General features: G+C 41.5%; 1 protein-coding gene across 7 annotated transcripts; it reads left to right on the top strand.

The window, feature by feature from the left end:
- The first annotated feature begins 46,746 nt into the window (after positions 1–46,746).
- PJA2 (praja ring finger ubiquitin ligase 2) lies at positions 46,747–143,951 on the top strand. 7 transcript variants are annotated; one of them, XM_037901527.2, is made up of 9 exons: positions 46,747–46,800; positions 88,412–88,612; positions 92,567–93,635; positions 109,373–109,558; positions 118,632–118,817; positions 120,929–121,040; positions 141,970–142,084; positions 142,407–142,528; positions 143,275–143,951. In XM_037901527.2, exons 2-9 carry the CDS (start codon positions 88,414–88,416, stop codon positions 143,398–143,400), a joined length of 2,115 nt encoding a protein of 704 aa, XP_037757455.1. In that variant the 5' UTR covers positions 46,747–46,800; positions 88,412–88,413; the 3' UTR covers positions 143,401–143,951. The 7 variants fall into 7 exon arrangements, with proteins under 7 accessions (XP_037757455.1, XP_007055486.1, XP_027673628.1 ...); XM_007055424.4 differs by lacking the exon at positions 46,747–46,800 and adding an exon at positions 47,723–47,873; XM_027817827.3 differs by lacking the exon at positions 46,747–46,800 and adding an exon at positions 47,801–47,894.
- Positions 143,952–144,179: the final 228 nt, after the last annotated feature.

The following is a 144,179-nucleotide window of genomic DNA, read 5'->3' as shown; positions in this document are numbered from 1 at the left end:
TGCGGTGCTGAGGTGAGATCAGGTAGAGTAAAGAATCTAGCCACTAGCGTTCAGGAAGGTGAAAGGTATGTGTCCAAACACAACAGAACAAAATGTATTATTACATAGACATATGTCAATTTTTATTTAAGCTTTTAATTATTTTTACAAAAGAGAGTAATACAAATGTACAGGATTAATTTTCTTATACTTATCAGCATAAACTATTGGCAGTCTGCATTTTCTCCCTTATTTGACATTCATTTCTTGTTTAACAATCAAAAGCAATGTTGTGTGTGCAAATTACCACTTGGAAGACCTGGATTTGTATGCTTAATTGCTCATGTAAATCGTAGCTTTAGACAGAGTGCGCCAAATTCATCCCCAGTGTTACTCCATTGAAATCCCAGAGATGAATTCAGCCAACAAGTGTAGTCTTTAGAAAATGTTGACCAAAGCACAATTGTTTTATGTTGACTGTCATATTTAAGTCATTTAGCTATTGAGAAGTTCACAATTTCCTGACTCCAAGGTACAGTACAGCTATCATTTTAGACCTTTCATTGGACTATTCACATAAGAAAAGATTTGCAGGATCAGGTTCTAATATTTTTTAAATGTGTTTTTATCAAGTTAGTCAGGTGCTAAAAAGTGTTAGAGATTTTGTTTTGTTTGTTTTTGGTTGCTTGTGAAACTTGAAAATAAACTGCTTGATTTTCATTCAGCAAATATCTGAATTCAGGCTGACATCTTTTATGTCAAATTACTGCTTAATAAACTTTTGGCCCAAATTATGATAAATTATTTAAAACAGGGGTTTATGAACAGGCACAAACCAAGAGAATTAAAGGGCACCAGATATAAATATATAAAATTTGGGTGAGTATTTCATCTCCTTATTTAAGTGATGTGTGATCTGTTCCTAAAGCAATAGTAGCTCAACTTTCTGTCAGAGTTCCAGAAGCTGAGCAAGAATACTGAACATGGTGTTGCTTCTTCCTCCTTTTTTCCAAAGCTTCTAGGGGCATCTACTAACAATTACTGTAACTTCAGATGTCCTTGTTAGTCCTGTCTCCCTTCCTCCTCTCAAACTCAAGAATTGTTACTAGAAAGCATAATTATCTTTACAACTAAAAATTATTAATTTTCTTCTGGGAATTAGTTGTAGCAATTTAAAATACCATTGTGAATCTATAACATCCCTAACCATCACTGAGAGACTTGTGTTCTAAATGCTAGCAGGACTATTCAAAGAAGAGCATAAATTCATGAACTAATGACTAATACAGCATTGTCTGGCAGAGTGTAACCTTTACTGTTACTAGCATATTGTTTCTAATATCACAATCTAGAAATTTAACACCAAGTAAGGAGAATAATCAAGTGCAATATAGTTTTCCTTGACTATGCTTAAGAAAAGCATTTCTGTTACAACAGAAAACATCTATATCATTAAATAACCGATTCACAAAATAAGACATGGAAAAGCTCTTTGGTTGATTACAATCCGAAGTTCAAGCAGCCATGCATATTGCCCAGACTTTTTATGAGCTGTTAAGAAAAGAAAATGTATTTTATAGGATTTGAGCATATAGGAATATTTCAGTGACTGAAGTAATCCTGCCAAATCCCTCTACAACCTGATCTCCCCACACCACGACCCACCCTTCCTCCCTGTCTCTGCTCCCACTCACCCGCGCCCCTCCCCACACACACACAAAAGAAGGAACTCATATTCTGGGCATCATTTAACAAAGTAGCTTTGGGAACAGCATCATAAGATTGCCAGGAATGTGTCATGACTCATTATAGCAAGGTTCCCTCTGACTACCAGAGGGAAAATTAGTTGTCACAGGCTGGGGATATCACTTGCAGGGATTTAGCCTGGAGGTATTGTAAGATGTTAGAAATGTGTCATTCCTCATTATAGCAATGTTGTCAGTCTGCAGTATATAAAATACCATGTCACAGTTACTGTCTGAAATCTGTGCTGTTGATCACTTCTGTTCATATAGTCATTAGTTCACTATCCTGACAGATCATACTACTCTGAAATTTTGCACCTTAAAACATCATGCTTCAGAAACACCAGTGCTATTTAACACCAAGAGGATTTATACCAGTAGCTATAAAGCTAAATTCCACAGACCACATGGGGTCAGTCATTGGAGAGCTAGTTGGTCACATGATGTTGCTTCCTCCTCCTTGTTTCCAGAGCTTCTAGAGGCATCCACACACTCCAGTGCAAAGAAAGGCTTAGGCACCTGTAGAAGCAGCTAGAAAATGGGCAAGTCTGGCTGCCTCCACTAGGGACAGCTGAAGTGTGAAAGGAAATAAGACCAGCTCTCAGGAAGTAGAACTGTCAGTCACCCGTGTGAGCTGCTAAGAGGAGTAGAACCAAAAGCTTACAGTGTGGAAGGAATGTCCAGAGGAGAAGGGAACGTGAGTGTGGAGCAGTATGGCCAGGGGAGGAGTAGAGAGGAGCAAGTAGTTGGGCAGTATATCCAAGGGGAGAAGAAAGGCAGGCAGAAGGAAGCATACTGTATGCAGGACTAAATAGGAGAGTGTGATCTTGCAGCAGAGAAGCATGGGCAGCCGAAGCAGTGGAAGAGAAAGGGAACAGCATGTGGGAGAGGCAAAGGGGAGATGACATAAATAACATTTTTCTAAAAGGACAAAACACAGTTAAACATACATCTCCGTTTTCCTAATATTACTTTCCACACCAACTATTGCTGTTGTTGCCACAGGGATGTTCCACACTTAGGAATGTGGGATTGTGATTGGATGCTTTGGAGTGGGGATAGTCTGCAAGAAAAGGTGTCTGTTTAAAAACTGGTCCTCAAGCATTCAGAGTCTATCTTAGATTTTATTATAACTTTAAGAAGATATTCTGCCAATTTTTTCTTGTTTAAATTGACTTTTCACTTTCCTGCAAAAAATGGGTATTTGGGGGAATTTTCTAGTTATGTTCAGTGTATGAACATTTTTGAAGGGGGTTACAAACACAAAAATAAGTCCAGCTTTCCCAAAAGAACCAATTATGGATCCCTGTCTCTGAAGTTTTTGAATAAATGTCAAAAATTGTCTGTAGGTTACAGCTACCACTTTCATAGATCAAGATCTGGAAAAGTGAGTATAATAATTGGTGACCAAATTGTGTGTCCAAATTTGCATAGACAGTTACTGGATTTTACAATTTTACAGTTACTATTTAGCATATATTTTTGTTTGGAAGACTTAGGCATCCCATTTTCAAACTTCTCAAGTGTCCTGTAATTAAGTGTTATGATCAACATAGGAAGTTGTAAGAGCAGAAGTAGCTCTTAGTCCCAAAGAAGTAAAAGGCAAGTGGAAAAAGAAGTAGAAGGCAAGGCACAAGACCTAATAGAATCATGACAACAGCTAAAACCGCAGAAAATTAGAGTCACAGTCCTAAATGACTAATCATAGAATCATAGAATATCAGGGTTGGAAGGGACCTCAGGAGGTCATCTAGTCCAACCCCCTGCTCAAAGCAGGACCAATCCCCAACTAAATCATCCCAGCCAGGGCTTTGTCAAGCCTGACCTTAAAAACCTCTAAGGAAAGAGATTCTACCACCTCCCACCACTCTCTTTGAGTGTTCCAGTTTTCATTTAAATTAAGACTGAGTTACAAGGTGCATAAGGAGAACCATTAATGGCAGGTACATGGAATTCGATCTTACACAAAAAAAAGTGGAAAGTAAGAATTGTGAACCACGATCTTCTGCTGTATGTAATTGGTAAACTCCATGCGGCACTAAATTCTTCTTATAGTACGTACTGAGGCATACCCAGTTTGTTTTGACATTCAAAGCAAGAACTCGGCATGAGTGAATGCACCTACTGGACTATGGTATGATGACTTCTTTTTAATTTGATTATTGTGTTTTTAATTTATTAGTACAATTAATTTTTATCGATTAGCTCTTCTATATCATGATGTTTGTCGTTGAATATTTTAATGGAGAATACTTTTCACATCAGATGGATTTTTCAGAATCTCAGGTTTCATTTACAATAATTATGTTTCTAGCCCTTATTTTGTGAAGGAAACCTTAAAATTGTGAACTGAGTATAATCAATGCAGTATTGTCTGCTTGCGTCTGTCATTTCTTGTGTTTCATGGTACACATATCACTGAAGAATGATATACTAAGAAATTTTTGTTCGAAGTATTTTAGTTCTGACCTACATTGTCCAATAGATTTATTAATAATGTTCTCAGCCAATTTTTTAACGTTTCCAAATATGGTGAGTTGACAGAGTTGTGCTGCCCATGAGAATATTAATGTTTGGGCTCATTTAAGTCATTTCAAAAAGTTTCCTAATCTTTCTGCCAGTCCAGGTAATTTCTGCAATGTGATGGTTCTGTAAACAGAACAGTGAAAATGTCCATGTGTGTCCTAGACTTGCAGATCAACAAGTTTATTCTGGTTGGTTTTCAAGCCATCATGGGCTAGATTGATCCATTCGGGTCAGCCCAGATTGGGGCAACAGGTATCTGTACTATCCCAGGAGGGTAGAATTCCTGTCATGTTTCCTCCTTGGTTTAGGGCAGTGGCCCTCTAACTTTTCAGGGTCACACCCCCTGATTCATGTCTGCATTCCCTCCCCTTCCAAGTCGGGGCTGGGAGCAGGGGCCACATCTCCAGGAGGCGGGGGGGGACGCAGACTGGAGTATGGGGGCTGAGGCTGGGGGCAGATCTGGGGCCAGAAACAGAGCTGTGGCCGGAGGCTGGGGCTTGGACCGGGTGCAAAGCCACGGCCGGGCCGCACTCAGGGTCTGTGGCTGGGAGGTGGAAATGGAGCAGAGCTGAGAGCAGAGCAGGGCTGGTGGTGCTTCCTCCTTGCCCCCTGTGGGGGCTGTCCCAGGCCCTGCTGCACCCCGCCGAACATTCCTCCAAGTGCGCCCCACAGTTTGGGGACCTCTGGTTTAGGGGGTAATATATTACAATTAACTTCATATCAAGGTGTACATTACCCACCACGCTCACACTCAGCCAACTATTCTTGGTGGGGAATGGAGGAGTTGTGGGTGGGGAGGTCCAACGCTCTTCCCGCCTGCCATCTTTCTCTGCTCCATTAGCTCACAATGGGCAGTTTGGGGTGAGCAGCCCCTGTTCTTTCCCCTATGACCACATCCACAGTCTGAGCAGCCCTTAGTCAGCTTAGCATGAATCAAGAGGGTTGGGGGCTTTACTCCTCTTACTCCCCTCCTCAGCAAAGCAAGTACTAGGGACAGTCTAGCCCAATGTGGCTACCTGTGCTGTCCTTGATGATGACAGACACTGACAACCCATTACAACTGATGACCTAAAAAAAGATGATCATCATCAATGGTCAACATCATTGTGGGTCACCAACAGCTTTCACAAAATCAAAAGTGCACTATTTTTGAGGTAAATCTTTTTCATTTTTTATTGAAATTTGTAATTTTGTCCATGTCCTATCAATGTTTCAAATTTCAGTATTTTCTTAGCAGCTCTAGTTTTGTACAATGCAATGTTTAACTTGGGATTTCCTTGTTTGTACTGTTTGTGTTGCTTGTATGCTCACTTGCACAACCTTAACTCAATTTCAGTGAAATTTTTGCAGGAGGATAGAAGATATACTGGGTGTAACCCTGCATGGCCACCCCTCTTGGTCTATCTCTGAGGGAGGCCACGCCTCCTCACTGTTGTGCCTTTAGTACTGCAATCAGTTGGGGGGAATTAGCAGTCTTTAAAGCTGAGGCCGCTTGATCCGAGCTAAGCAATAGCGAGTCTGTGAAGCCCAGCCCTCAGGCAGAGCAGGGCCACAAACAGTTAGGGGCTCTGGCCTGCAGTCAGGGCAGAGCTAAACAAGGGTCTAGCATCTTATCTCAGGGGACAGTAGGCTAGCACAGGCCTATTGCCATACACTGGGGAGGCTGCCATCCCAGGGGTGGTGTGGCAGGGGGAGTTGGGCCAACCTGACTCCACCAGGTCCCAGCCCAGGGCCCTAACAGTGGCATTGTGTTCCGCCACTGGGTTCGGGGGGACTCCAGCGGCAACATGCTGATCTATCTGCAGGCAGCCACGCACCCAGACTACATTTGGCTGCCCCTGGGCTACTTCCTACATTCCCAGGGTTTAGTTCCGCCATGCTGTGGGAGTCCTCCATCTCTCAGGGGTTGGTTGTCAGTGGCAGCCCCAGCAGCTCATCAGTGTCTCAGTCGTCCAGCAACCCTGGAAGCCCTGGCCATTCCTCAGGGCAGTAGCGGTCCCCCTCTGCGTCCCATTCCAGCAGCAGGGGAAAAGCATCACTCAGCGGCTCCCACCCAACTGAGTTGCAGGGCCCGCCTTTTATACTTTTACTTCCTGTCCCACCCCTTAGCTTCCAGAGTGGTGGGCAGGACTTTCCTGGCTCTACAGCCCCAGAAGCAGATTGTGGTCCCTCCTAGTCTATCTCTGAGGGAGGCCATACTTCCTCGCTACACTGAGAAAATTAAAAATATGTGGAAGTATAAACAAGTCAGAACAAAATCCAAAGTATTCAAGCCCTGATCCTACAAAACCTTCCAATTCAGCAAAGCACTTGAGCACAAGCTTAAATTTAAGCACATATTTAAATTCCATTTACTTCAATGAGACTTAAGCATCTGCTCAAGTGCTGTGTTGGATTAGGGCCAGAGTGTTCTGCATCTTGCAGAATCATGCTCCAAAACAGAATGATTGAAAAAAAAAATTAAGAAACCAAAATATGGGATCCTGATAACAGTCAAGGTGCTTCATATATTCAAAAAAGAAATCATGAAATAAGATATTCTGTTGAAGATAAATGACGAGCTTGAATGGCCCCAAAGAAACTGTGAAAATTTCCTAACAGTTTATTGCATTACCACTATGAAATTCTACTGGTAGAAAAAAATAATTACTAGTCTTTTGAAGAGTACATCACCAGATGTCCTTTATCAGCTCTATCGTATCCACATGGCAGGATGCCTTCGGTGCAAATGTGTTTCTTCATGTATGAACAGCAAACACAATGGGTTTCATCGGCTGTTGCAACATGAAAGAAAAATAAATGCACTCTTTTAAATGTTTCCTTCTCTTTAAGTTTGGTGCCTCAAAATCAGCAAGGATACTTTCAAATATATACTCACAGGCTGCCTCTGCAAACTTTAATGATCAGTACTCTGGAATCATTGTTGTAAACAAAACCTAAAGGCCAGTATAACCTATTGAGTTGCAAAAGGGAATTTATGATGTAGTGTATGCCATATCTAAACAGGGGCTTATTCCCTGAGTAGCATAATATTGGAGAGTTTTCTGATGTCTTAGTTTCAGCTGGCTCTAGATTTGATCAAAAGTATATAACAAAATGGCTAAGTTACATTAAATATATGTATATAATCTATTGGGCATCCTAAACAGATGGAATATTTTGCCCTCAGCTAGGTATGACTGGGAATAACAAAGCCCAATGCAACTATTTATGTTAATACATTCATGAACATCAGAAACATGAGAGGATGCTATATTAATACTGAGTTACTGTGCAGGTACATATCTCACTGAGTATTTGACAGACAAGGTGGGTGAGGTAATATCTTTTATTGGACCAACTTCTGCTGGTGAAAGAGACACGCTTTCAAGCTACACAGAGCTACACAGAGCTCTTCTTCATGTCTTCTTCATGTCTGGGAATGGTACTCAAAGTGTCACAGCTAAATACAAGATGGAACAGATTGTTTAGCATTAGTTAACACATATTGTAAGAGACCATTCAAAGCGAAGTGGACTCTTAAATAAGAAATGCAAGTATTGTTGAACTTTTCTACACAAATAGGTGTCAATTTTATCTAAAACTCTTTTATGCATGTGACTTGGCCCAAGCTTTTGCCTAGTTGCGTGTAATGGTCCATATTCTGTCCATATTCAGATTCTTGTGTGCAACTCCCTTTTGAGTCATCTTGAATTGCGTGCATGAATATGAGAACAGAACTTGATCTACTGACTTTTAATAAACAGTGTGATGTTAGTTCAGAAAGGAACATAAAGCTAGTGATGTCATGGTGACATCTTTAAAATGCTGCGTGACTGTTTTGGTGACTTACAGAAAATTCTTTGCCCAGTTCATACAGCTAGTACAGTAATCACTCAGTATGTTTTAAAACTGTATTTTCATCATAAATCAACAAATAGCACAAGATGGAGCAAACAAAGCAGAATCCATGGGTGATTACACAGACCCAGCTCTCACACCCATGTAATATATCTGCTCTACACTGTATTGGTGCTGTAATGCTATTTAGGTAGAAAACACACATTTGGTAGCCATTATCCAGTAACTTAGAGACTGAAGGCACCCTGGACAGCACTGCACAAAAAGTTCAGCAAATGAGACAAGGACCAAGGGCCCACTTTGTCGAGGGTCCTAAAAACATTTTTTCTGCTATAATAATTCTCACAGATGTTTGGGAAACAAAGATATTCCAGATATTGTGAATGACAGCTGAGCCAGTGACTACTGGCTTGGATCAGACATTTGCAATGTGCAGCTTCACAGAGTATTAGCTAGATTTATTTGAAGTTCACCCATGCAGCACCAAAGCTTCTCTGGAAAATTAGTGTATATAACTCCAGATCATCTGTGACACTGCTGGTCAGTCTCCAAACACTCAATTTTGGGAGGAGCATTAACAACTGTCTATATAAAGACAACCCCAATCTCCAGTAACGTGTAATGGTGACTTTCACAGGAAAAGGGCTACACAGATATCCTGTGCTGAATGGGGCGGCAATGTCAATAGAACAGTAAAAACCAGTAAGGACAACAGCACAATTCACAAATGAATGTGATCCTCTGGTAGAACAGAGGATCTACAATAGAAATAAAATTGAAGTGAAAGTAGTATATGTCTAGAGTGACCAGAGGTCCTGTTTTTAAAGAGACAGACCCGTATTTAAGCCAGCCTGCAGGGGTCCTGACTTTTTCTTTAAAACGGACAAACTGTCCTGTATTTTCTGTCCCATGTCCATACCTCCCCCCCCCCCCCCCCGCCCATCTGTACTGGCGGGTCCTGCTGTTGGCTGGATCCCTGGTCACCACCCACCCTCCCACCAGTGGTGAGTGGGGGGGTCCAGTGGCTGACGATGGGGGTGGGTACAAGGCTAGTGGCAGGGCGAAGTTGCAGTGTGCGGGGCTGGCCACTCTCCCTGCCAGCCTGTCAGTGCAGTCCCCACTGCATGCTGGCTTTCGGCTAGCAGGGCCCCACCCCCTGCCCTGTTTCCGGCTGGCACTGGCTGCACGCTGTGGTGGCTGGTGAATGTGGGCAGGTGCCAAGCGGTGACTGGTTACGTGTTGCCTCTTCTGTGTTGCATCGGCCCTTTACATGCTCCCCTCTTGCTGTGCTTTCTCTGCTTTGCCCCTTCACTCCCCTGCCCTGCTGCTCCTCCGTACCTCTCCCCCCTCCGGGGTATGTCCCACTGTGAGCGGTGTGTGGAGAACCAGCCCCTGATCGAAGCACTCAGCTCACCAACAGCCTGACTGGCAGGCTCCTTCCTTCTCTCACTGCCTCTGGCTGGGCCGGTGCCCCAGGAAAGCCCCAAACCCTGTGGCCCGAGGTACGGGCCAGGAGGAACCACGCCCTGCATGTGCCAAAGACACACACAGCCCTGGCACAGGAAGCCTCTCCACCTCTCAGGTGGAGGGTGGTAAACGATTCCCAGCCTGTTCGTGCCCCAGCCCTGCAGGCTCCACATCAGCCCCCTGGGCAGGGGCTTAGCACCCTCTCCATCTGCCCCCTGACCCTGGGTCCTACCCCAAGGGAGCACGGGGCTGCTCCATCCCCTAGGCACCCTCCCCTGCTGAGCCACCTCTCTGGCCAGGTTTTCTGAAGTCCCTGCAGTCAGATTCCTTGGACCCTGGTGCACAATGCATCTTTAGGGCTTAACCCCTTCCTGCCCATGCTGTAGCCAGGGGACAGGAGGCGGCTGGGTTATGTTGGTGGCCAGCAGCAGCCTGGAGGTGTTAGCTGCCTACTGACACTGTGCGGGCAGGAAGGGACAAAGACACAGGCCAAGTCATCCCTTCCCCCCGCTCCCCTGTGGCTGGAAGCAACTCCCGTCCCTTCTCTCCCGCACAGTGCCAAAAGGCTGCTGCTGGCCACATTCTGGTGCGAACCCTGACAGAAATATGGGGGGTGGGGCATCTGACCCTGCATGCCCCCCGACATGTTGCCTGGGGAAGACATGGTGCCAGATACCAGGAAAGGCAGGTCCATCCTGGGGATCCAGCCAGGCATGGTGGCAGGCGGAGAGCACTGGACAGGGAGGGTTGAGTCAGTCACCCTCCCTGTGTGAGAGAGGTGTAGAGAGTATGTGTGTGTCTCTCACCTCTCCCTGTGTGAACCCTAAAGTTTTAAAGATAAGAAGATAACTAAAAATAATCCAACTACGCCGTATTTCTTTTAAATAAGGGCTCAGTCAGCTTGATGTTAATTTGAACGTTTGTACTGCATAGTTCTGATTGATTGCTTCAATACAAGTAATTTTACCAGGGATGTCCTATATTCAGTATAGGGAAATATGGTCACCCGATATATGTTAATATGGAAAGTGCTGTAATTATTGTGAACGGCAATTCATGTTTGGATGTTTCTAGGGTGTTTAACTGAATAATTGTTTAGTAATGATTATTGGAAACATAGTGTAGGTTTGTCATCAAATATTGTTGATGATAATATGCACTGGAGAGAGAGAGAGAGAAATCCAGAGAGGGCAAGCTAAAAAGATTCATTACAGTGTAGCAGTGTGCTGGTTAGAAATCGGACACCAGCGCACATTGACCTATACTCTGATTTTGCTATTATTTTAAAACTAATAATGATAGAAGAGCAAAACGAACATTTTGATAAGTGAACAGTTGTCTTTTTTTCAATCAGCATGCTTTTAGCATAATGACAAGCCACTCGGAATGGAAATTAGCCAATGGATTTCATCACAGTCTATACCCATAATAATATTTATGTTAAATTATTGTGTCTCAGCCTAGCAGATAAATGCACTTCGGAGGAGAAAAAAGATTTGAAATTTTGACTGTTCTCAGAATCTGTAGACAGGAAGGCAGGGCGAGGCATTGGCAACCAAGAATAAAGCATTGCTGTACATTGTAGTGCAGAAAACTACTTCATGAATAGAAACTTATCTAAAACCTGAGCTGTACATTTCAGCAAAACTGATGTATTTTTTTCAAATTAGATTACTTTTCAGACAACCAATGAAGTCATAAATAAAACTCTCTGTGTTATTCCTGCTGGCAGTAGATTCTGCAAGGGGAGGAAATGAAAATCACAGTAGAAGATAGTTACGTAAAATTATTTTAACTTATAGTTTAATTAAGACATTAAAAACTAATTTTTTAATAATTTATGTACAAAAAAATGCATTAGAATGCAGTATGAGAATAAGTAATGAAAAAGAAGATATTATAATGTCTAATAGATGTGCAGTGTTTGCACTGAGAAACTAATTTTCATAGATAGTAAGTAACAATTTAAAAATAATTGCACTGTAAATTATGGTACATAGTTCTGGGAAACTTTTCATTACAAAGATAAGCTTTTTTTTTTAGTTTGAATGTTGTCAATATAATCTCTAAAAAAAACCCCATCTGCTTACAGTCTAATGGAAACCAGGGACTTTTGATGTCATACCATCAAGATTCCTTGGAAAGAGTTTTTACTAGATGAACATTGGTGTCTGCAGGCTTGGGGTCAATATTGTACCTGTATATCACATGAGCAGTAGAACTGAAGAATGCCTGCTTTTGAGCTCACAAAAATTCTAATTTTGTGGAGTGAATTTTTTTCCTTCACCACCATTAAAGGATGATTGGGGGGTTGGGGGGAAATACATTTATTTGTCACACAATTTTTGCAAAGAGCAAATTGAATTGGTTGACTTTGATTGGTCACTAAGTCACATAAGTCACTAAGTATTTGGTTTTGGTGCTCTATCTGGGCTGGAAAGTTAGCAGAAGAAGCTATTCTGACTCATTTTCTAAGATGTATTTGCTCTTTGAGCCAGTCAGGATATAAACGGTTGGCATCAGAAATGTATAGGGAAAATGTTTCTTATCCTTGATTAATTATCACCCTCATCCCTAAAGGTCCGGTTAGGATTTACCAGCGGTAGTGCCTCCATCTGGCAAAGATACTAGGAAAAAAACAGTCTAGCCACCAACAGTGCAAGAGGGGTTGTAGAAGACCTCCAGTCTTCCTAGGAAAAGGAATATAGGGGGACTGTGTGAGGGAGGACTTAGAGCTGGTTGGAAAAATGAAAATATTTTCACAAAAGAACTGTAGATTGCTTTTTCCTGATTTGTCAAAATGTAACTGACAAAAAAATAGAACAGTTTCTGACTAACTCTGGTGAGCAGTGTGGCCGGGTGTAGTCCTCAGAGTTTCAGATAGGTTTCAAATAAACATCAAAAGTTTCAAAGTGTATTTATAGATTTCCCCATCTCTAGGATTATTTGGTTGGCACCCTTTAAACATTTACTTTTACATAAGGTATTCATGATACTAGCAGTATTCTCCATTCTAATTGCTCATACATAGAGCCCTGCAAATCCATGGGTATCTGCTTTGTATCCGTAGATGTCCGCATCTGCAGATGCGCGATGTCCGCAGACCATTTTTGCAGATCGCAGCATGGCTGTGGATACAAATTTTGTATCCGCACAGGGCTCCACAGTGCACACTCAAATGGAGTAGCTGTCACCTAGCCTGCAGGCTCCATCTCAGCTCTCTGACTGCAACAGTGTGCTGGGCATTCTGGGAATTGTAGTCCCCAGCTTGCTTTGAGGGAGGAGGTAAACTACAACCCCCAGAAGGGAGTGAGCCAAGCACCATTTTGAAGGTGGGGCTGTTCTTTAAATGAGCAGGTGGCAATGGCTGTGTGTGTGAGAACTGCTGCAATTGCATAGGGGTGCCTGAGCTCCCCAGGAGGAAGGCAGTACTGCATAGAAGGACCCAGAATTGTAGACTTCCTGCCCAGAGTGGGGAAGGAGGTACGGCAGAAGTGGAGCAGGCAGCAGGTCTCTGGGGAGAAGTGGGGCTGAGGGGGTGGTTGGGGGTTGCGCAGTGAGCTGTGGAGCTGTTTAGAGCCCTGCAAATTCATGGATGCAGATATCTGCAGATAATTTTTGCGGATCGCATGGCGATACACCTTTTTGTGTCTGTGAAGGGCTCCACTCATACCACTAATACTGTATTGAATAATACTACTGTATTGAATGGTAATAAAAAGTTTAAATGAATTTAAGGTGTTCAAACTACATAGTCTAACTATGTTAAGGCTGGTTTACTGTCAGCATTTCATTGGTTTTGGTTCTCTGATTGGCAAAACCTACTCTATATGGGCTGGAAAGTTAGCAGAAGCTTTTCTGACTCACTTTCTAAGAAGGATTTGCTCTTTGAACCAGTCAGGAAATAAATGATTGGCATTAGAGAGAAATGTGCAGGGAGAAGGGTTGCTTATCACAGTCTGGCTATGTCAAGTGTTAGGGTTTGAATGGTTATTTCATTCACCTTGTAGGCATCATGCACAAGTTATAGAAATCAGTAACTTTTTAGGTGCATTGTGTGATCCCTCTGAGAAAGAGGCTAGCACAGGTGTTGACAGACAGTAACGATTAATATACCTGCTGCCTCAGACTCACTTCCCTTGTTCCACGTGGCCAAAGTATGTATCCTTGTCCTCGGTCACCTCACGGGTCATCAGATGAACTGAAGGAAATGGAAGAGAAGCTTTCATTGGTAGGACAAGAAGAAGAGCCCACTACTGGTAAAGCTGTAACTGAGACACTTTCTGGGGGGTGGCCAGGACTGTGAGTCACCTTGTTACCCCCACCCCTGCCTCAGGAAGAGAGAGACTTGCTTATGCTTAATTGGATATCAGGCCCTGGACCCTCCAGCCAGTTAGCCACCCAAAAAATCTCTTCAGGCCTCTGCCTGCCTTTAAGGGGGCTTGGCTTTTCAAAGTAAAGAGTGTTCCTCATTCACTGTCCAGCCCTCAACCACTGGACACTCACAGAAATTACCAGATAAGCTGTCCCCAAATGACCAGTGCACACAGCAGCTTGCTTAGTTCAGCTGAGGATCAGCTCTACTACAACATCACAGCACTGAGATACATTTATATTGAAAAGAATCACAAGTTAAATATTAAACGATTTATGAGATAGTAAATAAGGATACTGGAAACAAATGGTTACATATAAAACAAAACATAAAATGCAAACCTGGGTCTACACATATCAATGGTTACCTTTGCTATTTAATAAAGTAGATTTCTCCCCGCTCTCCCCCAAGGATTAAAAACCACGATCCAAGCATTCATGATCATCCCTATTCTTGTCTATGTTAAAGGATAACAAAATGTCTTTTTGCTTCTCTTTATATTTCCCCAAACCAATTGTTTTTGTCCCCAGAGTCAGGATGACTCTCCATGGCTCCCTTCCTGGCTCCAAGTTGCTTTCACATCCTTGTGTTGACTCCATGTGCAAATTGGGGTTTCCATTGTGTTGGCTTATAATGCTTAATCTACATATGAACCAAGGCAGACAGGTGAATCTACATCCCCTTGTCTGGCAAAACCTGTTTGTCCACAGATTTTTAAAATCTTTTCAGTGCACAACTCTTTAAATATCATCTGTATATACATCTCACAACATTTATGAGAAACAGTATGACAAGCTTTTACAAGATCTCACTTCTCTCTCTTTGGAGAAATACTATGAAAGCAATATGTTATTGCTGACAAACTCACTATATCCATCAGGAGTTACTGTTATAGAACAATGAACCTTTTACCAGTTGGCATGGAGGAGTTCTTAGGGTCACCAGTATGTTTCCTTGTCCTCAGTCACTTCTGGGGTCATCACATGATCTGAAGGGAAGAGAAGCTTGTAGCAGCAGGACAAGAGGAAGAGCCCACTACTGGTAACACAGTAGGGTAAGTGCCTACATTGCCTGCCTCCAATTCCATAGCACCTTGGCCATCAGCCTCGTGTGGTTAGGTTCATCAGCTTTCTAACTGCAAAATGGTGGGATGGGTCTCTGATTCCTCTTGGGAAGCCAGGGGCTATTCATGGTCCTTTAGTATGGAAGCCCCCATGAAAAGCTGCTGCTTCACCTCTGAGCCCCATCACACAGAGTTTTGTTGGCCTGGAAGGCCTAGTCTACTTTCTCCCTGCTGGTGAGAATTTCACATTTGTTAGTGGCACAGAAGCCAAAGGCTGGGAGCTAGAAAAGCTAATGGTTCAGTTGGGAAAGCTTGAGGGGAAAAGAAAAGAAAATCACGTCTCTCCAGACTCAAACTAATATTAATTAGAGACAATATACAACTAAGGGCATGTCTTCACTAGCCATGTTAAAGCACTGCTGCGGCAGCACTTTAATGTGGCTGTGTAGTCATGGCGCCAGCGCTGGGAGAGCTCTCTCCCAGCGCTGTAAAAAACAAAACAAAACAAAAACCAAAAACCACACATCTCCACGAGGGGAGTGGCTCCCACCACTGGTGCACTGTCTACACTGCCACTTTACAGTGCTGAAATTTGCAGCGCTCAGGGGGGTGTCTTTTCACACCCCTGAGCGAGAAAGTTGCAGCGCTGTAAAGTGGCAGTGTAGGCAAGGCCTATGAAGAAAGATGGAGCATTTGCTGAAGTGCAGACATTAATAATTTACAGTTAATGAATTTCCCAAGAGTTTTAGGGAGTGACTCTACAGAGGCTTTCAAGCTGTTTACATACTATTAGATGTCTTTGAAATCTCTGAAAACAGCTGTTTGGAAACCTTCGTGATTTAATGTTTTTGATAAAGAAGGTGGGACAATTGCAAGTGATTTGTCTCCACCTAAAGTTACAAAAGATCAAGACCTACAGTAAATGTCAATTTGATAAAAGGCAAAAGGGAATTAAGGGCTGGATGTATCCTATTTGTGACATTTCTGTTTCAGACCCATTGGGACAAGATTAAGTGCCTTGCTAGTCATGGAAAAATTGTACTTTTTAACAGCTAGAAATTAATTTTTCCTTAACTTTACAGCAGCACCTTGTAAAAGAAAATTGAAAACTTATGTGAAGAAATAAGGCTAACCTGCAAAGTTTGGGGTTCAGCAACTATTAGTTCATGAAAAGCAGCACTGGCTAGTGTTGGTAAACCAGATTTTGAGGGATGTTACAATAAATCAGTGTCTAGGTAAGACACGAGACAGATGCTATGTTAATACACAGCCACTAAAGGCATAAAAAAATCCTTTCCCACTGTTTGCAATTTTGTGACATCATGCATATATATAAATAAAACAGTAAAGACAAACAATGTGCTTTTGGGACAGTCAGTTTGAGGATCTGCAGAAATATGGAGAAACAGATGAAGTCAACGTTTTCAGTAGATGTTCAGGTGCTTTTCTAAAATTAACTTTATATATAAACACAAATCAGTGTTTATCTGCCAGATGGTTAATGAGGGCCAGCCAGGCAACTTCTATAATTCACAATAATGAGTATGGTAATGAGCCTGCATTATACACTGAAGTGCCGAATGATACATAGTACCTACTTCAACCAACAAAGCCTTTGGAGTGTTTGATATTAAGAAGAGAAACATTGAATCTCCATAAAGAAATATTGGAAGTAAAATTGAAAGATTCAGTTAAACCCTAATTTGATTGAAAGAATGCTCAAAGTTTGTTATAAATGTTTTCAACGTTATATCTTTATAAATGTAGTCAACATAGTAAACCAGACTAGAATCAAACCAAAAGGTAAGGTATTTAAAGCACGAAACAAGTGCAGTTTATATGTCTCCAACAACGAATTTTTCTATACCAGTATCTTCTGTTACCCTTTGCTTACATAAAGGCAACATAACAGGCACATAAGAATGGTTATATTGGGTTAGACCAAAAATCCATCTAGGCAAGTATCTTGTCTTCTGACAGTGGCCAATGCCAGGTGCCCCAGAGGGAATGAACAGAACAGGTAATCATCATGTGATCCATCCCCTGACGCCCATTCCCAGCTTCTGGGAAACAGAGGCTAGGAACACCAGCCCTGACCTATCCTCTCTGAACTTATCCAGTTCTTTTCTGAACCCTGTTATAGTCTTGGCCTTCACAACATACTCTGGCAAAGAATTCCACAGGTGTACTGCGTTGTTTGAAGAAATACCTCCTTTTGTTTGTTTTAAACCTGCTGCCTATTAATTTCATTTGGTGATCCCTAATTCTTGTTTATGAGGAGTAAATAACACTTATTTACTTTCTTCACACTAGACTGCTGCTAATTACATTGATTTATTTTCATAAAATTAGATATGCAAATACCATAATTGGGCATCTAGTACTTCTGTGTGCTAATAACATGGGTCTAATAAGCCATTTGAGTGTGTGATTTTGGTACTGATACATGCAAAATAGGCATACCGTTTAAAAAAAAATCAATCCCAATGTGTCTCAGACAGTCGTGCATTCCAAAGAGAATAGAGAAAAATTCCTGTTCTCAGTAGCACTCGGGTCAGCTTGGCAAGCTCACGATGCCTCAGTGTGGTGAGGTGCAGAAGGGAAAGGAATGGGAAGAGACTACACTGAGGCACTATATACATAAATTAAGACAAACACATTTCCTGCATATTCATCTGATAGCTGGTGGCTCATAAGGGGGGTGGCCACAGTTCAAATCCATGAATGGGTTCAGGCATCATGGACTGCAAGCACCATACTCTCCCGCTGGGCATGAGAAAACCTGGGCAAAGGGTCCCATTTCTACCCACTGCCTGATCAGCTACCTTCACATTTCATAGAATCATAGAATATCAGGGTTGGAAGGGACCTCAGAAGGTCATCTAGTCCAACCCCCTTGTACTCTCATGAAGTGCCCTTCACTTTTCTTGATGTTCTCCAAGATGCCTCCTTTGGCCTCCCAAAGCATTCATGTTATCCAGCACATCTGTTCAATCTCTCCTTCAGAGTGACCTCCGTTGTTGGCATATTGTCTCCGAAAGAAGAAAATCTCAAATAGGACCTTCCTCTTCTTCTTAGTTTCTGACAGGCTGGCTAACTGAGATCCACCTGTAGGAGCAAGTGAAGTCACAATAGGAGCAGCTGACACCCCATCAGCTGACTGTCATCTAACAACTTTTACTTATTATTTATCCAAAGCTCATTACAATATGCTAATGACCCTGGATCCATACAGCTGTTCTGGACAGCTACGCACTCTGTCCCCATTACCCTGGATTGGATCTGTTTGGCTTATGTGCTGCCTTAAAGAAGCATGCAGTTTGAAAAAATCTCTCTGAAAATAAAACTACTCATTAGCTTTAATGCAAGACTGAGCCCTGTATGTGGGCCATGGAGTGGTATTGCTGCACAAAACTCCCACTGGTTTCAGCTTAGACTTTCCTTTATCTACATACACATTCCAGCACTGTTTGAAGTTCTTAATTTCCCTCCAAAAAATTCTTGGCCCTTCATCTTCTAGATCTCAGCCAAAGCTTTCTAAGCTAATCACTTTATCATTTTGATGCAACTGCTTTGTAAATTCTAAGGGCTTGATTGGTCACTACCATACACCTTGTGCAGTCACCTTAATCCTGGGCAACCTGCTGGTTTTCCTGTGGTCCTGGATGCTGGGAAATGTGCCAGCTTAACACTGACTGACTGGAGGAAAGTTCATTGTTTTGAAAATAAAATGCTAGCACTCTGCTCCCCACTGTAGGTGTTTCACTTTCCACCTTCTCTTCTCACTCTTTTACTATATCTCCTGATGCTCAAAAAATGTGCCAGTGTAAGTAAAACACATTACTAAGCCTCCACTATAAAGATGGAGGGATGCTATGTGGCCAGCAGAAAGCAGTTAAGAAGGTGCCTGCGTATTAATTCACACATGTGCAAAGTGGGTATATAATGCAACCAAATCAGAATGCGAGTGTTTGATGTTCCTTTTGTCCTCTCTTTGCAGAGCTGTAGATTATTATAGTCTCATAGACTCTTGGACTTTAAATTAGAAGGGATGATCTAGTCTGACTTCCTGCATATTGCAGGCCACAGAATCTCACCCATTCAATTCTGTAATCGACCCCCAACCTCTGGCTGAGTTACTCAAGTCCTCAAATCATGATTTAAAGATTTAAAGTTACGGAGAATTCACTATTTACACTAATTTAAACCTGCAAGTGACCCAGACCCCATGCTTCAGAGGAAGGCAAAAAAATCCCAGGGTCTCTGCTTATCTGACCCAGGCGAAAATTCCTTCCCAACCCCAAATATGGTGGTCAGTCAGACCCTGAGCATGTGGGCAAGACCCATCAGCCGGACACGTGGGAAAGAATTCTCTGTGGTAACTCAGAGCCCTCCTGTAATGGGGTTCACTCACCACTATGGTGCCTCCTGCTGGCTGTCTTGGGAATTAGCCAACATCTTCTTCAGGTGGTGTCTCACCACCATCACTCCTGCTCTAGGACCCACGTCTCTCCAAGGACCACAGCGTCCTCTTCAGCAACACAGCCCTTTGGCTGTGCCACGCTCTGTGCTCCTGCCTTCCAGGGGCCTGCAGTCTGCTGTTCAGCCACTTCCCTTAGTGGCAACTACAGCAAATTGTCCAGCCACTTCCTCGTGGCCCCAGCATCCTCTTTGCCCTTGCCTCAGGGTCTCAGCCTGCAAAACCCCAGCAGCCAGCCAGGAGCTGTCTCTCACTCCCCACCTCCATCCCTGCTAGCAGCACTGCTCTGTCCAGGGTGCTGGCAGTTCTCTCAGCCCTCCAGAGAGGCTGTCTGTGTCTGTCCTTCCTTCCCCCCGCCCTGGGATCCCAGCAGAGAACTACCTTCCTATGCCCTGTAGCTCCCTTTTTATATGGGCCTGCTTGGCTGCCTCCTGTGCAGCCTCCCTAGGGCTCTGTTAACCCCTTAGAGTCCAGTGTGGGGCAGACGCCCCCTCACATCTCCCCATCTAGGGTCCCATCAGTGGCCATTGGAGATATTTGCCACTAGCAGTCACAGATCAGCTACATGACTTTGTAGCAGTCCCATCGTACCATCTCCTACATTAACTTATCAAGTTCAGTCTTGAAGCCAGTTAGGTTTTTTGCCCCCACTGTTCCCCTTGGAAGGCTATTCCAAAACTTCATTTCTCTGATGGTTTGAAACCTTTGTCTAATTTCAAGCCTAACCTTGTTGATGGCCAGTTTATATCCATTTGGTCTTGTGTCCACATTGGCGCTCATCTTAAATAACTCCTTTCCCTCCCTGGTATTTATCCCTCTGATGCATTTATAGAGAACAATCATATCTCCCCCTAGCCTTCTTTGTTTAGGCTAAACAAGCCAAGCTCTTTGAGTCTCATCTCATAAGGTAGGTTTTCTATTCCTCTGATCATCCTAGTAGCCCTTCTCTGCACCTGTTCCAGTTTGAATTTATCTTTCTTGAACATGGGAGGCCAGAACTGCACACACTATTCCAGATGAGGTCTCACCAATATCTTGTACAATAGTACTAACACTTCCTGTCTCTACTGGAAATACCTTTCCTGATGCATCCTAGGACTGCATTAGCCTTTTTCACAGCCGCATCGAATTGGTGGCTCATAGTCATTCTGTGATCAACCAATATACCCAGGTCTTCCTCTCCTCTGTCACGTCCAACTGGTAAATCCTCATCTTATAGCAAAAATTCTTGTTGCTTTTCCCTAAGAGCGTGACCTTGCTCTTTGCACAACTAATAAGATGCATTATCTTCAGTGGGAGTTTTGCCCAAGTAAAGACAATAAGTTCAGGGGGTTGGGATAACATTTTTGCTTTTGGCCTCACTATGCTTTCATTTTCTTCCCCTCTTTTATTATCTTTAATAAGCACTTCAGGATCCAATCCTAACTGCCTTGTTAATGCCTTTCTTTTGTTCCATTCCCTAACTCAGTCATTTTCCATACATTATCCTGGCTGTTTGTATTTGCTTGTTCTGCACAGTATGCCTTCCATTATCCAGTTTGTTTTTCTTTTTGTTTCAAACCATGTGGATTCCCTGCCTTCTTTCTGGCTGTTAGTTGCTTTGTTGTTTTTCAGCACTTTGATATGACTCACTTCATTGCTGCTTTTGATTTGTTGCTCTGATTTGGTATATATTTTAGACATGCAGTTTATGCAAAATGTTCAGAATTCTGTTCTAAAAAGAATCACTGGCCTTTATAATTATTAAAAATATTTCAATTTGCCAAATCAATTTGGAACACTAGTAACATAAACAAAGTCTGATTGAATGTTTTTTTTATTCTGCCATTGCATTACCTGACTTTGGAATTGTTTTCAGTGTCCCCCAAATGTAAACTATTTAAATAGGATGAATCAAGCTTGATGAAGATAAGACTTTTATGATTTTTTTTTATGGAAAAAGTAATACTACTCTTCTATGGGAGGAAAAAACAAATAGGTACCAGACACTCACCAATCACTCAGACAACCCTGAAAGATCTACAAAAAACTAGAAGAGATAATAATCTGTAAGGTTTCAATAAGTCTCTGAGAAAAGGTCACACAGGAAGGAAAATGAACTACCCCTGAGATTTTTCCAGGGAAAACTCACTTAGAAACAATTATCCTTACTACACAATTGTTTTTGGCATCACTCTCTTCGTAACATGCTCATATATGCTGCTTTTTTTCTGTCATTATCTACTTTTCTTTTTCTTTAAATTTTCTTCTCTTCTCCTGCTCCTTCATTGCTCTTCCTTCCTTCCTCTGTATTCACTATTCTGATCTGCCTTTAGTTTTCCACAGTTTTTTATTTTATTTCCTTTTTTAGCACAAGAAGAAATTGAAAATAAATAAATCCTCCCAGGATAGGCTGATGACTTCCATTTACATCATCTGAGATAGCACCTGGAATCATATTCTAGGAATATGGAATAGGCAGCGTGGAGCTTTTAATCTGTATCTCCCACAGCCTAGATGAGTGTTCTAACTACTCGCTACCTCCTTCTCTGTCCTTTATGATAAAGCATCGACCTGGCATAGGCATCTAACTCCAGGAGAGGTTTCACAACTGTGAATCCTAAGTGGAGATAGGTGCCTCCCTCTGCCATAGACTTAGAGACCTAACTCCCTTTGAGGGGCAGGGACAATCCCCACCCTTCTCAGTATTTTTACTGGCTAGTTTAGCCAGCTCTCTGCTCAGCATTTTGACATTTGTGAATCCCATTCTTAGGCATCTAGCTCTCTCCATTGAATTGTACAGGGAGCCTGGGTACCTAACTCAGGCTGTGGATTTCAGTAGGTGGTAGGCTATCCAAAACTAGCCTTTAAATGCTGAGCATAAGTCCTCTTTGTGAACTCTAGCCTCCAGACTCTAAGTACTCTGAATTATTCTCAGCCTCCTAATTCTTTTCAATAATATCACTAAACTTTCAAAATACCTGCAAAATTTGCTAGCACACTGATTTCCATATGCAAAATCTGTATTTCTCCATATAAATAGAACAAATTATTAGTTATTACATTATTTGTGAAACAATAGTGCCTAGAAGTCAGGATCCCATTGTGCTACGTCAGTGGTTCTCAACTGTGGTCTACCATTTATTCAGGGAAAGCCCCTGGCACGCCGGGCCAGTTTGTTTACCTGCCGTGTCCACAGGTTCCGCCAATCGCAGCTCCCACTGGCCGCGGTTCACCGCTCCAGGCCAAGGGGGGCTGCAGGAAGGTCGGCTAGCACATCCCTCGGCCCGCACCGCTTCCCACACCCCCCATTGGCCTGGAGCGGCGAACTGCGGCCAGTGGGAGCCGCGATCGGCCGAACCTGCGGACGCGGCAGGTAAACAAACTGGCCCGGTGCACCAGGGGCTTACCCTGAACAAACAGTGGACCACAGTTGAGAACCACTGTGCTAGGTACTGTACAGTCATATGGCAAAGAGCCAGTCCCTGCTCTGAAAAGTTTACAGTATAAGAAATGTCATGCATAAATACACATTTGGGTGCACAGTAATCCTGGATCCACATACAAATGAGTGTAAATATTTACAAATGTAAATGTAAATATGGGAGGCCCATTTTAAAATCTCACCAGAAATTTGAGCTAGGATTTTCAAAGGGAGTTAGGCATCCAAGTCAATTGAAATGCAATGGGATTTGGGACCCTGATTCTCTTAGACTTAGATTATGCTTTAAGAATCAGGATAATTACTGCTGAGTCATCCTAGCCACCAGCCAGCATATAAAGGGAGTGGGCGTACCTCTTTGAGCAAGGAGGAAGGCTGAGGAGCATCTGAGTTTTGGGAGACATGATCAGATGACAGGTTTCAGAGTAGCAGCCGTGTTAGTCTGTATTCGCAAAAAGAAAAGGAGTACTCGTGGCACCTTAGAGACTAACAAATTTATTTTAGCATAAGCTTTCGTGAGCTACAGCTCACTTCATCGGATGCAGCCATGTCTCTAAGGTGCCACAAGTCTCTAAGGTGCCACAAGTACTCCTTTTCTTTTTATGATCAGATGAGTTTATGTTAGAGGTGTTGTTTCTGCTGAATCCCAGAATCTGAGTGAGTTTGGCCTCTCGGGGGCCGAAACCCACTGATATCAGAAGTAATTTTTCTGTTGACCTCAGTGGACTTTGGCACAGACCTTAACTCTGTGAGAAAGGGGTAAGGACTCAATCAATTTATATAATCAAAAAAAGTGTTGTTTTTTTCCAATGGCAGTATTTATTTAATGCTTGGAAGAGTCTTAAAACCACTTACCAAGCTAAAAACAATTATTCACTATATGCAAATAATTTTATGCATTATTTGGATTGTGAGGCTTTTGTTACTTAAATGTTCCAGCAGAATCAAGTTCATAGTGGAAACCAAAGTTCTTGATACCCCACCAAAAAGTTAACTATTAATTTATAATATAGGTTTTGCTTGGTGCAAAGTTCATTGTAGAGATTACCACAAAAATAATAATTTAGATTCACAATTATCACATAGAAATTCTCTAATAGCATTTTTGTGTGTGTTCTGCAGGGTGCTGGGGCGGGCGGGGGGCGGGAGCAAAGCAGGAAAGATTGTTTTCTACTGACATAAAAGTTGTCCCATAATGGTTAGATTAACAGCAAGAATAATTACCAGCTCAGTGGGTAGGTTGCTACCGTTGTTTTTTCAGCTTTGGTAGATTGCACATACATACCTGTTGAGTTTTGCTACCATGTAAAAATCTAATAAATTATATTGAGGGCACATTGTGATGCATATTCTTTCCTATGATGGATTTATGTTTCTGTTTTTAAAGTCTGAGCCTTAACTAATAGTTGCAGTATAAATTAACAATAACAAAGTATGTATGGAAATTATGAGTGCATTTTCCCAGTTAATTCCAAAATAAGCTTGTTATCTACATGAAATACAACTGTGACTCCATGAATAATTCTTAATAAACTTGAATGTAAGCTGAAAGCCAACCATGACAAATACCAGTGAAATAATGCTGCTATTTCCACATCTCCTATTCAGGAGTTTGTTCATATGAGATTATTACTTTTATCAACTATTTATTCAGGAAAAATTTAGCATAAAACCTAAGAGTTTTGTAAACTTGGTACAGAGTGAATTCATCAGTATTCACCAGTATATTGTTTTATCAGAAATTCTTTGATGTGCATTGCATTCTTTGTCAACATATTCTTGCTGACATATATATTTTAACAGAAAATGCTTTTTTAAAGAATCTGATTCAACTGCTTATTGAGTTGGTGTCAGGGATATGAATGACCAACCCAGCGTAGACTAACATAAAGGACCAAATTCTGATTTTAGTTATACTAGTGTAAAGCTGAAGAAAATCCCCTGAATTAGGCTTTTAAAGTCAAATAGATTACGTGAATACAAACTAGGTCTGATACATATGTTTGTGCTGAGCCATATCCTTCCCTATAGGGGAGAAACCCATGTAGGGGCCAGGAAACTCTGAGAGTTTGAACTGATGAAGATTCCTTTAGCTTCTATCACAGGACCAGGATTTGTCCATATATGGAACCGGGAGGGGGTGAAACCCATCAATTCTGAAATTATCCTGAGATCCATAGAATGTTCCTATGGCTCTCAAGATACCCCAAAAAAGAGAGATGCTTACGTAGAGACCTGGCGCCTGTTTGTTGTTTCCCAGGATCCTTCTCTTCCATAGCAACATGTCTTCCCCTGCAGCGATACTCGTGTAACCCTTCTGCCAGGCCAAGTTGATAGCAGCAAGGGCCGGGTTCAGTACACAGGGGTTCCCTCTCATCAAAGCAAATGCAAAACTGGCTCGAGCCCCCACCCAGTGACCTGGGAAAATCTTACACACCCCCTGGGTGCCTCAAAGAGGCAATACTTCCCCTCTCGCAAGCACAGAATCTCGGTGTAGCAGAGAATCTTTAATAACATGAGGTAAACGACATCAGCATTAAATTGGGGAAACACCACAACTAGTGTTCATTAACCAAACCATGAGCAAAGACCCACCCCAGCAAATTGGGCCACATCCTTTCCCTCGGGTTCTTGAGTCCCAGAACCCAAACGTCTCTTGAGTCCAGCAATCCACAAATCACCCAGAGTTCAAAAAGTCCAGCCCCAGAGTTCAAAAGTTCATCTGCAGAGTGTTGCTCCCCAGTCTGGCTAAAATGTGCCTGTGTGTGGGGGGGAAAGAGGTAAGGGGCACCTTACGTGTCCTGAAGCTGACTGCCCCACAGGGCTCTGCTCCGCTCCACCATGACCGGCTCCACTCTGCACAGCTCGCCGTCTCATGAACGGCTCCGCTCTGCACAGCTTGCCTTGCCGTCTCACGAACACTCCGCCAGCCTATCCGCGAACAGCACCACTGCACTCTAGTTCTTCCGGCTCCCCACTGCTTGACACAGTGCTCAGTGATTCCAGCTCTCAGTGATTTCAGCTCATAGTAGTGGGAGCCTTCGTGCTGGTGCACCATAAGGCCAAAGTGAATTCAGCACAGTACCTGTAACAAGAATCTTAATAGACCCAAAATTAGCTCTGACATTCCACAGTGGAGAGAAACAGAGGTGCAATTGGTGTTTCAGGCCCTCACAAAAGAGCCCACACTACCACCAAATACCTATCTCAAACCTCTCTCAATTCACAGAGTTTTGGAACCCATGTCCCTTGCCTAGCGAGTGCTACTTAGTTGATGGTGAGTCCCTCCATCATAACAAAAGGCCAAGTACAGTTCCAAGCACAGTTCCCATAATCAGGGTAATAACAATTTATTCTTCCCGCCCCAATAACAGAGACACTGGGGATCCCACAACAGCCAAAGTGACCATTTGGGCAGTTATGGCCTCATTCTAGGCAGGGTGGGTGTGCTTATGCAAATGAGATCAGCCCCTGAAGTTCTTTTCCACAACTTGCCACACCTCACCACCAGATGTCAGGGTGGAGCTCATCCTGACTCTGCTTACACTCGCATGCACTTCTCAGCTCCCAATTGTGGGGTAGGGAGACTTTTTAATATGTGGAGGGGGGAATTTTCAAAAGTTAGTTTGACATATGTCAGCCTTATTTTCCACAGGGAAATCCGCACAGATTGGAGTGGAGAATGATGCTTATGAAGGCATCCATTGTTAGGCCCACCCTGCCTTCTTCCATTCCATTCCAGGTATCTGCATATATTTAATATTTTTGCTATGCCATAAAATCACTCGAACACTTTTAACTAGTGCAATCCGTAAGGAAACAAAAACAATTTCTTACTAACGTGTGCAGTATAACATAGATTTTATGAGCTGTCATTTAATGCTTATTTCAAAGGAGAATAAAAACTAGGGGCCTGATTTTCCTCTCATTGACACCAGCTTTAAACCTGGCCCAGACATGCCACTTAGTATTTTTCTATTATTTCAGTTTGGTTTTGACTGTAATGAACGCAGCACTGTACCTGCCCTGGTCAGGCTGAAACAAATCTTAAGACTTTAGAGACACTCAGTTTACAGATCACCAGGCTCTATCTTCATCTGAATGGTGGGGAGTGAATATGTTTGCGTGGGATTAAGAGCTCTCTCTCTCTCTCTCCCTGCAAAAGCTCACAGTGCTGCAGGCAAAAGAGATGGGTGGCAGGGGGGAAGGTAGGCAAAAAACCTCTTCAGCAGATCATCCCCTCTTGAGCAAAGGTGAACAACGTAAAAAGATACTAAAATAATAATGTTTAAGCTGTCTTCTATCAACTCACGAAATCTGTGCAAATCTGCAACCAGTGAATGTGGCTGTATTGAAGGTGGATGTTCCATTTAAGAAAAAGGCCATGTCTAGCTAAATGCCGCAAAAGTATTTGTGGCTCTTTCAGGCCAAGAACGAAGCAGATTGCCTGCAACCATAACTACTAGCTGCTGTTAAGTGCAGAGGAATGTGGTTGCTGATGCAGCTTTGTTACTATGCTTGGAGCACCAATGTCAGCTGTACTAGCAGACAGTGCAGCATGTTAATTCAGGAGACCTTGATAAGAAAAACCACAGGCTCAGTTCAGTGGTGAAGGCATGCACCTAGGTGTATTATTGTTGAAGCACGGTCCTAGTGCCCCATACACTAACACATCTAGGCCTATGACAGTGGACCAGCTCAGTCAGCTGCGGGAGTTTCTGATGTCCCTCGCCTGGACAAAGGTGCCCCTCCTATGACTTCCTCTTTTATACATTGATAAAAACAATTTACATATTACAGTCCTGACGTGGTTAGTTACCACCCTTATTCTTGTACCTGCTAGTTCAAACAAAACATCCCCATCCATTGTCTGTCATCCCATCCTAATTGTACTTGGGGTCGGTGTATTACTGTACCTTCTCCTAGGAATGTGTTTACACCATTACTTGAGAACTCTAGGTGTTCCTGTACCATCCTCTCAAGTCATGAATGTGCTTACTTGGTGTTAGCTAATACCTAGTGTATTGTTATTTTGCCAAGACTAGGCTTACTCTGGTTCACAGCCTTTGTTTCACACTGTTACTTATGCCCAAGGCTCCAGCAAAGCCTACAACTAGTTCACAGGTGACAAAAGGTGTCTCAAGTGTTCCAGAGATACATAAGAATGGCCACACTGGGTCAGACCCAGGTCCATCTAGACCAGTATCTTGTCTTCCAACAGCGGCCAATGCCAGGCTTCCCAGAGGAAATGAACAGAACAGGCAATCATCAAGTGATCCATCCCCTGTCGCCCATTCCCAGCTTCTGGCAAACAGAGGCTGGGGACACCATCCCTGCCCAGCCTGTCTAATAGACATTCATGGACCTATCCTCCGTGAATTAATCTAGTTCTTTTTTGAACCCTGTTATAGTCTTGGCCTTCACAACATCCCCTGGCAAAGAGTTCCACAGGTTGATTGTGCATTGTGTGAAGAAATACTTTTGTTTGTTTTAAACCTGCTGCCTGTTAATTTCATTTGGCAACCCCTCGTTCTTGTGTTATGAGAAGGAGTAAATAACACTTCCTTATCTACTTTCTCCATGCCAGTCATGATTTTATAGACCTCTATCATATATGCCCCCTTAGTCATCTCTTTTCTAAGCTGGAATGTCCCAGTTTTATTAATCTCTCCTCATATGGAAGCTCTTCCATACCCCTAATAATTTTTGTTGCCCTTTTCTTACCTATTACAATTCCAATATATCTTTTCTGAGATGGGATGCTGACATTTGCATGCAGTATTCAAGATGTGAGCGTACCATGGATTTATATAGAGGCAATATGATATTTTCTGTCTTATTATCTATTCCTTTCTTAATGAGTCCCAACATTCTGTTCGCTTTTTTGACTACCACTGTACATTGAGTGGATGTTTTCAGAGAACTATCCACAATGACTCCAAGATCTCTTTCTTGAGTGGTAACAGCTAATTTAGACCCTATCATTTTATATGTATAGTTGGGATTATGTTGTCCAAAGTCCATTACTTTGCATTTATCAACACTGAATTTCATCTGCCATTTTGTTGCCCAGTCACCCAGTTTCAAGAGATGCTTCTGTAACTCTTTGAAGTCTGCTTGGGACTTAACTATCTTGAGTAGTTTTGTATCATCTTCAAATTTTGCCATCTCACTGTTTACCCCTTTTTCCAGATCATTTATGAATACGTTGAACAGCATTGGTCCCAGTACAGACCCCCGGGGGACACCACTATTTACCTCTCTACATTCTGAAAACTGACCATTTATTATTACCCTTTGTTTCCCATCTTTTAACCATTTACTGATCCATGAGAGGACCTTTCCTCTTATCTCATCACAGCTTACTTTGCTTAAGAGCCTTTGGTGAGGGACCATGCCAAAGGCTTTCTGAAGATCCAAGTACATTATATCCACTGGATCACCCTTTTCCACATGTCTGTTGATCCTCTCAAAGAATTCTAGTAGATTGGCGAGGCATGATTTCGCTTTACAAAAACCATGTTGACTCTTCCCCAACAAATCATGTTCATCTATGTGTCTGATAATTCCGTTCTTTACTATAGTTTCAGCCAGTTTGCCTGGTACTAAAGTTAGGCTTACCAGTCTGTAATTGTCTAGAGCCTTTTTAAAAAATTGGTTTCACATTAGCCATCCTCCAGTCATCTTGTACAGAAGCCGATTTAAATGACAGGTTACATACAACAGTTAGTAGTTCCGCAATTTCACGTTTTAGTTCCTTCAGAACTCTTGAGTGAATACCAGCTGGTCCTGGTGACTTATTACTGTTTAGTTTTTCAATTTGTTTCAAAATCTCCTCTAATGACACCTCAATCTGGGAGAGTTCCTCATATTTGTCACCTAAAAAAATGGTTGTATAGTAGGCTCTCTGCTTCTGAAGTACTTTAAAAAGTTTTTGTTATTACTTTTTTGAGTCTTTGGCTAACTGTTCTTCAAATTCTTTTTTGGCATTTCTAATTATATTTTTACACTTCACTTGCCAGAGTAGTGGCTGCTAACAGGCAATACAAGTGTGGATGGTGAGAATGCAGTCCCAAGTCCAAAGAGAGAACCTACAAAAATTGAGGTGAGACAGTGGTGCGAGAAAACAAATGTTCAGTTGACTCTGGTATGAAAGTTTGTGCTGCTACATAACAGTGCTGCAGTAACAGTGCAACATCTAACTGTGCTGCAAATACAGTATTATTTGTGCTGTACTTACCTAATGCTAACAGCTGTGGAATGCATAGTTCTCATTTTATGCCTATATTGTTGGCTATGCAGTGTATGGTTATATTCAGTCAAAACTCTTCAGCAGCATAGTCAAATGAAAAGGTTTAATATCCATAACAGATATTTTATCTGATGTGTTCAGAGACAAATCAGTAATAGAGACAGTGATTCCACACCCAGTTAGATAAAATAAGCATCAGATGCCATACATCATAGCTGCATAAAGAATCCACTGTCCGCATAATCAATATGCTAAGCAATATGACCTTCTTGTAGCAAATAGTCAGATCAATATGGTAGCTGCAGTCAGTCTCCCACTGGCTAGTGATACATCAGCACCAGTATCTGCTGTGGCCTTAGGGGCAGAGTGGCAAAGATGCAAGAGAAGCGTGCTTTGAGCAGGTTTAACTTGTTCCCTTTTTTATGCTGCTTTTTGGATGGGATAATACTAAGTAAGGAATCTGACCACATCTCTCTCTTTCTCTGTCTCTGTCTCTCTCTCTCTCTGTTAAATCCTTTCCTATATCTACAGCTCACCTCTAAATGAGAAAGTCCTAGGTAAGAGTATTGTACTGTTTCTTTCAGTCTGTAACAGGAAGCCAGGCAGGAGTGGGGAAGAGAAAAATTCTCGGCAGATTCTGCAGTGAAACAGATGTAGAGATAAAATAGCTCAATATTGGGTTGTTGGGTTTTTTCATTCTAATAAAGGTCCTTGTTCAATGTAAATTATTTTTTTAACATTGTTACACTGACATCCTGTGCACTGAATTAGTGCTCCCCTTGCTCATTTAGGATTATATGCTAATATATCTTGTGTGTATGCATGAATAATTTACATACTTTTAAAGATTAGTCATATCTTGCATCCTTTTTATCAAGTGTATGCCATGTGCCAGATGGAATAGTCTAGCCCCTTTTCTGAAGGACACTTTCAAACAAAGGCCCAAAGGGCTTTTACCTGACGACAGAAAACAAAGGATTCAAAAATGTGAAAAAGCAGTAAAAATATTATTTTATTTTGCCATGGTTGTTATTGTTACATGACTTCTGGGCTTAAGCAGCCATTCTGTCTTGGCTTCTTGCTGGACTCAAAAATTATTTAATTTCACAGACTGCATTTATAGCAGAGTCACATGTGCTCAGTCTGTGTACATGCACCCACGCACACAGCTTTGCTTCATATAGGAAATACTGGAAGTGCCATGCTGAATCAGACCAGTGGCCCATATAATCCAGATGTGCGTTCTGGGTCTGACAGTAGCCAGTACTAGATACTTCAAGAAAAGATGCAAGCAAGCTGGCAGCAGATAGTTATGGAACATGCCCACAGAGAAAGTTTCTTCTAAATCCCATTTATTTTTGAAAATATGGAAGAATGTGGGGGAACAAAGTCAGCATGCTGGATATTTATAGCTTTAGTTTGCAACAAGAAGGTTTATAGCACACAGCGCAATTTGTAGTTAGGGACATTTGACAAACATAACATTTCAAAAACTACCTGTAAGCTGATGTGGCAAATCAATGGTTCTGAAAAATTACACGCACATTTTAGACAATTTTATTCCTCCAGGTTTTATTCTTGGAAGATTTTAAAGTGTATTGATTAGAAGAGACACAAACCAAGGTGAATTCACATAAAGAAAATAACCAAACAACTCTCTCAGCCTGGAGCCAACCAAGGCCCGTGACAAGGTGTGAAGTTAGTCAAAGACCTCCTAATGGGGACATGCACAAGAGGGGGGCAAGAAGGGGCATGCCCCCCCCAATCTCCATGTGTCCCTGCAACCCGAGGAAGGAAGAATCAGCAGGGTCGCTGGCTGCCAGCTGAGCTCCTCCTCCCACCACCTCTACAGCTGCTGCTTCTCCTTCCCCACTGCTGGAGTCCCACCCGTTACCTCTGCCTCCATCCCCTGACTCACCTCAGAGGGCGGTCTGCAAAGAAGGCAGCAGCACTGTGACTCTAGCAGCAGGGAAGGAGAAGCAGCAGCTATAGGGCCGCCCTGCTGCTTCCTCCCTCCCCCGGCTGCCTCCTTGCTCCTGGGTGTCCCCACCACTGATGTTCTGAGAAATCGGGGAGGGAGAGTGTCACACGAACCTTTTATTTGTGTGTGTTTAAGATGCCCCTCCAAAAGCAGTCAAATTTAAATTCCTGTGCATGCCCCTGCCTCCTAACTATCAAGTGTTATTTTCCTTTATTCCCCAAGGGACTGAATGGGGGCTGCTTAGGCGTACAGGTCCCAGCCTGTACACCTGTTTGAGGTCTAAGCAGGAGTTCACTCCCTGCTTGCTGGGAAATTAGCAGGGTCTCTGGAAGCTGTCACATTATCAAAATGATATGGTCACTGGACTTGTTCACCTATCATCTTTTTTGGGCGGGGATGATGTCCCTCGTCTTTGTTTACAAGAAGCTGGGAATGGGTGACACGGGATGGATCACTTGATGATTATCTGTTCTGCTCAGTCGCTCTGAAGCACCTGGCATTGGCCACTGGTGGAAGACAGGATACTGGGGTAGATGGACCAATGGTGTGACCCAGTATGGCCATTCTTATGCTTATCTTTGTGGGTTTCTATACCTCAAAGCAGTCTCATCACCAACCACTCTTCACTGAGAATAATGGAATAAAATAAATTTAGTGGCTAGGCGCTCTTGAGAATGGGTTGATAAGAGAAAGTTACGGAAAAGTGAACAGCCCTAATATTTTAAGTTTTCATATCTTCCAATTGCTTTGCCTGATTAAATTAAATTCAAACTTTTCAAAATATTTCTCCTTTGGTGGAAAAAAAACTGGTTTATTTTTACAGCCAATTTAGCAGTCAAATTTGGGCTTTAAATAGAAATGTACTCACAGCCTGAACTATAATTTCTGTATATCTTGGGAAGTTTTGATAATTTCCTTTGCAAGTCACTTTTAAAAAAAGGTTTAGGTTCTGTTTGGATTAGCGGTTGGACAAAAGGTTGCATCTCTTCTTATTTGTCCTAAACAAATTTGATTATTTCTAATACATACAATAGTGCTTCATATACTCCTTATAGTTTCTTATTGATTTCCTGCATAACAGTGTGGTGTCAAATATGTAAGTGACACTTTCCATTTGATGCAGGTACTGAATCCTGGATGCACATTCTCAGAAACAAACAACTTGCACATAATGTCAGTATTCTGCTTCACCACTTACTTCTCTTTTGCTGTCCTGTGCAAAGCAAGCAAATCATGAAACAAACTGAGCACAAATCCTGAAACAAGTCACGTTAAAAATATCACATTAATAAATACAATGGTCCATACACCAGAACTGATGCCAACAGCAAGAGCCATAAAAATCATTCGCTATCTATATGTGAAGTTGAGACTATGGATAGCCTATTAACTTGGGCCCTGTGTCTTTTTCCCTGAATAAGGCATTTATAATCCAAATACACTTAATCTGTAACTATATCAGTAAAAGGATATTTCCATGAAGAAAAGAATACAGACGTCAGAAAAGATCTTTTCACATATTGGGAACTGAGAAATTGGCTGTGGATGGCTCTGGTAGCAGATTAAATGAGTAATATTGTACATGAGCATGGATTCACAATGGTGTGCTTTCACTGAAATTTGAGCACAGCATCTAACAGTGGGCTACTACATTGTAACATGAAACAATGCCAAAATACAAAGGGAACATACATAGCTTATAATACTAATCTATTTTATACAGCCTGCCCATACAAACCGTGTACCAAAACTTAGTGCCTTCCCTTCCTACATAAAGATGTATAGAAAAGGACTTACTCTAGAAGGATTGGTACAGCCTCATGTAGGGAAAAAACTGTTTTAGCACCCCGGCTGGACACAGTATTAGTGGGAATGTGTGGCCAAAGGGATGCATGGAGACTGAGTATCCATGGAGAAAATCAGGGACAAACCACTTAGACTGCAGAGCAGCTATGTGCTGCCTTCCTGACTCTGCTTAACTCCTGTCTCCTTTGTCCAGCACTGGCAGCACATTTTGCAGAGGGGGATTACTGCTGTGCCAAGTAGCAGAAATGTATGCTATGTAATATGTCCCTACTGGAGACGAGTCCCTGTGGTGCACAGCAGCCGTTACTTGACTCCTGCTCCCAGCAGCCAGACCAGATATCCTTTTGAGATGCCAGAGTGGCATTTAGGGGCTGCTAATGACTAATGTAGTGAGTAGGCACATACCGCATAGCCAATTTATAGCTACGTCTGCAAAGCTCCTTAGCCACTCCACCCACTTTTCCTGTGTTTAACATGCTTTTGTTTCCCTCCACCCTAGGCTTTGGATGAAGAAGGGGTTTCTTACAGAACAAAGTAATACAAGACAGTGAATATAATATGATATATATTTCAGAAACAAGGATATAAAGACATTGTATGGTGAATAAATCAAAGCATTCCATCACAAAGCCAATAGCGGAGGAAGAAAGCAAGTAGGAGCATAGGCAAGGGAGAAAAGATAAGTTTTAAGATGAGATTTGAAAGGAGATGGGGAGTTAAAAAGTCAGGGAAATACAGATGGCAGGAAATGCAAAGAAAAAATATCTGGCACCAACAGCTTGGAGATTGTAGAAATAGAATACAAGAGGAAGTAGTTTAAAAAAATAGAGGGAGGGTAGAGGGAAAGAGGGAGGAACACAGTCCAAAAGTAAGCTGCAGTAAATCCAGATTCTTTTTTTGAAAGGAGACAGTTTTGAACTGGATCCTGAGATGAATTTGGAATGAAGTGGCAGAATCTCAGGATAGGGGTGATGCGTTTCCACTTCTTTGTCAAAGTAATAAGGTGGGTAGCAACATTCTGCACACAGAAGGCAAGGAGATGGGTAGATGATAGAAATGTGAGTTAAGGGGTGAAGAAAGGAATGTAGAGATGAGGATTTCAGCAGAGCAAGACTCCAGGCAATTGAACAGCTGCAGAGGTGACAGGGAGATTTGCAGACCCAGGAGATGGCAGTGGAAGGAGAAGGACAGTTCAGGATCAAGAATGATGCCAAGGTTATGGATAGTGGAATCACAAGGAGTTCAGAGATGAGTAAAATGATGGCATTATATTCCCAGGTGCTTCTCTTATTGTTACGTGATGGAATATCTATTGGTATTTGTTCCAAAATGAAGCCAGGAAAACAAACAGTGAAGAAAAGGCAAGTAAATTTTGAAATTATCCACATGCCTGCTGACAGAGGATGGATTCTGTATTAACTAGAAATGCGTACATTAAGTTCAAGTTATTGTTTAGCAGCCTATCACATCTCTAATTTAAAGACATATTGAGAAATGACACAGTGGATGAAAAGCCTCTTTTTAAATTATCATTTAATATTACACTCTTCCTTATTTTGTTAGAGTAAACTCAATAGTTCTGAGCTGAGATTTTTTTAATCACGTGCTTGAGTCCATGAAGCCAAGAGTCCAGAAATCCCTCAAAGTCAATTAGCCAGAAAGCTGACAGGAGGAGTGGTTTAGAGAAGAGAGAGTTAATGTCCTGTTGCTAGGCAATAGGTTTCTAGGCCCTTCTCAAAAGCCCAGACTAGTGTGGTGTTTAGTAAAATACACTTCATTGTATAAACAAATCAGAACAACTGCACACACAGAAATTGCTCTGATTTTTAAAAGAAGAGATTGAAATTTCAAAATAAAAAGCCTCAAATTGGTCCTTTAAGAAGACACATTAGGTCCCCCTCCCTTCTCAGAAACAAAGGATACTTGCTCTTCTTTCAGCTTTCTGGCTTAGTAACTTCTCAACATGTTGACTTCTTGGCCTTTCAGCCATATGTCTGTTGACCTTATGGATTGTTGCCTTTATGAGATTCAACCATATGTCTGGATCCCATGCTCAGAGCAGCAGTTCCCAGTAGTGGATTATTGCAGCAGCCTTAGAGAGAAGAGCTGACACAGCTCCCTGTTGTTTCAATAGCCTTTGCAAGCTCAGCAAAACAATTAAACTCTCATACTTCATGGATTTCCTCTCCCTACTGTGCACCAATAGTTTCAGAAGTGACCTATTTGGAAGTCATATACTATCCAAATATTTACTCCCCCAATAGCAGTTTTAATTCTAATATAAATTGCTTGTGTTAAATATGTTTGTGGTATATGGATAGCAGTAATCTCTCTATATGTAATCCTCTTTATGTAGTGATGTAGTATGTGAGTTGATATTTATTCCCCACTCCAGAAAAAATGGCAGTGAAATCGCTGTCATGTCATGAAATTCAGATGATGTATGTTATTAATTTATATATGCTCTTTCTGTACTGGTTTATGGTAACCAAAATAAAGTGGGCTTTACAGATCTTTCACTTGAAGGATATAATTTAAAGTGATTGTATTTAAATACATCAGAAAATTGATTATCTACACATTTCTGGTGTACTAAGCACCATAGCCTCCCTGAACCATGTTTAGAGAAACATATATGTAAATAAATACCTGCTCCACGTGTATCATGGCCTCCCCATGCCTTTTACTGCTCTTCCACCCAAACGCAATATTCTTCTTAACTGAGTTACCCTTGAAATGTGGTACCCAGAAACTGAAGTTTTATTATCAATACAACACTGTTTACGGCATTTTACCAGAATCAAGTACTTCCTAAAATTATGTTACAAAACAGCAAGGGGAAATTTCACCACCACAAGTAGGAAATGACTCAGCAACAAATTATTCTCTTTCCCCTTAGCAAAGAGGCAAAACCTCCCAGTTGCCTAAATGTTTACCAAGATTCCTGCAACATCCCTTAACTATCTAAGCACTTTTATCACATCCACTTACCCTTAGGATAGGGTTTTAATCTTTTTTTAAAACTGCTCTAGTGAATTTTAGTGCTTCTGAAAAGTACTGTACTGATAGCCCAGAGACGGAAGTTCTCTGTTTACTCACATAACAAGTACAGTACTGCAAACTTCAGCAAAAATGGAAGTTGTTACAGATTCACACTCTTGTGTCTTAAGCTTCAAGAACATGCATTGGCAACTCCCAAAACTAAAGATTTTGAGTTGTGCCCCCATCTTCACCCACATAACAGATGGTATACACACCCTGCTCTCTGACTCACAGCCTTATAGTGTTTCAACTGTCAGTTCCTTTTCAAAAGCTGCTGGCAGAAGAGCTCCTGGTGATGGCTGCTCCTTCTGTTGTTTATTGTTGGTTAAAATAAATTATTTGGGTATTTTCTGGAGTTTTACCCTCCTTTTCAGTAAGGTAAAAGTAAATAGAGAGGAAAGTGCTATCATGCCATGTGTTATTTTTCTTATTTGTGCTTTCATAAGTTGATAGCGATTAGTATCTCTTCCTCTTTTTCTATCAAGGACATCAACATAATTGAATCACTTGGGGCTGGATTCATGAAGGGGTCTTTGACACCTAGCTGCCATTTCAGGCATCTAAGGCCAACTTTTAGGTATCGCTGGTATTCACAAAACAAACAACCACTTAGCTGCCACCTTATCCTGTAGGTGCCTCAAGTCCCCTAAATGTCTGTTGTTGGATATGCACAAAAGTGTTTAAGTCCTGATGCCACTGCTCAGCACTTAACTCATGCCTAAGCCCCAGGGGGATTCACAAGCTTGGTGTTCACTTATTGGGTCCAATCTGTTAGGGCTGCTCAGACATTGCCTAACCTTCACAAAACATAACTGGGGCAAGTGCCCAATGGTTAGAGCACTCACCCAGGATGCAGGAGACCCAAATTGAAGTCACCACTCGGTGATTCAGAGCAGAGACCTGAATCTGGGTGTCCCACCTGATATATCACAGCTCTAAATACTGGGCTACAGGAAGATATTCTGGGGTGGGAATCCCTCCTGTTGAAACTGTCCCACTTTGTATGAAATACTTACCATCACTCAAACAGCAAGAGGAGACTGAGTATAGTCTACTGGTTAGGGCCCTTATGTGGGAAGTGGGAGACTTGGATTCAAATCCCTGTTCTGAATCAGGCAGGATGGGACTTTGAACCCAGGTTCTCCACAGCCTGGGTAAGTATGCTAACAATTGGGTTTAAGGGGCAGTTCTACCCCCCACCTTCGTTTCCTCTGTTTTTCTTTGAGAAAAGGGCTGACTTGGTTTAGACACTTAATTTCAGGTGTGGGTTCATAGCTGTGAATCTGGAGCAGAGTTAGGCCCCTCCCTCTAGCCCAAAGTTAGTGCCTAACTCCCTTTGCAGGGCATGGTTTTGGCCACATCACTGTTCTTGGCATTTCTTATTGGCTAATTTAGACAAGCTGGCTTTTCTGAATCTGTTTTTTTAGGCATGTACTGCTCCCTATGCATTGTATAGGGACTCTGGGCACCTAACTTGGGCTTGAGAATTCCACTAGGTGGCAAGGTGCCAAAAACATCTAAACTCCTCTGTGAATCTAGCCCTTAGAAGCTTTTTCAGTTCCACTGCCTCCTTTGGTATTTTAATTCTCTTGTCTGGCATATCCATGAACAGAGACTAGTAGATTATACTCAATTACTACTTCATTGTGTCACTCAGGATCTGAGCAATAGGCAGAAGCCTTACCTCATTCAGAGGTGTAAGGCAGTTAAAATCTTTCCCTCCAGGTATTAAGACAACAGTAAAGAGTCACCTACTGCAAGGTATTGATGAAATTTTAATGCTTTGATTGCAGCTTCAAGACATTGGTACCGCACCTCCTATGAGAAGCACTAGCACAGAATCACCTTGATTTACTATTGTTTAAAGAGTAGCTGGTCATGTATTGTGACTCGTCTTCTAGAACTTTCAGGGAATTGAAACTCTCAAGCCTCTGTACATCCAGTTATGCTGCCTCCTGAGTCCGAGACGTTGACAGATATGGGCCTTTGGGTCCATACTTGGGACAGATATCAAAGCATCCCCTCTGTAGGCTCTGAGGCTTGAACACAGCATCACCTTCTAAAGCCTGTCATTTCCACACACTTTTGTTTCTAAGCATAGAGGCCTTGGTGCAGTCAGCTCCTGGGACAAATGTGTAGGCAAGGCTTTGTACCTTTGACTCCAAATATTTAGGCTTCCATACAACGATGAAGCCCTGATGCAGCCCTGGAGTGAGGTACAGATGGATCTTTATTTCTAAGTTTGAAAGCTCCAATGTGCCCTTACTGCTTGAAGCCAAAGCTCCAGTCCATCTTCCCTTCTTGGTATACACACACATACATCATTGCTTCCTTTCTGAGGCCGCGATGCACTTTGGTTTGTGGTCCTTAAAGCTCCAGAGAATTGTAGCTTCTTGACATCCATAGCAGGCCTTAAGCACAAGAAATCCTCAGTTACCAAATTTGCAAGATATAGTACAGATATGGTCCATGTGCAGACTTCTAACTCATGTAACTATTCAATATTTAGCATTTTTTAAATTTAGGCTACTCATTTAGGTACCTAATATAGGTGTAGGAGCCTAAATTTAGCCATTTAAAAAAACCCTTTTTCTCAGTCTGTATTTTATGAAGATCTGCCTACATTTTATGTATTTCATAGCGGCGAGTTTGCAGAAGAGAAGCCTCTGTGCAGGGATCTGTAGCAATATAGGCTCCTGTCACAGTTTCAGTGTAACTACCTTTATTCTCTCTCTGTGGTCCCCCAAAGGCCCAGCAAAGAAAATAACAGAACGCCACTAGCCATCACCTTCAGCCCCCAACTAAAACCTCTCCAACGCATCATCAAGGATCTACAACCTATCCTGAAGGACGACCCATCACTCTTACAGATCTTGGGAGACAGGCCAGTCCTTGCTTACAGACAGCCCGCCAACCTGAAGCAAATACTCACCAGCAACCACACACCACACAACAGAACCACTAACCCAGGAACCTATCCTTGCAACAAAGCCCATTGCCAACTGTGTCCACATATCTATTCAGGGGACACCATCATAGGGCCTAATCACATCAGCCACGCTATCAGAGGCTCGTTCACCTTCACATCTACCAATGTGATATATGCCATCATGTGCCAGCAATGCCCCTCTGCCATGTACATTGGTCAAACTGGACAGTCTCTACGTAAAAGAATAAATGGACACAAATCAGACGTCAAGAATTATTACATTCAAAAACCAGTCGGAGAACACTTCAATCTCTTTGGTCACTCGATTACAGACCTAAAAGTTGCAATTCTTCAACAAAAAAACTTCAAAAACAGACTCCAACGAGAGACTGCTGAATTGGAATTAATTTGCAAACTGGATACAATTAACTTAGGCTTGAATAGAGACTGGGAGTGGATGGATCATTACACAAAGTAAAACTATTTCCCCTTGTTTATTCCTCCCTTCTTCCCCTCCCCCCACTGTTCCTCAGACATTCTTGTCAACTGCTGGAAATGGCCCACCTTGATTATCATTACAAAAGGTTCCCCCCGCCCGCTCCCCACTCTCCTGCTGGTAATAGCTCGCCTTAAGTGATCACTCTCGTTACAGTGTGTATGGTAACACCCATCGTTGCATGTTCTCTGTGTATATAAAATCTCCCCACTATATTTTCCACTGTATGCATCCGATGAAGTGAGCTGTAGCTCATGAAAGCTTATGCTCAAATAAATTTGTTAGTCTCTAAGGTGCCACAAGTACTCCTCTACTTACAGTTTCAGGCTCTCAGCTGTCAAGATGACTTGTGCCTCCTTATAGTGGGGGGGCACAAGCTAAAGGGGAGTACATATGACCACCTCATGTGTCTCCCCTGCCCAGTGATCCCTCCCGCCTTGCGCCCAGCCTGGAGCCGCAGTGTTCTCCCCGCCCCATGTTAACTGCAGGGAGGGGCTCTCTGTCCTTCTCTCCCTGTGCCTCCCTCTCGCAGGTTGGGTCGCTGTCCCTGGCAGCTGGGCGGGGAGCAAGATGCAGCTGCTTCTGCCTGAGAGAGCCTGGCTAGTGCTAGAGAAGTGCCAGAGACAGCGTCCAAACATGCTGGGAGAGAGGAGCGAGGAGAGAAGAACAGAGCCCCTCTCTTTCTGAGCCACTGGAATTTGGAAAGGGGATCCTGTTATTCTCTGAATGGTCAGGAGTTTATCAGGGATAATTCTTGAGGCATCTACTACCTCCAGGCTTGCAAGTGGTACCTGGGCCCTAGTGTCCCTCCACCGCAGGGCCTTTTCCCATCCACTCCCACTTGGAAAAATGTTTTGTTGATTCTCCTTTTGGGTCTGAAATGGTCAGGTTTACTGAGTGAACTGTCAGGGAAAGATCTGTTTCAGCCATGGGTGGGACTATTACCACCTGGACCCACTGTGGTTTACCACTGGCCCCTTGTTCCCCCAGACCTGGGTAATATGTTACTTTATCTGGATAGAAATGGGGAGCCAACCTGGCATATCATGTCCCTAGTATTATCTTGCCACATAGGACAGAATCCTCACCACCAATACACCCTTCCAAAGCTAAGCCATAAAAGGCCCCAAGTCCCTCAAGAGGCAAGATAATGTGCAGAATGACAACAACGTGAACAGATCTTCACACTCTGACACCCACAGAATTAATTTAGCAAATTATTCATCTGCAGGAGAACGGGGATTAGTCAGAGAGAACAGACAGAGTGGACAACTAAAGAGGAGATAGGCTAGTCCTTGCAATGACAACGGATGCGGAATAGTAAGAAGGGGAAGTAATAGGTAAGATTTAATTAAACAAGAAAGGGAAAAAACTGAAGTTAACTAATAGATGAAAGGTGAATATAAAAATTAGTGCTGAAGGGGAGAATTAGTAACAAAACCAATAAAATATAAAAATACAAAACAGTGTGATAAAACATTGTTATGAAAAATAGCACATTGAGAACTTAACAAAAATGAGAACATAGGCTAGAGTTCGTCATAAAAAAGAGAGGTTAACAGACAAGAGTTAATAAATAATAAAGGCAACCAGGCTTCAATGGTTTTGAATCATGCCCTTATTGCATAGTAAATCATGTGTTACGCTTTTCGTGGGTTAGAAGTTAATCTGCCTGAGGAGTTCTCTCTTGTTCCACAATTAAGATATAAACGATGCCATTTACACATATACAGTCATTTCTTTTAATTAAGACTGACATCTTTGTCAAAGCTATTCTTATGTTTCCATAAGTGTTGTATAAGAAACATTGTCAAATGTTTAAAAAGCTTAATCACAATTAATTGCGAGATTAAAAAAAATAGTCACAATTAATCGCTGTTTTAATATCACTGTTAAACAATAATAGAATACAATTTATTTAAATATTTTTGGGTGTTTTCTAGATTTTCAAATATATTGATTCCATTTACAACACATAATACAAAGTATGCAGTGCTCACTTGGTATTATTATTTTTTATTACAAATATTTGCACTGTAAAAAAGATAAACAAAATAAATAGTATTTTTCAATTCACCTCATACAGGTACTGTAGCACAAGCTCTTTATCCTGAAAGTGCAACTTACAAATGTAGAATTATTTTTTTACATAACTGCACTCAAAAATAAAACAACGTAAAATTTAGAGCCTACACGTCCACTCAGTACTATTATTCCATATTCTGTATTCCACTCAGTATTATTCCAAACAAAGCTGGTGATTTGAGGCATCGTTGACGATTGAGAACAAGTTTTATCAATCAGCTACTTATAGTAGTTGAATAAAAGGTCACTTTTCAACTTTATGAATAATAGTAACTTAGAGCTGAACTTCTTAAACTTGTCTCTGTATGAATAACACAGTATGTTTAGCTCTCACTTTGTCTATGACCGTATGTCTTTCTTAACATATACTATAGTTTTCTCTCTTTCTCCAAAATGAAGTGCATTTCTCTGCCTGCCTCTGTACACATAGTTCAGTGCATGGAATACTTTTTCTCTCCACATTCTTGTACCAGGCCCAACACAAGTCTCTCAGTCATTCTCTCTCTCTACCTGTTTCTGTATGCACTATACAGTGTACATCTTTTGTGCGCTCTGTCTCTCTGTCTCTCTCTCTCCACAGAACAGTGTGTGCCACTTTGCCTATGTATCTCTGCACTGCAATGTAGAAGTTCTTTCTGCCAGTCTCTCCGACCAGTGCAACTACCCTCAAATGGAAGATGAAAAATTACCAGCCCAGACCCAAAATCTTTTCTACTTGCCCTTTACCATGATTGTTATAATGGTGAAAAACTAACTACAATTTATTCAATAAACCAATAAACAACTCAAAAAGAAAAAAAAACTCACTCTAGGTGAGATGTCACATCAGTTCAGTTCAATTCAATAATCCTTTCTGGGCATGACAGGCTATACAAGTGTTGGCAAACTGTAAAAGAGACAGAAACCTCATGTGTCTGTCAGAGATAGATGCAAACTCCATTGTTAGGGCTGGTAACCATAGGGTTGCCAACTTCCTAGTCGCACAAAACCGAACACCCGAGCCCCACCCTTTCCCCGAGGCCCCACCCCTGCTCCACCGCTTCCTCAAGGCCCTGCGCCCCACTCACTATATTCCCCCTCCCTCGGTGGCTTGCTCTCCCCCACCTCATTACTTTCACTGGACTGGGACAGGGGGTTGGGGAGTGAGAGTGGGTGAGGGCTCTAACTGAGGGTGTGGGCTCTGGGGTGGGGCCAGAAATGAGGGGTTCGGGAAGGGACTCCGGGCTGGGGCAGGGAGTTGGGGTGTGGGAGGGGGTGAGGGCTCCAGCTGGGGTGGGTAGGCTCTGGTGTGGGACTGGGGATGAGGGGTTTGAGATGCAGGAGGGGGCTCCAGGGTGTGGGGTGGGGCCGAGGAATTTGGAGTGCAGGAAGGGGTTGCAGGTTGAGGGAGGGGGTGGGTTGCAGGGGGGCTCTGGGCTGGGGGTACTGGCTCTGGGGTGGGACCTGGGATGAGGGGTTTGGGGTTCAGGAGGGGGTTCCAGGCTGGGGTGTCACATTCCCCAGAAGCAGCCAGCATGTCCAGGTCCTAGGAGGAGGGGGCCAGGAGACTCCACGTGCCATTCTTGCCTGCAGGCACTGCCCCCCCCTCCAGCTCCCATTGGCTGGGAACCGGCCAATGGGAGTGTGGAGCCAGTGCTCGGGATGGGGGCAGCATGCAGAGCCCATTGCCCCCCACCTAGAAGCTGGACCTGCTGGCCACTTCCAGGGTGCAGCCTGGTGCCCCAGGACTGGTAGGGACTAACCTGCCTTAACGCTGAAGCACCGCTGACTGGACTTTTAATGGCCCGGTCGGCAGTGCTGACTGGAGCTGCCAGAGTCCCTTTTTGACCAGGTGTTCCAGTCGAAAACCGGACATGTGGTCACCCCATCTCCCTACGGTGAAGTGTAGTGCAGTACTCTGTGTGTGTGTCTGTGCATGTGTGTGTGTGTGTGTGTGTGTGTGTACCCCATTTGTGTGTTTTCACTGGGTGCATATTCTGTGTAGCCTGGTTATGAGATTGGGTTTATGTATGGTAAACATACATGTATGTATGCATGTGGTTCTGGGTATAGTTTGCCAATCCCAAGCATTTAATAATCACAAAACTGGCTTTACATTTTTCATTTTCACATTTCACATTTTCAGGCTTTTCTCCAAGGGAGCTAGAAACTTTCCTTTGAAAACTGAAAGTTGAGAATCTCTCCTAGTCATTAGACTTCAGGAACTGGGGCTTAAGTACAGTAAACACACCAAACATTGCAAAAGTTATCAACACTATGTATACTACTGTATGTGTCTGTCTGCTAGTTCTGGTGGGGCCATGGAGGGATGCAACTGTGTGTGTGTATGTCTCTGAGGAGGGGTGGATCTCTGTCTGTGTGTCTCTATGGAGGGTTGTAGCTCTGTGTCTGTGTGCAGCACTAAGGGGAGGAGTATAGCTCTGTAGAACTGTGTGTGTCTCCTTGGAGGGGTGTAGCTGTGCACAGCTTTGGGGGAGGGTGTAGTTGTGTGTGTGTATAATTTGGGGGGGATGTAGCTGTGTGGGTGGCTTTGGAGAGGCGTGTAGCTCTGTGCAGAGGGGACTCTAGTATAGCTCAGTGTGTAGCTCTTGGGGAGGAATGTAGTACTGTGCATCTATGTCTAGGGAGAGGTGTAGCACTGTACGTGTGTGGTTCTACGCAGGGGTGTATCTCTGGTGCATAGCTCTGGGGGAGGAGGGTAGCTCTGTGTGTGCGTGTTGCTCTAGAGAGTGGTGTAGCTCTGTGTGTGTGGTTCTAAGGAGCATTGTAACTCCATGTGTGTGGTTCTAGGGAGGGGTGTAGCTTTGTGTGTGTGTGACTCTAGGAAGGGGAGTAGATCTCTCCTTGTGTGTAGCACTGTCTCTGGGGAGGTGGGTAGCTCTGGGTTTTTCTACACTTAAAACGCTGCAATGGCACACCTCCTTTGCTGCATTGCTGTAGCACTTCAGTGAAGACACTACCTATGCTGACAGCAGGAGTGCAAGTAGGACGGTACCCTCCAGTACGCAGTAGTGGCAAGAGATTTTTAGCGGGTACAGAGTACTGGAAAGACTTTGGCATAGCCCCCCACCCACAACTCTGGGGGTGGGGAGGAGCTGTGCTCTGCTCCTTAAAGGAGCAGAAGAAGGCTAGGGAGGGCATTCATTCTTTAAATGGCTTTAACAGCACAATACATATGCTAACAAACTTAAACAAAGGCTTTGTTTAAGTTTGTTAACATATGTATTGTGCTGTTACCTTGGTCAGGAGTCCTCAAGAGGGGAGGGATGGGGGCGGGGGGAACCGAAGGTGTTTAAACAGTGTTTTTGATACTGTTTCTCCCCATTGGTCTGAACTATCCATGACATCCATACTGCATCACAACAAGTCTAAATCATTAGAGGAATGCCTCTGCTTGCACTGAGCAGAGGATGTTTGGATTCTGATGTCAGCTGAGTTCTGCAGCCTGATGGGAATCATGAGTTGTCCCCAGTGTAGATATAATTCTTCTTTGCAGCCAAACTAGTCTACATGCATTTTGTTAACTGGAACTGGAGCAGCAAAACAAATGTCTCATTTTCCAGCTTTGTGGGTGAGAGAACTATAAGTGAAGATTATAATGCCGAACATTGATGGCCTTAAACCAGCTGCCTCAGGAATCTGCCAAGAACTTCACTGAAAAATATGTTCCTCATCTTAGCAACGGAGCTAACACTTATCACATATCTGCCCACCTTTATCTGAATGACACGCCTTCTGATCTGACAGCTCAGGCATTGTCAGTTTTATCCAGAACAATTTACAAACTTGGAACCTAATCCTGTAAACTCTTAATCATTTGATCAATCCCATTGAACACAATGGGACTATTTGCATGTCTGTGGATCACTTCTGTGGACTGGTAAGAGTTTCAGGAGTCTGTTCCTATAAAGGAAGTTGAAGCCTGCATTGAAATGCAATGTTTGGGTATAATGCCATAATGCAGTTTAGGATACAGTTCTACTTAAAATTTGTCTTTTAATAAGTCATACATATGCTGAAATGGCTCCTCACCCAACTCCCATATTCCATATAAACAGACTGAATACTACATATTTAGGAGGAAAGTGAGTAGTTAAGCATGTTGATTTTTCTATATACAAAGGGAGGTGTCAGAGGGGACGGGAAGAGCGTGGGGGCCCCAGCCTGAGTGCAGGGCAGGGAGGAGTCATATGGAGGGTCATGTGAGGAGGTCACATGCCCCCCCTTGTGTCCCTCCCATGAGTGCAGTACTGGCAAGAAATGATTTCTGCTTGCACCACTGGCTGACAGGAAGACTTCTCCCATTGGCATAGGTAATCCACCTCCACAGGAGGTGGCAGCTAGGTTGATGGGAGAATTCTCCCATTGACCTAGTGCTCTCTACACCAGGGGTTAGGCTGGTTTAATTGTGTCGCTCAGGGACATGGATGTTTCACACCCCTGAGCGGTGTAATTATATTGACCTTACTTCTTAGTGCAGATCAGGCCTCTGTGTGAGAGAGGTTCTAAGGAGGGGTGCAGTTCTTTGTGTGTGCATAGCTCTGGGGTAGAAGTGTAGCTCCCTGTGTGTCTCTAGGGAGAAGTGTAGCTCTATATCTGTGGCTCTAGGGAAGGGCGTAGCTTTGTGTGTATCTCTAGGGTAGAGTCTAACTGTGTGTGTGTGGCTGTGGTTCTAGAGGGGTTGTAGCTCTGAATGGGCATAGGGAGGAATGTATGTAGCTCTGTGTGTATCTTTGGGATGAAGTGTAGCTCTGTGTGTGGGTGGCTCTAGAGAGGGTATAGTTGTGTGTGCATGGTTCTAGGAAAAAGTGTAGCTCTGTATGTATCTCTAGAGAAGGGTGTAGCCAGGGGTGATAGGAACAATTTTTATAGTGGGGGTGCTGAGAGCCATTGAACCAAACTGTAAACGCTGTGTATAATGGAAATCACTTCAAGCCAGGGGGTGCTGCAGCACCCCTAGTTCCAGCATCTGTTGGTGTACTTTCTCTCTGTGGCTCCAGGCCGGAATGTAGTTCTGTGTGTGTGGTTCTAGGGAACACTGTAGCTCTGCGTCTGTCTCTAGAGAGGACTGCAGCTCTCTCTGTGTGTGGCTCTTGGGATGAGCGTGGCTCTGGGTGGGCGCGTGTGGCGGTAGGGAGAGCCGTAGCTGTATGTGTAGCTTAGCTCAGTCAGTTCCTTCCCCTGAAACCTACAGCAGCAGTAGCGGGCGGACCCATGGGTTCCCATCCTCTCCCCTTCTCTGCAAGCATTGGCTGGTGTCTCCGCAGTGCGGCCCGGGATTGGCTGGCTCTGGCGGTGTAGCGGGCCGGGATTGGCCCGGCTGGCTCTCGCTGAGGCTGTGTCGGGGCCCAGGCTTTGGTGCCGGGGCCCGGCCTGGAGGAGGCGGGTGAGTCTGGACCGGGGAGGGGTGAGTGCAGGGCCCGGCCTGGCCGGCGCGGTCGGGGGAATGGCCCCCGTTGCGCGGTAGCGTGGCTGGCTCGGGAGGATCCCAGGGCGGTTGGGCCCGGCCGCTCTGTGCCGCGGCCTGTCACGGGGGGAGCCCCGGCCCCCGGGCTGTCGCGGGCGCAACCCGTCCCTTCTTGGTTTCCCCGGGGGTCTGACCCCTTTGCCCGGGTGCCCGGTGTGGGGCAGGAGCGGCGCAGCCCGGGCCTGAGGGGAGCGCCTGGGCCGGAACCGCCGCCTCGGGACAGGCCGCCTCCCCCGGGCTTGACGACGGGTCTCGGCTCCACGCCTGTCCAGGCTTGTGCAGGCCCGGGTGGGGGATCGGCCCGCGCTGCTGGCAGCAGGGACTGGGAGGCGTGAGGGGGTAGGAGGAGCTGCGGGGTGGGGCTGGGCATGGTCCAGTCAGTAGGGGTGGGGTGCCTGGGGGATGTGGTGGCCACCGGGGCAGCTGTGACCCATAGAGTGGGAAATAGGTGGGGGTGGGGGGCGCCTGGGGAGGGTAGTGGGGGAGCAGGGTACATGTGGGTGGTGCTGCTACTCTGAAACCTGTCAGTGTTTAATGTGTGTCAAGGCTGAGCCCTGGAAGCTGGAGGCTTGGCAGTTCATAGCCCCGGCACCTCTGGGCTTGCTGCATCAGTTATAAATGTAAAAAAAATTACTTGAGTCTCAGTACCGAATTGCTTGAGGCCTGACACCTTTTTCATTACCAGTTAAGTTCTGTGGGGCACTGGGCTGTGAAGGCCTGGCCACAGTCAGTGAACACATCTGGGCCTCCATGCTGCAAACCCTTCCCCTGTGTGCATAACTTCACGTGTGTGAAGAGTCGCTTTAATCAAATGGGGCGGCTTGTGCAAGTAATGTAAAATATAGAACCATAGATATGTAGGGCTAGAAGGGGCCCTCAGTTCATCCCGCACATTGAGTATACCTGGGCGTCTGCAGGATTGGGGCCATAAGTAGAAGCACATTCATAAATGTGAAGGCTGGTATTGTTTCTGTATAAATCCATAGTATGCCCACATGTTGAATACTGTGTGCAGATGTGGTCACCCCATCTCAAAAAAGATATTTTGGAAAAGTTATAGAAAAGGGCAACAGAAGTGATTAGGGGTATGGAACAACTTCCATATGAAGAGAGATTAATAAGACTGGGGTGTTCCAGCTTAGGAAAGAGACAACTAAGGGGGGAGATGATAAAGATCTATAAAATCACAGTTGGTGTGGAGAAAGTAAATAAGGAAGTTTTATTTACTCCTCCTGATAATACAATAACTAGGGGTCACCAAATGAAATTAAGAGGCAACAGGTTTAAAACAAACAAAAGGAAGTATTTCTTCACACAGTGCATAGTCAACCTGTGGAACTGTTTGCCAGAGGATGTTGTGAAGGCCAAGACACTGACAGGGTTAAAAAAAGAACTAGATAAGTTAATGGAGGATGGGTCTATCAATGGCTATTAGCCAGGATGGACAGAGATGCAAAACTGTGCTCTGAAGTGTTCCTAGCCTCTGTTAGCTAGAAGGCAGGAATGGGTGACAGGGGATGGATGATGATTACCTGTTCTATTCGTTCCCTGTGAAGCACCTGGTATTGCCCACTGTCAGAAGATAGGATACTGGCTAGATGGACCGTTGATCTGACTCCATATGGCCATTCTTATATTCTTATGATAACAGTCTATACATACTTAGGCTATGTCTGTGTCAGGGGTGGCCAAACTGTGGCTTGCAAACCACATGCGTCTCTTTTACTGTTAAAGTGCAGCTCACAGGTCTCCCCCGCCACCCCCCGCAATGCCCTGCCCCATTTTCCACCTACCAGACTGTGTGTGTATGTGTGTGTGTCGGGGGGAGCTTGGGACCTCTGACTTGCAGTAGGGTGGTGGTGCAGGGGTTTCTGCCCAGTGGGGAGGGCGTTCTCAGGGCTTCAGTCCTGCAGGGTGCGCCTGCCGGGGCTCCTGGCTTCAGCAGGAACAGGGCTGATGCCCTGAGCCCTGGGAGGCATGCCTTGGCTCTCAAACCTCTGAATATTGTCGTATGTAGCTTGGAGGGTCAATAAGTTTGACCACCCCTGGTCTATGCTATAAGCGCTAAGTGGGACAATTGCTACGTAGCGTAGTGCAGCTGGCTCGGGAGGCTCCCGGGGTGGTTGGGCCCAGTGGCTCCGTGCCGCGGCCTGTCCCGGGGGGCAAGTGCTACAGCAACTGAAGGGTTTTTCATAGCTTTAGTACAGTGTTTTTAAACATATTTTTCATCTGCAGACTCTTAAAAAATTTTGAATGGAGGTGCAGCCCTCGTTGGAAATTTTATGCATAGTTTGCGGACCCCGAGGGGTTTGCGGACCACAGTTTGAAAATCAGTATTCTATGGTAATGTCGACCTTTTGTGGACTGCTTAGACATAGTCTGCGGCCCCCCACGGATCTGCAGACCACAGGTTGAAAACCATTGCTCGAGTAGATCCAGGCAGTAACTGGGTCGATGGAAGAATTTTTCCATTGATGTGGGGCTGTCTGTATTGAGGCATAGGTTGAATTCAGGGGTGTGAATTTTTTGTAGACTTCTGGTCTCGGACTGGAGCCCTGGCTCTAGGATCTTGCAGGATGGATCCAGCCCAAGCTCTAGGACCCTCTCAGGGCCCTGGAGCCTGAGTTCTAGCCTAAGACTGGAAGTCTGCACAGCAGTGAAACAGCCCCGTGGACTGAGCCTCCCAAGCCTCAGTTGGCTGGCAGAGGCCAGCTATGTAATTTTTCTTTGCTGCGTAGACATACCCTAAGTGACCTAATTATAGTGGAATTAACAATATTTTAAAATAAAGAACATTTTGAACACTTGCATAGTGTCAGACCAGATACCACTGAAAGTGATTTCACAGACATGAGTTATACATTCATGTAAATACACATATATTGCACAATCTCTGCATATTCAAAGGATGAAACCAATGTTTAAAAAAATTCAAAATTGTAAACTAAACAGGGTCATATATGTGATACTATATAGTTCGCAGAGGAGCCAGGTCTCTCAGGCTTACTGACTTGGGTGGGTTTAAGGTGCTGCTTTGTGTTTTTAATGTCTCTGTAGGGACACCAGTTTTCTGGTATGAATCTTGAACTGTGTTATATACACTTATCCCCCTAAACTGTGCTACCTTTGGGGCTGAAATTGTGCTGCATGTGAATTTCTTTTGTTATATTTGATAAAATTCCATTTGACCATCTTGGGGGGTGGGGAGGAAGGGGGCCTCCCAGCAGTAAAGAGAACTTTCAAATTTTATTTTTGTGCTCTGATGGCTTTTTAAAACTTCTGTACTTCATGGACATGATGTTCATTTAAGACTAGTGACATGACTGAAAAAAGTGGTGTAAAAATAAGCTGTGTAAATATTTATGTATCTGTGATGCAGTATACCAGATATAAACCATTTTGGTTACTTGATTATACAAGTATATATTTGCATCAGAGATTGTATAGAAGTTATTTTCCCTAAAACTGTTAATGTAAGATAAATGTTTAAAAATCAACACACATGAATCAAGAAAGTAAATTGTTTACTGTAGCCATATTGCAGAGGTAATAAGGCAAATGCAAATGGTGTACAAGTGATAGAGATGACTACACATGCGCAATGTGGTCAAGTTATTGTTGCTGTAGGAAACGTAACTTTTAAATTTCTTGACTTAAAATGTCAAGCTTAACGTTGTATAAATAGTGTTCTTTCACAGGTATTGATTTTTGTCTATTTTGCTAATTCAGTGCATAAGCAGTGCAGTGAAGAAAGTATGTCATTATTTTGCAAATCAAATCAACATCAAAACAAGGCACATTTTTGACCCCGTGTTATTGTGCTGGGTCAGTTGTGGAGTTTTTCCATGAAAAGGACCTGTCCCCCTCCCGCCCCCAAAGAATTCAGTGTATTAACTGAAAAGTGTTTAATCTAGTGTACTGGGTTAACTCAGAGAATGCTGTGATGGGTATTAGTAGCAACAGTTCAGGCTGGCACCATCATCGCTTTTTATAAATACACTATTTTGCATGGAATCAGAAGTACTCATTGGCTTGTGGGTCTGGGTTTTTTTTGGTGGGAGGGTTTTTTTTTTGTTTGTTTTTTTGGTGATTCTTTGTCCCTTTTGCTTTGGCCTGGCGTAGTCTTGAAATAAATGAATCTTATTATTACTTTATTTTGTACTGTGATAGGGCCTAGAGGCCAGGGCTCCATTGTGGTAAGCACAGTATAAACATATGAGAGAGACTGTCTGTGATGATTCCTAGCAGTACCCAGAATTGTGAGGCACCTCGCTACCATCCGCCCTTAGCATGAGAAAGCCGTCTTGGCACCTGCAGAGTGTCAGCTCCTTGACTTCACTGACCATGGGCAGCATTACTTTACGCAGGCTCTGTTATCCATCTGCAGGTTAGCAAAATGCACGCTCCAACACCTGAACCTTCTGAGTGTCCCCTTGGATTGTCCAGCCGCCGTTCACTGGACACTTAGAGTTCAGAGATTCACTGCTCCCAAAGGAATGGTACCCCCCAGTTAACCAGCTACACCTCAGAGCAGCACTCCATTTAACACACAGCATTTCACTTTTTTTCACACCTGTAAAAATGTATTTGACAACATACAGAGATTTGAGAAGTAGCAAATAAAAGATTTGGAAACAAATGGTTACTTGTGAAATAAAAAACATAACACACGTTCTAGAGCCTGGACTTAATTAACAAGATATTCTCTTGTCTAATGAAGTTTAGTTCACCCAAAGTCTTCGTAGCATTTTCAGAGCAAAACTACGCTCTGAAGTGTCCCTAGCCTCTGTTTGCCAGAAGCTGGGAATGGTTGACAGGGGATGGACCACTTAATGATTACCTGTTCTAGTCATTCCCTCTGAAGCACCTGGCATTTTGGCACTGTTGGAAGACAGGATACTGGGTTAGATGGATCATTGGTCTGACCCAATATGGTCATTTTTATGTTCTAGCTAAGTTAGCTGTGACCCTCCTTTCTTAAGACAGAAGACGTTCACAGTATCCTCGGTGAAGGATCCAGGGTGTACCTCAGGACCTCCAGTTGTACCCCAAAAATCCATTGTCTTTATGTGTAAACAAGATACCTCTTTGCTGCAAGTGTTTCCTGCAGTTTTTTCTCTTGAAGATGTCACAAACTCTTGATTATCGTTCTGCTCTGTCTGTGGAGGGACCTCCATTGTGAAGCAGACAATATCACACATGTGACCAGCCAGAGTGAGAAGGGTCTCTTCCCTCCTACTTAAAAGGAGCATGTTTATCACCTTCTGGTGACCGGCCTTAACTTACATACCTTAAAAACATAATTTCTGGTTTAGATACTTAACTTCTTAAACATTATCCATACATACATTTTGAAATGATTGATAATCAGTGGGATACTGTCTTTCAGTAGAGACTTCACATGCCACACTTTGGTGAATTATTGTATGTATACTTGACACAGAGGATCCCGATAAAACTCTATACTTTCCCCATTCAGGCCCTCTACCAGCTGGCACAAAGATATTCCTGGGTCACAGTTCCTTTATTTGAAGAGCTTATAGTATAGGTAGATTGTTATTTACAAAGCAAGATAACTGGAGTTGTGAACATATGATTTACATTTTAATAAAGTTTTGTTGTAATACTTCTGAAAAATGGTAATGTTTGATACAAAATAGAACCATAGGGAATATGTATGTACTACTTTATTTATTAGAATGCTCATAAAAACCCTTCTGTCTTTTTCTGAACAGATTAAGGGCTGAAAACATTTGTAATACAGTCCATATGCCAGTATTGGCACAAACTTCACCAACTTTATTACTTGCTGTGTTCCAGCATCACAGTAAAACAGTCCCTGGAGTTCAGTTTAGGATCTACTTTTTATTAGTAGGTGAGCAAAATGTATTTGAAAGAAACAAATCTAAGTTATATTGAAACAACTTTTAAATTATTACATGTACAACTTTCAACATGTCAAAACAAGGCAACTCAAAGATGGAGGTAGGGATGGGAACTCCACAACTTCTGCATTCCATTCTAGGCTCATGCTTTGCCATGGTGTTTCTCATCTTTTCAAAAGGTGCAGCAGCATGACTTAACGATGGAACTTTTTGGTTTTGTTTGAATCTTCTTCCTTTTGGTGGTTCCAACAGCCTTAACTTTATTGACAGATCTGGTATGTTGTCTGTCAAAGAAATGACCAGAAACGTTTGCAGTAATGCGTTGCTCAGCTGATACAAGGACAGTTATTGGAACTGTCAGTCATATGCTGACCCTGTAGCAGTGAAGCTGAGCAGCTCCTACTAGAAGCTTTGCCTTGGCAAAGAGAAGACTAGGTAGTCAGGGTGGTTGTTTTTGTCAGATTCTTTTAGTCAGTTTCTTTCAGTTAATAGCAATAATTTCTAAACAAATGTTACTTGATATTAGTGGTTAGAGCTTTGTTTTATGCTCTAAGAAAGCACTCAAAAGTTGTAGCTGCTGACACAGCATACAAGTTGTATTTTAGCATAGCTAAGTAAAAGAAAACTCTGTAGAGCTAGAAGACATGGTCTAGAGAACTCTAGATCTAAACCACAGGTACAGGTTGGGAACAAACAATGAGTGTAGGTAACTCACAGCTTGTTAAATATCAGCAACACAGGCATGGTAAGTGCTAAAATGTCCTCATCTTTTACTAATTAATGTAACATACTTCAAAGGTATGGCAGAACCAGAGTGCCACGTGAAGTATTAAGATGAGTGTTCATGACAGTGGGGAGAAATGTCTCAATCTTCTCCTGCTGAAATTAACTGTTCTAAATCAGTGTTAGCATCTAAGAGGATTGTTCAAATGTGAGAAACTTAAGATGGATATTAGACACCTTATCTGAGGCCTCAGGTGTCTGACTTAATCAAATTATATGAATTCAAAGTACATGAGTTCAGTTCAAATGAGAAAAAGTAGCAAGTTTTAAGAAAAGCTCTGTGCAGCAGCCCCTTACCACCTCCAATTCCCATAAACGCAGAAGGAAAAATGTAGCAATAAGAAATACAAAAGAAAGTCTAAGAACTCTGTTAATATTTTATTAATGTATACATACAATCACGTGATTGTATCTTGTAACTCAATCAAAATTATATTATGCATTATTGGACTCAGCAGTCTTATACTCGTAATAGCTGGGTTACTTTTATTTTGAGCTCTGACTTCTAAAAAATAAATAGATATGCTCAAGAATAAAGAGATTTTTATGCCCTTTGGATATTGATTTTGGAGGGTTTCCCCTTCAAATTTTAAATTTTGATAGGGAAAGTTCAACAATTTTCATGAAAATTCTTCTACATAGGACCTTGATCCGCACCAAATTCGCATGAAATGTCAAATGAAACATTCATTTGGCAAAAATATGCAAGGTTGTTCCAGTTTTTAGATTTGTTCTTTTCTGTATGCATCTGAAAGAAAGTTATAGGTGCTTGGATCGCACTGGTTATGTATGTATACCCACAGACGTTTGTACTTGCTTATTTTCAGATATTCTGTCGTGTATACAGCTTTTGTGACTTAACATCTTTAAATATTTTTAAAAATAAACAGGGTTTTTGAAAAGCAAAACTATAAATTGATTATTTTATACCAGTAATTCATCTGTTTCAGTCAGAATTGGAACTGTCAGTCCGGGTTACAGAGTATAGAGGCTTTTTCCTTTTGTCTTAGTGGGGGAAGTAAGTACTTCAGAGTTCCAAATGAAATATCAGCACATGTAAAGAAAAGGAAAATAGCCTCTTACCTCATTAAATGAAACAAACAGCAGAAGCCATAAAAGGAGAGTAGACGCTACCCCAACAAGGGTCATGCTGTAGGTTACCAGGTTATAAAGCTCTGGTCATGTCTACACTAGAAATGCAAATCGACCTATGTTAGGTTATCTCACAACCACTGCAGTAATTACAGTGCAGTTCATATCCACGCTACTCTCCTTCTGTTGGTGGTGCGCGTCCTCACCAGGAGCGCTCCCATTGACTTAAGAGGAGCAGTATGGGGTGCTGAGAGACTGGGAGCTCACAACTGGGACCCCGGCTCTGGTGGGGAGCTGACAGTTGGGGGGGCAGCACCCATGGGGTGCCGGGAATCTCTGAGCAGCAGCTGAGTGGGGAGCACAGGCAGCAGTTGGGGATGCTGCACGAAGCTGGGAGGCAGCTGGGCTCTGGGGAGCAGGGTGAGTGCAGCCCGGCTTAGAGCGGTAAGCCCGGGAGCAGCCATGCTTTAGCTGGAGCCACCCACCCACCTCTGTGACAGCCCGGCTTTCTTGTCAAGTTCAGGGCTCCAACGAACAGCTAGTATAAGTAATGCAGTGTCTACACAGACACTGCATCGCCCTAACATACACCGACATAAGCCCTACACTTCTTGTGGAGGTATGTTGGGGTAGTAGGGCACTTGCATCCCGAGGAGCATGTGTACACTGATGTAATTAGGTCGACATAAGATACCTTATGTTGACCTAACTCTGTAGACCAAGCCTTTATGAACAGTGGGCAGACTTCACAGTGGAAATCTGTGAGGTAGCCTCCTTTCTGATTAAACTGTCATCCAGTGGTCTCTTTGTGGGAAAGCAGGGAAAGGAGATGCCCCAGATAGTTTTCTGAGGGGCTATTGCAAGATTTCAATAAACTTTTCAGCTTTTGTATGTTTTGCTGTAGCTAAAGGACAATTTTACCTAACAGACTCAAGCATCACCACGATGCTGCTTTTTGGACTTGTATGTTTTTATGCTGTCAGATATCACTATAGTAACTGAGCACCTTCCACATGAAATCGATAACAATGGCACTATCCTTAGTGGGCGACTTCTTCTTTTGGGGGGTAAAAATTCTGCTTGTGGTGGAGGCTGTTGTAGGTCTTTTTTGGGAGTGGGTAGAAGAGACTTGGTTCTGTTGGTTGGGTAAAAGGGTGGTGCCGGTATTGTATCATAATGGAAAATATTTTGAAAAGTTGGTAAAAGAGCATGCAGAAAAGATTGTCTGACCTCTGTCGAAGACATATAAAGGCACACAGCATCTGAAGACCATTTTTCTTTTTGTTCCTGTGGATATAGAAAGAACTCTGCTTATATCGGAAAGAGGTCTTGTAACAGAAATAGTAAGTAGAGGAACACACATGTCAAGACTTGGGAAAATACAGTTAAATCCAATAGAGAACAAGGTAAGACACCCCAGGTCAAAAACAGCTTCAGGTATGGGGCAGAATATCATTTTTAGACTCTCTAGATAAAACTTATTGCAGACTGATGGGTCACAGAAGAAATTTCCTAAGGAACTCCACAGAATTCGTGACGAGTACACAGAATGTGTTTTACCCCCTAAACTCCTTGAGATTTAAAAAAAAGAAAAAGAGAAGAATAAGAAGATGTTGACCTCTGTACTACTACCTTGAAAGGGATGCAATAAGACTGTATCAGTGGCATTTTCTGTTGTCTTGTGACTCATAAAAGAAAATTCTATAAATACATGCTGTGTTGGAACACAAGAATGTAAACAAGCTGAGGTTTTTAGTTATTTGTATTACAGTAGCACCTAGAGGTCCCAGTTATGCACCCGGACCCCATTGTGGTAGATATTTAAAAAAAGTAAAAGTCAGTCCCTGCCCTAAAGAGCTTACTATCTAAGACAAGAAACTACATGTATATACAACAGATAGGTGGAGAATAAGGAAACACTGCGATAATACAGGTTAGCATGATAGTCAGTGGTCTCATAGTGTCCCCAAAAGATTTGATGACAATTAGTTTTAGTAGTGTGTATCTTTCTAGTTACAGTTGACTACCTCTCATGGATTTATGAAATGCTGTTGCCAGATGGTGTTCAAATTCTCAAATCTCTAGAATTCTTTCCAAGATTCTGGTAGCATCTTCTTTGAGGATAGGGATATCACCTTTTACCCTTCCTTGAAAATATTCTATGAGAACCGGTGGCATGGGAGTCAATAAGCATAGCAGCTCAGATATCAACAATATCAAAACTCAAGTTCAGGCTATTTGTAATCAATATATCTTCTCAAATAGATACGAGGCTCTTATTAGAACTCCTTTCAATAGTAACCTCTCATCCATTTGAAGATAGGGCAGCCAGCAAGGACAATTACTGTTCTAGGAAAAGAAGTTTTATTAAGTGACAAGTTCCAGAAGATGAGATACAGCATGAACTAACGCAATATGCAGGAAAGTATGAACAAGCACCTTCATTTGTCTGCTTGAGATAAGTTTCAGATCTAGACATTGTGCAATACGCCAGCTGCAACATGTGAAGAATGTAGTGCCCATCTTTAAAAAAGGGAAGAAGGAGGATCCTGGGAACTACAGGCCAGTCAGCCTCACCTCAGTCCCTGGAAAAATCATGGAGCAGGTCCTCAAGGAATCAATTCTGCAGCACTTAGAGGAGAGGAAAGTGATCAGGAACAGTCAGCATGGATTCACCAAGGGCAAGTCATGCCTGACTAATCTAATTGCCTTCTATGACGAGATAACTGGCTCTTGTGGATGAGGGGAAAGCAGTGGACGTGTTATTCCTTGCCTTTAGCAAAGCTTTTGACATGGTCTCCCACAGTATTCTTGCCAGCAAGTTAAAGAAGTATGGGCTGGATGAATGGACTATAAGGTGGATAGAAAGTTGGCTAGATTGTCGGGCTCAGCGGGTAGTAATCAATGGCTCCATGTCTAGTTGGCAGCCGGTATCAAGTGGAGTGCCCCAAGGGTCGGTCCTGGGGCCGGTTTTGTTCAATATCTTCATAAATGATCTGGAGGATGGTGTGGACTGCACCCTCAGCAAGTTTGCAGATGACACTAAACTGGGAGGAGAGGTAGATACGCTGGAAGGTAGGGATAGGATACAGAGGGACCTAGACAAATTAGAGGATTGGGCCAAAAGAAATCTGATAAGGTTCAACAAGGACAAATGCAGAGTCCTGCACTTAGGACGGAAGAATCCAATGCACCGCTACGGACTAGGGACCAAATGGCTAGGCAGCAGTTCTGCAGAAAAGGACTTAGGGGTTACAGTGGACGAGAAGCTGGATATGAGTCAAAAGGGTGTGCCCTTATAGCCAAGAAGGCCAATGGGATTTTGGGCTGTATAAGTAGGAGCATTGCCAGCAGATCGAGGGATGTGATCATTCCCCTCTATTCGACATTGGTGAGGCCTCATCTGGAGTACTGTGTCCAGTTTTGGGCCCCACACTACAAGAAGGATGTGGAAAAATTGGAAAAAAGTCCAGCGGAGGGCAACAAAAATGATTAGGGGAGTGGAACACATGACTTATGAGGAGAGGCTGAGGGAACTGGGATTGTTTAGTCTGCGGAAGTTAAGAATGAGGGGGGATTTGATAGCTGCTTTCAACTACCTGAAAGGGAGTTTCAAAGAGGATGGATCTAGACTATTCTCAGTGGTAGCAGATGACAGAACGAGGAGTAATGATCTCAACTTGCAGTGGGGGAGGTTTAGGTTAGATATTAGGAAAAACTTTTTCACTAGGAGGGTGGTGAAACACTGGAATGCGTTACCTAGGGAGGTGGTGGAATCTCCTTCCTTAGATATTTTTAAGATCAGGCTTGACAAAGCCCTGGGTGGGATGATTTAGTTGGGGATCGGTCCTGCTTTGAGCAAGGGGTTGGACTAGAAGACCTCCTGAGGTCCCTTCCAACCCTGATATTCTATGATTCTATGAAAGTATGTGTTCAGCTAGTTGTGGGAACACCAGCATCTACTAGAGTGCAATGTTGCAGTGATGTTGGAGGAAAAGTATTCCAGACAGTTGTCATTTTGAAAGGATAGGTAAACTTAGTGGACGCATGGAAACACTACAAAGCAACACAGATTTTCTGGAACTGAGAGTGGCAAGATTATCTTTGACTTCTTTAAAAGGGGCCTTCAGGGTCAGAGTCCTGCAAGACATTACTATAGTTGGAACAAGCAGGTAGGTATGAGAAGCTGTGTTTTTCATCAGGAAGTGATCAAGACTTGCGTGTTTGTGTGACGCCCAGCAAAATAGGACCCTAACTTGACAGCGGCCTCTGGGTGGTAGTGTTATACAAATAATCATTAAGCTGGGCAAATACAAAAGCAGATCAGTTCAATAGGAGCATTGGAACTGGAACTTCTCTTGAAAGACACTTGGAAACATGCAAGTGTGTTCCCAGGAACAGCTGCAATCTACTCATCTCATGACTTATAGTGAGGAAGGCATACAGTGGGGTGTTTGTCAATCGTACTCTCCAGAGCTCTTGAAAAAAAGAGCATCGGGGGCACCCTTCTAATGGGCCCCAAATTAGCTCAGCAGAAAATGATTTTAAAACAAGACATATCAGTCAGGGATCCAGTACATTTTCCAAAAAATGTACTGTATTTGTTTCTTGAGATCAGTAATAAAACCCAAATCTATAAATACTAATCTAATAGCTTGGCGTTTCAAAGTTTACTGTTAAACCAAAACAATTTTTTTTTATATTCGAAGGTAGATTTTTACAATTCCAGATGCTGCCAGCGCTAATAGATGTGAGACTGAATTAACAATTTAATCTTCAGAGGTTAGTTTAGCAAACAGCTTGGGGAACCTGCTGGCCTACAATGTAAGACCAGATGAATAGTTACTTAAAGCAACATTTTTAAAGGCATTTTAAAAAAAAATTAGATTAAGAACTACCCTGCAGTTCTCTGTGATGCACACGTGCCTATGCACCTTCAAATTTCTTAAGGAAGTTTTTTTTTTTTTTTAAATAGCATTTCTTAGTAAATACATCTTCTCAGAGAAAATCAGGGGAGGCAGTCTTGTTCTTGCTATAAAGTTGAAATAATTATCATGCCTTCTCTTGCATTCATACCAAGGCTTATTTATTTAGTTCAGAGGTCACAGGAATTAAAAACTGGTAGAACTGTGCTTAAAATGTGGAAGAGAACTAAAGAATTAAGGCTAAACTACATCCGTATTTTCCACTTAGACTCCAGAGCAATAGAGATTCAAAGTTGTTATAGAAAGTAGGGATGTAAAATATTAACTGGTAAGCATTACTCTTACCAGTTAACCTGCCTTAACTATTAACCCTTGGGCTGGCCCACCGGCCCCAGCAGCCCCCATGCCGGCCGAACCTGACCTGAGCCCTGGGCCTGCCGGAGCAGCTCCAACCCCTCTCCCTTTAATCAGTTAATCGTTTAAACAATATAATTTTAATCTCTGTGTCACAGAAGGTGAATGATGTAATGCAACATGCTAATTTAAACATAATATAGCCAGTACTTGGCATAAGACAAAAGAGAAATTATGCAGAAATACCTCTCGGGATATAATCTTTGTGCTGAGTTGTGGCTTTCTGTCATGTAAGACCATGCTTACATTATGGAGCCTATGCCAGCATAATTTTTTTTTTTTTTTATATAGTCCTAACCAACATAATTGTACTGGAATAATTGTGTAGGGTAGATCAGGCCTTAGATTTTCAGAAATCTGAAATTCTACTTTGGAACCGTAGGTTTCAGAGTAGCAGCCGTGTTAATCTGTATTCGCAAAAAGAAAAGGAGTACTTGTGGCACCTTAGAGACTAACAAATTTATCAACACCCATTATTTCATGTTTTCTATGTATATAAATCTCCCCACTATATTTTCCAGTGAATGCATCCGATGAAGTGAGCTGTAGCTCACGAAAGCTTATGCTCAAATAAATTTGTTAGTCTCTAAAGTGCCACAAGTTCTTTTCTTTTTAGAACAATAGAATCACTTAGACAAACACTTTATAGTATTTGTCAAAGTGAGGGTGTAGCTTTTTGAACTGTCAGGTCCCCTTGAGAGAGAATATGTAATCTTATGATGGGAGTAGCAAGACTAAGGGTATATCTACACTATGAAATTAGGTTGAATTTATAGAAGTCGGTTTTTTAGAAATTGTTTTTATATAGTCGACTGTGTGTGTCCCCACACAAAATGCTCTAAGTGCATTAACTCGGCGGAGTGCTTCCACAGTACCGAGGCTAGCATCGACTTCCGGAGCGTTGCACTGTGGGTAGCTATCCCACAGTTCCCGCAGTCTCCGCCTCCCATTGGAATTCTGGGTTGAGATCCCAATGCCTAATGGGGCAAAAACATAGTCGCGGGTGGTTCTGGGTACATGTCATCAGGCCTGCCCCTCTCCCTCCGTGAAAGCAACAATAGACAATCATTTGGTGCCTTTTTTCCTGAGTTTCCTGTGTAGACGCCATACCACAGCAAGCATGGAGCCCGCTCAGCTCACTGTCACCGTATGTCTCCTGGGTGCTGGCAGACGCGGTACTGCATTGCTACACAGCGGCAGCTCATTGCCTTTTGGCAGCAGATGGTGCAATAGGCCTGCTAACAATCGTCCTCATGTCCGAGGTGCTCTTGCCTGCCTTGGTAGGGTCGGTCAGGAGCGCCTGGGCAGACATGGGTGCAGGGACTAAAATAGGAATGACTTGACCAGGTCATTCTCTTTAGTCCTGCCGGCAGTCCTATTGTACTGTCTTCTGGCGAGCAGCCAGGAGATGAGGATGGCTAGCAGTCCTACTGTACCGTCTGCTGCCAGCCAAAGATGTAAAAGATAGATGGAGTGGATCAAAACAAGAAATAGACCAGATTTGTTTTGTATTCATTTGCTCCCCTCTCCCTCCCTCCATGAAATCAATGGCCGATAATTGTTTCGGTGAGGTCTGTCAGGGGCACCTTGAAAAGTTTAATGGAGATTCAGTCCTGCCTGGAATACCGGGGGGAGGGATAGCTCAGTGGGTTGAGCATTGGCCTGCTAAACCCAGGGTTTTGAGTTCAATCCTTGAGGGGCCCATTCTGTGTGACAGTTGTTCTTGTTTCTCCTTGATGTAAAGCCACCCCCTTTGTTGATTTTAGTTCTCTGTAAGCCATGTCGTCAGTTGCCCCTCCCTCCGTCAGAGCAACGGCAGACAATCGTTCCGCGCCTTTTTTCTGTGCAGAAGCCGTACCACGGCAAGCGTGGAGCCTGCTCAGATCACTTTGGCAATTATGACATTAAACACCACATTATTCAGGATTATTATGCATTATTCAGCAGCATATGGAGCACTAGAACCTGCCAAAGTGAAAACGGGCAAGTAGGCGACGTCAGCGCGGTGACGAGAGTGATGAGGACATGGACACAGACTTCTCTCAAAGCATGGGCCCTGGCAATGTGGGCATCATGGTGCTAATGGGGCAGGTTCATGCCATGGAACACCGATTCTGGGCCTGGGAAACAAGCACAGACTGGTGGGACCGCATAGTGTTGCATTCTCGGATGATTCCCAGCGGCTGCGAAACTTTCGCATGCGTAAGGGCACTTTCATGGAACTTTGTGACGTGCTTTCCCCTGCCCTGACGCGCCAGAATACCAAGATGAGAGCAGCCCTCACAGTTGAGAAGCGGGTGGCAATAGCCCTGTGGAAGCTTTCAATGCCAGACAGCTACTGGTCAGTCGGGAATCAGTTTGGAGTGGGCAAATCTACTGTGGGGCCTGCTGTGATGCAAGTAAACAACGCAATCAAAGATCTGCTGATATCAAGGGTAGTGACCCTGGGAAATGTGCAGGTCATAGTGGATGGCTTTGCTGCAATGGGATTCCCTAACTGTGGTGGGGCCATAGACAGAACCCATGTCCCTATCTTGGCACCGGAGCACCAAGCTGGCGAGTACATAAACCGCAAGGGGTACTTTTCAATGGTGCTGCAAGCACTGGTGGATCACAAGGGACGTTTCACCAACATCGACGTGGGATGGCCGGGAAAGGTACATGACGCTTGCATCTTCAGGAACTCTGGTCTGTTTCAAAAGCTGCAGGAAGGGACTTTTCTTCCCAGACCAGAAAACAACTGTTGGGGATGTTGAAATGCCTATAGTTATCCTTGGGGACCCAGCCTACCCCTTAATGCCATGGCTCATGAAGCCGTACACAGGCAGCCTGGACAGTAGTCAGGAGCTGTTCAACTATAGGCTGAGCAAGTGCATAATGGTCGTAGAATGTGCATTTGGATGTTTAAAAGTGCGCTGGCGCAGTTTACTGACTCGGTTAGACCTCAGCAAAACCAATATTCCCACTGTTATTACTGCTTGCTGTGCGCTCCACAATATCTGTGAGAGTAAGGGGGAGACGTTTATGGCAGGGTGGGAGGTAGTGGCAAATCGCCTGGCCGCTGGTTACGCGCAGCCAGACACCAGGGCGGTTAGAAGAGCACAGGAGGGCACGGTGTGCATCAGAGAAGCTTTGAAAACCAGTTTCATGACTGGCCAGGCTACGGTGTGAAAGTTCTGTTTGTTTCTCCTTGATGAACACCGCCCCCCCCTTGGTTCACTCTACTTCCCTGTAAGCTAACCACCCAACCCTCCCCTCTTTGATCACAGCTTGCAGAGGCAATAAAGTCATTGTTGTCTCAGATTCATGCATTCTTTATTCATTCATATCACAAATAGGGGGATAACTGCCAAGGTAGCCTGGGTGGGGTGGTGGAGGAGGGAAGGACAAGGCCACACAGCACTTTAAAACTTATTGAATGCCAGCCTTCTGTTGCTTGGGCAATCCTCTGTGGTGGAGTGGCTGAATGGCCGGAGGACCCCCCCCCCCACGTTCTTGGGCGTCTGGGTGAGGAGGCTATGGAACTTGGGGAGGAGGGTGGTTGGTCACATAGGGGCTGTAGCGGCGGTCTGTGCTCCTGCCTTTCCTGCAGCTCAGCCATATGCTGGAGTATATTAGTTTGATCCTTCAGCAGCCTCATCGTTGAATCCTGCCTCCTCTCATAATGCTGCCGCCAGCTTTCAGCTTCAGCTCTCTCTTCAGCCCGCCACCTTTCCTCCCAGTTATTTTGTGCTTTCCTGCACTCTGACATTGTCTGCCTCCACGCATTCATCTGTGCTCTGTCAGTGTGGGAGGACAGCATGAGGTCAGAGAACATTTAATTGCGAGTGCGTTTTTTTTGCCTTCTGATCTTCGCTAGCCTCTGGGAAGGAGAAGATCCTGTGATCCTTGAAACACATGCAGCTGGTGGAGTAAAAAAAGGGACAGTGGTATTCAAAAAGACACATTTTATAGAACAGTGGGTACACTCTTTCACTGTAAACCTTGCTGTTCGGGGGGTACTGGCTCCAGGTCCAGGGTGAGAAACAGTTCCTGGCTGTCGGGAAAATCGGTTTCTCCGCTTGCTTGCTTTGAGCTATCTACAACCTCATCATCATCATCTTCCTCGTCCCCAAAACCTGCTTCCGTGTTGCTTCCCTCTCCATTGAAGGAGTCAAAGCACATGGTTGGGGTAGTGGTGGCTGAACCCCCTAAAATAGCATGCAGCTCATCATAGAAACGGCATGTTTGGGGCTCTGACCCGGAGCGGCCGTTCGCCTCTCTGGTAGGCTTGCCTTAGCTCCTTAAGTTTCACGCGGCACTGCTTTGGGTCCCTGTTATGGCCTCTGTCCTTTGTGCCAAGGGGGATTTTGACAAATGTTTTGGCATTTGGAAAACTGGAACAGAGTTCTGATAGCATGAATTCCTCTCCCCATATAGCGATCAGATTCTGTACCTCCCGTTTGATCCATTCTGGAGCTCTTTTGCGATTCTGGGACTCCATCATGGTCACCTCTGCTGATGAGCTCTGCATTCACCTGCAGCTTGCCACGCTGGCCAAAGAGGAAATGAGATTCAGAAGTTCGCGGGCCTTTTCCTATCTACCTGGCCAGTGCATCTGAGTTGAGTGTGCTGTCCAGAACAGTCACAATGGAGCACTCTGGGATAGCTCCCAGAGGCCAATACCATCAAATTGTGTCCACAGTACCCCAAATTCGACCAGGCAAGGCCAATTTCAGCGCTAATCCCCTTGTCGGGGATGGAGTAAAGAAATTGATTTTAAGAGCCCTTTAAGTCAAAAAAAGGCTTCGTCATGTGGACAGGTGCAGGGTTAAATCAATTTAACGCTACTAAATTCGACCTCAACTCCAAGTGTAGACCAAGACTAGCTGTAATTAATGATCTGAGTTACAACATCTAAACTAACCTTTCCTGTACCCATTTCCTTCCTCAGACTGTGCTGCAGAAAGATGGGAGAGGGCCACTTTAGGTATAGGGAAGGCCAAATGACCTGAAAGGTAGTGGGAGGGAAATATCACCCAACCTTTAATTCATGTCTTCACCTGGAACCTGTAGGTGTCTCCCAAAAATGTATTGAATGCGATACAGCCTTTTTCAACATACCTTCGTTGTGGGAGAACAACTCTGTCCAGGCCCTTTGACAGAGTCTGAGTGGATGGCTCAATCCCACAAAATCTTTATCGCTTCTTTTGAGGTGGTAGGTTACTTTTCTTTTTGGTGACACTGACTGAAACATCACACCACAGTAGAATTTCTTAAAATGAGGCTTATTAAAAACAGAAAATTAATTTAAAACAAATTGTTAATATATCTAGATCTACACTTTTGATAAACTAAATAAGATAATGCCTTCTTAATGTAGGTAAGAGAAGAAAATCTAACGTGTTCCAAGAGCAAGTCCTGTCTCTGACCTCTCGTATGAAAGTTCTTTCTCCACGTTCAGATTTTTCCCATCCCAAAGCCAGGTTACTTCCACCCTTACGACTTTCCCTATTTCCAAACTCAAAATATAGCACTTCCCAGCTTGTTCTGTAAGTATCTGCCTACCCCATGAAGCTGATTGGTTTCTGATAGGCCTGCTCTTTGTTCTTGAGGATGGTAATTCCATGTGGCTGCATGGAGTTGTTTGTCGGGCTTGCTTGTCTACACTTAAAACACTGTGCTGCTGTAGTGCTTCAGTATAGAAGATACCTAGGCTGATGGGTGGGATTCTTCCATCAGTATAGGTAATCCACTTCCCCAAGAGGTGGTAGCTAGGTGGATATAAGAATTCTTCCATCAACCTAGTGCTGTCTGTGTGGGAACTTAGGTTGGCTTAACTACGCAACTCAGTGGTGTGCATTTATCATACTCCTGGCCTACATAGTTGAACGAACCTTGTTTTGTAGTGTAGACCAGGCCTGTGTCTAAAACTTGCCAACTTAGATATGAAATATTAATTTACTGATTATAATCTGTCACACAGACTATTTCAATAGAAGAAATGTTATTTAATTGTTAAATAATACTAATGTGTAAGGCCCTACCAAATTCACGGTCCATTTTGGTCAATTTCAGGGTCATAGGCTTTTAAAAATCATAAATTTCATGATTTCAGCTATTTAAATTTCATGGTGTTGTAATTATAGAGGTCCTGACCCAAAAAGGAGTTGTGGGGGGGTTGCAAGATTATTATAGGGTGGGGGTTGCGGTACTGCTACCCTTACTTCTGGGTTGCATCTGAAGGCAGAGCCGCTGCCAGTAGCAGCGCAGAAGTAAGCGTGGCCTGGTATGGTATTGCCACCCTTACTTCTGCACTGCTACTGGCAGGGTCCTGCCTTCAGAGCAGGGCCCCTGGCCAATAGCTGCTGCTCTCCAGCTGCCCAACTCTGAAGGCGGCGCAGAAGTAAGGGTGGCAGTACCGCAACCCCCCTAAAATAACATTGTGCCCCCCCACAATACCCTTTTGGTTCAGGACCCCTACTTTGAGAAATGCTGGGCTCACCCGTGAAATCTGTATATTCTAGGGTAAAGGCGCACACAAGACAAGATTTCACAGGGGGAGACCAGATTTCACAGTCCGTGACGCATTTTTCATGGTTGTGAATTTGGTAGGGCCCTATTAATGTGGTAGTACCTAGAGGCTTCAACTGTGATCAGGGTCCCATTATGTTAGGCACAACATACAAACACATAGTACAAACATGTAGTGAGAGACAATTCCTACCCCAAAGAGCTCAGTCTAAATAGACAAGACAGACAGGGCGAGAGTGGAAATGGGCACAGAAAGGGGAAGTGACTTGTCCAAGGTCACAAAAGAGGTCAGTGACAGAGCCAGGAATAGAATCCAGGTCTCCTGAGTTCTGGTTCAATATATTAATAAATATTATAGAACATCATCACTCTACATGGTCTTGTCTAGATTTAAAAAAGACACAGTCCCTTCTCCAAAGAGCTTATGATCAAAATTACACTCAAATTGCATGTTGTTTAACAGACAAAGGAATGATAGGGAAAGGAGAGAGGACAGTTAAAAACACATCATTTTACATACAGGAGTCTGGTTTTGTTTGTTGTTTTTTCAGACAGAGAGCACATCCATCAATTTCAGTCCTTCTTTAGGTAAAATTGTACCTTTCAGTTGCAAAGCAACACTAAGGAATTACTAGTTTAGTACACTTTATTAGTTTAGTTTTAATTTTTTGTCTATAAAAGAATTCTTCTGCCAGAATTAGCGAAAGGAGCAAATCACCCAAGGCTTAGCCAGTGATTGAGAGCTCTCATGGCTGCCTTCATATTAACAAAATGCACAACTCTTCTGTGGTGACTGCTGTGTAACCCACACTACATTTTTTTTTTTCCTTTTTAGGTTTTTTGAACTATAAGATGTAGATTTTTCTTCATCAGAAAACCAGTCTATATTTAGACATCATAATTATTGGAAATGCACAGTAGTAGTTCTGAAAGCTTTTAGTATTTCAATTATTTAATCGCCTTACTTTTCCTGAATAATAAAACAGGTTTAGTCTAAAATGTTTCACTTTCTAATCTGAGTAATTTTGCTTTATAAGTGCAAAATAATCCTACAGAATGCTTTTGCATTTACTGTAAAATCATTGACTATAGCAGCTTTTAAAAAGCAACACATTTTTAAAAAAATACACTGAAGTTGAAAATTTGTGTATGCAGTCCTCTTCCCAGAGCCATTAAAGATGTGTTGAAAGTCTCTGAATTGGTGGTGCTTTTAGGACAAATTTACAATGGTGCAAATGTTTGATTCTTTTGCGGTTCACTTGGATAAAGAGTGCATTACTGTCAAATGAAACCGTCATGGGGGGAAAATACTGAAATTACCAGTGAATGTGAAATTGTACTTTGGGGTTAAGATGTGTGGTAGGAAAGCAGTGAGATTAATGTAATCTTGATGTAATTAACGATATTGAGCATAAATGGTCGGCTCATATAACTTGATTCTATCACATTTCTAGAGTATTTTTCTTGGATTATGTTATACATTCTAGAGATGTAATGCTTCAGTGTTTGTAAGGGTATCAATCTGATATTGGCACATTTATATATTTGACCTTATTTTTTAAGTTTTTTTGGTCATTTGGTACTAATCTCTTTTGGTCAAAAGGGAATGTCACCTCCTAAGAAGTAGAAAAGGAATGTGTTAGTGTAATCTGGTAGGAAATTTGATTACAGGAATATTCTTTTTCTAAAAGTGTAAATAAGGGGAACTTTGTATTACAATAGTAAATCTCCTTTGTCGTAAAGAAAGAAGGTTAATCTTTTCTGGACAAACCATATCAAGGAAAACATAGTTCCTGCCCGCTAGCAAGGAAGCAAGTCTACTCTACTTTTACACTTCAACTCCTTTTCTTTCTTGCTAATAAAAGTATAATAGTGGACTTTTTTTGGGAGAAGTACTTCAACAAGGAAATGTTCTTTCCCATCCCACTGCATTTAATGGCAAAACCCTGAATTATGAACCTTACCCAGAGCCCAGTGAAATCTATGAGAATCTTTCCATTGACTTCAGTGGCCTCTGGATTGGGCCTTGTATACTTCTGGAGAAGATGCAGAAGGAATATTGCAATTTGTTAGTAAACTAACTGAAAATAAAAACAATATAGTCTTGGTTAGACTGTAGAAAATGTAGCACTAAAAATTACGTAGTGATAATTGGCAGTGGCAAACAGTGAATGCATCTTCTTTATTTTGGACATAAAACACTTAGCCCCAAATTATATGAAGCATTTAGATTATCTTCTGAATGCTATTGTTGTTTGTATTATTGTAGTGCCTATGAGCCTCAGTCATGGATCAGAACCCAGTTGAGGTAGGTGCTGTATAAACACAGAGCAAAATCCCCCACAAAAGCTTACAATCGAAGTAATAAGACAAAAGGAAACAGATGGATATGGACAGACAGGAGAATTCAAAGAATCAACAAGACAATTGTTGCCTAATCATTGTTAATTTTTTTTGTAGGCATCATAGAAAAGGAGAGATTTGAAAGAGGATAATGAGGTAGCTTTGCAGATCTTTAGGGGGAGCGCATCCCAAGAATGAGGGGCACCATGCAAGAAAGTTCAAAGGTGCTTGTTTGAAAATTTAACAAATGGGCTAAGGAGGCTGGCATCATGGGCTATCACACTGACTGTGAATGAGAGGTGACAGGTAGGATGAGGATAGGTTGTGGAGGGCATTTGAAGTGAAGACAAGCAGCATATGTTTGATAACGATAGAGAAGGGGGAGCTAAGATTGGGATGCAAAGACAGGGCTGACATGGCCAAAGTGACAGGCTAGGAAAATGATATTTGTAAGAGCAGGCTGATTGATGTGAGTAGGGCAAGATTGCATTTGCTCCAGAGAGAGACTGGAGCATGAGAACAGGAGTGGATGAAGTGCATGTTGCAGGTGAGCAAGGGCTTGGGGGTTGGCAGACTGGATCTTGCAATGGGAAAGAGGGACAGAGAGGCAAGGGTGGAGGAGAGTGAAATGTGGAGAGAATCAACCACAATAGCAATGAAAGAAAGAAATGAATGAGAAGCAAGTGGAGTTAGTACAAGACAAGGATAATGTGCATTTGCTCACATTCGTGAAACAGTTGTTGTTACTGAACAATTTAGCAAATGTAGTCTGAGAGAGACCCTGACCGCCTTCCCATGGGCCTTCTCTTAACCTAGAGGGTCTTCCCTATTTTCTACTGCAGGAACCATCCCTCTGGTAGCTATATATGGAAGCTTAAAGATTCCAGAAGAGAATACCATATAGCAACAGAAGAGAGTTCCCGTCCCTTGAGATTGAGCATACTACTTGTGTCTGGTTCTTCTAGATGGGCGGCGAAAAATCAAGTAGTCTCCAACTCCGCTCTCCACACCCACATCAGTGCGCTGCACTGCAAAGCTCACGCTGAATACACTCAGGAAAGAGGAGTGGTGGCCACAAGCAGGAAATCAGTTTGTGCTAATACAGCACTTACTACCTCCCTCCTCTTACCTGTGCCATCACTCTGGAGGGCTGGAACTGGATTCTCCCATTCTTCCAGTTCTGCCTACGCAGTCTGGGAGCATAACATAGTAAAATCTCATTCTGTGGTCAAGTTAGTGATAGAAAGGTAAGGGAGGTTTCATTTGACTAATTAAAATCTACAGAATCGTAATTTCAGTGGTATTGCATGGCAAAGGGGATGTGCTGCTCCCAGCTCCAAGTTCTCAGGTTGATGGAAATTTTGATAATACTAATAATTTTGATAATAATAAGTGTCATGGGAAATGGGTCAAGTTGAGTATCGTTGGAAAGCCCTGTCTCCCATGAACACAATGGTACCAAACATGACAAAGCTAGAACAGTTATGTAGATACATATTTGAGAAAATGTTTAAAAATCAACATTTTTAATTATACGATGCATTGCTTATGGGAAAAAAAGACATTGATCTTGGGTAACCATAGGGTAATCTCCCCCCATTTAAATTTTTTTCAGTACTTCCAAAAAATTGGTAGTGCTCTGTTATGAAAGTTATTAAAAATAAACAAGTTTCTTTCATGACAAGTGTGTACATGGAAAAGCTCCAGGTATTAACACCTTTAATTACATCACAGACATTTTCATACAGTGCCACCGCCTGCTCCCTTTGAATTCCATGGGATAATTCCCTATGGTTTGAATGGAGATGTGATATATCTGATTATAGTATAGTATTAATTGAAAGCAAATGTACATAAATGCTGATTCAAATATTAATGTTCCTTCTTACTTTTCAGCTGATTATTGACTATCACCTCTTGATAATCTGGATTAATTTCTTCTTGAAAAGTTTAGCCTTCTCGGTGTTTCTATGTCTCCATGGTTATAGATGCTTGAGCTCTTTTATTCTCATTCTTATAACAGTTTAGAACTATTTTTATGGGGACAAAATCCACACACAAACACTGTAAGGGAAGTCACAACTCCTTAAATCTGCAGATAAATGCTAAAATTTTAGCTCTAATCTAAGTAAAAGAAGGTTGATTATCATTTTAAATGTTTCACTATTTGTATTATTCTCCCCTCCTTGGAATTCAGGAAGAGATGGGTGTAAATACCTGCAGATATTTTTGTGCAATCAGATGTTCTATTGAGGGGAGATGAATTTGCACAATGCTCTATTTTTAAAAGTATTTTTACCCATCTTACATGTATTTCAAAACAAAACTTTTTGCTTATTTAGGGTTGTTTGATGGAACAGGTATCATTTTGGTGAGGATCCAAAAGGACAGTTGCCAAATTACAACAGCATATTTCAGTTACATTACCATATAAACAGTACGCTGCTGGATTCTATTTAAAATAGTAGTCTGCATTCACAAGTATGGAATGATAATTTACATTAGCAATGATAAAAGAGAAAAAGTTTCCAATAGAGTAGGTAGCTTGGGGCTTGTTCTAATAGAGTAGGTAAACTATTTTAGTTGCTTCAGCCTTACATACCCATCTCCTAAAGTAATTGTTGACTCTGGGTATTTCAAAGTTGATAGACTGGGTGAAGCCAGTAGCCACTTGCTGTCTAAGTCTGATAAGTGAGTATAAACATGTTAAAGCCAAGTTACAAATGTACGTATACGATATGGTATACTGTTTGGATTGGAGTGACTTAGCTAACTAAGTTGATTATAGAGGACCCAGTCATGTATCTTCTGCAAACGTATAAAGTTTGTGGATGATACTAAATTGGGAGGCCTTGAAGTTGCTTTGGAGGACAGAATTACAATTAAAAATTATTTTGACAAACTGGAAGTGGGGTCTGAAATAAATAGGATGAAATTCAATAACGACAAATTCAGAGTACTCCACTTAGGAAGGAATAATCAATTGCACAAATACCAAATGGGAAATGACTACGTAGGACTGCCTAGGAAGGAGTACTGCAGAAAAGGATCTGGGGGTTATAGACAATCACAAGAAAAGGCACAAGAACAAATCCGCACAGACACACCCCTGGAACCCCGACCAAGGGTATTCTGTCTGCTACCCAAGATCCATAAACCTGGAAATCTTGGATGCCCCAACATCTCAGGCATTGGCACCCTGACAGCAGGATTGTCTGGCTATGTAGACTGCCTCCTCAGGCCCTACACTACCAGCACTCCCAGCTATCTTCGAGACACCACTGACTTCCTGAGGAAACTACAATCCATCGGTGATCTTCCTGAAAACACCATCCTAGTCACTATGGATGTAGAAGCCCTCTACACCAACATTCCACACAAAGATGGACTACAAGCCGTCAAGAACACTATCCCCGATAATGTCACGGCAAACCTGGTGGTTGAACTTTGTGACTTTGTCCTCACCCATAACTATTTCACATTTGGGGACAATGTATACCTTCAAATCAGCGGCACTGCTATGGGTACCCGCATGGCCCCACAGTATGCCAACATTTTTATGGCTGACTTTAGAACAACACTTCCTCAGCTCTCATCTCCTAATGCCCCTACTCTACTTGTGCTACACTGATGACATCTTCATCATCTGGACCCATGGAAAAGAAGCCCTTGAGGAATTCCACCATGATTTCAATAATTTCCATCCCAACATCAACCTCAGCCTGATGTGTCCACACAAGAGATCCACTTCCTGGAAACTACAGTGCTAATAAGTGATGGTCACATAAAGACCACCCTATACCGGAAACCTACTGACCGTCATACTTACCTACATACCTCCAGCTTTCATCCAGGCCACACCACACGATCCACTATCTACAGCCAAGCTCTACGATACAACCGCATTTGCTCCAACCCCTCAGACAGAGACAAACACCTACAAGATCTCTATCAAGCGTTTTTACAACTACAATACCCACCTGCTGAAGTGAAGAAACAGATTGATAGAGCCAGAAGGGTACCCAGAAGTTACCTACTACAGGACAGGCCCAACAAAGAAAATAACAGAACGCCACTAGCCATCACCTTCAGCCCCCAACTAAAACCTCTCCAATGCATCATCAAGGATTTACAACCTATCCTGAAGGATGACCCATCACTCTTACAGATCTTGGGAGACAGGCCAGTCCTTGCTTACAGACAGCCCCGCAACCTGAAGCAAATACTCACCAGCAACCACACACCACACAACAGAACCACTAACCCAGGAACCTATCCTTGCAACAAAGCCCGTTGCCAACTGTGTCCACATATCTATTCAGGGGACACCATCATAGGGCCTAATCACATCGGCCACACTATGAGAGGCTCATTCACCTGCACATCTACCAATGTGATATATGCCATCATGTGCCAGCAATGCCCCTCTGCCATGTACATTGGTCAAACTGGACAGTCTCTACGTAAAAGAATAAATGGACACAAATCAGACGTCAAGAATTATAACATTCAAAAACCAGTCGGAGAACACTTCAATCTCTTTGGTCACTCGATTAAAGACCTAAAAGTGGCAATTCTTCAACAAAAAACCTTCAAAAACAGACTCCAACGAGAGACTGCTGAATTGGAATTAATTTGCAAACTGGATACAATTAACTTAGGCTTGAATAAAGACTGGGAGTGGATGGGTCATTACACAAAGTAAAGCTATTTTCCCATGTTTATTCTGCCCCTCCCCTCCCCCCCACTGTTCCTCGGACGTTGTCAACTGCTGGAAATGGCCCACCTTGATTATCACTACAAAAGGTTTTTTTCTTTCCTGCTGGTAATAGCTCACCTTAAGTGATCACTCTTGTGTATGGTAACACCCATTGTTTCATGTTCTCTATGTATATAAATCTCCCCACTATATTTTCCAGTGAATGCATCCGATGAAGTGAGCTGTAGCTCACGAAAGCTTATGCTCAAATAAATTTGTTAGTCTGTAAGGTGCCACAAGTACTCCTTTTCTTTTTGCGGACACAGACTAACACGGCTGCTATTCTGACACAAGCTAAATATGAGTCATCAATGTAATAATGTTGCAAAAACCCCACAAATGAACATTGGTTTTTTGATGCATTAGCGGGAGTGTTATAAGCAAGGTACAAGAAGTAATTCTTTCACTCTGCTCAATACTGATAAGACCTCAACTGGAGTATTGTGTCCAGTTCTGGGCACCACATTTTGGGAAAGATGTGGACAAATTGGAGAAAGTCCAGAGGAGAGCAACAAACATGATTAAAGGACTAGAAAACATGACCTATGAGGAAAGATTTTTAAAAATTGGGTTTGTTCAGTCTGGGGAAGAGAAGACTGAGGGGATACATAAGACTTCAAGTATGTAAAAGGTTATGATAAAGAGAAGGGTGATAAATTATTCTCCTTGACCTCTGAGGACAGGACAAAAAATAATGTGCGTAAATTGGAGCAATGGAAATTTAGGTTAGACATTAGGAGAAACTTCCTAACAGTAAGGGTAGGTAAGCACTGGAATAAATTACCTATGGGGGTGGTGGAATCTCTGTCATTGAAGGTTTTTAAGAACAAGTTAGACAAACATCTGTCAGGGGTGGTGTAGCAAATATTTGGTCCTGCCTTGAGTGCAGGAGACTGGACTACAGGGCCTGTTAAGGGCCCTTCCAGTCCTACATTGCTATTATTTTTGTGATTCTTTGTGCTTGACATTCACAAAGTCAAAACTCACTCTGTTAAATATTTTCAAAGTATGCATTAGCACACCAAATAATTTTAAATATAAATTAATCCCCATAGTCCAGAATGGGCCAGGTACTGCTGAACAACCTGCTTCTTCACAAAGTATTTCACACTTCTTAAATTATCTGTACAGTGCTTCTGAACTTTGATCTGCTTTGGAGGAAATACTGGCTTGTTGAAAGGAGGGATTCCTGATGCTTAAATGCCACAAGACATCACCATCTGCTGTTTCAGTCATTAATGACTGAAATCATGACTCTGTAATCTGGGAGGTGAACCAAAAATCATGGTTTTCATTTAATTTAAAGTCAACCCAGTGGAGAGCTGGCTGCCATCTTATTAAAATCAGACTACAGGCTGCTTTCAACCTGGGGCAAAGACAGCTGTAATAAAAGGTTGACAAAAAGAAAAAAATTAAGGCCTAAGAATAATCCCTGAAGCACCCCCATTTGTTAACATCTTTGTATCTGAACTAACACTGCTTATGGAAACAACCAATGTACATTTCTCAGGTAACCTACAAAACAGTTTTGAGTTGCTCTAAAGCATAATACTCTTGAGACTTTGAAAAGTAACTTGCAGCTAATAAAAATCAAATGCCTTAAGTACATTTTAAATATTTTCCTACAGCATGGTCCTCCATTGCTTTAGGTAAATCCCAGGTGGCTAAAGATGGTGGAATGTCCTAACACTGAAGGTTAACTGTTTTACCAGTGCACATAGTGTGAAATCTGTAAACTTAGAAACTAACATCAACCACAACTAACTTCAAGAACTTTTGTCACAAGTACTTGATTTGGGAATGGCCACATTGCGGTGCAGTGGTATGTCTCCCAATAGGATCCACACCCCAAATAAATCTGCTTTATTTATACTCTGTATAAAGCAGGGGTGGCCAACTTGAGTCTGAGAAGGAGCCAGAATTTACCAATGTACATTTCCAAAGAGCCACAGTAATACATCAGCAGCTCCCACCCCATTTCCAATGCCTTCCACCCAGCGGCAGCCCTGCCAATTAGCGCCTTCCCCTCCCTCCCTGCACCTCCTAATCAGCTGTTTCATGGTGTGCAGGAGGCTCGTGGGGGGGGGAGGAGCGAGGGCATGGCAGTCTCAGAGGAGGGGGTAGGAAGGGGTGGAGTGGGGGCAGGGCCTGTGGTAGAGTCAGGGGTTGAATAGTGAGCACCCCCCCCGGCACATTGGAAAGTTGGTGCCTGTAGCTCCAGCCCCGGAGTCTGTGCCTATACAAGGAGCCGCATGTTAACTTCTGAAGAGTCGCATGTGGCTCCGGAGCCACAGATTGGCCACCCCTGGGATAAAGCTTATACAGGGTAAACTCATAAATGGTCCACCCTCTATAACACTGATAGAGAGATATGCACAGCTGTTTGTTCCCCCAGGTATTAATCACTTACCCTGGGTTCATTAATAAACAAAAGTATAAAAAGTAGGATTTAAGTGGTTTCAAGTAATAACAGACAGAACAAAGTTAGTTAACAAGCAAAATAAAACAAAACTCACAATTCTAAGCCTAATACATTAAGAAACTGAATACAGGTAAATCTCACCCTCAGAGATGTTCTAATAAGCTTCTTTCACAGACTACACTCCTTCCTAGTCTGGGCCCAATCCTTTCCCTTGGTACAGTCCTTGTTAATTCCATCTCAGATGGTAACTAGGGAATTTCTCCTGACTGGCAGCCCCCTTTGTTCTGTTCCACCCACTTCTATAGCTTTGGCCCAAGGTGGGAATCTTTTGTCTCTCTGGGTCCCCACCCTTCCTTCTAAATGGAAAAACACGAGTTTTAAGATGGATTCCAGTATCATGTGACATGGTCACATGTCACTGTAAGAACTCATTCTTCATTACCCACATACACAGGAAAGCTTGCAGGTAAATAGACCCATTCAGAACCAATTGTCCTAGTCAATGGGAGCAATCAAGATTCCAAGCCACCATTAAAGCCACTTTGCATAATTACAATAGGACTTCAGAGTGATATTTCATATTTCTAGCTTCAGATAAAAGAATGATACATTCATACAAATAGGCTGAACACACTCAGTAGATTATAAGCTTTGTAATGATTACAAGAGACCTTTTGCATAAAGCATATTCCAGTTACATTATATTCACACTGATAAGCATATTTCCATAAACATATGGAGTACAACGTCACAATCACATATTGCATCTTAGTCTAGTCATCACTGCACTAAGATTAGTAGGACCAGGGTGGATAAAAATCAATGATTTTTTTTATTTAAATCTGATTTTTTTTTCATAAAATGCTTTTTGAGGGAAAAAAGATAGATACATTATAGCTCAAAGATATCTCATCATGGAATAAGGATTATAAATTCTAATTCTATAGTATGAGATAATATATTCATGTAACATTTAAGACAAGTTTTGTAAATGAGTTCTAATAGTTCATGGATTAGGGAACCTATCTTATCGGGTTCCAGGGACTTCTGTGTAAATTATTTAGGTTAATCTTTCTATCTACCCAATGGGACTCAGTGCTCAGTCTAGAAGATACCATCAGAGATGCTTAGTTTTGCAGTTCTCAAACTGTGGATTTGTCTCTCCAGAGATAACATGCTTGTTAACAGTAAAAATGTTTTAAAATAAATAAAATAATATATAGAGGTGAGAAATAACAGACCCCAACTTCATTGTCTCTCTGCAAATTTGCGCACACAGAGTCAATCCCTTACTTCTCTCTAAAAGTGCAAAGTTTCAAAAAGTTCAATGAACAGAAGATTGTTGGGGGCAGAATAGATCTGGACAAGGAGAAGTCTGGAGATGAATGCGAGAAGGGGGGGACAGGCAGTAGAAACAATAGTGAAACAGTTTGAGCAGCATATTCCAGAAGTCTTGAGGTCTTTCTGAGTGTAGCCTTCATTGATTTGAGGTCTACCATACCATTCTCTCACTAGAAGGGAAAACCTATAATGGCAGCAGGCCGTAAAAGACACCCAGTTTGGGAATAAGAACCATTCAAGAAAATATGTTTGCTGATGATGTTTTAAAGAAAGTCACGTCAGTGAACTGGTGGAAGTCACTTAAGCACTTGGATTCAGAGACTGTTGAAGTGATAATCTCACTTTTAACAGCAGTAGCTTCTTCTGCCACTAAAGGAAATACTTATTTTCTACAGACTAATTCATTACAAATTGAGAAATTGTTTGGGACCTGAAAAAGCAGGAAAGCTTGTTTTTCTTTTCCAGATTATGAACAAACAGGAAAATGAAGGTGAAGTTGACTGAGTTAGCTGCAGAAGCCAATATTTTAAGTTTCTCATGTTGGCCTCTGGCTGACATAGTCCGTTTATTTTTTTTAAAAAATATTTAATTTAACTATTTTAGTTTAAAACAATTTTAACAAAAACAAACCTGATTTTAAAAATGTTTGAATGTTTAACTAAATTCAAAAATTCAGATGCTTGTTTTGTTAAGATATTATATGTTTGCTGTTGAAGAAAAAAATCCAGACTACATAAATGTTGTTGTTTTAGTTAAAACAATTTAAACGTCTGTTTGGTGATGTTCTCTTCCTAATACAACATGGCAAGAAAATCCTCCAAATATTAATGATTAACTTGTTGAATTGGAGATAGTTTACCTCCCAATGATTTCATAAATATCTGTTTCAATTACCTTTGATAAATGAAATAACCAATCATTCATTCATTTTCTGATATAGCAGTAAAACTAATCTGAAAAGTTTTCAGAATAAATCACTTAAAAATGTATAGTGTGTGCCTTCTAAAAATGAAACCTCCATCTGTCTCTGAGTTATGAAGAATATGTATTAAGGTTATAACAACCAACAAGAATGCACTTTTATGTAGAAACCATGATTAAATGGAGTCTTCCTGACTAGTGATTTAAATCACTAGCCCTCTGCCGGTCTGGGATTCTGGCTGCCGGCCCCGTGCCAGCCGGGGTCCCGGCTGCAGGTCCTGCTCAGCCTGCTGCCAGCCTAGGTGAATGGAACCCCAGGCTGGCAGCAGGCTGAGAGGGCCGGCAGCGTAAGATCAGCATTTTAATTTAATTTTAAATGAAGCTTCTTAAACATTTTGAAAACCTTGTTTACTTTACATACGATAATAGTTTAGTTATATAATATATAGACCTTTCGAGAGACACCTTCTAAAAACGTTAAAATGTATTACTGGTACGCAAAACCTTAAATTAAAGTGAATAAATGAAGACTCAGCACACCACTTCTGAAAGGTTGCCAACCCCTGGTGTAGGTACTCCATTTCCCCGAAAGGTGGTAGATATGTCAGCTGGAGGGCACTGTCTACCCCAGGAGTTAGATCAGTAACTATGTTATATTGACATAAGTTGCTAGAGTAGAACAAGCCTTAGAGTGGCTGAAAATATGGCAGGTAATGGGAAAAAATGACATTTTAGCTTGAATAATTGTAAAATATTGTAGATCAAAATAGTGGAATAGAGACATTTGAAAAAAAGACATAGGTTTGATAGCTGACAGCAAGTTGTCACCTCTGGCAGGGCTTTGCAATATTATATGGCAGCAAGAAAGACCAGTGCAAAATTGGGCTGTGTAGACAGTGATGTCACAGAAGAAGGATGTGATAGTCCAGCACTATAAAGGTCTGAGCTTTCACCTGAAATACTGCATTCTGTTCTGGAATCATCCATATTAGCAAGCTAAAGCTATATGGGAAGGAGTCCAGGAAATGGCAATGAAAGTGACTTAAAGTGGCAGGAAAGACTAAAATTACTAAATGTTTCTTGGTTTAGTGACTGCTAAAAGTAGTAGGTCAGAGGAGAGAATATATACCAGGAAAGAGAGGATTTATTTAGAGTGATTTAAGGGGATGAAATTAAGTAAGAGAAATCTTAAGCAGAGTATCTGGAAAAATGTCCAGAGCAGAAGATCATTTGGACTGTGGAATAGTCTTTCAAAGGAAGTGGAGGAAACTTAATTGCTTGATGTTTAAAAACAGGATTGGAGGAAGTGCTAGGAACATAAGGTCAGATTTTCAAGATCTCAGCCAGGGTGGAGTGATTTAAATCACAGAACAGAAAACCTTGATTTACAAATCATTACTTTTAATCTTTGTTTTACATTTGTACTTTGTAGTTATTTCATTGGTTGGTAACCATTAAAGCGTCCTGATTTGAAACTAACTGTAGTCTTGACACTAAATGCTACTAATTGTAGCCTATATGCTAAATTTGGTGGTTCTTTTTTATAACTAAAAGGAATACGCTATATCTTTACAAATTGACTTAAGCAGTTATATAGCTTAACATATATATATTCAGTCTTAATTTTTATATTTTTTATTATATTATAAAATGGTGAATGATACATTTCTTATTTAATAAATTAACTTTTTACTTGTGATTTGTGTGTCAAGCTCTATTTGGATGAAAATTGGAATTCAATTTAAAATGCACACACAAAAAATAAATTTGGGCTATATTAGTTAAATAAAATTACCTTAAATGTGCTTGATATATAAGAAAAAGGTTTATCAGAACATGTTTTACATTTAAAACTAATTGCTCTATTAAACAAAGGCAGTATTATAAATTGAGTTGATTGTTTCTGGTCACCCAGTGTCTGTCAAGGCATTAGAGCTAGTAAGTAGATCTCACCCTCTCATACCTCCATTTTATTCATCAATTGGAAGAGGAAAGCAAACTTTCCTGGTTTCTTAGCTTTGAATGAAGTAGTCATTGAACTGAACTAGTTGAATAAACTGAAATGAAGAAAATATTCTCTCTGCACCCGCAAAACACTGTCAAAAGTTAGTTTAGCTGGAAGGGAAGAGGTGGGGCCAGAGCCTCTCCTCTTCTGGCCACGCTGCCTGATTGAGCGCAGCAGCTGCCCTGGGGCTCAGCTTCTCTAGGGACAGTGGCTGAGTGAGCCGGAGCCCTCCTCAGCATGCTTTGAGTCAGCTCCTGTCCCCAGAAGCTGAGCCTGGGCAAGGCAGGGAGCAGAGACAGCAGCAGCCCGCTCCCTACCCAAGCTCAGCTTCTGGGGACAGGAGCCAATTCTGAGCATGCCGGGAGGGGAGACCTCCAGCTCACCTGGCCACTGTCACCAGAAGCTGAGCATGGCAGGGTGGCCTGCTGCGGCTGCATCCAGGCGCTTTCCCAGGCAGCTGCTGTGCTGCACTGGTCAGCATCCTGGAGTGGTTCTGGAGCCTGGCTGCCAGAAGAGCAGCCGAACAGCCAGGGGGAGCTGGACCGATACAGCAGGAGGACAGAGCCCAGCCCACCCCACCCCGCCTCACCCAGGTAACATGGGATGGGAAGGAGGGGACAGGGAGAGCACGGGGGCCTTGGGCTTGGGGCAGGGCGGAATAACATGGGAGGTCACGTGGGAATGTCACATGTCCCCCTCCTTAGGTGGTGTCCCTCTTTGTGTCTCTCCCACTAAGTCACCTCTGGCAGCGTTCCTAGGCGCGCGAGGGGTGGTACCAGTGGCAGCAAAGGCAACCGGGTGGGCATGAGGACAGCCTGGCCATGCCGGAAGAGCGCGCCCAGCTGCACAGCCGGCAGCTTGCTGGGTACCAGCCAGCACAGGCGCAGCACCGCCCAAACGTCAGGCGGACTGTGTCCATGCGGGCTGGGGGCCCTTTGACTGTTCTGCCATGAGGCCCAGAATTGCTGTCAGCGGGCCTGGGGATACATGAGATGCTTCTGATGACAGTGTTTGAAAATATTTTTTGGGCTATAACTAGAAGTGAGTGGATTGAGTAAAACGAGTGACTGAACACATGAACCTTACCTATTTAACAATAAATTTGTCTTGGTTGCTGAAGTGGGCTCCGCAAGTTGTGAAAATGCCTGGAAAGATACTAAGTGAAGATAATATGTGATTGACTTCAAACTGTACAGGCTTTATGGACAAATAAAACAATTCCTCAGATGGACTGAGGAGGCAGGAAGAGGTTAGCTCACGATTTTTCTACTTAAAGACTCTTCTGGCAGGGCTTTGCTGAGTTGCACTGACACAAGTAGGCAACTTTTCATTTATAATAGAAGTAGTGTTACCCCCCATACCAGACTTGAGGCACCCCCACAATGCCTTACCTATTTCAGTAACTCAGTTATCTATTTTGGTAGGTGAAAGGATATGGCCTGCCCTAGACAAATTGCCAGGGTTTTACCAGGGTTTCCCTTCAGGAAACACTCCATGAAGTGAGCTGTAGCTCACGAAAGCTTATGCTCAAATAAATCTGTTAGTCTCTAAGGTGCCACAAGTTCTCCAGAAAAGAGTAACTCTTTATCCTTGGGAGGACATGGATATAGCCTGGTGCTCGAAGGATCAGGCAGTAATCTTCAAAAACAAAATATTCTTTATTTAATGTATTAATATTCCTCAATACAATAAATGTTGAAAACTTGCATTAAAAAACAGAAACACAAATCCTGTTAGAACAAATATGTGCATTAAAGTACCCAATATTGCAATGTCATGGAAATGGTTTTGAGTATGTTCTACATGCAGTGATCAATCATATGTAGGATGCTGACTTCAGTTTTAATTAAACACTAAAGTTTATACATAGCAACAAACATACATACAGATACATCCAATTTTATTATTCCCAGCATACACACTTATGAACCTTATTTCTATTTTTTTTTTTATATATATATATATATATATACACACTATGGCTGTCATGCTTACTTTCCGCAGGCTTCTCTTTCCTCGCTTGGGATCCTTCTGTTCTATCTCAGCTGCCCCTTTTTCACTGCTGCTGTTTCTCCACCGCTGCTTTCGGTGATTTCTTCTTCCATCACAAAAACCTAACCCTCTTCTACTCTCTTCAGTGCTCTGATCTGCCTCCTTCTCCTACTTCTCAACCTTCTACTCCTGACCTCTTCCTTCTGCTAGTTCAAGCCTTTCAGCTCTCTGCTTTATATACAGTTTTTGGCCTATTCTGATTGGTTATTCCCTTAATCCTTATAATTAGCATACCTATTCTCCAATCATCTTTAAGTCCTCACTGATTGGTTAGTTCTTATAAATCAATCAAGGCTGCTAGATGTCTGTCAATCGAAGCCGGACCTAGTTGTAAACTTGCGTCTTGCCTCACTGACCCCTCCCTTTAGGTTTTGGAGTGATCTGTGTTTAATCTCAGCCTGCATGCTTCCATAGCCCAAATTGCTCCAAGACTGCCATCTTAGTGTTTCTGACTGTGACTACCCCAAACCACCATTTTTACTATTCCTAGCTATAACCACTTGAAACTGCCTTTATAAATTATTAAATACTTATGACTATAAACAATTATCTTATTTCCTTTATATTTCTTTATGTATCTTGATGTTAAGATCTACTGCTGCTACTCCAATTGTTACTAATTTAGATAATTTTATTTCTATATTTCCCTTGCTTCAGCTAATAGTGGCAGGGCAATGTTCTTAATACTGTATTCAGTAACCAGAGTAGAGCAGCTCAAAAATCTCTTGTATCAGTGGGGGAATGGAAAAGGAGGTATGTCGACATAAATGGAAATTTTAAAAATTAATTTCTGCATCCTAACTTCCCTTTTCGCAATGTTAAACCTACTCTGCATGCAAGCCCCCCCATGTTTCTAATCATCACATCATAGGCCATGTATAGATTGAGAAAAAGCAAATTGATTACTTAAGCGTTGCCCAAAAAGCAATCTCAGTCAAAATCTGTGGCAGTAAGACATTTCTGCTATTGCTGAAACTTGGGCCAGACCCTTTGTTATTGGATGTGGCGCTGCATTGACACCAGTGAAGATAAGATGCTATTTGTAGCTTTAAAATGTCTTAGATATTCAGACAACCACAGCACAGTTGTAAATAGTTGAAAGGCTTTTGTAATTTTAAACATAATAAATGCTTATTTACCTTCTTTGCTGTTGCTCCAGAGCTACACTATGGGTTAGTGGCTCACTGGCAGACTCAGGCAGTGCTCTGGGAATTGGGTTGCTTTCCCAAGAAAGTGGGAAGAATGGTTGAAACAAAAGAGGGCCCAAAGTTAGATGCTGCGATGGGGAATTGGAACTGCGTATCACTTGGCCAGAGGCTTGAAAAGTCAAATGAATCTGGCTCCTACAAGAGAAGATTTTTTTTATATTAGCCCTTAATCGTCTGTGTAAATGTTGCTGCTTTTAACTATTGAATTGTTTTTCTATAGTGATGGCTTCCACAGACAGATGTGTGGTGCTATACTTAGTTAAGGTACTTGCTCAGCACTTCCCTATATTGGCAACATAACCAGGAAAGCTTTATGTTTGAATGGCTCAGGTGGTGGTGGTGAAGTCTAATGGTCCTAAAACATATTCAGAGACACAGATTCAGTGAGTAAGAGGTAGTTGGAATGCTGAAAAGGATCTAGATAATATAGTGGACAGTAAACTAGATATGGGCTTGCAACATACTATGCCAAAAAGAGCCAATGCGATACAGAGAATCAACTATGAAAATTTTGTTGTGCATATAAATTATATAAAATCTTAGCTCTGAGGTCAATAATTACTTGAAGGCTCTTATCTTCTAAAGCTGATTCATGTGAATGAGTTCATTAGCTAAATACAGTTCTTAGTGACAAAATTGCCAACACATCTGGCATCTTTGTTAGCAAGAGAAGCCAAGGATTGAGTGGGTAAGGAAACTGCACTAATCTCTAATCCTTAGAAGAGGCCCATCACAAAGCAGAACTGAGGCATGTTGGTAGAGTAGTATAGGGAATTTTGCTCTCCCACTGTCCATGCTGTACATCATGGGATAAATAGAGGACCTCAGCTTCCATGATTATTGATTTAGTACCTTTCTTGAGTGCTAAAGTTACTCCAACTCTGAAATATAAAAGGGGGGAAATGTGATCCTGAAAGTCTTTCTCTAAGCTTTCAGGAATTCCTGTAAACCTCATGAAACTTGATGTGCATTTAATGTATAGATTAAAGTATATGTAAGTTAAAATACTGCTCTAAAATGAGAATAGGTCACCCGTAATGGCTGTCCATATCTTCAATAATGAAGCATAAATAATAAAATGATTCCTTGTTTAAATAATTTATTTAAGATGCTATTTGCGTTAAATAACTTCTCAGAAAAAGCATAAGTAACAAGATCCAGACTCACGTAGTGCCTTTTCTTAGTGATGAAGTTCAAGCACAAGAGAAGTCCTTAAATTGAGAGAGAATCTCCCAGGAACTTCCAAATTTGTATCTTTCCCAACTAGACATGAATAATAACTTATATTTATCAATCTGTAATTGAGACACAACTTGATTCTCCTTTAAGGTGCTTTATAGATGCTTTGTAACTGAGTTCCTAAAACTTATGAGAAATTATTCCATTAATGTTTACCTTGCACGCATTTTTCTTTGTGTTCACCAGCCAGAAATTCTCCAGATTTGCCTTTTAATACTGAAAACAATATAACCATTGTCTTCCTCAGAAAAAGTCTAGTACCCAGATTACACTTTAAAATCACGACAGTTACAGTTCTTTAAACTTTTGTTTGAGAATATTGACATACCTGCAGCCCAAATGGCTTCTGCTGGAAGCCCTTAAGTTGTAATAAGTAGCCCTCCTACATCCATTTCTTCAGCTGAAGTTTTTAAAGGGTGGTATCTTAGCTGAGAGAAGCTCCAGGGAAAAAAAAATCCCGTTTTTCTCTCCAAATTTTTTTCTGAGGACTGGCTCTGGCTTCATCCTGCTTGGAACAAAAAATTGCCTCCTTTGGTGTGTCTGTGTTGGCATAATTAATACATGCTTCAGCAGTGGTGTAGGTTTTTAAGAGAGGTAAAAACACCAGCACCCCATCTACTCTTAATATTTATACTGTTACCACCTGTGCAGTTGCACCATTCTTGACAGTTGACCTAATATAGGTACTAACTTTGGTAGTAGAAAAAGTGCTTGAGTGCACATGAGGAAATCTCCTGATCATTGGCATCATATGTCTAAACAAACAACTTTATCCTGCTTGTCTCCACTGAACTGAGCATGGTTCTTAAAGAATATTTGTAACAGCTGGGAAAAATAGAACTTCCATTTGAACTCCAAATATATTTGCTGTCTTTGAATGTGGGCTCTCAGAGAAACTAAACTCCCTCTTGTCCTTGCCCCATCCACATTTCGGTGGCTGTCAAGGTTACAAAAGCTAAAGTGTTAATTGAATATCCAACAAAGTTAAAGATGGCCGATTGACTGGAAAAATTACTTATATGTAAGAAAGCTGCTGAACTTCTGAAGTATAGTTCTTTTAATTACATTAATTGGGGAAATTATGCAACACGAGCACTTCTAAATCAGGCAGACTGCAACTGGAATTAACATTGCACCAGAAACTTTTATAATATCTAGTATATCAGCATTTTTTCCTATTCAAGTTTTCTTATACCTTTGACTGTATCTTCTTGGTAAAGTCAGTAGGATCCATTTAGCCTGGATCTTATTACCATAATAGGATCCCACATGAGTTATTACTTTGCATGGCTACTCTTAATAAAGTTATCTAATGTAAAGAATCCATCACTACCCCTTGTGACCTGGAATGTTTATTCTAGAAGATGTGCTCTGACTACCAATATTTTTCCCCGCCCCAGAGAGAGACTAACTGGAGCCAGCTAACTTTTGTGTTGTTAGTGTTAGGCTTATTTTCAACAGTACTTAAGTTTGAGATAAAACTTCTTATGGTCGTGTAAAATGTCAGACCCATTAGCAGCAATGCATGTCATTTAAGGAAGAGCAATCAAGTGTTCTACGTTCTTTATTTGTAAATTTTTGCATATATAAGGAAAAAGCCTAATCACAAAAAACAGAAAATGTTTGTAGTGAAGATTTGAATTTGAGATATGATCTATTGACCTCACAGGGTGGATTGTGCAATGTTCAGTTCTGCCCTTTTAAAGTTGTTGCTTTACGTGGCTCAAACAAGTGAAATTTTTTCTTTGAGGCAGCAATTCTTAAATCAGCACTTCTTAAGAAATACTGGATGTGAGCTACAGTTGTTCTTAACTCTTTTCTTAATCATGTTTTTGTAGCATATATTATGCCTTTATGACAAAATGCTAAGTTTATATAAAGTGTCAATATACTTTTTCTTTTGCTTAGTGGACTACTGTAACTTTTTTTTTTTTGTAGCGTGCATTTAATAAAAGGAGATTGTTCTTTCAGCAAAGCCTTTACATAGATTGTTCTGAAAAACAAGTAGTTCATAGTTGTGCTTTGGATGGTATAACTAAATCCTAATTTTGCAGTGCTGAGTGTTCCAGATTGAGACATTTGTGTCACTCAGAAACATGAAAGGGATGAGGAATGATAAAAATCAGGAATAGAGCAAAATTTACTGTGTCAAACTAGTTCCTGATTTCAGTTGAGCTACATTAGGGATGAGTTAGGCCCAGTGTTTGTTTTTAAGCCTTTATTTACTGCAGAGTCTGTCTTTTTATCCTGACAGGATAAAAATTAAATATTATTTAAAACAAGGAGAAAAGTCTGGTCAAGTGTACTTTTATATGCCATTAGCATCAAAAGAACTAAAATTTAAGCTGGTAGTGTTCACTGATTATATATAGATTTTAAAAAAATGTTCATGCAAATGCACCTCAACACTTTAAAGAGGAAAAATGGGAAATTTATTGTGGAAAATGATTCCCTGCTCAAACAAATCAAACCGTAAGGGGAAGGTGAGGAATGGATTTTTGTTTTCCCTCCCTCTTATCTAATGTATTCAGTTTTTCCTGTTTTATTTCTTGCAGCAATGGGTCAAGAAGCTGGCAAACCTGCTTGGCCCAAACCAGCAGGAGGCTATCAGACCATTACAGGGAGAAGATATGGAAGAAGACACGCGTATGTCAGTTTTAGACCATCTTTGATGAATCAAGACAGAAATTCAAGTCAACAGAATGGAGAATGTGAAGGATTAGAATTAGACGATGTTCAAAAAGAGAAGTCTTTATGTGCGTTCTCTGTAATTTCAAACTGAGACACATTTTCTTTGGGAGGGAACGGAGATGGAAATGTATAAAATGTTGAAAGTCATATGAACAAACTACAGGTCATATGTTCTGCATCAAAAACTCAATGTGAAGTTTAATGAACATTAGTATTTATCTTGAAATGTTTAAATTTACTTCATAAAATAAAGTAGAGCAACACTGAAAGATTTAAATTTCATAAAATTTCACAAAAAATATAATTGTAACCATGAATATGTTATAGAAATCTTATCTTACCCCAGCACCAGATTCTTGAATAATTTCCATGTAAGAGGAAAATACATCATGTTTATTTGCTGCCTCAAATAGAGCTAGAAAACAAAATACTTTACATTTCATGAGCCAAATTCTTCCATCATGTAAGTCCATTGACTTAGCAGAGTTACACCAGAAGTTAATTCGACTATTTGTAAATAATTACAAGAAAAATATGAGAGCGAAAAAGAAATACTGAAATAGCAAATGGATATTATTTTCCCCTTTTCATGAATATTCAGTTTTCTTTGGTTTGCTAATTTTAAACTTCATCCATAATTCATGAGGTTAAAGTAGCATTCAGTTAGAATAATTGAATCTAGAAATTCAAAATGACCTATTAGATCATATGTATAGTCCCTCTTCTTTTGAGTCTATTGTATATTCGTAAATGTTTTTGCAGTCTTGTCTTAAATGTGCCAATTAATATTTGTAAAAAGAAAAGGAGTACTTGTGGCACCTTAGAGAGTAACAAATTTAATTATGCAAGTAATATTTACCACTCTTTCACTTAAGAGACTATTCCAAAAGCCAGAAGATCTCACTTTTTTGGAAACTCTTCACATAATTTCATTTCATTATTCTTGAAAGCTTTTTTTATTGTGCTAAGAAATTCCTGTTCCCCTTTTGTGTTTACATCTTTCAAATGTTCAGAGTGAGTTGTATGCAGATATTTACCTTATTTGCATCTTAGTTTTCTGGTAGATCAGTGCTAACCACGTGACTTTTTTTTTGCTTTTTTTTGGTCTGAACTTCCTGTAGTTTGTCACTATCTTTTTAGATAATGAAGTGCCAACATTGAACATATTGTTTCAGGTGTTCAGAGGAGGTAAATGGTGAAAAGAATATTACTTCTCTGTTCCGTGATATGACTCTTCTACAGATGTAGCTCAAACTTTCATTGACTTTTTGCTGTTATATTTCCTTGTAAACTTATGACTAATAGTAATTATGTGCTCTATAACCCTTAAGTCTCTTCTTGGCATTTCTACTTTCCATATTTTTCCCTGTCATTTAATATTTGTGTTTTGGATTATTTTATTCCCAGATGTATGAGCTTGCATGTTTCCAAGCTGATTCTCATTTTATATTGAGAGTACTGACCAAAACACAGGAGTTATCCCCTGCTAAATTCCATGCCATCTTCAATATCTACTTAAACAACCACAAGAGATAGATAGAAGGGCCCTCACTATAATGTTTCATCAAAGGCAGCACTTCTAACAGTGCAATATCCTTTTAGTTTTGCAGTGATAGCATGCCATGTAAGCCCAAATTCTAATGTGGGAAACCACAACCCGCATCATTGTGTTCCAGAAATGAAAGTGCTATCAACTCACCCTTCTGACATGCCATATCTTTTTTCAGATAAGACTGAAGAGATAAATAAAAATGTTGGGCTACCATAATTAGAGGTGACACTATCTGTGCCACTTGTAATTCAAGGTTCTGCAGAAATCTGAGTCTATATGATACAAGTGTCTCAAGTAGCTATCTGGATTCTAATCGTAGAAATGTAGGGCTGGAAGGGAACTTGAGAAGTCATCAAGTCCAGCCACTTGTGCTGTGGGAGGACCAAGTAAACCTAGGCCATCCCTGACAGGTGTTTGTCCAACTTTTTTTAAAAGCTTCCAATGATGGGGACTCCACGACCTCCTCTGGAGGCCTGTTCCAGAGCTTAACTACCCCTATTGTTAGAAAGTTTTTCCTAATATCTAACCTAAATCTCCCTTGCTGCAGATTAAATCCATTACTACTTGTCTTACCTCCAGTGGACATGTCCTACCTTCAGTGGACATGGAGAACAATTGATCACCTTCCTCTTTATAACAGCCCTTAACATATTGGAAAACTGTTATCAGGTTGCCCATGGGTCTTCTTTTCTCAAGACTAAACATGCCCACTTTTTTCAAACTTTCCTCACAGGTGAGGTTTTCTAAACCTTTTATCATTTTTGTTGCTGTCCTATGGATTCTTTCCAGTTTGTCCCTGTCTTGCCTAAATTGTGGTGTCTAGAATTGGGGTCTCATCAGTGCCTAGTAGAGCAGGATAGTTATCTCCTGTGTCTTACATACCACACTCCAATTAATATACCTCAGAATCATATAAGCCTTTTTTGCATCACATTGATGACTCGTATTCAGTTTGTGGTCCATAATAACCTTGAGCTCCTTTTCCGCAGTACTACCATCTAGACAATTATTCCCCATTTTGTATTTGTGCATTTGATTTTTTTCCTTCCTCAAGTGAGGTACTTTGCACTTGTCTTGTTGAATTTCATCTTGTTGAATTCAAACCAATTCAACTTGCCACGGTCATTTTGAATTTTAAACCTATTGTCCCAAGTGCTTGCAACCCCTCCCAGCCTGGTGTCATCTGCGGATTTTTTCTGCATACTCTCTACTTCATTACCAAGTCATTAATGACAGTATTGAGTCGTACTGGACCCAGGATTGACCCCTGCAGGACTCTGCTAGGTATGCCCTTCCAATGTAACAGCAAACCATTGATAAGTACTCTTTGAGTACAGTCGTTCAATCAGTTGTGCACCTACCTTATAGTAATTTAATCTAGACCACATTTCCCTAGTTTGCTTATGTATTTGAATAATGTATAACATTTTCAATTAGATCTTTTCTTTTTCTTTTTCTTTTTCTTTTTTTAAAGCATATACTTGGGTACATCTATTTAACCATGCATATTTCATTCTTCTTTATTCAAAACTCTTTTCTCAGATGTATACAAGCTTTCTGTGCTTCTAACAGTGGTTTAAATTTCATAAGTGCGTGCACTGAGTTATGCATGCAACTTTAGGTTTCCATGCAAACTTGAATATAAACGTTCCAACCCTGATTTGCATGTGCACCAGTCAGAGGTATGCAAGAATGTACACACTTTTGAAGATTTGGGTCACTGTTCACTTCAAAGCTGATTGGATGCTATACTTATTCAACCTATTTCTAGCTTTTTCCACTCCGTTTTCAAAGTCTGCCATTCTTGATGTTCATTGTCATGTTACCATCAGAGGAGTCTGCCCTCAGTTTTACTATCAAACCTAATTGCAGTGAAATCATTGTTGCTAATTGGAGCCTTTACATTTACTTTCCTTGTTAATTTCTCCTTGTAAGTCAAGAATAGCATTCTTGCTTGCAAGTACAAAATACGCCTATTTAAAATCCCATTTATGGTTCCAATAAATGGCTTCTTCAGATCCTTGCAGAATGTGCATTTTTGCCCATTAATGTATGGGTAGTCTAATTATTAGCAGTATTATTATTAGCAGCAAATTTTTCAGTTTCCTTAACTTTTGAAACATACTAAATTCCTATAATTCTCATCTCAAACTTCTATTGTCTGAAAGCAATTTAAAAGAGGCTGCCTGCAAGTGTGTTTTTGTTTATAGGGCTCTTACATATTTCTGCTGTCATGAGTGAAGCTGAAATTGTATCATTTAAGTTTGTTTGTTTAGACTTAGTTTAATAAATGGAACCAAAGATATATTAGCTGCACATAAGCACACGTGATAAACGTCCTTGATCATTCAATTGCACTGTTGTTCCAGTCAACTGCCAGCTTTTTCATGAGCAAGCATTGTTAATGAGAAACTTTATATCCAGTTTGATCACTCCAATGTATTTTTTCTTGCGATTTTCTATGAAGGTCCCAATCCATTGGTTCAAGTTTGTTCTGCTTTATCAGATGAATCTTCGTTACAGAATGGTGGATCTGAAGTTCCTGTTGGTAGAACTGAATTGAGGCAAACTGTCGAGACAATCACATCACCATTTTCTCCAGTATGCTATAATCAGGAAGGCAGTCAAACCTCAAGGAGCAGTATGAATCCTGATAAAATTCCTGAGGACTGTGCAGAATATACTTCTGGCAAGTGTAGTGATCTGAATGGTCAGAATGGAATTGCTTTTGTAAACATTGACTCCTATGAACCGGATAGCAGTGATGGAGAGGATGATGGTGCACAAGTTGATCTTTCCTTAGCAAAAGAAGAAGCAGGCTTATTTCAAGAAACGCTTGATCACATGCTTTCTGAGTTGGAGAAAGAGGTAGAGTCCTTCAGTGGCATACAGGCACGATTGTCTACTTTTAATCATAATGCTTCCAGAGAAGTTTTTGAAGAACTAGGACCAGTGCCTTCAATGAAATATTATAGCATAGACTCAGATCTTGGCCATCGAGATAATAGGACATTTAAAAAATCATCTGCTGAAGATGAAGCTAGAGGAAAAAATAACTTAAGTGATAGTGCCAGTTGTGAAACACAACAGAGAAAAATTATAGCTGATGTTGCAGTCAGGACCCCTGTAGGGATTTGTAATGAACTGAATACCAGTGATGGCAAGACTGATCAAGGAAATTCACCTGAACTGGTAGTGAGACCTAAAGTTAGAAAACAAAATGCTACAAACCCATTGGATAGAAAAAAGCTTACTAGTGATGACGAAGCAAAAAGCAGTACTAGAAGGAGGAGTGAAATTTTTGAAGCCCAGCAAGGCAGTGCAGAACATGTCTTGAGAAATAGCAAAGAAAAAATGAATTCCAGTGTGTTCTTTGACCCAAGAGACTATGAAGATGCTCAAAAGAAAACAGAAAATGATCTAAAAACTAATGTAACCATCCAAGAAAGAACAGCTGTAGTAGATGATAGAGCTTTCTGGGATGAATTTGAAGATTGCAGCAGGCATTTACCTGGTTCCAACAAAGATGAAGACAGGTAAGATTTAATATATACATTATTGTAGCATCTTAAATTTGTAAAAATAATGCACTAATCTGAATAACTTTAGCAACTATTATGAGGTAGTAGTGGTTTAAAAAAGACAAAGTATCTTGGGAATGAATATATAAAATGGCAAAACAAAAAATTGCTCTCTAAATTGTTTGTGACCTTGTCATGAGTTGCCATCTTTCTCCTCCTCAAATTGCTGTGCAATATTGATACCTGTTGCTGTACCGAAAGCCAGAAATGCATCATTGCAGATAGGGTTTTTTAATTTTAAAATATTAACCAGCCCGTTTTTCATTCTACTAATATGTAAGGTATTTGTGCTTCAGTAAGAATTGATAATTTAAAACCGCATTGAATTATAATTTTCTGCATACAGCTATTTGTAGAGAAAGATTACAGATCGTATTTACTGGTCATTATTTCAGTAATTTCCTGCTGTAGAAGCATTTCTTTTAAAAGATGTGCAGGGTATGGTAGAGAGACTTAGCTGCTACAGTTGTGTATTATACTAGGAGGGTTTAGATTTCTGAAACACTGACCTTCCTGCTATGCTTCAGTGTCTCCATTCTGTATTCAGCCCAAAGTGTACTGTAAGCTAAAGCCCTCCACATACCATGGGACTCTTAGGGCATGTCTACACTTGCCTCCAGAGCGATCGATCCAGCAGGGGTTGATTTATGGCGTCTAGTGAAAATGCAATAAATCGACCGCCAAGCGCTCTCCCGTCGACTCCAGTACTCCACCAGAGTGAGACATGTAGGCGGAGTCGACGGGAGCGAACACAGTTGACCTACCGCAGTGAAGACACCACAGTAAGTAGCTCTAAGTACATCGACTTCAGCTACGCTATTTTTGTAGCTGAAGATGTGTAACTTAGACCGACTTAGCTCGTACCCACTCCCCCTTCTCCTCCCAGTGTAGACCAGGCCTTAGTCTTTGTCAGAAACATAGATTATCATCCTGCATTCCAAAACAAAATATTTTGAAGATTGGTTAGTGGAAATGCAGTTGGATGAAGTAAGCGTTTTGTTTTTGAAAGCTTATTTAAACTAATATAAAGAGAAATTTTGGAAGTCCTCTGTAGTAGCCTACATAATAGGGGTGACCAAACTGTGGCTTGTGAGCCACATGCGACTCTTTACCATTGACGTGCAGCTCGCGGAGCCCCCATTCTCCACCTACCAGAAAGTGGTGGGGGAGGAGTTTAGGACCTCTGCCTTGCAGTGGGGTGGTGGGGTAAGGGCTTCTGCCCAGTGTGTGTGGGGGTCTCTGGACTCCTGCTTAATAGGGAGGAGAGTCTCGGGGCTTTAGCCCCACAGGGCGCACCTGCTGGGGCTTGGGGCTTTAACAGGAGTGGGGCTGAAGCCCCGAGCTGCAGCAGGTGTCTCCCACGGGGCTGAAGCCTCGAGCCCCGGCAGGTGTGCCCCAGCTTTCGAACTTTTGAAGACTGTTGTGTGTGGCTCAGAGGGTCAGTAAGTTTGGCCATCCCTGCTATATAACTTTTAGAAGACTTCTCCTTCTTCCCATAGCTTCTGACTAGTTTCACTGACGATCAGTGTAGCCAGCTGTAGAGTGAAATTGATGAGTATCTTGCATGTTGCACTTTTCATCTTCACTCTTTAGTTTGCCTTGTGTACCCCATGACAGCAGCAACCTAGTGGTTAGGGTAGCTTGGCTAATATCCAGCAAATCCACCATGCATAAGCATCTTATGCTGTGAGTAAATCTTAAATGTTGCAAAATGCATAAAATGTAATTTCTGTATTTGAGAATGACATGTAGTATTCACTCTTTAATTTACTCTTGTAAGAAAGACCAACTGCTGATATAATTCTCATTGAAGTTTTAACGATCATACTGATCTGCAAGAACTATAAATAGAAGAAATATCCATAGCTAGATAAAAACATAGGTGTAATACCCAAAGGAAGAATTATTCTAAAACGATTTCTAAATTGTTGAGATCTTAAAATCTTTTAAAAATTCGTCTTCAACTTGTTGCTGTATTTTTTTGTTTTTGTTATAAAGATACTAACTACCAAAATGACATTAATGGAACATTGGGCTTGCCTCCTTGTGTTAACTTTAAAGACAGAGTTAAGGTTCACAGGCCATCCATAATCGTGCTTTATGTAGCACTTTCTAGCCTAAAGATCCCAAGGCAACTTTTTAAAACTACTACCAAATCTTACAAGCGTAGGTGCCTAAATTAGATCCCTAAATAAGTGGCCAAGGGGTGTGTGCGTGTTAAGAGGTGCAGAGCACCCTAGCTACCGCTGAGGACTGTCACTTTTACTGGTAGGAATAGAGGAAAAAGGGGCAAGTTGTTAGTTATTCACCTGTGTAATTTGGTAATTTCTTTTAAACACTTCACCCTGGTTGGTCAGGAAGTTAAAGGTCCTTTGCTGTGAGGGAATTCTTGAACTCTCTTTGGGTGTTGTTCAGGGTGGATTTGATTTAAATCACTAGTGAGGAAGACTTGATTTAATCATGGATTTCTACATAAAAGTGCGTTCTTGTTGGTTGTTATAATCTTAATACATATTCTTCATAACTCAGAGATAGATGGAGGTTTCATTTTTAGAAGGCACACACTATACATTTTTTAAGTGATTTATTTTGAAAACTTTTCAGATTAGTTTTACAGCTATATCAGAAAATGAATGATTGTTTGTGTATTTCATTTACCAAAGGTAATTAAAGCAGATATTTATGAAGTCATTGGGAGGTGAACTATCTCCAATTCAATAGATTAATCATTAATATTTGGAGGATTTTCTTGCTATGCTGTATTAGGAGGAGAACATCACCAGACAGACGTTTAAATTGTTTTATTTAACTAAAACAACAACGTTATGTAGTCTGGATTTTTTTCTTCAACAGCAAACGTATAATATTTTAACAAAACAAGCATCTGAATTTTTGAATTTAGTTAAACATTCAAGTTTTTTAAAATCAGGTTTGTTTTTGTTAAAATTGTTTTTAACTAAAATAGTTAAATGGCATTTTTTAAAAAAATAAATAAATCGACTATGTCAGCCAGGTCAACATGAGAAACTTAAAATATTGGCTTCTGCAGTAAGTATTGTCTTCCCCTTCATTTTCCTGTTTGTTCATAATCTGGAAAAGAAAAACAAGCTTTCCTGCTTTTTCAGGTCCCAAACGATTTCTCAATTTGTAATGAATTAGTCCAAAGGAAGAAAATATTTTTTCTACACCAGCAGAAGAAGGTACTGCTGTTAAAAGTGCGATGATCACTTCACCCGTCTCTGAATCTAAGGTCTTAAGTGACTTCCTCCAGTTCTTTGGTGTGCCTTTCTTTAAAATATCATCAGCAAACATATATTTCTTGAATGGTTCTTATTCCCAAACTGGGTGTCTTTTACGGCCTGCTGCCATTATAGGTTTTCCCTTCTAGTGAGAGAACGGTATGGTAGATCTCAAATCAATGAAGGCTACGGTCAGAAAGACCTCAAGACTTCTGGAATATGCTGCTCAAACAGTTTCATTTTTGTTTCTACTGCCTGTCCCTCCCTTCTCACATTGATCTCCAAACTTTTCCTTGTCCAGATCTATTCCGCCCCCAACAATCTTCTGTTCATTGAACTTTTTGAAACTTTGCACTTTTAGAGAGAGATAAGGGATTGACTCTGTGTGCACAAATTTGCAGATGGACAGTAGGGTTGATGTCTGTTATTTCTCTCCTTTATATATTTATTTATTTAAAAACATTTTTGCTGTTAACAAGCATGTTATCTCTGGAGAGACAAATCCACAGTTTGAGAACTACAAAACTAAGCATCTTTGATTGTATCTTCTATACTGAGCACTGAGTCCCATTGGGTAGATAGAAAGATTAACTTAAATAATCTAGACAGAAGCCCCTGGAACTCCATAAAATTGGTTCCCTAATCCATGAACTATTGGAACTCATTTACAAAACTTGTCTTAAACATTACCTGAATATATTGTCTCATACTATAGAATTAGAATTTATAATCCCTATTCCATTATGAGATATCTTTGAGCTATAATGTATCTTAATTAAAACTATCTTTAGATAGGTTTTTTCCTCAAAAAGCATTTTATTAAAAAAATCCTATTAAAATTTTTTTTTTTAAATCATTGTTTTTTATTCCCCCTCCTGTTGTTATGCTTGGAACTTGTATGATATTCTCCATCAAAGTCTCACTTTCATGTCTTCCAAGAAAAATATATATTTCCCTCTTTGCACCTTACCAATTTCCTTTGTCTTTTACAAGCTGTTATAGCTAGTAACAGTTCTCTATTATAACAGTTATGCCTTAAATAATAGTGAACAAGAGTGACAAGCTCTAGGTGACTGATGACCAAGGACATCTGTGGCCGCATTCATACTCGCATAACCTTTTTTTGGCTGCCTTTTGGGCGGAGAAAATATATTTTTGGGGGGGGCCCACTTGTACTACTCATATGTTGATGAGCACTTATTCACACAAGGAGTCCCATTGAAATCAGTAGGATGCTATGTGAGCACTTAGTCAGTGTGAGTAAGGGTTGCACAACTGAACCCCCTTAGTGAGGGCTACCAGCTGAAACCATTATTCAGCATCTGTTAATTAATTCTCTAAGCATCCATGCTCAATGCAGCATTGTTCCCTTGGGAGTCTATTATTTATTATTATTGTTGATTTATATTGCGGTATCATCAAGGAGCCCCAGTCATGGATCAGGACACTGTTATGCTAGCCCCTGTAAAAAGACAGTCCCTGCCCCAAGAGCTTACAATCTAAGTAGTCTTAGTATCCTGCAAGCCATCTTTCATGTGTTCTGTTCTTTAAAGATACTGTTTTTTACATAGTTCTTTTGCAGTAACTTCACTTCTCCCTGCTTATCTGCTAGTGCTTGATGCACCCTGGTAGTTGACTAAGTTTGACTGATTTTACTTTACTGAGAAAGGGACAGCTTTGTCATATCTATCAACTAGCCTCATATTATGTATCTGTCAATGTGGAGCTTCTGTCCTTTAGTTTTGCATGTGTTTTTCCTCTAGTGGATGATGATCCCTCACGCTAATCTTTGGGAGGTGATGGCATCAGTCAGCATCTCTATATATGGCTCCTGGTTGCCACAAAAGATAAATCATTCTATTTCTAAAATAGCTATGTTATCACCATGTTGCTTCCACTAGAGATTTCTTCACCAGATATGAAGTCCTAACTGACAAAGTGGGGAAGAGGGAGAACATAAAAAAAAATCAGCCAAACCGTCATCTTCCTTCTTATATTGAAGAATGACATCTTAAAGCCTATACATTTTTTAAAAAATGACATTCATTGCTTTTAACAGGTGAGCATCTCATAAACACTATGGTATGCTTCTGATTATCCAAATAGTATGGATAACATGGATTTTCTTTGGATAATCAGGAGCTCTGATAATCAAGAGGGCAGGAGCCATTCAGCAGCTTGGTGGACTCTTCCCACAGCTGTCATCGTCATCCTCCTGGCAGTCCTCGACGGGGGTCTCTGCTCTGCCCCATTTGCTCATTCCCATGACAGTGGGCTGCAGAAGTCTCCTTGCACTTCCATAAGGCAGGTGACACCCTGTCCCTGTAGGTGCAAGGATGTGGTGGGGAGCCTGTGGTCCTGGTGAGACAAGAGCAGAGATCCCCGGCTAGGACTCTGTTCTGCTCTGCTCTGCCACAACCACAGCCTTCCCTGCAGCTTGTCCTTGCGCGGATTGGATGTCGCTGACTGCAGAAGTTCAGGGAGCCCTGTCAAGGTTTCTTCCCCACTCTGAACTCTACGGTACAGATGTGGGGACCTGCATGAAAGACCCCGTAAACTTATTCTTACCAGCTTAGGTTAAAACTTCCCCAAGGTACAAACTTTTACCTTTTGTCCCTGGACCTTATGCTGCCACCACCAAAGTGTCTAACAAAAATAACAGGGGAAGTGCCCACTTGGAAACTTCTCCCCCACAATATATCCCCCCAAGCACTACACCCCCTTTCCTTGGGAAGGCTTGATTAAAAATCCTCACCAATTTCCATAGGTGAACACAGACCCAAACCCTTGGATCTTAAGAACAATGAAAAAGCAATCATGTTCTTGAAAGAAGAATTTTAATGAAAGAAAAAGTAAAAGAATCACCTCTGTAAAATCAGGATGGTAAATACCTTACAGGGTAATCAGATTTTAAACATAGAGAATCTCTCTAGGCAAAACCTTAAGTTAGAAAAAGATGCAAAAACAGGAATATACATTCCATTCAGCATAACTTATTTTATCAGCCATTTAAACAAAACAGAATCTAACACATATCTAACTAGATTGCTTACTAACTCTTTACAGGAGTTCTGACCTGCATTCCTGCTCTGGTCCCGGCAAAAGCAGCACACAGACAGAGAGGACCCTTTGTTGTCCCCGCCTCCAGCTTTGAAAGTATCTTGTCTCCTCATTGGTCATTTTGGTCAGGTGCCAGCGAGGTTATCTTAGCTTCTTAACCCTTTACAGGTGAAAGGATTTTTCCTCTGGCCAGGAGGGATTTAAAGGTGGTTAGCCTTCCCTTTATATTTATGACAAGCCCTCTGCAGCTCTGGTGTCACACCCCCATTCACTCCTATGACAAGAGGGCTTTCAGAGGGTTCCCTGCACTGCTGCAGGAGCCATTTAGCCACAGGGTGGCTTCCCTCACAGCTGGAGGTTCATCCTCCTCTTCACAGTGTTGGTGGGATGGGGGAGGTGGCTCTGCTCTATTATCTGAAGCTCTTGATTATCCAAATTCCTTCCTTGTGCCCTAACATGATATACATGACCTCTGCATCATATATCTCATGCCGGGGGACAAGGAAGAGATCTGAATAATGCAAAGGTTCGGGTAATAGTGTTTTGGATACTTGGGCGTATGCTGTAATTGAGTTTCATAACACCTTGTAAGTTAGGGAAGTAGTATTCTCATCTTGCAGTTAAGGAATTGAGTCACTAAGGGTAACATTTTCAAAAGCACTTAAGTCCCATTGAAAGTTAGTGGGACTTAAGTGCTTTTGAAAATGTTACCCAAAGAACATGTTACCCAAAGAAGCATGGCCAAAATGACATAGGTCTTTGGCAAAGCTGGAAATAGAAATCAGATCTCTGGCGGTCCAATTTTCAGTGCATTTAACCACAGATCTAATCTTCTCTCTTGATATATAATTGGCCTGGTATTTTTTTTTTTACTACTTTATGCTCCTTGGCCAGACCCATTTACCAGTTCACATTTTTACCATTTATGGGGGATTTACAGTATGAAAAATTGTCTGCATAAACTCTTGTAACAAAAATATTGCAGGAAGCTCTGATTGAACAAAAGAATGAAATCTTCAAGGCCTTGTAAATGGATTCAAAAGGTCAAGCCTTTTATTTAATGCCTTTGGGTGGACTTTTGAGGAATATTAACATGAGGGAGGATGGGAATAACCTGTAACAGTTCTTCTTCTTCTTCTGTGTGTTAGTGCAGATCCCATTCTAGGTACAGATGTGCCTCATGCATGCAAAACTAGAGGTGTTTTAATATCATCCATTAGGGCTGTGCATGTGTCCTCTGCTGCCTCATGCAGCAAGGGCATAAAGGGTGGGGGCAGTCGCTGTACATGGCAGCAGGATAGAACTTAGCTGATGGCTGACTCACTAGGCTTTAGCTCTGGCTAAATTTCTCTAATGCTTCTTCAGGCACTCTGAAATGCCTCAGAACTATCTTTATTCTGTATTACCTAGACTGTTCTAGCATTTGTCAAACAGAAGTTGCTTGCAGACCCTCCTGTACAACCACTTTCCCATACATAGCTTTTTTTTTTTTATGAGCTCTTAGAATGGTTGGCTTGAAACTTGCAGGCTAGTAGTTGGCTAGTTCCACTGAAAGACAGGTACAGCAGGTGCCTATTCTTGGGAGAGTCTTGCATTAAAGCAGGTACTTTGCCTACCTTTCGTTTTCTGAAAGAACCTGAAAGTTTAGGGACATGCGAGGCTGAAGCTGCATCTTCTGGAGCAGTCTCAGAGTGGGACTGGATCCAGAAGAGCCAAGCTTGAACATCCTTCTGATAGCCAAGCCCACATCTTCTAGCCCTCCATCTGTTAGCCTGTGACTCCAGAGATCTCTGCAGAGAAAGTGGCACCAAAGCCCAAGTTGGATTGACATTGGCATTAGTATTGACCCTGACTTAAAAATTGACACCTCAGACACCTGGAGCAAAGTGTTGCAAGTGGGAACTCCAAGCACTTGGACAGGAACTCTAGAAGGAGTTCTGTGTGCTCTCTTATAAAGAGGGACACTGGAATACATCACGAGACAACCCAACCAAATCATGCACTGCATTGATGACCGGGCAGAAAGGAGCAGACTGTGCTTCAAGAGTTCAGAGCTGTTTAGTGAATGGATAGTGATCTATGTTGACTGAAAAATTTCAGTGTCCCTATCCTCTCTGGGGAGCTGCATTCCCCCACCCTGTCAAAAACTCTTCAGTCATCATACCAGCAGACACTGTGTACCCTCCTACCAGAGACAGAGTACCAGGCTAGGGAATGCACAGGTGTAATATGGGGTGTCAGTCCTCCATGGCCTTGTCCCTGGACTTCTCTGCAGCAACCCGCCAGCAAATTTGATGGGATGGTTGAGAGTTGCATAGAAATCAGTGCACAGAGCATGACCTTTGGAAGCTGCATCACCCCATTCCCCCAGGTGTGATCTGTTGATAACATCAGACAGGTGTGTATGGGAGATCATAGCCCATGGCTACCCTATACAATCCATTGCTTACTCCCTTCCCCATTCCTCTTTAGGGATCCTTCTCATGAAAGCCTATTATAAACAGGAGTGGCCAGATTGCTTCACCTAGCAGCTATAGGGGAGGTTCCTCAAGAATACAAGGGAGGAGATGTCTGCTCCCACTATAACCTTATACCAAAGGGGGTCTTTGTCCTGTCCTAGACCTGAGGAGACTCAAGATATACACATGTCATCTCAGGTTCAGGATTGTAATACTTGCTTCTATCATGTCATCACTCCAAGCCCAAGACTGGTGCATGGTTCTTTACTTGTACGTAAAGATGCGTACTTCCACATTGCCATCCACTTGGTCCACAGGAAGTATCTAAGATTCACAGTGAGGCAAACCATTGCTAGTACAGAGTTCCACCCTTCGGACTCTCCACGCCATTAAGAGTGTTTGCTCAGTGTTGAGCTGTAGTGGCAGTGCACCTATGGAAACAAGAATGTTTTCCTGTGTCTGGATTGGCTGGTCTGAGACAGGTTCTAAGAGGAGGCTGAAGCAGCCCTGAATCACATCCTCTTCTTTCTCTCACAGATGGGACTCCTGGTGAACTATGAGAAGCTTTCTCTTAGATGCTAAGATGGTGCAGATGCTAAGAGTTCCAAAGAGTGCGACTTCATGTAAGTGAAAGCCTTCCTTCCAGAGGATGGATCCAGTCCTTGCTGTAGATAGTGTGCAAGCTACAGACAAGACCAGTTCCCACAGTGCATATGTCCACGTGCACATATGTGACCTTGCTTGCCAGATTTTGTTTGCTGCCTCGGCAACACTGCTCCCCATCTGGATGTCTTATGACGAAAGGAGTCTCAGGGACAAGTTGGTGTGCCACATGGACCCCCTGCAAGTGCAAGGGTCCAGGTCTCAGAACAATCTAAAACTACATATGAATGTCTTGAAACTGAGAGTCATCCTACTGGCTTATAAGGTGGTCCTAACAGTCCTTTGAAAGGCGGTGGTGCAGATCGTTAGAGACAGCATATCAGCTACACACTGTATAAACAAGCGGAAGTCACTCAATCATTCCCTCTCTGTCTGGAGGTCATTGAGTCTGGAAATGGTGCTATCAGCATGGGGTGACTCTAATAGTTCTCCATCTACCAGAGGTTAGCAATGACCTGGCTGACTTCTAGAGTAAGAATGTGGTGACCAGCCATGAATGGTCAGTGCAGAATCAATCCTGGAATTGTTATTCCGCCAGTGGAGAACTTGCACTATAGATCTTTTCACCATGGTGGACAACACCAACCATAAGGAGATGTGAACTCCAGTTCCCTTTTTGTTGCTTTTCTACTTTGATGGTTTCAAGTACAACTGTATGCCTTTCCAGCAATCCCCGGGATCATTATCTAAGATCAGATTGGGCAGAGCTATGGTCATCATCATACCCCCTGCCTGTCTGAGGCAGTTGTGGCTGTCAGATCTCCGGCATCTGACCTCCAGCTTCCCCCTGCCCCAATGTCTGCCCATCTGTCCAGAAACAGTCTGGCAGAAGTAGAGTCAAATATTGTACCTGGACCCGTAGCTGGTGCATCTGAGACCCTGGCTTTTGGGTGGTTGAGAAGGACTGAGAGAGACTGTTCATTGTAGGACAAGGAGATCCTTCTACAGAGTCAGAAACCCTCCATCAGGAAGACATATTCTTTAAAGTGGAAAGATTTTCCATATGGGCAGTGCCAAATGATGTGAACCAAGTTAAGGTCCTGATAGCCAAGATTCTGGACTACAGTACTGCTCCTGAAGCAAGGAATAGCAGCCTTTAGCTCCCTTAAAGTCTATCTGGCAGCAATATACAGAGAGCCATACTCCAGTACAATCACACTTGGTCTTTCATGCCCTGTAGTGTCTAGATTCCTCAAGAGATTTCTTCATACCTGCCCTCTAGTTTCAGACCCTGCTACCATCTGGGAGCTTAATGTTGTTCTCCTACAACTCATTTGAACCATTAGTGGAATGCTTGTTATATCATCTCCACCATCAGGACTGTCTTCTTCATAGCTACTATATCAGCATGAAGAGCCAGTGAACTGCAAGTTCTCATTCTGCCATTCTTTCACATGGGCGAAGTGGTGATGAGACCATACTCTAAATTAATCCCTAAAATGGTCTCTCAGAATTCCACCTGAACTAGTCCATCACCTTGCCAGTCGTCTTCCCAAAGCTGCACTTGTTGCCAGGAGGAAAGAAGCTTTGTACTCTGGATGTATCTAAGGCCCTGCTTTATTACATCAACAGGACCAAAGATGCCCCCCTCAACTTTCTCCACACCTCTTTGTCTTGACCAAATGTGGTGCATAAAAAGATCAAACTATCTTATCTCAGAATCTCTGTGTGGATTTCAAAATGCATTTTTACCTGCTACAAGTTGTCTGGCAAGCCTCTGCCTCCAAATATCAAGGCACACTCCACCAGGGCACAGGCAGCATCTCTGGCCTATTTCAGAAATATGCTGATCTTTGAGATCTGTCAGGCAGCCATGTGGAGCAACCCTGGAGACTTTTGGGAAACATTATGCACTTGATGAGGCTACATGACTGCCAGGATAGACGCCAAGTTTGAAAAAGCAGTACTTGAATCTCTCTTTGATACAGCTGAAACCCTGACTCTTGCCAGCTGGGGAGGATGCTACTTACCTAGAGTGGAATCCACACTGACACATACTCAAAGAAAATACAGTGACTTTCCCTTCGGTAACTATATGGTTCTTTGAGATGATGTATTTAGTGTGGATTCCACGACCCACCCTCCATCCCAGTTTTTCTGAGCCCTCAGTTATACAGGCTTTGAATTGCGAGGGCATTGTGGGAGGGTTGTGACTGTCCCACTCATGAGACACATTCAAGGCCCTGACAGACCTGGCTATTCAAAAAATCCAGACTGGTGTGTATGTTGCTCATGTACAGCTGGAGTGGGATCTGCACTGACTACGTGATCTTGAACCACAGTTTTTGTAGGTAAGTAACTGTATTTTACTTTCAAGGTTATATTATTGCATAACCTTCTTTTCCACAGTGCTGCTACTATAGATGTGGGGAGGAACTACATTTATATAACTTAAGCATTGGCTCCCAGGAGGCAATCTGTCTCTTTGCTGTAGAATGATAGGGAAGGAAAAGTATATGGACCACATGCTTATGAATATTATCTTAGTGATCATGGTAATAAATGACCCATTAAATAGTAAGCACGGGTGTTTTAAACTACAAATACAACTCGCTATCTCTTCACTTTGTTTCAGCTCTGCTATTGCTGTTACTGGTAAGCATCCCGTCATAGGGCTTGGGGAAGGCCACACACCATCAACAAAATAGTATAACTGACTCCATATGCCATGGTGTAAAACAAACCACATGAAAGAGAGTTTTGGTTTTGCTATAGTAACTTGCACTTGTGACGCTAATGGGTACAAACTTTTCAGATGGGAATGCAATTTTGTTTCAAGTTGACATTTCCCCCATTAAAACAGTGGGCTTCTACCACCGTAAGTCAGCTTTTGTCCCAAGTGGATTTCTCCATACAGGGAGATACTACTATGAATTTTTTTTATTTTTAATGGTGTGACCTTTTTGGTGCCCTAACTTAGCTAGGTCTCAGATGTTTGCCCTTAATCTTTGGATTTGGACTCTGGATATTATTATAAGAAATCATGCCAGAATCTTTCACATGGCTGAATGGGTAGAAGAGCAGAGTTATCCTAGAAAAGCACACAGTAAATCCCTGTAAAGCAAACAGTTCAAAAATAACTCAAAATCCTTTGTGATGGAGAACTCACACATACTAGAAGTAAAAGTGTGTGTAAGCTGTTACAGCTGACGGTGGTTTAACCTAGGTATCGGGGCAGGCATCAGGCCTTGTGGTCAGAATGGTCCTTAGAAACTAAGGACTAGGGTCAGAGCAAGAATCAGTATTGAGAAGCTAGAGTGAAGGATCAAGCCAGAATCAGTAGTAAAAGTTAAAGCCAAGGGTTAAACCGGAGGCTAGGAACTGGATACCAGAGCTGAGGGGCAAGCTGGAGACAGTAGTCATTAGTCAAAGATCCATGGTCAAGCTGGAGGTCAGAAACTGGAGTGAGCAGGGTAAGAGGCAAGGAAGGGCAGAGTAGGACAGAGGCAGAGGTGGGAGTCTGGCAGGAGTAGCAGGAACAAGGTAACACAGGAGCAGGCATTATGGTGGGTGTTGAGTAGCCAGCCTGCAGCTGCTGCTGACTTAAGAGCCAGCCTGCTGGCCCCTTCAGCCAGTCAGATGGCAAGGACAAATCAGGCAGCCTGCTGCTGCAGGCCAGCTGTACTGTTGGGGCAGTTTGGAGATTAGCTGTGCTACAGGCCTGATTCCTGAGAGAGTCAGGATCAGGTTGTCCTTAACCATGGTGAAAACACTGTTCCATTATGTTCTGTAGATGGGGCTTTAACCTTGTCACTATTAAACCTTGGAATACCAGTGCTATTGGTTTGGCTATATGCTACTGACACACAAAGGGAAAATAATTTATATTATGCAGTGAAAAGATGAATATAGATGACTGACTGTGGAAGCAATAATTAGTTGATTTCACTCGTGGTAACTTGATCTATTCATTTTTAATGTAACTTGTCTTTACAGCATTCTCTCATGGACTTCTCAGATTTCTTTTTCAAATGGGATATTGTTGAACTTCTAACTGCTGTTTTACTGGTGACTCTTGAAGACAGCTTGAATTGACATTCCAGCTTTATGGAACTATTTCCTTTGGGGAATAACTATTCATAGATCAGATGGACAGTTAGATGTATTTATGGGACTGCTCCTGAGGGACATCTAACTTTACTGGACACTTACTAGATAGCTTTTATTTACCATTGTAGTTTCAGCATGCATGACCAGAGCCAGTATAAAACTGTGGATGTCTCTTTTGGTGGGGAAGCGGGGATAAATAAACGTACAGATCCTGCAACATCTTTCCCTCAGCTTGCATTTATCATGTGTAGCTTCCAGTGTACTGTGCTATTTGGTTAAACATGTTCTTCAGCAAATTCTGTCAGCATGGGTATGTACTATTAGAAGGAAACTTTCTCCATTTCCCCAAATAAGTTTGAAGGTAGGAAGAAGGTAAAATTTCAAATGTCAACTTCATAATGACTACCAGATTAAATCCTGATCTGCAGCTGTCCTGATCTGCAGGACTGCTTGTGTCTTAAATAAAAAGAGATTTTCTCCATCAGATTACAGACTCTCTGCTTCCCTACTCATTATAGTTTTCTGTAACTTTTTATTGAATGACATACTCCATTATCTCTGCTTTGATCTAAGCAGGTGTTCTCTGTCCCTGGGGGCAAAAGATCCAAGAGCTATGCAAATTGCTTTACAGAAGGTGCTGTTTGACAAGTTATGTAGACTGCTTCTGGAGATTCAGCAAATGCCTCTACAATGTTAATGCTATTATAAGCCATGAGAGTAACATCCAGTCAGATATCATCTACTGTGCTCCTTTACTGCACTATGTTGTGGGTGAAAGTTACACTTCCTCAATCTTTACCCTTTTCTTAGGAAAAACATCTCTGCCATTGGTTCTTTTAGACTGGGGTGGGCAAACTTTTTGGCCCGAGGTCAACATCTGGGTATGGACATTGTATGGCAGGCCACAAATGCTCACAAAATTGGGGGTTGGGGTGCGGTAGGGGGTGAGTGCTCCGGCTGGGGATGTGGGCTCTGGGGTGGGGCCAGAAATGAGGAGATCAGGGTGCGGGAGGGGGCTCCGGTCTGGGGCAGAGGGTTGGTGGGGGGGGGGAGGAAGACTCTGGCTGGGGCTGCAAGCTCTGGGTTGGGGATGAGGGGTTTGGGGTAAAGGAGGGTGCTCTGGGCTGGGATTGAGTGGTTCAGAGGGCAGGAGGGGGATCAGGGCTGGGGCAGGGGGTTGGGGCACAGGAGGAGGTCAGGGGTGCAGGCTCTGGGTGGCGCTTAACTCAAGCAGCTCCCAGAAACAGTGGCATGTCCCTCCTCCGGCTCCTATGCAGAGGTGCAGCCAGGCGGCTCTCCACGCTGCCCTATCTGCAAGCACCACCCCTGCAGCTCCCGTTGGCTGTAGTTCCTGGCTAATGGGAGCTGTGGGGCAGCACTTGGGGCAGGGGCAGCCCCTGATTGCCCCTACATGTAGGAGCCAGAGTGGGGACATGCTGCTGCTTCTGGGAGCTGCGTGGAGTGGGGCAAGCCCCCACCCTGCTCCCTGGCTGGAGTGCCAGAGTGGGGCAAGCGCCAGACCCTGCTTCCCAGCGGAAACTTGAGGGCCAAATTAAAACGTCTGGAGGGCCTAATGCAGCCCCCGGGCCATAGTTAGCCCACCCCTGTTTCAGTAGTTAATCAGTTTTTTTCTCCTGTTCCTTCAATTTAGATGTCAAATTCACATATAAAGAGATTTTTTTTTTTTAAAGTACCAAGTAATGTTTAGAAGTGGAGGATCAATGTCCGGGTGTGAAGTCATGGGAATGAGGTCATTGCAACATGCCATGGGAATGAGGCCATTGCCACACACTTGTATCCTCCTGGCTCCTCTCAAGGGTCTTGCCATCCTTTTCTTTTCCCAGGGCAGCAAGAGAAAGGGTTCTTATATAGTATCTGGAGTGAATATTTTGAAGGTATTTCATGGACTCTGCAACCATGGATGGAGGAGGGAAAAATGAAAAATTGTGCCAAATAATATGGACATGATTTTTAAAAATCATAGTTATAAGAAGATAAACCCTCCTCTTTATAAAGAAACAACAGCTTTTATTCATAATGGTAAGATACATGAATGGTACAAAATTAATGTATTTCAGAAATATTGTTTCTATTTAGAAACAGTTCTCTACCCTTTTCATGAAATAGCTAATAATGAATTTTAACTTTGGCTTTTTTAAATTTATTTATTTATGAACCTGTCAATACTTTAAACACAACATTGGCTTGTCTCAAATTGCAGTTCTGAATGCAGTGATGGGGAGTGGTCTGCATGTTTGCCCTCCTATTTTGCTGCTACAGAAAAAGACCAATCCTCCAGTGATGAAAGCTGGGAGACTTTACCAGGCAGGGAGGAACGTGAACCTGAAGTGCAGAGCAACAGCAGTGGCCTAGAAGAGGAAAACACAGACTTCTGTTTCCAAGGCGGGTATGTTTTTTTGTATTTCAGAAAGTGATTTCTACTAATAAGTGAGAATTAATAATACGATGTGTACTCAAAAGTATATTTAATTATTGCCATTTTTAATAAATCTTAATTTACCATCAATTACCTCGGTTGCATCAGAAAGAATGCAGTATTTGCCTACATTTAGAACAGGAAATAACTCTGATGTTTCATACAGACCTACTGTTGGTAATTCTTGACTTCTGAATGATAGCTGTAGTAATACTGTAATGCTATTGAGAAATACTGATGATTGCACAAGCAACAAAAGAGACTTACTAGACTAAAACAGTCAGAGTGGATTCTGTATTATCTTTGTCCAAATTCGTTGTAATAAACACTCTTCTTCTTCACATATATTTACTTTTTATATTAACTTTTCAGATACCTTCTCCTATAAATCTACTTCCATGTTTTTCTGTCTGATTCTTCTCTTTACCTGGTTGCTCTTCTTCCTCTGGTCATGGAATTTGCCATCATCAGTTCTTTGTCTATTCAGTCATATGTGTCATTGACCATAGCAACTTTGTTCTTCAAAGCAAACTGTGGAGGCTTCCAGCTGAGAACTCTCCTCTGAGCCAGTCCGTATTGTTTCTTAATTGACTAGAGAGTTCTTCCTTGAGCAACAGTAGTCACTCCCAGTTTTTCTGCTCTTCTGCACTCTCAGATCCTGCTTGTCTTGGGAAATCACTACCACTAGGCTATCTCTGTTCTGGCCTTCATAAATTTCAGGTGTAATGAATTAGCACAGCCTTGCAAAAATACTGTTAAAAACTTACCAGTCCAGACACAAGATCTTTCCTGCCTTTGCAATATTGATGGTGGGAGAACCTGACATTTTATTCACCTGTCAAATTACTCGCCCTGGGAGATTACACATTTGAAAGGTTATTCAGTGTATATTTTTGGGTGAAAGTATGCAGCTTTCCATTACTCTTTTTACCCTGTTAAATAATATTATATGTCAAGAATTTTGAATGAGTGCCTAAATTTGGTTACTTATATCTGTTCGTAGGCATCTAAATCAAAATGGCCTGATTTCACAGACTTTGAGGGTTGCAAGTGTTCAACACTTCAAAAAATAATAATTTAGATGATTTAGATGTCTAAATATGCGTATAGGTGACCAAATATAGGCACTGATGTTTGAAAATGTTGATCTTTATACTTTTTTTAAAATAATTGGTACAGCTTATATAGTGCTGCTATATTAGTGACAATAATAGTGTGGTGAATAATTTTCTGAATCACCACTTCTCAAACTGATCTGCAGAGCTGTTTTGGTCACAATGGTTATTGTATTCTAGAAATTTCATTTATCTGGAGAAGTCTTCAGACTTCACAGGGGTCTGTTTTGTTCCTGTGGTAGATTCCTTGTATGGCTCTGTGTCCAGGTTGCTGTGCAGGAATTTGCCTATTAATTAGTCTTTGAGTGTTTTTTCTGGTGTAAATTCAACTCTGATCAAATTTATTGACAAAAAATAAATTGTAAAACTTAAACAGAGTAACACTCTGTGAGGCAATTTGGAGAGATTAGACCAGAGTGAGATGTAGGGATATTTGGTACTAATAAATATTGGCTCTAAATCCAGAAAGAGGAAGTAAATAGCAGAGATACTGTATCAGATTAGGAACATATGTCCACTTTAATTCTACTTAGTTATTTTATTTTCATCCCCTAATGGTGTTATAGGATGTTTTCTATTAATTGGATGTGATATATCTTGACTTTAGCAAAGTGTTTGATACGGTCTACCACAGTATTCTTGCCAGCAAGTTAAAGAAGTATGGATTGGATGAATGGACTATAAAGTGGGTAGAAAGCTGGCTAGATTGTCGGGCTCAACGGGTAGTGGTCAACCGTTCGGTGTCTAGTTGGCAGCTGGTATCAAGCGGAGTACCCCAGGGTTGGTCCTGGGGCCAGTTTTGTTCAACATCTTTATCACTAATCTGGATGATGGGATTAATTGCATCCTCAGCAAGTTTGCAGATGACACTAAGATGTGGGGAGAGGTAGATATGCTGGAGGGCAGGGATAGGGTCAAGAGTGATCTAGACAAATTGGAGGATTGGGCCAAAAGAAATCTGATGAGGTTCAGCAAGGACAAGTGCAGAGTTCTGCACTTAGGAAGAAAGAATCCCATGCACCGCTACAGGCTGGGGACAGACAGGCTAAGCAGCAGTTCTGCAGAAAAGGACCTGGGGATTACAGTGGATGAGAAGCTGGATATGAATCAGCAGTGGGCTCTTGTTACCAAGAAGGCCAATGGCATTTTGAGCTGTATCAGTAGGATCATTGCCAGCCGATTGAGGGAAGTGATTATTCCCCTCTGTTTGGCACGGTGAGGCCACACCTGGAGTATTGCTTCCAGTTTGGTCCTCCGACTACAGAAGGGGTGTGGCCAAATTGGAGAGAGCCCAGGGGAGGGCAACGAAAATGATTAGGGGGATGGGGCACATGATTTATGAGGAGAGACTGAGGGGTTATTTAGTCTTCAGAAGAGAAGAGTGAGGGGGGATTTGATAGCAGCCTTCAACTACCTGAAGGAGGGTTCCAAAGAGGATGGAGCTCGGCTGTTCTCAGTGGTGGCAGATGGCAGAAAAAGAAGCAATGGTCTCAAGTTGCAGTGGGGGAGGTCTAGGTTGGATATTAGTAAACACTATTTCACTAGGAGGGTGGTGAAGCACTGGAATGGGTTACCTAGGCTTGACAAAGCCTTGGCTGCGATGATTTAGTTGGTGTTGGTCCTGCTTTGAGCAGGGGATTAGACTAGATGACCTCCCGAGGTCTCTTCCAACCCAAATATTCTGTTATTCTATGAATCAAGAACTAAAGGTGTTGAAAGTGTGTGAGATTTGAAAGTTGCAAGGGAAGTGTACGCTAGGGTGGATATTTAGCTTAAGGAGGAGTCTATAATATACAATCTCTTAAATAAAGCTGTGATTTTTCTCTTTGGGGTTATTGGTGGCCTGGGCAGGGAGAGAAAAAGTTTTTTTGATAAAAACACAAATATCTCATGAATGACAACGAAACTATCTTTTATGTTCTATGCAGGGCAGGGCATTTCTTGTGTATTTGTCTAAAATATGTTAAATCTGGATCAAAAACCAAAACAAAATTTGAGCATTTACTGTTCTTTTTCTTTTCTTTTAACTTACAAAGTCTGGCCAAAAATATAGAATGTTGTCTTCCCAATGTGCCATAGGCTTTCTTTGGGTTGTCATAACTGGAAGATCAGTAAGCATTCAAGGCAGTGCTAGAAAGGTCATTCACTATGAAATGCAGAAGGAAATGGATTAAAGAAAAACTAGGTAATTTTACCTAGGACATTCACTGTAGTGTGCATTCAATTACCTTGTTGACCAAAAAGCTGCACAAGGCTTTCTCTGGGGTTTTTTTCTGTCATTCAAGCCATTCAAATTGCAGTCTTGAGGTCAGTGGCATCAACAGACTGATTGAATTATGATCGTGTATTCCCTTGGGTGGTACATTTTTTCTGTATTTGCTATATGAAATAGAAGAATCATCTGAATATACCCAATCTTTTAAAAATAGCTTTCCTTTCTGACAAGCACTAGAGTTCCATTGCTGTGTTGCAAAAGATGGCTTGTGGCCAGCACAGTGCAAGCACTCTGGCATGGCAAATTTACCACCTGAATTTTGCTTTTCGTCAAAGCAGTGTCTGTGGCTTGTCATGTTGGTCAACAGTGTTGCGTACAACAGCCACACAATACCCATAGTCCTACTGTTAGTGGTGGTCTCTTCAAGGCCTTTGCCTTCACGCTTGGTGAATGAATAAAAGTGTTGCTTAACTAGTATCGGAGCAGTGGTAGTAACCTGTTGCAAACAACTGCTGAGATTTAGTGTGATTCATCCTCTTCATATGTTGGATTTTTTTCTAAATTGGAATAAAAATATAGACATAAGGGCTTTTATCCTTTCTGTCTGAACCATAAAACAATTGAAAAAGATATGTTTGCATTCTCTTCAGAAATCACGCAGTTCTGCATTACATAGCCAAGAAGATGAGACTCTTGCAGTGTGTCAGAAGTGAAAATCATATTTTCTAAGGACAGTATACAGTACAGTCTTTACAGGGCAGTTACCCTCAATAATTCCCTGATCTGCAGCACACACAAAAAAGTGGGTCAGGGCCAGTGTGGCTGCCACTTTATTTAAAAAAAGGGGGGGGGGCAAACCATGGGATTGAAGGGCCCCTAAAATCACCTAATTGCAGCGGGAGAAAGCACACCTGCTGCCCCTGTAGGGGAAGTCCATATAGGTCTGTGAGCAGCAATTGAAGGACAGCAGAGGGCAGGTTTACACTCCCAAATACTTGAAACCCTGTATTGCTGGGAGACAGTGTACGCAAAATATACTGAGTAATGAGGGGAAAAGGGAGGGGGCACCTGCAGCAATATTTCTCTTCTGCCCTCTTCCCTCTTGCCCAGTGGTTCTCAAACTTTTGTACTGGTGACCCCTTTCACACAGCAAGCCTCTGAGTGCGACCCCCCCTAATAAATTAAAAACACTTTTTAATATATTTAACACCATTATAAATGCTGGAGGCAAAGCGGGGTTTGGGGGTGGAGGCTGGCAGCTCACGACCCCCTGAGGGTCCCTACCCCCAGTTTGAGAACCCCTGCTCTTGCCAGACATCTCACTGGGAACTAACCACTCTGTCAGAATGTTATAGCCTCTGCAAGATTATGGAGAGCTGCAGCCTACCAGATACATGAATTTGAACTTGAACTGCTCTCTCTCTTCTGCTACAAACATGGTTACCCCAGTTTTCACTGCAGTGGGGCAGCCTGTTTGAAGTGTAGTGTGTGGTGAGCAAAGCTATAGGCTGTATTTACCCAGCATTCCTTGCCTATCCCTGCTTCTGTCAGACATGGATTTAGCATCACCACCTTTTTGAGAGGGAGTATAACTGAGGTTGGAGAAGCTATTTTATCTCACTCTGCCTTCTACAGTTGAAAGGGACCACTAGATTGCAGTGAGAAGTCAGGATAACCCTGAGTGCAATAAGAGGGAGGGAATGGAGAAAATCAGATCACGGATGATTATCCTGGGCAGAGCTAGCCCTTTCCACATGCTGAAACTTGTTCATTTCTTTATAAGTTCTTATACTGCCGTCATCTCTGTAGTATATGAGAGGAGTTAGTGCCCAGTGTGGGGAAGGGGACTATAGGCAGGTGACATCTCAGGGGTTTTGTTGGTGCCTGTTCTCTCCTTTTCAGGTACTTGTATTGAGCCCATCATGGCAATATTGGAGTATCTTCCTGCCCCTACCCCAATAATGTAGCATACTGAGTCCTATTCAACCTCTGATAGTTGCCGAGATTCCAGGAGAGGCATAACAATTGCAGCAGTTGAGTTGTCTTCTGCTGTCTGTCCTCTGCTGCAGATAGACAGGCTCCTTCTATGTTCTTGCAAGGAATCAGGGTTATTTCTGATTTCTGGGGATGGGGACTCTGTGAGGCCCATAACCTCAATTTTCCATTACAGCAGCACCTTAAAATGCCCATTAATGGCAATTACAGACCTTGACCCTCACTGACTGGCAAAGTGAGCAGTCTAGAGTCAAACACTAACTTTTTAATTAAATTTCTTTAAATGCTATTAAAGACTATCTTACCTGAAAAAACAGTAACATGGGTGATGTCAATATATTAATTCAACTTTATTCTCAGTTAGGGACTCAGTAATTTATCAAATTTAATCCTGGTGTCCCTTTCAGTGAAAAATTAATTGAAAACTTACAATTCTTTTAAAAAAGTGAGCAAGAGTTTAGGTGTTCTCTGAACTAAGAAAAAGCTTAAACTAAACGAAGCTTCTTTCAATTGAGCTAGTTCAAATTTATTGAAAAACTCATTTAACACCAGTGTAGACACAGTTTTACACCTTTTAACTCAACTTCACCTATAATTCAGCCTGCTAAAATCAAGCTGAAGGAGTGTGTATATTCATGTTACATGGAGTTTTCAGTTGAACTAACTTGGTTTAAGAAGGTACTTATTTCTCTTCTCTAAGCAAGGCCTTAGAGGCCATTAGGGATAGCTCTGTGGTAACAATTGGCAAATGTTAACTCTTATTAGCTTCTTCTGTAACTCCACCTGTTGTGCATCTCCTGCTCTCCCTCTCAACGCCACATTGTACCCAATATTATGTGTACTAGTTATGTATTGTTCAGCCTAGTACCTGTTGTCCCAAGTTGCAGGGTTTCCACCACTTATCTTGTGAGATTATTGCACAGTTTAAATTTTAATGTAAAAAAGCTTTTCCTGAGATTCAGCCTAAAATTTGCTTTGTTGATTTCACCTCTTTAGTCTTGGCTATATCCCTGTGTACTATCCTAATTAAATAATTCCTGATCACTCATGTTGATTTTTCTCTGAACTTCCTCCAAATTGTCACTATCTTTCGAATAAAAAAATCAGGAGTCAGTATGATGTTCAAGGTGCAGTCACTCCAGAACTTAAAATGCAATGTTTAGCCATCTTGTAGCAGATAAAACAGTATCAGGAGACCTGTAATTGGCACCTGTTAGCTCAAGTAGCTATTTGCTTGTGGCAAAAAATGAGGGTGAGCAGATGCTAAATCCAATGCTTTTCCTTTTACTTTGTGCCAAACTATGATGAGATGTGTGCCAGCTGTTAATTGGGCTTGCTTCTAGCAGTTGGAGCTGCTACTTTTCCTCTAGTGGCCCCATCTTGATTTCCAGAATCTAAGCTTTAATTTAAAAAAAAGTTTAGCTTCTCCACTCTAAAGGCTAGAGACTTAATCTTGAAAATGAGTGTAACCCATGCAGTTTTGCCTCCCTAGGTCTCTAGGCAGCCTGAAACAATAGCACTGAGAATTCTGAAAAAAGAAAAGGAGTACTTTGTGGCACCTCAGAGACGAACAAATTTATTTGAGCATAAGCTTTCGTGAGCTACAAGCTGTAGCTCACGAAAGCTTATGCTCAAATAAATTTGTTCGTCTCTAAGGTGCCACAAGTCCTCCTTTTCTTTTTGCGGATACAGACTAACACGGCTGCTACTCTGAAACCTGAGAATTCTGAGTATCCTTTCTTCATCTGGTGTGCTAACTCTGGGGCTGCTTGATTTAAATGTTAGTTTAAGTATTTCATTAGTGATGAAAACATGCCAGAAAGAAGGATGGTCCTCTTATGGTCATCTTCTCAATTTACTATGTGAAGCATCTAATTTTGGCAACAAGAGTGTGTAGTTCTTGGGTTGATAGTGGATGGAGCTTGGGAGAGTACCATCTCCTTCTGCTCTCCATCTGACTTCTACTTAATATTTGGATTCCAGAATCATTTAAATGTATTGCCTGTTTTCGCAAGTGACTTGCCAATGGAATAGCTATAGTATACTGATATTCTAGTATATTAATATCTAGAGCTAGTAGGTTTTGCATGTCCACCAAAGTAGATTTCAGTTCTACAAGGATAAGCACCTTATTCAGTCAGGTTATGGATTGAAATATAGGAAGAGAAACACCATCAACAATTGTAAAAATAGGAATGAAAATGTATTTAAAAGATAAACCAAAAGTGAGCATGACACACAGACTGTATTAGATGCTGAAAAAACTAAAATGTATTTGTACCTTAAATGACTCAGTATTCAATTCTGTGTGAAATAATACTTCACTCTCCTATACCAATTTTGATCTGAAAGCACTTTAAAAATATCCCAAATTAATTCCATAATATCCCTGCTAAGGGTAGGCAGGTTTTAATCCCAGGTGAAGGATGTCTGAGGCATAGAGATAAAAAAAAAAAGTTTGCTCATGGTCATGCAGTAAGTCCAGTTGCAAAGCCAGGTAGACTCCTAACTCCAGTCCAGTATACCAATGAGTGGATATATGTACTTTGTTGGGCAGTGCAATTTTAATTTTTTTTTGTTTAAAACGTATATTATGCTGACTAGACTTCACACAATCAGTCCAAAAGGGTTATGATCAGAGTACCCCTTTTTTCCCCCATTGTTGATCCAGTACAAAAGTACAAATCTTGGGGCAACAATCAAAGTGTAAATTTAAAATATTAATTTCAGATTTTCCCTGAGAGCATAAGAATTTTCCTATGATTTTTCCCCAGATTCCTATTATATACAACAACATATACAAATCTGCCAGTGAGAAAATGGAGTGCCTCTTTCTGCCTGCCTTATATTAACAGTAGCAAAGGAAATGGAACTGTTTAGTGCTATTCTCCAGACAGGCCAGTTGGCCAGCCTACAGTTTTGGCTTTCCGGCTCCACTGTTGCAAGCTGGACTCCTGTTCTTGGTCACCAATCCCTTGCTTGCTGGTTCCATGGAACATTTCAAAGAGAATGCACTGTAATCCAGTTAACTGCCCTCTTGTAGGGAAAGATGGATAGCAAAATTCAGCAGGAAACTGGGCCCTGGCTGGACAGTGAGACAAATGCGATTCTGGCTGCAACATAGCAAGTTCTGCAGTAAAAATGCTGATTTCTGTGGTATCTTGGGGAAAAGCCAAATTCCATGACCACAGAATTATGGCTGTCACGGAGCTCTGATATTTGGTGAATGGGTCAGGTGATACCTCTCGGAGCTATTGTCTTAGGATCTTGGCAGATGACATTGGATTCAGAGTCTAGTTCTTCTGAGCCCTGGTCTACACTGAGGGGGGGGTCCGATCTAAGTTACGCAACTTCGGCTATATGAATAATATAGCTGAATTTGACGTATTTAGATCGACTTACTGTGGTGTCTCCACCACAGTGAGTCGACCGCTGCCACTCCCCCATCGACTCTGCCTGCGCCTCTCGCGGTGCTGGAGTACAGGAGTCGACGGGACAGCGCTTAGGGGTCGATTTATTGCGTCTGGACCAGACACGATAAATCGATCCCTGCTGGATCGATTGCTGCCCACCGATCTGGCGGGTAGTGAAGACATACCCTCAGTCTGAGAAAGCTGCATTTACAGCCCTTAAGAGTAAAAGAAGTATCCTCCATTATTTACATTTACTTTAGAACTTATTTTGTTTAAGTTACAGCTTTTCTAATATTTGTTTGTAGGGAACAGACCTCTTTGGAGGAGGGAGAGATTCCTTGGCTGCAGTACCATGAAGAAATTGAAAGTAGCAGTGATGAGGAAAATGATCCAGTTAGCCATTTTGTGCATCCAGGATTTTTCATGTTGGATGGGAACAACAACCTTGAGGATGACTCCAGTATGAGTGAAGACCTAGACATGGAGTGGAGGTATGCACCTGTGCATAAAAGTGATGGGTTCTGTGTGAGATGATATTAGTAGTTAGTTTTTCTGTCATCTTGCACTTCGTGCTATATTTAGGAGGCCACAAATTGTGCATTGTTCTACTGCTTAAACAAGCCGATGATACTGGAGTTTCAGGCTTAACTTGCAATAAGTGCTGTTTCTTCCAACAAGAAGAACAAGACTTCGGGTTGTGCCTTTTAGGTCTTCATGATGCTAAGCCACACTCTGAAAGCTCTTGCTCCTCTCCCAACAAAAAAGTTTATTTCCTGCTTATTTTTCTACATTAGGAACTTAGGTCCTGTCTAGCCTGGAAGACGTGTCATATTGTTCAGGTTCAAATTTTAAGATAGTTCTGATGTACCACGTAGTTATTTCAAATTGGAGATCCTGTGGATGTAATTTTGGATTCATTTCCAGGTTGATAAGTGCCCCTATATAAATGTTGTTATACACATTTTTGATTACATAAGAATATTCATCTAATTGAATGGTGAAGTATATATGATCTTGGTAAAGGTTTTTATTTTGTAGTTACTCCTCTGCAATTATAGGGATTTAGATCAGCATTATAAACCTTGTCTTATTTCTCTTTTCAGTGCTATGTACATAGAAATTATTTTTACATGTTTCTTTCCATTTCAGTATTAAGATTACTTAGAAATATTGCAAAATACCAAGATAATTACAATAGGAGTAGGGAGATGACTTTGCCTCCATATGCCATTCATAAGACCATTACTAGAATATTGCATACAGTCTGGTATCCACATTTTAAAAAGAAAGTTGAAAAATTAGAGAGTGCAGAAAAGAGCCTCAAAAATAATTTGAGGGTTGGAGAAAATGCCTTAGAATGAGAGACTTAAGGAGTTCAATCTGTTTAGTTTATCGAAAAGGAGAGTAACAGGTGACTTGATGACTGTGTATTAGTAGCTTTATGGGGAGAAAACAGAGGGTGCCAAAGAGCTGTTTAATCTAGGAGAGAAAGGCTTTATAAGAACCAATGGTTTTCATTTCATTTTTTTTTTAACCTTAGGAATATCAAGCCTGGTTTTCCAAGTACAGTGTTAACTTTCAGCCCTTAATTGAAAAGGTGGGATGTTGAATTTTTAAAATAGTCTACATTCAAAATTTTTAGGTGTTTAAGTTCAAAAGTATGACCAAAAACAGTTTTAAGCAGCCTAATTACAAATCCTACCTTTACAATAGTTCACCTTTCACTTTTATTGTTGTGGTGACATCAGAGTCTCTTCCAGGCTAGACAGGACCTAAGTTCCTAATGTAGAAAAATAAGCAGGAAATAAACTTTTTTGTTGGGAGAGGAGCAAGAGCTTTCAGAGTGTGGCTTAGCATCATGAAGACCTAAAAGGCACAACCCGAAGTCTTGTTTCAATTTTTTGGAAAACAAAAATTGGTAATATCTTTTAGGGTTGATAAGAAAACAGAAAGCATATCCCTTATACCTAGCAAATGCTGATACCTGCATCTTGCAATATCTGCTCATATCAAAGCGTTGTCACTAAATTATACTGATGAATTTATAAAAAGTAGCTCTAAAATAAATTGCTTTTATTTTTCATGCGCATAATATAGAAAAGCATCAGATATAAGGTCAGAAATTGTGTCAGAAGCCTTATATGGGTTTGTTCCATTGCAGAGTGTACAACTTTACTTAAAATAGATGTAAATGTTTTTGAAAAAGTATAGACACACAGTGTTTAGTCTATCTGAACATCTGTGTGCAGAGACATGAAGCACAAAATTTTCAAATGGGTACACTCCTGACTGATTCACAAACATCCTCTAATTGACATATAGAAACCCAGCTTTTATGCACTCCTTAGGATTTGTATGCAGTATAGTTGTAGCTGTGTCAGTCCCAGATATTAGAGAGACAAAGAAGGTGAGACAATATTTTTTTTATTGAACCAATATCTTTGGTTTAGTAAAAAGATATTAGCTCACACACCTTGTCTCTCTCATTAGGATTTGCCTGGTTTTTGTCTGACAGATCAAGTAATTTTTCAATTGAATATTGTTAAAGCTGCACTTAAAATGGAGGCTCTGTTTCCTAATATTGCATTTTTGGTGTTTTCAGACTACTTGATGAATTTGGTGATGGCCTAGGAGTTGCTCAAGCCATTTCTTATGTGGATCCTCAGTTTCTCACATATATGGCACTGGAGGAGCGTTTGGCACAGGCCATGGAGGTATTGAAATACGATTTCTGACTTCTGTGTAAAAATAAAAACGGAACACATTAAAATGACTTAAAACCATGTCACCAGACTAGCTTAAAGGAGCCTAAAGATGATAATTTTCGTTTTGTTTTGAGTAGTAATGCACCAGTGTGTTCCACATATATGGTCCCTGTGTGTATTAATTCATATCCGCTCACTTTTTAATGACACACATTTTTACTACTTTTTATACTTGTAAGCTCTGCTGATCTAAACAAGTATGAAACACTGAGCTAGATGCACTTGCTAGTGTGTTATCATTTCCTAGTGCATCAGTCACTTAGGTGAAAGTAATCATGAAATGACAGATTTCATGATCCAATGGAAAGGAAGGATGGAGAGCAGCAGAATAAGGCCAATGGACTTCAAAAAAGAATACTTGAAGAAAATCAGAGAATTAGTGGGTAAGGTTCCATTGGGAAAAAAAATCTAAGGGAAAAAGGAGTTCACAGGAGCTGGCAGTTTCTCAAACAGTATTTAAGGCTGTAGAGGGGCAGTTAACCTGCTCCAGTGGAAAAAGGCTAGGGTGACTGGGGAAGCAGCCACAGCTGGGGCTATGCCCTATCAGGCCACAGCGGACTTATAAAAGGGCTGTCAGTCAGGAGCTGAAGGACCTAGCTGCCTGGGAGAAAAGGGTACCTGAAGCAGAGCAGGGCTGGGGAAAGACAAGAGGAGCTGGGGAGCTCCAGTCTGACCTTGTTAGGGGCCCAAGGCAGGTACTGGGGCTAAAGAGGTGTAGCCCGGGGATAGGCAGAGGCAGCTGGTCCAACCCCCTTACCGATGATGAGGAGTGGCCATTACAGACTGCAGTTTGCCCCAGTGAGAGGGGGCTAGATGACGACTGGCAGAAGCCACGGAGGCAAGATGGTCTTAGAGGGTTGGGGATTCCCCTGGGAGGAGAGACCCAGAGTGTGAGGGTACAGCTGGGGCAGAACCCAAGTTAAAGGGGCACTGGCGTCCGGGAGGGACACAGGGGCCTGAGGCAGGTGAGCCACCGGTTGGCAGAGGGTGCTCCAAGGCTGGAAAAGAGCTAATTCCCAGGACAACCAGCAGGATGTGCCGCGCTGGTGAGTCATTGCTCTGCTACGAAGGCACAACAGCAAACTGTCCTGATTCAAAGGAAAGATAAGAAGAAGAATAGTAAGAGGCCAGTATAGCTCCATCATGAGATCTTTACTGACCTGAAAATCAAAAAGGAATCCTACAAAAGGTGGAATCATAGCCAGATTGCTAAGGATGAATATAAATGAATACCACAAGCATGTAGGGACAAAATCACAAAGGCTAAGGCACAAAATGAGTTACACCTAGCAAGTGTCATGAGACAGTAAGAAGAGGTTCTATAAATACCTTGGGAGCAAAGAAAGACACAGGAAAGTGTAGGTCTGCTACTTAGCAGGGAAGGAGAACTAATACTAGATGGCACCAAGAAGACTGAAGTGTTTAATGCCCGTGTTACCTCAGTCTGCAATTAAAAAGGGGTGAATGGTGACCAGATGTTTAACACAATTAATATTAACAAAGACTAGGAAGGAATACAAGTCAGAATCGAGAAAGTACTGGTTGAAGAATATTCAGATAACTTAGATGTATTAAAGTCAGCAGGGCCTTACAAAATTCATGGTAGGGTACTAAAGCAATCTTTGAACCATTAGCAGTTATCTTTGAGAACTCACTGAGGATGGGTGATGTGCAGGAGGATTGGAAGGGGCGTATAGTACATGTCTTTTATAAAGGGAAACTTCAATATCTGGAAAGATACTGCAACAAAGTATTAAACAATCCATTTGTAAGCATCTAGAGGATAACTGAGTGATAAGTAATGGCCAATATGGATTTGTCAAGAACAAATAAAGCCAGACAAACCTAATTACTTTCTTTGACATGTTTACTGGCCTAGTGGATGGGGGTGAAGCAAGTAGATATGAGATATCTTGATTTAGTAAAGCTTTTGGTTTAATCCCATATGTTCCCCTAGGTCCCATAGGGAAATGTTATCTAGATGAAGTTATCATAGAATCATAGAATATCAGGGTTGGAAAGGACCTCAGGAGGTCATCTAGTCCAACCCCCTGCTCAAAGCAGGACCGATCCCCGACTAAATCATCCCAGCCAGGGCTTTGTCAAGCCTGACCTTAAAAACTTCTAAGGAAGGAGATTCCACCACCTCCCTAGGTAACGCATTCCAGTGTTTCACCACCCTCGTAGTGAAAAAGTTTTTCCTAATATCCAACCTAAATCTCCCCCACTGAAACTTGAGACCATTACTCCTTGTTCTGTCATCTGCTACCACTGAGAACAGTCTAGAGCCATCCTCTTTGGAACCCCCTTTCAGGTAGTTGAAAGCAGCTATCAAATCCCCCCTCATTCTTCTCTTCCGTAGACTAAACATCCACAGTTCCCTCAGCCTCTCCTCATAACACACGTGTTCCAGTCCCCTAATCATTTTTGTTGTCCTCCGCTGGACAATTTTTCCACATCCTTCTTGTAGTGTGGGGCCCAAAACTGGACACAGTACTCCAGATGAGGCCTCACCAATGTCAAATAGAGGGGAACGATCACGTCCCTCAGTCTGCTGGCAATGCCCGTACTTATACATCCCAAAATGCCATTGGCCTTCTTGGCAACAAGGGCACACTGTTGACTCATATCCAGCTTCTCGTCCACTGTAACCCCTACGTCCTTTTCTGCAGACCTGCTGCTGAGCCATTCGGTCCCTAGTCTGTAGCGGTGCATTGAATTCTTCCGTCCTAAGTGCAGGACTCTGCACTTGTCCTTGTTGAACCTCATCAGATTTCTTTTGGCCCAATCCTCCAATTTGTCTAGGTCCCTCTGTATCCTATCCCTACCATCCAGCGTATCTACCACTCCTCCCAGTTTAGTGTCATCTGCAAACTTGCTGAGGGTGCAATCCACACCATCCTCCAGATCATTTATGAAGATATTGAACAAAACCAGCCCCAGGACTGACCCCTGGGGCACTCCACTTGATACCGGCTGCCAACTAGACATGGAGCCATTAATCACTACCCGTTGAGCCCGACAATCTAGCCAGCTTTCTATCCACCTTATAGTCCATTCATCCAGCCCATACTGCTTTAACTTGCTGGCAAGAATACTGTGGGAGACCGTGTCAAAAGCTTTGCTAAAGTCAAGGAACAACACGTGCACTGCTTTCCCTTCATCCACAGTTACTATAAGGTGGATATGCAACTGGCTGAAAAACTCACTCAAAGAATAGTTATCAATGGCTAGCTGTCAAACTAGGAAGACCTATCTCATGCGGCCATGCAGGGTTCTGTCCTGAGTCTGGTACTAGTCAATATTTTCATTAAAGATAATGGAGTAGAGACTACTCTTATAAAATTTGCACTTGACACCAAACTGTTAGGGATTGCAAGCACTTTGCAGGACAGGATTAGAATTCAAAAGACCTTGACAAATTGAAGAATTGGTCTGAAATCAACAGGATGAAATTCAATAAGTTAAATGTACTACATGTAAGAAGGAAAAATCCCATGCACAAATACAAAATGGGTGAATAACTGGCTAGGTGATAGTACTGCTGGGTGTTGTAGAGGACCACAAATTGCATATGAGCCAGCAATGTGAGGCAGTTGCAAAAGAGACTAATATCATCTAGTCTCAGTATTAACAGGAGTGTCATATGTAAGACACAAGGGGCAATTGTTCTGTTCCGCTTGGCATTGTGGAGGACCCATCTGCAGTGTTGATTCCAGTTTTGGGTGCTCAAACATAAAGAAAAATGTGGACAAATGGGAGAGACTCCAGACGAGAGCAGCAAAAATTATAACAGGTTTAGAAAACCTGACCTATGAGGAAAGGTTTAAAAAAAAAAACAAAAAAACTGGGTATGTTCAGTCTTGAGAAAAAGATTGAAGAGGGACATGATGAGTCTTCAAATGTGCTGTTATAAAAAGGATAGTGATCAGTGGTTCTCCATGCTTACTGCAGGTGGACAAGAAGTAATCAGCTTAATCTGCAGCAAGGAAGATTTAGGTTAGATATTAGGAAAAACTTTCTAAATCTAAGAAAACAACAAGGAGTCTGGTGGCACCTTAAAGACTAACAGATTTATTTGGGCATAAGCTTTCGTGGGTAAAACACTTCTTCAGATGCACTTTCTAAATCTAAGAATAATTAAGTATTGGAATAGGCTACCAAGGGAGGTTGTGGAATTCCTGTTATTGGAAGTTTTTCTTCATGTTTGCATCCATGTGTTCCACTCAGGTATGTACCCACCCAGCACACCAAAGCCGGAGAACTTTGCTAAGCAGTATCTATACAGGCGGTGCTCCTACCCATACCTGCATCAGTTCCTTCTCACTGCCCAGAGCTTGAGTAAGAGTGCTCGTTGTGGTTTTTACCTCAAGCCTTGTTTCACGGTGCTGTCTGTGGTTTTCCCCCCCGTGTATAGTTGTTACTTGTCGTTCGTATAGTAGTACCCCTAGGTTTAGTTTACTAATAGTTAGTTAGGATTTTGCCTGGTGTGATGCCCTCACTGTTGTGTGGTGTAGCGAACCCTTATAGTGACCCTCAGACTTGTTGGGGGAAGGGCACGTTAAAGAAATCTGCAAGTCATTCAGAAGAGAAAGACAAAGAAATATTTATCTGATCTAGCCCCTCAGCTCCTGACAAGCCCCTCAGTACCAAACAGGTGGGCAACCTCAACTCTGCGCCCTAAATTGGAAGAGGTGCAGAAGAAGGCGTCAACAACAATGTCATGTCTGTAATAAGTTCACATGGCACAAAGGACACCGAAGAAGAAGCCACCACACCTTGTCAGGAGCTGAGGGGCTAGATCAGATACAAACTTTGGGAAGGCAGTTCTGCAGTTTTCTATAAGTAGTCTCTGATCTCACCTTCTACTCATTCGCTTGTGAGTCACCTGATCTCAACCACTTGAAGAAGAAAAGACAGTTACTTGGTCGGGGGGGGGAGGGATAGCTCAGTGGTTTGGGCATTGGCCTGCTAAACCCAGGGTTGTGAGTTCAATCCTTGAGGGGGCCATTTGGGATCTGGGGCAAAAATTGGGGATTGGTCCTGCTTTGAGCAGGGGGTTGGACTAGATGACCTCCTGAGGTCCCTTCCAACCCTGGTATTCTATGATTCTGTTCTATGATTCTATGATTCTAAATGCCGATGGCCAGAAGCTTTCACTTGAAGCAGTACCTTCTGGAGCAGACCATGATGCTTCAGCACTAGGGACCTCCAAAGATTGCCAGACCCCTTAGTGGCATCTCAGCCAGCATGGGCTGTTGTTTGGCCAGGTTTGGATTCCTCTTCCAGGAGGAAGAGAGACTGTCTCCCTTCCTCTGGTCCTCCTAGACAAAGATCTCATAAAATGGACCAGGGCTAGGAGAGGTTTCTTCTCCCCTTCTAAGAGGAGTGCAAACCAAGACCGTGATTCATCTGGTACATGAGATAGAGCAGGGATGTCTACCTGTTCTCTGGTACCAACGTGTGAAGTCTGTACTATTGACTCTGGTACTCTGGTGTATTGGGCAATATCAGACTTGTTTTGCCTGTCTGTTCCTGACTGTCCACTAACTGAGGAATGTTCAGGTGTGGTGGCTTCTTCTTCGGTGTCCTTTGTGCCATGTGAACTTATTACAGACATGACATTGTTGTTGACGCCTTCTTCTGCACCTCTTCCAATTTAGGGCGCAGAGTTGAGGTTGCCCACCTGTTTGGTACTGAGGGGCTTGTCAGGAGCTGAGGGGCTAGATCAGATACAAACTTTGGGAGGGCAGTTCTGCAGTTTTCTATAAGTAGTCTCTGATCTCACCTTCTACTCATTCGCTTGTGAGTCACCTGATCTCAACCACTTGAAGAAGAAAAGACAGTTACTTGGTATCTCATGACATATTGACTAAGAAACTGGAATAATATAAAATTAACATGGCACACATTGAATGGATTAATAACTGTTAGGTCTCAAAATGTAACTGTAAATGGGGAATCATCATCATCAAGCATGTCTGTTTCCACTGGGGTCCCACAGGAATCAGTTCTTGGTCCCATGCTATTTAACATTTTTATCAACGACCTGGAAGAAAACATAAAATAATCACTGATAAAGTTTGCAGATGACACACAAATTGGGGGGAGTGGTGAATAATGAAGAGGACAAGTTACTGGTACAGAGCAACCTGAATCACTTGGTAAAATGGACACCAGCAAACAATATGTGTCTTAATGGGACTAAGTGTAAATATGTATGTCTAGGAACAAAGAATGTAAGGCATACTTACAAGATGGGGTACTCTATCCATGGAAGTAGTGACTCTGAAAAAGATTTGGGAGTCATGGTGGATAATCAGCGGAACATGAGTTCCCAGTGTGACACTGTGACCAAAAGAGCTAATGTGATCCTGGGATGCATAAACAGGGAAATCTTGAGTAGAAGTAGAGAGGTATTATTTTACTTGACACCAGTGTGACTGCTGCTGGAATACTGAGTCCAGTCCTGGTGTCCACAATTCCAGAAGGCAGCTGATAAATTAGATAGGGGAAGAGCCACAAGAATGATTGAAGGATTAAAAAACAGTGATACTCAAGGAGTTCAATCTATTTAGCTTAACATGTTATGGGATGACTTGATGCCAGTCTGTAAGTATCCACATAGGGAATAAATATTTTTTAAATAAAAAGAAAAGGAGTACTTGTGGCACCTTAGCGACTAACCAATTTATTTGAGCATAAGCTTTCATAAGCTATAGCTCACTTCATCGGATGCATACTGTGGAAAATACAGAAGATGTTTTTATACACACAAACCATGAAAAAATGGGTGTTTATCACTACAAAAGGTTTTCTCTCCCCCCACCCCACTCTCCTGCTGGTAATAGCTTATCTAAAGTGATCACTCTCCTTACAATGTGTATGATAATCAAGGTGGGCCATTTCCAGCACAAATCCAGGTTTTCTCCCCACCCTCCCCAACAAACCCACTCTCCTGTTGGTAATAGCTTATCTAAAGTGATCACTCTCCTTACAATGTGTATGATAATCAAGGTGGGCCATTTCCAGCACAAATTCAGGGTTTAACAAGAACGTCTGAGGAACGGGCGGGGGGGGGGGGGAGGTAGGAAAAAACAAGGGGAAATAGGTTACCTTGCATAGTGACTTAGCCACTCCCAGTCTCTATTCAAGCCTAAGTTAATTGTATCCAATTTGCAAATGAATTCCAATTCAGCAGTCTCTTGCTGGAGTCTGGTTTTGAAGTTTTTCTGTTGTAATATCGCAACTTTCTTGTCTGTAATTGCGTGACCAGAGAGATTGAAGTGGTCTCCGACTGGTTTATGAATGTTATCATTCTTGACATCTGATTTGTGTCCATTTATTCTTTTACGTAGAGACTGTCCAGTTTGACCAATGTACATGGCAGAGGGGCATTGCTGGCACATGATGGCATATATCACATTGGTAGATGTGCAGGTGAACGAGCCTCTGATAGTGTGGCTGATGTTATTAGGCCCTGTTATGGTGTCCCCTGAATAGATATGTGGGCACAGTTGGCAATGGGCTTTGTTGCAAGGATAGGTTCCTGGGTTAGTAGTTCTGTTGTTTGGTATGTGGTTGCTGGTGAGTATTCGCTTCAGGTTGGGGGGCTGTCTGTAGGCAAGGACTGGACTACCCAAGATTTGTGAGAGTGTTGGGTCATCCTTCAGGATAGGTTGTAGATCCTTGATAATGCGTTGGAGGGGTTTTAGTTGGGGGCTGAAGGTGATGGCTAGTGGCGTTCTGTTATTTTCTTTGTTAGGCCTGTCCTGTAGTAGGTGACTTCTGGGAACTCTTCTGGCTCTATCAATCTGTTTCTTCACTTCGCAGGTGGGTATTGTAGTTGTAAGAATGCTTGATAGAGATCTTGTAGGTGTTTGTCTCTGTCTGAGGGGTTGGAGCAAATGCGGTTGTATCGTAGAGCTTGGCTGTAGACAGTGGATCGTGTGGTGTGGTCTGGGTGAAAGCTGGAGGCATGTAGTTAGGAATAGCGGTCAGTAGGTTTCCGGTATAGGGTGGTGTTTATGTGACCACCGTTTATTAGCACTGTAGTGTCCAGGAAGTGGATCTCGTGTGTGGACTGGACCAGGCTGAGGTTGATGTTGGGATGGAAATTGTTGAAATCATGGTGGAATTCCTCAAGGGCTTCTTTTCCATGGGTCCAGATGATGAAGATGTCATCAATATAGCACAAGTAGAGTAGGGGCGTTAGGGGACGAGAGCTGAGGAAGCGTTGTTCTAAGTCAGCCATAAAAATGTTGGCATGCTGTGGGGCCATGAGGGTACCCATAGCAGTGCCGCTGATTTGAAGGTATACATTGTCCCCAAATGTAAAATAGTTATGGGTAAGGACAAAGTCACAAAGTCCACCAGGTCAGCCGTGACATTATCGGGGATAGTGTTCTTGACGGCTTGTAGTCCATCTTTGTGTGGAATGTTGGTGTAGAGGGCTTCTACATCCATTGTGGCCAGGATGGTGTTATCAGGAAGATCACCGATGGATTGTAGTTTCCTCAGGAAGTCAGTGGTGTCTCGAAGGTAGCTGGGAGTGTTGGTAGCGTAGGGCCTGAGGAGAGAGTCTACATAGCCAGACAATCCTGCTGTCAGGGTGCCAATGCCTGAGATCATGGGGCACCCAGGATTTCCAGGTTTATGGATCTTGAGTAGTAGATAGAATATCCCAGATCGGGGTTCCAGGGGTGTGTCTGTGCGGATTTGATCTTGTGGTTTTTCAGGTTGTTTCTTGAGCAAATGCTGTAGTTTCTTTTGGTAACTCTCAGTGGAATCAGAGGGTAATGGCTTGTAGAAAGTGGTGCTGGAGAGCTGCCGAGCAGCCTCTTGTTCATATTCCGACCTATTCATGATGACAACAGCACCTCCTTTGTCAGCCTTTTTGATTATGATGTCAGAGTTGTTTCTGAGGCTGTGGATGGCATTGTGTTCTGCACGGCTGAGGTTGTGGGGCAAGTGATGCTGCTTTTCCACAATTTCAGCCCGTGAACTCTTAAAATTACTTTGCTGTTCCTCATTAAGAGAAGTTAATCTCCAACAAATGAAATAACAATAATGATAGCCATCATGCATTCATATGCATACAGTTCAAACTGTTCTAGGAATATTGGCAATTTCTCTATATTTACAATCTGAATATGGAACATCCAGTAATGGTACGATTCATGCCCAGAAATTATTTCTGCTTAACCCTAATTCTGAATTCCTTTTTTCCTCTTTTTGCCCTTTGATCCCACAGTGGTGCAGGATATATTTCTGCTGTAGATTTGGCTCAGGTCCATTTTAAGAAAAGGTGGCGATTTTTCCAGTCTTAATTACCTTGCTCTGGTAGACAACAGATGACCTCTTCTCTGTAGCATCATACAGAGCATTGCTCTAAACTTTTAGCAGTTGGCCTTCTCATGTCAAAACTAAAATTCAACAGTGTAGCCCAGTTTGATATTCCTGTCGAAATAAGATTTTGAGGTCCCATGTAGTTTAATTGAGGATCTGGAGAGGGGAGTGCTTGGGGAGGTGAGTAGATAACACAAAGTGATGTAGGCTAGTCAGGAGCATAGGGGACTGTGAGGAATTTCAGAGAGACCTAAATAAGCGAAGTGAAAAGACAACAAAACAGCAAACAAAATTCATTGTCAATAAATGCAATGTAATGCGCATTGGAAAGAAAAAATTAAACAACGTATAAACCTGTCAATTGTATCAACTCAAGGAAGCGACCTGGCCTCCATTATAGATAATTCAGTGAAGAGTTCTTGATGTGCAGCTGTAGTTTAAAAAAAAATGTTAGGGTGTATAAGAAAAAGGTTTGAGAATAGTGCAAACAATATTAAATGCTCTTATATAAAGCAGAGATGCAACCTCATCTGGAATAGTGTGTGCAGTCCTGTCTCCCCATCTCAAGAAGAATATTACAAATCTGGGGGGCGGTGGGTTCAGGGAAAAGCAAGAGTGATGAAGGGAAGGGAAAAATTCTCATATGAAGGGAGATTGAAAAGTTTGAGAGAATAAGAGGAGACATGAAAAATATGTAAAATAATGAATGGTCTAGAGAAGGTGAATTAGGGACTTTTCTCCTATCTCATAACACAAGAACAAGGGAACATTTGATTAAATTAAAAGATGAGAAATTCAAAATAGATAAAAATAAATTTTTTACTCGATCTGTAATTGAACTGTGGAATTTGCTGCCATGGGATATTGTTGAGGCCAATAATTTAACAAAATGTCAAAAGGAATTGGATAATCTATATATCAGAATAATTAGTCAGAATTATAATGCATGATCATAAAAGATTTGGAAGAGATTGAGATTGGCGAAGGCTCAAATGTTAGAGGTCAGGGTGAGACCTAATGTGAGGAGCAGATTATCCCACACTTGCCTGCTGTGGTGTTCTTCACCCTTTTTTGGACATCTGATGCTGGTCACTGTTAGACAGGATACTGAACTATATGGACCATGGGTCTGACCCAGTATGGCAATTCCCATGTTCCCAGACACCTCAATCTTAGGTTGCATTGTACAAAAGAAGTGCTAAATGGTGCTTTTAGATGTGTAATGTACTGTTGTAAAGTAATTGCTGCAGTGAGTACCTGGTATGTGATCCTGTAAATGCAGGAGCAACATCATTCGACTACCAGTCCATTAGTTCAAAGGGGTAAATTCAATAGACTCGTTTGTTGTAGTACACATGGAGAATTTTTTAAATCTCTGTCTATAGCTCACTCCCTTAATATATTGATCGTGGGCCTCTTTAGTCCTCTCCTGGTAATAGCCATGGGAGGAGATCTGGGAGATGAAAAACCCCATGAGGATCCCTTCACATTTTTCTTCATTTAATCATTCAATCAGAGGACAGGGGTTGTAGCATCAGCAGTGATTCTGTTCCCATGCCACCTAGGTCCCCTAAGACCCAAGAGAAGTCAGGGCCATCCAAACAAAAGTCATACCTCTGCATCTGCTCTAGGCTCTCTACCACTCAGCTCTACCCAGATCCTTAACAGCACGTCTCAACTGGAGACAAATTGCTTTACCTCTGCTAGTCCTTTACTGAGTCACAGGTTTTCGTTCAGGGTGGATTTGATTTAAATCATGTTTTAAATCACTAGTAAGGAAGACTCGATTTAATCATGGATTTCTACATAAAAGTGCTTTCTTGTTGGTTGTTATAACCTTAATACATATTCTTCACAACTCAGAGGTAGATGGAGGTTTAATTTTTAGAAGGTACACACTATACATTTTTAAGTGATTTATTTTGAAAACTTTTCAGATTAGTTTTACAGCAATATCAGATAATGAATGATTGTTTAGTTATTTCATTTACCAAAGGTAATTGAAGCAGATAGTTCACCTCCCAGTGACTTCAGAAATATCTCCAATTCAACAGGTTAATCATCATTAATATTGTGAGGATTTTCTTGCCATGCTGTATTAGGAGAACATCACCAGACAGACATTTAAATTGTTTTATTTAGCTAAAACAACAACGTTATGTAGTCTGGATTTTTTTCTTCAACAGTAAACATATAATATTTTAACAAAACAAGCATCTGAATTTTTGAATTTAGTTAAACGTTCAAGTTTTTTAAAATCAGATTTGTTTTTGTTAAAATTGTTTTTAATTAAAATAGTTAAATGGCATTTTAAAAAAAAAAAATAAATTGACTATGTCAGCCAGGTCAACATGAGAAACTCTAAAAAATATTGGCTTCTGCAGCTAAGTATTGTCTTTCCCTTCATTTTCCTATTTGTTCATAATCTGGAAAAGAAAAACAAGCTTTCCTGCTTTTTCAGGTTCCAAACGATTTCTCAATTTGGAATGAATTAGTCCAAAGGAAGAAAATATTTTTTCTACACCAGCAGAAAAAGGTACTGCTGTTAAAAGTGAGATTATCACTTCAACAGTCTCTGTCTGAATCCAAGGTCTTAAGTGACTTCCTCCAGTTCTCTGGTGTGCCTTTCTTTAAAACATCATCAGCAAACATATATTTCTTGAATGGTTCTTATTCCCAAACTGGGTGTCTTTTACGGCCTGCTGCCATTATAGGTTTTCCCTTCTAGTGAGAGAACGGTATGGTAGATCTCAAATCAATGAAGGCTACACTCAGAAAGACTTCTGGAATATGCTGCTCAAACAGTTTCACTTTTGTTTCTACTGGCTGTCCCCCTCTCCTCACATTTGTCTCTAGACTTCTTCTCCTTGTCCAGATCTATTCCACCCCCAACAATCTGCTATTCATTGAACTTTTTGAAACTTTGCACTTTTAGAGAGAGGTAAGGAATTGACTCTGTGTACACAATTTGCAGAGGGACAGTAGGGTTGAGGTCTGTTATTTCTCTCCTCTATATATTATTTATTATTTTATTTAAAAATATTTTGGCTGGTAACAAGCATGTTATTTCTGGAGAGACAAACCCACATTTTGAGAACTGAAAAACTAAACATCTCTGATGGTATCTTCTGGCCTGAGCACTGAGTCCCATTGGGTAGATAGAAAGATTAACCTAAATAATCTAGACAGAAGCCCCTGGAACTCGATAAAATTGGTTCCCTAATCCATGAACTATTGGAACTCATTTACAAAACTTGTCTTGAACATTATATGAATATATTGTCTCATACTGTAAAATTAGAATTTTTCTCAAAAAGCATTTTATCAAAAAAATCTGATTTAAATTTAAAAAAATCGATTTTTTAATTTTTTTTTTACGTTTTAAATCATTGATTTTTATCCACCCAGTTTTTTTCCCCTGGGGGGACTGTGGTAACTGAGTGGCTTCTCTGCGCAAGAATAGGGGAGCCTGCATGGAGAGGGCAAATCCTTTATGTTTGTTATATTTACCAGATAATCTTGTCCTATTTGTGTTCATATTTATATGTTTATACCTGACCCAGAAGTCTTGGAGTGTTGAACCTGCAAGAAGTTTGTCTGTATTGCTAGTATGCAACAGACATAAGGTCTTCTATCGGAAGAAAAGCATGAGCCCCTGTTTAATTCCATCTGTAATGGCAATCCTTGGGGGCTGTATGCCTGATTGATTGAGAGAGCTGCTGTAATTGTGGTAGTATCGTTAGGAGCTGTTGAGCATTCTGTCCATTTAGTAAATCATGGATGACTGTAAACAAGTTCTTATTTAGTCTTTGAGAGTGACACAAGTCCTATCCAGTCAATTTTTATATCAGACCAGGAGGGAAGACAATTCCCTTAGAACAGTGGGTCTCAACCTATTTACTGTTGTGGATCTCATATGCAGCTCTCTATGTTTATGTGGGCCACATCCACACAATATATATACTATTTGTATGGCCCTGAGTATGTCACAAGAGACTCAGCTGAGTGCTGATTGGGCCGCCAGTTGAGAACCACTGACTTGGACTATATACTAGTGTTTAAAATTAGGTCTTAGTTGTCTGAAGCGTTATGGAAAGCAAAAGAGCCTGATATAATTGATTTTTGTCAGCAGTACATAAATGCCCAATAGGATGTTTCAAAGCATATTATATGGCTTTAATAACTGGTTGACACTTATGATACCTGGTACATACATCACTTCTCTACGCTTCCTGGAAAACCCCATTGTGGGATAGTATCATTCTCATTTGTAAATTCAAGTAATTCTTTAAAGGTATGGTCTCTATGCTTTTGGCTAAACAAATTTAGCAATTCTGTATTGTGTTGCAAATGTTGACACAATGTATTTGTTGATACAGTTTGAATCTAATACCATATTCACTGAGCCTCTGTGAAAATCAGGATTCAGATCCGCTCTCACTAAAATCTCAACGTTTTTCTGGTTTTATGTCATTATCAAGGGCATCAGGATGGCTCTGCATCTACAAGCAAGTCTGGAGCTAATGTAAATACATGTTTCAGAGCCGTGTTAGTCTGTATTCGCAAAAAGAAAAGGAGTACTTGTGGCACCTTAGAGACTAACCAATTTATTTGAGCATAAGCTTTCGTGAGCTGTAACTCACGAAAGCTTTATGCTCAAATAAATTGGTTAGTCTCTAAGGTGCCACAAGTACTCCTTTTCTTTTAATGTAAATACAGCTTCTTTAAGAAGAAAAGATAGCTCATAGGCTATTAAATAGCTTATAGGGAGCAGATGAGTTTTAAACTTGCATGCTATTCTATCTATTGCACTGTCTCCAGTCAGTGTCCTCTTTATTGTTACCAGAATACTTCTAGGTGTTCCTGTATTCATGATTCTTTACCTTTTTTAGGTGAACAGTCATTCCATGCACCTGTCCTAATTTTATTAATGCCAAGAATCAACCTGTTAAATTCCCGACCTTCTACTGTCTAGCTATACTGGGAAGATTTCTGATCAATAGAGCATCCTATATATTTTTGCATACTTACTACATTCAGAGGTACAGAATATTTTCTAGGCTGTTCAACTGTTTTCAGACATGGTTTAAAGTGGTGAGGAGGCTTTCAAAATTTTATTAATGACAAGAATCAACCCTACATGTGTAATATGTGCCTTCCAGGCTGGAGGGGAATTGGCTTTCACAATATGAAGGAAGCAAACTTTCACACATAATTAACATCAGTACAGAAAACCTGATTTATTATAATAGTGGCTACAACTTCCTAATACAACAATTTCAGCATTCTGATTAATAACCGAGCCTAATGAAAATGAGTAATTTGAGGATTTTGAGTTCTAATATACATGTACACCTTTGCATTAAATATTTTATGATGTAAAGAATAGCTACCCATGTGAACCACTGGTAAAAACCTATTGGCATATCCGTCTAAAATTTGCATTTCCAGTAATCATGAGGGGGAGACTATAGGTGTCATGTTTTAGTAGATCTCTTCCTTAAATTCTATAACTTGACCCAACTCTGATCTTCTAAGAGCTTCTTCCTTTTAATATGGCTAATGTCAATGCCTCTTCCTCTCCAAACTTAAATCCATGAAGCAATTTGAAAAATGTATATTGCCTGTTTCTGATTTGATTATCAGTTGTATCTGCTTCTTTTATTGAATTGAAAATCTGGCATATGTCAAGTGTTGTCGTTTGCTACCCCCTTGTCCAAAAGAACAGACTTACTGCATTGGTTTACTGAATGTGGGAAATGTTTAATCTCTGATCATGTTATCTTTAGATATGTTAAATTCCCTACCCTCTACTGTCTAGCTATACTGGGAAGATTTCTGATCAATAGAGCATCCTATATATTTTTGCATACTTACTACATTCAGAGGTACAGAATATTTTCTGGGCTGATCAACTGTTTTCAGAAATGGTTTAAAGTGGTGAGGAGACTTTCAAAATAGCAAAAAAACTACTTCTATATTATTTGATTATACCAGAAACAACAGGAATTTTGAGAAGATCTCAAGATATGTACTCCAAATGAGAATTCTATAGATGGCTCACCTCTACTCCGAGCTTCAAGATAGTTACAAAAATTGGCCAGAAAACAGCAAGAATTATCCAACATATGGCTTGGTTTCCTTTGGGAGAACTTTGTATGTACCTTCTGGAACTTGAAAAGGAAACTGACTGAAAATCTGTGCTACCCAGAGGACTGTGTGTTCGGCTGTCATCTGGATTTTGATCTACTAAGATCCCATGTCTGATGAGCATAGCCTGATTTAGAAACAGGAAATACTATTTTAAATTATCTTACAAAAGGTTCTAGAACTGTAGTGGGCAACCTGTGGGCCACAGGCCACTGGGAGCTGCGGGGGGCCATGCCTGTGGATGGTCAACGTCAACATGTCTTGCGGCCCGCAGTCAGCTTACCCTGATGGGCCCACAGGTTGCCCACCACTGTTCTAGAAGCAGGGGCAGGTCTACCAGTTTTGCCACCCCAAGCAGTCGCCACTGAATTGCCGCCGCGGCGGGAAGAGCAGCGGGGGTGCCGCCAAATTGCCGCCGCGGGACACGGACTACCGCCCCATTCTGAATGCCGCCCCAAGCACCTACTTGGAAAGCTGGTGCCTGGAGCCAGCCCTGTCTAGAAGGTGGAGTCTAACATGATTTGGCTGGTTAGTGTTACCCTAAATTAAGGCAAGCTACCTAGTGTAGGACACTGTGGAAAAGGTGCAGCACCATCCCATGTTGGTTAGGCACACAGTGCTAGAAATTAATGTTCCTGATACTGTTTTCAAACCAAGTTTAAATGATTCCTTCTCTTGCTTTTAGGTCCTTGTAGATAGAGCCTTTAAATGGTGCACCATGCAATTGGAAAATCTAAAATCGATGTGAAGCAAGTAAAATAAAATAAAAATCTTGGAACAGAGAATGTCTTGCATTTCTCAGAATACTGGCATAATGGTACGAAGGTTTTCTCTCCTATTTAGTACCACTGTCATAATGCCCACAAACATTCCAGCCCTGGAATTACATTTTTCAGAAAAATAATCTTTTAGGCCAGCTTGTTCTGGGGTACAAACAGTTAAGAATCCTGCACTCCCCTTCACTAACCTGAGTCTTTTGAAATTCAGGTAACAAGCATGTTCATGGAAATGACTTGTCACCATCTACAGGTATCGGCAATTTCTGATTATCTACATATACGGAGTGTAGGAAATATGTTGAATATGAGATAGTAAATAGCATTTTGTTCTGTAGCTTAAAAGGAAGACTGGCTGCTCCCTGTCAAATACAATGAGGTGGCCAGGAGTATCACAGTTTGGCAGCATTTTGCATGTGGCGTTAAGGGTGTTCTCAAAGTCTAACCCAAGGGTCAGCAACTTTTCAGAAGTGGTGTGCCGAGTCTTCATTTTTTCACTCTAATTTAAGGTTTCGTGTGCCTGTAATACATTTTAACATTTTTAGAAGGTCTCTTTCTATAAGTCTCTAATATATAACTAAACTATTGTTGTATGTAAAGTAAATAAGGTTTTAAAAATGTTTAAGAAGCTTCATTTAAAATTAAATTAAAATACAGAGCCCCCCGGACCGGTGGCCAGGACCCGGGAAGCGTGAGTGCCACTGAAAATCAGCTCCCATGCCGCCTTTGGCATGTGTGCCATAGGTTGCCGACCCCTGGTCTAACCACTGACTTGAAATATTATGTACGATTTTTTGATATTTGAGGAACTGGTAGGGTTGATTTTAATGATATCATCAAGAAAATCCTATCTGTCTTGTGACAGTGCAATTCATTCTTTCAGAGGTACTAATTTATTTAAACCCCCTTCCTCAATCTTCCCAAAATTTCTAATGTTCCTTATCTGAACTAGCAAATTCATTTGCTAGATACCTTTCCCCGTGACAACCTAACTTTCATCTAAGGCTATTATAGCTCAGAAGTTATTGAGAAAATCTCTCTACCTAGCAAAACCAATTTGCTGTAGCTAAGAAGCACTTGAAAGGGGGGTGAAACTGTAGTATTGCAAAAATCCAAGTTTATCTTACTCTGGGAAAGGGAGAGACTGAGCTGTCACAATTAAGCATGACTCTATCCATTTTTCTCCCATCTAATTGGTAGATTAGCCAATTGTTTATTCATAGATTCCAGAATCTTACTGAATGTCAAAGAAAGCTCCGCTTCTGTGTCCAGCAAACTTAATCTTATAAACCATTTGTGATAATTTTCCACCTGTTCTAATTAAGCTATAGAACAAGTGCTGGTATATCCTTCTACTCATTTCAGAGTACAAGATGGGCTGTAGGCCCAAATAGGAGGATGAGAGTGGAAACCTGGCTGGAACTCTATAGACAGGAGGTGCAAAAAAAACCTTTAAAATAAGCAATAATTAGGAAATGCGTCAGTCGGGGAGGAAGTAGAGGCCTGAGGTTGATTCCCAGGTGTTCTCATTAACTGTTTTTAATAACATACACTACTACATTTTGTAGCTTCAGGATAGCCATTTCTTTGGACTACTTTGATATTTAGGCTTGGGGAAAAGCATCAAATGAATTATTATCCCCTCCTCCCCTCCCCCATGCCACCCTTCAGATTTCTATTTTCATGGTTTCTCAAATTTCTTGTCCATTTCTTGCTTTTGATGTTTTTTTCATCTTAAAACTAAGTTATGTAATACTGCATTTAAAGATTTAAACATTTTTTAAGATTAACACTCAAAGATAATATCTTATACAGGAACATAAATTAAACCAATTCTAACCCTTTAGAATGTTGGACTTGGTTCTGTAAACTTTCTCCCTATTTAAAGATGGAGATGGACACACTCAAATTAAATCCAGATATAATCCAACATAGTAGTCCCTTAGTTTAGTGTATTGAGTGCTTTCCCCTTTTGTATTTTACGTTAATTAGTAATTAATTGGCTGCTGTAGATCTCAGTAACATTTTCTGTAAATATTACTATTAGAGATTATTCAAACCTAATAAGTTTTGTGTCCATTAAAATAAATAAATTGGATGCTGACTTCCCCCCCCCCCCCCAAAAAAAAAAAAAAAAAATCCATGCCTGTATTAAAGTGGCATCTGAGCTGTTCAGTTTCAATTGCTATTGTTCTACTGTAAGACTATTGTTAGGTCCATCCTAAATTGAAATCTGTCAAATTTGGTTCAGAGCAAGTTGGGGGGTGGAGGGGGGTTGTACTATGTCTCTTCTTATCATCTAGTGTGCACCTTGGGGAATAATAGATGTTAGTTCGCTTTAATCTGCTGAAGTGCTTTAGAAATTTGAAGAATTTGCAGTTTGACCTAAGTACGTTCTTATGCAAATCTAAAGTAGTTCTTCTGGTTTTACTGGATTTTGAAACTTTTTAAATTGAGGCCTCATCTCAGTCTCAGACTTCTTATTTTAAACACTAGGGACCTGAGTTGCCAAGTATTCAGTCAGAGTCCACATTAGATATGCATATTCCAATATCTTTCTGATGAACCTCAACTTTGAAACTTGGGAACCTGTTCAAATGTCATTTATTAGTTTAGTGTGCTGTTCTTAAAAGTAAATGTATTTTTATGAATACCTTCTGCTTATCTCTTTGGTGATAAGATGGATGGCTTGTTAGTGATGAAGTATATGTCTCTGGGTGGAAGAATCAAGGAGACACAGTGTAAAATGGCTTAACTTGTTTTGTTTCTTTGTATTTGAACGTTTGTCACGTTACGTGTACAGAAATATATGTTTGTGTTAATATATATTGATAAATATTTATTTACTTCCCAATAAGAATCTCTTTTTAAAGAAAGAGTATCATAATTATTGAAGATACTAGGCATTAAGAGCAATGTGGTGCCAGTTTAATAAAATATTTATGTCCAGATTCACACTCCTGCTCAGTCAGCCTTGTGCCATACCAGCTACTTGAAAAGAGGTGTATGAGTTCCTGCACAATCCCACTTTCCCTTGGTCCCAGCATAAGGAACATGACACGGGAGCGTGCTATATCTTTGTGATCCTCAGCTGCCAGAATAGGTTTTTGGGGCCAATGGTAACTAGCAAGTGAGAGCATAGCCAAAAAGTTGCTGTCATTTATGTGAGGTCTAGGATTGGGGACCCTCAAAAGTGGCTTTAATGCCATCCTTGTTTCCGCCCTCTCTGGATTTGTGCTGAGCGGAATTCAGCTGGTCCAGTGAATATGGGCTTCTGACTTTAAAATCTGTTTTTCCAGACTTGCAAGGTCTGGTTTGCCTGTGATCCATTATTCCAGTATTCTTGGCTTTCTAGATTGATTTAAGTTTTTTTTTTAAAGGATTTTCTGTCTTTAAGATGTAAAATCTATTTAACATGTCATCCACACCATATAGTATCTCAGTATTATGTTCATTTGCTTCAGCTTTCCATGTTGTAAGTGCAATAAATGTTCTTTAAGTTGGGAAATAAGAAAATAATAATAAATATACCAGTACATTTCTACAGTACCTTTCATCCAAGAATTGTAAAATACTTTACAAACAATTGGTTAAGGCTCTCAACATCATTATAAGGTAAGTAAATATTACATGGGGTCCGCTTCTCTGTGCACTGAAAAGCAGATACACAGTAGATGGAACATGTTTTACGTTATGCCACATAAGTTGTCAGAAAATAAAGAATACTGTATCTAGTTGAAACTGAAGTATGAATTTTAGTTGGACAGAATGTGATAATAGTGTCGTATTTGGTCAGGGACACCAGTGTTAACTCCTTACTCTTAGAAAAAGTGATCTTTAATGACCTTGTATTGGTCAAGATCTTAAGTTGTAAGTATTAACCAAGAAATGGCTCCTCAAAGAGTACAGTGCTTCTCCACTCACCACTATACATCGGTTGAGTAGCGAGCCACAGGGAAGAGTACCATCTACTGAAATATCCCTACTCCTTGCATTATTTGACTCTTCGTGAAATGTCACTCATCCGCATAATGACCTCGATGGATTCTGCTTTCCTCCTAAAAACTAGTATTGCTGCTGATCCATAGTCAAGCCCACTACTATTAGCCTTAATTTCTCGTTTATAGTTTGGGGCTATGTTGTAGTTGAAACTGGGAAATCTGTTAACATGAAGCCATTGGTACTGCTTTCAGAAGGTGACAACAGCAGTGTGTTACGAAGGAAACAGTCAATTCTGACCTCCTGCATCCTCTAAATCATTCCTGAAAAGACATTTTCATGCCATTTTGTTCAGCCACTTTATAATATGAGTAAATATTTATTAGGGAGTAGCTTGAGACCATAACTCTCTTTGCTAATAACCTAATTGACATTTGAAACCAGGGATCCAGAAATAAGTAGCCAATCAATTACGTTTCTGTTCCATTTGACCTGTAAAAATCTAGCAGTAATGCTGCTCTACATAACTTGCGTAATTCTTTTGCTTAATAAAGCAACACAATAGCTATATTAATTTTTTTTGTCTGTTGGGTTTTTTAAATGTGAAGCATCTCTGTCATGAATAAGGAAACGTAACTTTTTTAAAATAAAAACTTCCTTTTTAGACTGCTTTGGCACATCTGGAGTCTCTTGCCGTTGATGTTGAGCAAGCTCATCCACCAGCCAGCAAAGAAAGCATAGACTGTCTGCCACAGATCATTATTACAGAAAATCACAATGGTATGGAAAAAGCAGCTCACTAAAAATTTTAATTCCTGCAAAATGTATCTAAGCTTAAATTTGTTATAGTGTGGTAGTGTACATACAGTATTTAAAGGAAACTGACACTCTGTTACGCAGCACAATACTGAGTGGTAAATTCAGAAATTATCTGTTCACTCTGAGTAGAACATAAGGGCACTTTGGAAAATGACTTGCTTACTCTAGTAAACTGTATCATATTATGATTAGCCACTGATATCTTCTTAACATATTTCACTTGATTTTTAATTAAACTTAAATTTTAAAATTTGTGATGTGTCTTTGTTTTTTCCTCCTCAAGCTGTTGGTCAGGAGCAGTGTTGTGCTATCTGTTGCAGTGAGTATGTGAAAGAAGAAATAATAACTGAGCTGCCCTGTCACCATTTCTTTCACAAACCCTGTGTAACACTTTGGTTACAGAAGGTGAGTTCTCCTTTGCTTGCTTGCGGGACTAGTGGTGAGTTTGTGCTCTGTCAGTTAGAACAACATGCAGCTTTTTCTGAAAACTTATTACGAGATTATTTCACAAAATAATTAATTGGATTATTTTAATATTTTAAGAAACAATTTTGTTGGTGGTGAAAAGAAATCCCTAGGAGTATGCAAGGAGCAAAGTTGGTTAGTCTTGACTATTTAATATATACAGGACCCATAAACAATTTAGACATTGCTTGCAATGTGTGTACAGCCCTAATGTTGAACTGCAGCCATGATGGTACCAATATTCTTTAGAATGACCAACCCCTAGAACACCATACTGGGCTTCTCATTACTAGGAGGAAAAAAGAAAATTTAAATGGGTTAGATAAAAAAAATTATTCTTGGATTGGAGAAATTGACTTAAACTTGTTTAATTTTATTTTTTTCTTCATAACTTGCCTAGGAAGAGAGAATAGCAAACTACAAAAGTGAAGAGTGCAACATCACTAAAGATGAGGAATTGTTTAAGGTGGTTCAGAGCAATTTAACTAGAAGTAATAATGTTAAATTGCACTGGAAAATTTAGACAGGTCTGTTTGGTTGTGGAATTGTCTCCTCAGCACAGGGATGAAAACCTCAGTGGTTGAGACATTTAAAAGATGGGTGAATAAAGCAGTTAGAATTGCTATTGGAAAACATGTAAAGTCACGCACACTTTGTAATTAACCTGTTCCTTTTGTCTCTTCTAGTCAGGAACATGCCCAGTGTGTCGTCATGTACTTGCACCTGTACTCCCTGAAGCAGCAGCTGCTGCTACTTCCTTTCTCTCTGATCATGATTCCCCTCCAGTCCACAGTGCTGCAGAAACACAATAAAAGTAACCTCTGGTATGAGATGTTGCCCCAGCAAACTAAAAATGTAAATTTCTTCTGTTTTAATTACAATGTGAAAACAATTATATATAAAATATATTATATATAAAGGCTATATATAGTATATATTTTAGTTTAGAAAGAGAATGTAAGACTTTCTAAACTGTGTAGATTTACAATAATAGCTAAAATTTTCAAACTGAAAGTTAAAAAAATTTGCATCAGTTTTCTGCTGTAGAACATCTTGCTGTTAACCGTAATATCTAAAGCTTGTATTACGTTAAATTTGTCAAAAGAATGATCATTAATGTGGCACTTTATGTGTTCAAGTTCTTGCAACTGCAGTGCAGTTGGATCTTATTAAAGTTATGCTTATAACCTGTTTTACATAATATAACTCAACAATGTGTTTTTTGTTTTTTTGTTTTTGTCAAAGATAGTTGCACCAAGTGACTTTGTAATTGATCTCTCATATTTGCATCAAATGTGAAGACGTTCTGTGATCACAGCCGTAGTAAAATTTGGTTTCACTGGAAATAAACTGCATAATAGTACACTTTTTTTATCTTATGACTTTTTCCATAATACTCTTTTTCCCATATATGTGAACTATTGCTTATCTGTTATGGATACCACAATGTGGAGATTTTAGAATTATTTGCACTAGTCTTGAGCATATGATCTGGCTTTTAAATAAATAAATAAATAAATAGGTGGGGTATGAAACTTAATGCTGGGATTTTCAAAGGAGTCGAAAGAGTTAAGTCAATGGGAGTCAGATG

Source organism: Chelonia mydas, chromosome 5 (genome assembly GCF_015237465.2).
Source record: "Chelonia mydas isolate rCheMyd1 chromosome 5, rCheMyd1.pri.v2, whole genome shotgun sequence".
In the NCBI taxonomy this organism is placed as follows: Eukaryota; Metazoa; Chordata; order Testudines; family Cheloniidae; genus Chelonia; species Chelonia mydas.
Note: the sequence above shows the minus strand (reverse complement) of the source record. Positions and strands in the feature narration are given on the sequence as shown.

Coding starts and splice junctions, on each gene's coding strand:
- PJA2 (XM_037901527.2), top strand. CDS start 88,414: ATGGGTCAAGAAGCTGGCAAACCTGCTTGGCCCAAACCAGCAGGAGGC. Junction 88,613..92,566: donor TCAAAAAGAGAAGTCTTTAT/GTGCGTTCTCTG, acceptor TTTTCTATGAAG/GTCCCAATCCATTGGTTCAA. Junction 121,041..141,969: donor GTTTGGCACAGGCCATGGAG/GTATTGAAATAC, acceptor CTTCCTTTTTAG/ACTGCTTTGGCACATCTGGA.